General features: G+C 39.5%; 5 protein-coding genes across 8 annotated transcripts; 1 reads left to right on the top strand and 4 right to left on the bottom strand.

The window, feature by feature from the left end:
* Window positions 1-13,449: 13,449 nt before the first annotated feature.
* Window positions 13,450-42,202, bottom strand: klhl4 (kelch-like family member 4). 2 transcript variants are annotated; one of them, XM_020637163.3, is made up of 11 exons: window positions 42,058-42,202; window positions 27,751-27,918; window positions 26,512-26,648; window positions 25,806-26,002; window positions 22,899-23,111; window positions 21,315-21,501; window positions 21,007-21,231; window positions 18,978-19,140; window positions 16,999-17,211; window positions 15,650-15,821; window positions 13,450-15,277 (listed from the first exon to the last, which is right to left on the bottom strand). In XM_020637163.3, exons 2-11 carry the CDS (start codon window positions 27,891-27,893, stop codon window positions 15,212-15,214), a joined length of 1,716 nt encoding a protein of 571 aa, XP_020492819.1. In that variant the 5' UTR covers window positions 27,894-27,918; window positions 42,058-42,202; the 3' UTR covers window positions 13,450-15,211. The 2 variants fall into 2 exon arrangements, with proteins under 2 accessions (XP_020492819.1, XP_065814779.1); XM_065958707.1 differs by lacking the exon at window positions 42,058-42,202 and adding an exon at window positions 35,179-36,240.
* Window positions 42,203-44,932: 2,730 nt separating this feature from the next.
* ahnak (AHNAK nucleoprotein) lies at window positions 44,933-75,882 on the bottom strand. 2 transcript variants are annotated; one of them, XM_065958706.1, is made up of 6 exons: window positions 75,587-75,882; window positions 68,416-68,479; window positions 65,711-65,769; window positions 65,205-65,361; window positions 64,865-65,088; window positions 44,933-64,490 (listed from the first exon to the last, which is right to left on the bottom strand). In XM_065958706.1, exons 4-6 carry the CDS (start codon window positions 65,359-65,361, stop codon window positions 45,888-45,890), a joined length of 18,984 nt encoding a protein of 6,327 aa, XP_065814778.1. In that variant the 5' UTR covers window positions 65,711-65,769; window positions 68,416-68,479; window positions 75,587-75,882; the 3' UTR covers window positions 44,933-45,887. The 2 variants fall into 2 exon arrangements, with proteins under 2 accessions (XP_065814778.1, XP_065814777.1); XM_065958705.1 differs by having other exon boundaries at window positions 65,711-65,772.
* A 13,626-nt stretch (window positions 75,883-89,508) lies between these two features.
* Window positions 89,509-98,231, bottom strand: eef1g (eukaryotic translation elongation factor 1 gamma). The gene is made up of 10 exons (XM_020637118.3): window positions 98,093-98,231; window positions 97,050-97,208; window positions 96,767-96,830; window positions 96,214-96,356; window positions 95,213-95,356; window positions 94,937-95,066; window positions 93,463-93,667; window positions 92,632-92,804; window positions 91,058-91,182; window positions 89,509-89,871 (listed from the first exon to the last, which is right to left on the bottom strand). The coding sequence occupies exons 1-10, from the start codon at window positions 98,102-98,104 to the stop codon at window positions 89,713-89,715; spliced, it is 1,314 nt and encodes a 437-aa protein (XP_020492774.2). The 5' UTR covers window positions 98,105-98,231; the 3' UTR covers window positions 89,509-89,712.
* A 155-nt stretch (window positions 98,232-98,386) lies between these two features.
* On the bottom strand, window positions 98,387-102,450 carry polr2g (RNA polymerase II subunit G). The gene is made up of 8 exons (XM_020637121.3): window positions 101,975-102,450; window positions 101,554-101,663; window positions 100,856-101,015; window positions 99,807-99,857; window positions 99,638-99,703; window positions 99,192-99,263; window positions 99,043-99,076; window positions 98,387-98,777 (listed from the first exon to the last, which is right to left on the bottom strand). Exons 1-8 carry the CDS (start codon window positions 101,984-101,986, stop codon window positions 98,764-98,766), a joined length of 519 nt encoding a protein of 172 aa, XP_020492777.1. The 5' UTR covers window positions 101,987-102,450; the 3' UTR covers window positions 98,387-98,763.
* Window positions 102,362-105,399, top strand: si:ch211-175m2.5 (uncharacterized protein LOC568697 homolog). Of its 2 annotated transcripts, none has more exons than XM_065958504.1 (6): window positions 102,362-102,518; window positions 102,602-102,710; window positions 102,813-102,989; window positions 103,332-103,431; window positions 103,993-104,123; window positions 104,205-105,399. In XM_065958504.1, the coding sequence occupies exons 2-6, from the start codon at window positions 102,657-102,659 to the stop codon at window positions 104,493-104,495; spliced, it is 753 nt and encodes a 250-aa protein (XP_065814576.1). In that variant the 5' UTR covers window positions 102,362-102,518; window positions 102,602-102,656; the 3' UTR covers window positions 104,496-105,399. The 2 variants fall into 2 exon arrangements, with proteins under 2 accessions (XP_065814576.1, XP_065814577.1); XM_065958505.1 differs by having other exon boundaries at window positions 102,365-102,495.
* Window positions 105,400-118,613: the final 13,214 nt, after the last annotated feature.

Raw genomic sequence — 118,613 nt, forward strand, 5'->3', positions numbered from 1 at the left:
ACTACCTTTATATATAATGATGACAAATGTCATACCTGTAGCATATCACATACAGAGAGAGAGGGCGAGTGAGACTAAGTCACCTCTGCAGTTTATTCAAGTCACAATTAGTCCGCTGGATTTTGGTTCACTGATGCACTGCTACAGGCGAGGACGTGAATAACTGTTTAACTGAGCCGTAATCTCTCAGCCAGGGGCAGCAACCACATAAATGTCACCTAACAAAAAATCAACAACAATGTCAGCCTAGGGGGCTCAAATTTCCGGTGTATCTGCAGGCTAGGATAACTAGCCTGTGTGTGCTCTGCTTACACTAATGCACTAAAGGTGTGTGCCATGGGCAATAGTGAAAGAAAAGCGGCCAAGGTGTGGCTACACTTTTTAAAACCCAACACAGAGGATGCTCACTTTATTAATTTGTAATGCAAAATAGAACCCGGGTCGTATCAGCTGTTTCTAGAGATGTTTTGTCTTTTGAAAAGCTTTGCCTTTGCTTTGCCTTTGCTGTCTATGTCCATATTTACAATTCAATCTGACAGGGTGCTTATTAGAAGCCATCTATGTCTTCCATGATGATATAATGCAAGATGCCTAAATCGTAAAAAAAAAAAAAAAAGTAATAACTGCTGGGTAAATTCAGGAGACAACATGGCAAATTCCAAATGTAACACCGGCAAATTGACTGAACTAAAAATGGAAGCTAATGTTATTAATGCTCCCCTCAAAAAAAGCTAAAATAAAAACATTTTTTTAGAAACTCAACCCATCTGCTGAATTCATTCCCAACTATCGGCTGTTGGGGTTGCTGTAAACTGCAACTATTGACACAAGGCTAAAATCAAGGGCACCGTACATTAAATACTTATGTTACTCAACATAGCAAAAACATGTAAAAGAAATGACGACACACAGATGGATCAATGTTGAGTGCAAGAAATGAGTGTGTCTCACACACACACACACACACACTGTCTGTGCCCAGGGGAGCGGAGGTTATTGAGGGTATCTTATCTAACACTTGAGCAGCTTTATGGCTTCTAATAGGCACCCTGTCAGATTGAATTGTAAATATGGAGCACCATTGTGCATCCAGAGGTGTGTACATCCTCTGCTTCATTTACCAGATGCTAAGTCATGACCAACCCGTTTATTACACCGTGCAATCCACAATTAAAATGGAGAGGCTGAAAAGGAAAAAGCCATTTACCTTAGCCCAAGCTGCACTTACACACCAGGCACAAATTTCACTGTTACTTGAAAACTTCCCAAGCATGGAGCACATTATCATTTGATTTCCATCCAGAGTTCTCAATTAAAATTATACAGAGGTTGCATTTCATTACCTGAGCTTGGGGCAATTTGCAGGCCATTAAACTTCAACCTGTATCAGTGGAGATGTTTTCCAGGTGAACATCTGGGGGTGAGGAGGCAGAGCATGAAATGAAATGCCCCTTGGCTCTCTGCTCTGCCTTTTGTCCAAAAAGGGCCAAGGGTATTAGAACGCCATGCATAGTAAAGAGCGTGTTTCTACAGGCTGCAACAAATTGGTTTGGGATCTGAAATGAAATAGAAAATCGACCATGAATGTGGGATACCAAGTCACTCATACAGCAACCAAAAATACACAAAAAGGGAATTTAAATATGTACTACTGGCTGGATCTTTATTGGTCAGATGCAGGACTTGAACTGGCGTTAGTTTTTCATTAGTATGATCATCATTACTTTTAATATTATCCTATAAAGGTCTTGTACAGGCATGCATTTGGCTTTGAACATGAACATTTTGCTTTGCTCTCTCAACCCTGAAGACCTGTGAAAATGCAAAATGTTCCTTGATGAATTTCCCATAAGGGATCAAGATTCCCTTTAAAAGTGTAATTGATTTCTGTACCAAGCTATAATAAAGACTCACCATGAAGAAACGACTCCTGTGAGAGCTTTTAAGAAGCAGTCCTCATTACACCTCTGATCTAATGTTTTTCTCTGAATCATCATTTAAATAACAAACTGCCTTTATGTTGTTAAATAATATAATGTTATTTTGTTGCAAATGTAGAAATGTGTTGAGAGGGTTTTTTTGTCTGTATTTCTTTAATTGACACCTGATAAGTATTCCTTGTGCATATTTTGCTCGGTGTGAAATTAGTCCCCAGACTGCAGTGGTACATAAAGAAAATTCTATCAGATTTCCATTTTAAGTGATTTAAATGCCACAGTAACAGGGGCTGCATGAACTTCTTAGAACAAAATATTATTATTTTAACAGCTCACCAATGCGTCCCAGAAGGGGATGAACCTGATGGAGATTTTTAGCCTGATTTTTTACTGATTTAAATCTACTCATTCAAAACATGTAGCATTTCATTGGGGCTGCAACTGATGATTAGTTCATTGAAAATTCATCTACAGGTTATTTTCATGATTAATGAAATTGTTCTTTGGTTATAAATATGTGAGAAAAATGTGAAAAATGTCATTTAATGTTTCCCAATGCACAAAAGAAACCCTGAAATCTGCTATTTTGTCCACAGTACTAGATATGAACTTCATAGAAGTAGAGAGACCAACCAAATTACAATTTTAAAAAGCTCAACTGAAAGAACTGTTCATTATTGTTTCTTTTAAAATGCTGTAATTTTGCTACTTATCTGCCTGATCAGAACTGCATTGTTACAATTTACTTAGCAGATGCTTTTATCTAAAGTGAATCCTCCAACAACAATCCATTCATCCACTGAACCAATGGGAGCAATGCAGGGTGAAGAATCTTGCCCAAGGACACATTGAGCATGTTGATCAGCTGGGGATTGAACCCTCAACCTTCTGGTTAAGAGGCAACAACGCTACCACCTGAGCCACAGCTGACCCCATGTGAGATTTGGATTTCTCAGCTTTCTCACTAGCTTTTTCTCATTTCTGAAAGAACCAACATGAATGAATAGGAACAATTTAGCAATAATGCCTTCATTTCTTTTGCATCTGATAAAGTCTTTCTCATTACATTTGACATCATGCTGTCTCGTGTGGAATAACACTCACTGGCTTCCTTTACGTAAGAAGCAATATGTATGCAAAGAGCTGTTTTATAGAGTGTTACTGTGCTTGCTTATAGAGTACCACCATTTAATCTTCTGTACTTACAAAAAGGGAAAAGAATAAAAAGCCAGTCTAATATCTTTCATGAAAATTTGGGGAATAAAATAATATCTAAACCCTGTAGCAAAAAGCCGCAGTTAGTGCAGGGCAGCTTTGGTGTGTCTCTTTTCACACTGTTATGAATAATAACATTTCTTTGCTGGGGATTATAGGTCCTTGCTTCAGGGTGTTCCAAATAATTTTGCTTACGACAGCCTGAAATGGCTTTCAGTTTGTCAAATAAATGCAGAGTCGCTGTCTAAGTCACGCAGTGAACATTCGAAGATCACTTTCCTCAACACTGCGAGGCGGCAGCGTTAAGAGAGCCCCAACACAAACTAGCTTTTCATTTCTGTTATCATCCTCCAACAGTATGGGGATCTCACTGGAGATTTGTGTGGTACAAGTTGTATTCTAGATGATATGCAGTAATCAGGCCCTTTGAGTCTCCTTCTGTCTCTCTCCCTCTCTCTCTCCAGCCTGTCTCTCCCTCTTCTCCCTGCCCTCACTAAAGCTGTTGAGCACTCAAGTTTTGCAGTGTTTTAGCATTACATCATTCCACATGGCACACCATTAAGCTTTTGGGAGCTGGGAAGACAGCCCATGCCTTCAGATTTGTCATTGCATTGAGCTCCATTGTTGCACTGAACAGATGAATCGCATGCTGACCAAAACGTCTCTAAGCAGGGGGAAATAATTTATTCACAGTCCTTTTTTTCACTCTAATTCAGAACATGGACAAGTGGTGACACGGCAGTGAGTAGTCAGATTTTGTCCCTTTTGTGTCAACATTGAGGACACATATTTATTCTGCAAGGGGCATGGCCTCTATCCATCCACCCACCTATCGCTCCATCTGCCCATATGATATTCCACCCAGGTAGGATGTCATGGCGACGCTAAGTTATGCAGTGGAATTTATTGTCTGCACTGCGGCAGATTACCATTGCTTAACATGCCACACAGGAGACTTAAAGAGGCAGCACCTTTCACAGTGTTGCATCCTACTTGTAACTATGTTGGGAAGCTGGTCTTTATGCATGGTTTGCTGTTGTGAAGGACATAAGGTATACAGTGTATAGCAGAAGTGGAAACGGGCTTGACTGTACATTCATAAAAAAGTTGGCATTCACCTTTTGCACTGAAAACATATACGGTAAATATTTGTGTTTATTAGTTGTATTTTCATGTAATTTTTAGTCCTGTTGTTTCATTTTAAATGTTTGAAAGACTGAATCTAGTGTTACATTACAAACATTGATGTTTTGACATGAGCTCATTTGTAATTTTGTAAAATTCTGGAAAGTGCTGATGTGGATATTGGCTTTAGAGTAATTAATATCAAGCTCACATGCAGTAATCACTTGAGATTTTTTTTTTTTAGAACACCTTCTGCTGAAATGGGATGTGCTTAGGGGCAGTGCAGGAAAGCATTACATTATATAATGATCAGGTGTACAAACCAACTATTTACATGGTAAAATATCATGTATTTAATTTACTGAAGCAGCCTTAATAGCTTTTTACTTGATGCAGTTTAGTATTCCTTCAAACTCCATCCTGTAACAAAATACAGATTCGGCCTACATTATTTAACAGCAGTGGAATCAGGCATGAGCCAAAGGATGAATCTGGAGGGAAAGTTCTTTATCAAGCCAAAGGCTATGTTACAAGAGACCTAGGCTACTCTGAGTACAAGAAATTTTCCTGCAAAAAAAGTGTAGTAAGATGGGAATTCATCTTTTCAAGTTGATATCTGCATGCATATGCTATCAGATTCAGACACCAGGCTATAGGAGGATAAGAAAGATTCAGTTTTTCTCCACCGTGGGCAATCCTCCTGGCAATATGGCTGCCCTGTGGGTTTTGTCTTTGTGATGCTGATTGCCTGGGGTTATGCAAGAAACAAAATGTCCTAAAAAGTTGACTACATCAGCTGTAGTATGTGCCTGCTCAGATGCTATCTGTAGGCAGCTCAGACCTAATCTTATGAATACAGAAAAAACAAATTTAAATTATGCAATTTGTAAAATCTGTGCCGAAAATATCCCTCTGAAACCAGGAAACACATCCAATTTGAGCTCTCACCTCATAAATACTATTTGGCCCGCAAGATTAGTTTGATTGTGACTTTTACTTATTTTAGTATTTTCTTTCACAACAACGCCGTGGCAATCAGTGACAGAGACGAACACTCACGCCATGGAACAGTGTTTATGTGCGCAGCGGACAACAAAAATGCAGCTTGACCTACAAAATGATGACAGTTAGGCCTGGATTAACATGTTTAGACTTTTAAACAACAGCCTGCCTGATATTGGCAATCCCCTTTAAACAACACCAAACAGCACACACACATTATGTGGTACTTACTAGACTCCAAAAAAATATTGTTATTTATTTTTATTTATTTTATTTTTTTGGGGGGGGGTTATTATGCCTTTTGTATTTAGAGACACGACATTGGATAGAGTCAGAAAATGGGGTGCGAGTGTTAGGAATAAAATGTGGGAAAGGAGCCACAGATCGAATTCAAACCCTGCCCGTTCGATTGGAAGACTTCAGCCTCCATACTGTACATGCGGTGCGTGCACCCACAACTTGGATACCGGCAACCCACTCCAAAACATTTTTGTTCAGCAAAATGAAAATGTCAACATTTTATGGAGATAGTCTAGACCCGAGTCTAGGAAGTCCACCCACTGAAAAACATTCCCAGCGCTTGCGCTAGCATTAGCATGCTAACACCACAATGCAGCACGAGTTGTTTTGGTTTCGTGCTGAAGGGCGACATCTACTGGACCAAAAAGTATTACATATTCTTCCTTTAAACAAGGCATTTAACTGGCACTATGGACCTAATTGACAAAATAAATAAATATAACCAACTAGTAATTGTGGTGCTAATGCTGCGTTCCAGTTGATCTCGGAAGTCAGAAATTCTGACTTGCAACTGGAACGCAGTTAACTCGGGTGTGACGTCATTCCCAGTTCCGACTTCCAAGGTAAATGGAAAGCCACATAATTTTAGAGGTTCATGCCTTTGATTTGTTAAATTGAATAATTGCACACATCACTAGTGATAAGATTTCTATATTTTTTCCCCCTATGCCCTTACGAGGGGATGAGAAAGCACAAGAAAGTACAGTAACCGGGAAATATATTAAATACTAGCGATGTGTTCATTTTGTTTCTTTACTCATTTCAGCTGAGCCCTGTCAAGACCTAAAAAAACTGCAAAGGCTACACAACAAAACAACACAACATCACACCTTCAGTATTAAATTCTTGAATAAATTCAAATTCATACAGAGCAGTTGAAGAAGCAGCCAGACTACATTAACTGGTACTCACTGACCATCAAACACAAAGCTTAATAGCCCTATTAGAAGTTCGATTACCTCCCAAATATGAAACAACCCCAGGTGACTCCTACATCTAGAGTTACAGAGCCCTCTGAGTGGAAGTAACAGTCATCCTTAATAAACAATACACTAAAATTTCACACTTGCACAAAACTCCTGAAAACTTTCTGAAAATTTTAAGATGAGCTGCTGCATGTGTGAACGCAAAAAAACCCCAAATTTTTCAATTAAACTTTATCCAGATTTTTTTTTACTTCCTATGACGGGTAGAAGTAACAAAAAATAAACAATAAAATCAGCAGTGATGAAAACAATGGTGAATTAGAAAATGCAGAGAAAAAAATGCATTTGAATTCAAAAAATCAAACAGTTGTTGTGTTGATGATAATCGAGCCAAATTTGATCATTTTTGATTGTCTTTCGTTCATTAATTGTTATTCTCAACACAAACATTTTCATTTATCATTTAAGGAAAGAGGCCTCAACAGTGGAAGTAACAAAAAGTGACGATAAAAAAGGAGGGGATGAAAATTCATGTGATTTGAAATACTAAGCATGTTTGATAAATATGAATTATTCAACTTCAATGAATTTTTATAACTCCATTTTCTTATTCACAAGTTTTCATCACCCCCACTTTTATCGTTTAATTTTTGTTACTTCCAGCCCTCATAACCCCCTTGTTAATCGACAGTGTAAAGTCAGGGTGAGCTGAGGTGAGAATGCAGCAGGAAATATTCAAGAAAATTCACCATGAGCGAGCGGGAGGGCGTGTTGACGTTTATATCCTGTGACCTGCACACCACCAGTGCAATCTCCATGCACATAATGAAACTGCTCCATTATGGTTTCTGTTCACCAGTTATGTGCTTCTTTGCTATTTCGTTGAAATTGTGACAGTATCCAACTACACATTCATATTAAGGCAAACACTGTAATGCTGCTTCCCAACACCTACATCACCCTTCTCGTGAAAAAATTCACACAAGACCTAGTTTTCACCACTGGGTTTCCAACATAATTAAAGTACACATAGTATTTGTACTCTGCAGTAACATTTCCAACAACAACCAAAATAAAAATAGACCTACTTGTCTCATGAACATAAATTAAACCTGTATAGGTTAAATAGCTTTAATTCTACAAGTTTCAAAGGTAGTTGACTATCCTTGGTAAAATTGGCCAGCCCTGTTTCCTTGTTTATCTTGTGGTTCATAGTAAAATAAAATAAAATAAAAAAATAAAAAAATATAGACTATATCTAGCTTTCCTGATTGATAAACTGTTACAGTTAAATGTTTTTTACAGGCTTAACAATGCCAGCTTATTGCCTGTCTAGTAGCCATATCCTTAACTTCACTCACTCTAAACATATAGATGGTTTATTGTTAAAGTGATAAAATAGCACTTAACAAATTTCTTTGTCTGGTAACCATTAACTTCACCTTTGACCGACTTTACTGACTTACATGCCTCTTCATGCAAAACGTTAACTGTAATTTGTTTATGCTAAACGCTAACGCTAGCAACGCATCGCAAGCTGTTTTACGTACGTCATAGGTTAGCAACAAGCAAAAACAGGACCTCCTCACATGAAAGCTCACAATCACTGTTTTACCTACAAATAATGTACATTTCTAAAATGACCAAGAGTTTATACTGTGTTTTGCCACAATAGAAGTCTATTTGTTTACTCTTACCTGTGTAAACACGTTCATACATTTCACCTGTTCTCTTGGTCGTGCCTGTTAGCATGCGCACTGACCTGTTTTAGCTCAGAACGCCCTCTGCTGGTCTTTGCAGAAGGCTACTAACAAATAAATATGGTGCTGTTACTAACACACCAAATAATACATAGAACCAAGAAATATCCACTAATTCTGAGAAATTTTGGTGGATGTTGGCGATCAAAAGTATTTTTTAATTTTTATGTAATAGCCTAACTTATTAATCACACAAAGTCACCTGTTAATCTGTAATTTGCTAGACAATGCAGCATTTTGCTTATGTCTTCTTTATTTACCGCAAGCTTAATTTATTTTACCAATTTTTATTACCTTCCATTGTATTCTCTTTCTGCATTCTTCAGACCTCCGGACCCAATGAATTCAGAGCCATGGATATTTGTTAGCTCTTCATCCGTTCCAAGGCTCTCCATAATGGCTCTGGTCTGGATGACAGATATAGACGACAAGGTTCACCCGCAGGCTGTAAAGCATGAGGCCTAACGTTCCTTCCAACAGAAGTAATGGTCCACACCTTTAATTGTCGTGGACTGTTCATCTTCACTAACGATAGTGGTAAGCAGTGGCTCAGGGAAAGAAAGGCAGTCGTGTCTGACAAAAGAAGTGATATCATTCGAGAGGTAATTTGTGAGCAGGTGTTGCAGGGTCACTAATTTGCAGAGAGAAAGATCATGGTGTAAAAGGTGGAACACACACAATGGTGACACACAATCAACCAGATGTTTTTTTTCTCTTATTGCAAAGATTTATCCGGAAAAAATGAGGCTATAAAACATATATAGTGTGTGTCCTTCACAAAACCAGATCTTGTGTTATTAAAGTTGACATGATGTTTTATAAATTATGGAGGCTGCAAGCAAGTTGGACAAGAGAGACTTTGCGAGTTGCAGCTGCATCAGAAAACAAACAACAGATCTCATTTAAAGTATTGGGCAGTTTGCGTAGGTGATCCTTTTCAGGTTTTGATGCCTCCTCATTATTCCATTTAATGTCAAAACAATGTTTGATGCTTTCCAAAGTCTGCTTTGTGTTTCTTAGTTCCTCACAGCCTTTCAAAGAAGCAAAACTGCTGTGAAAAATGCACCATTGATGGGTCACAAGTTTCCTGTCTGAATTTGACACATAAAATACGGAACAGACAAGTGTAGTTACCAATTTAAAGCAATGTTGCCTGGCAAAGTTGAGGCCCATTAAAATGATAGATTGCATGGGTGTGTGCAAAGGGATGCAGAGCACCCACAAAACAGTCTAATTGCATTTATTCCCGTATGAAGTCCACAAATGTTGGATCTAGATTCTCAGGCGTATTGGCAGCAAGCTGCTAGACGGCAGACGCTTAGCTTCAAACGAGAAGCGAGGGGGAGGGATGTAAAATCTTGACAAACAGTGAGAGCCAGTGTCCACATCATCTCTAGCCCCTGACAGGCTTCCCCCATGCATGAATTCAAAGCTGGTAAAAACCATGGCTGGATTCATTTTGATCTGACATCCATCATGTAGATCAGTGTTGTGGTTTCACTTTACTGTGTCCACGATAAGATGCTTTGGCAATCGGCCCATGACATCTGTTAAAGCCAGTCAAGAGAAACTGGGACCAATTTGGTGTTTCTGTCACAAGTTATTGTTCACTTTTGGCTTCGGGCACAATAAGACTAGTCAACCAAGGCCTAAAATTATCCCTGAATTTAATTATACTGTATGTCTAGATTGAAAAATTAAAAAAGGATGCTTCAGCGACTGTATATGGCTTTTTATATTCATTCTTGATGCAATATGCTGTGCTGTTGCATCAGTGTGTGATTCTGTAATGTGCTCTGATTTTCTTATTTCTATCTGTGCTGTTCCTTTACCCCAGAGAGGGTTTGCAAAGTGGAAAATTGGGAGGGACTGCAGAATTTTGTTCTCTTTTCATTTGTCAGAAGCAACCAGAAAAAGCCTTGCAGCCAGTTGCCGGGGGATAAATGGGCTTTGTGTACTAGTTTAAAACCATTAAGAAGTAAACTACAAGTTACGCTGCAATATTAATGATGATAAGAGTAGCAGACTAGACGCGTGTCTGAGAGTAGTTGGCTCTACGATGGTTGGCACTGCAAATCAGCCGCGTGTGCAATGAAGAGTAAGCCAGCATTCAGTGAGATTTAAGCATGCAGTGTTTTAGTCAGCAGCAGTGTTTAGAGGAATACCATTCTCAAAGCAGGGATGTAGAATTTCAGATAAGGTTCATGCTGTATTTCTGCACCAGCTTGTGCGGTTGAAGCATGGCGGCATGTGTGCGGAAGGCGTCAGGCAGATGGGATGTGTCTGATACCTCTCACTCAACGTAATGAGACAAGAATGCGCTTCACCAATCTTAGGGCCTGTCTGATGGCAAGAGACACAGTGCCCACTCATACGGGAGGGATCTTTCCCCTCTTCAAAGATAATGAGATGACAATGAATTCAACTATCATTAGGTAGAGACAGGGGGTTCGGGGGGGGGAGGAAACATTCTACAGCACTTGTCTGCTGCCTTTGATCAGACTGACTGTCATTCTTTGTATCAGCACTGGACTCCTGAAGGCTAGGCCAACTACTTCATCACTGTCAGTGTTCAAGTTCAAGGCTGTAGTTGGTGGTATAGTTCCTCAAGCAGGAGATTTTTTTTTTCTTCAGCTTCACCTGTATAGTGACACACACCTGTGTGGTTTGATGCTGTCCCGCTACCTGTATGTTAAATCTCAGTGAAGTCAGTCGCTTGACAAAAAATTGTTGCATTGTTGCAAATCAATTTGCCGTCACCTGGGAAGAGAAGACAACATTCTGCTTGACACGGTGCTCCATTGCTGGATGTCAACAGTGCCATGTTAACAGGCTTATTTAAGCAGGCTTGACGGGACAATCTTATTCTAAGTTGACAGTTTGTTGTGGCACTTCTAGCGGGATCCATCTTGTCTTTTGTCCCTGTGGTGAAGATGATCCCTTGCATGCTGTTTTTTTTATATTTTTTTATTCTCACTCTTTTTTGTACCCTGTGTTTTGACAAATAAACCATCCAAATCCCTTCTTTCAGCCATTCTTCAGTGAGCGTGAGGCCAACTGATCTGTCTGAAGTTATGATGGTGTTTTGACAGCAAACAATTATGCAGCGTTTATTTGACTAGCAGAAGATACGTGTTTGGTGAAATCTAAAAATTCTGTGACTGATGATTTATTTTTTAAAACAAACCTAAAATGTAGTCCTCCTAAATCCTGAAATATATATTGTGTAAGAAAGCAACCTGGCACACAGACAGAATGTCTTTACAACCAACAATCAATATAGAATGATGTTTGCAGCTCACGCTGTGCTGTTGCATCTTTCTCTCATCACTTTCCATCTCTGTTCACTGTCACGAAAAAAAAATAAAAAAAGAATAAAAAATGAGGCAGTGCTACTCCATCACTCCTACAAAATATCAGAAAAAGGCAAGGAGCAGAGCTCCAAAATAGAACAATCTGTCTACATTTGTCATGCAATTATAAAAGATTGTTCAAACTTTTGTGATGCCAAAATCCCTTTAAAACCTGACATACCGTCTCTCAAGTCAGAACTCATCTCCTTCGCCTTTATGCATCCCTGAAAGATGCTCATTTGAAAGTAGGAGAAGCAGACGCCTTAACATCCAATTTCCTAACATTTCATCATTGTGTCTCAATAATTATGCAGGGTTATTAGCTCAAGTATTTGTCCTTGGCATTCTTAATGCCGACTGACATTTATTATGAACAGTAATGGTATTGGAGATCTATGATTTGCAGTGGTAAGCATTGTGTGATACTTTGTCTGCGGTGCAATAGCACCCTCTATGGATCATTTTTGGTATGATTACATCACCATGAATACAGCATAGATAGAAGGTGTGTTAGTGTGTGCGTGTGCATGTGCACGTGCATGTTTGCTGAGACTGCTGAAAGGATGCTAAAGTGAATCAAGCTGTACACAAACAAAACCAAAATGCAGGGATGCATAATTCAAAACTTGGTTTACACACTTTCATAACAAACTACCCAAATTAAGAGCTGGCATTAGGCCTGTGCACTAAAAAGCTTTTATCCAATGCACACTTTCAGTAATTTCTTTTGAAAAAAAATACATACTGTTTTTCTCTATTTCCTATTCCTCTTGTGTCGTGTCTCTGGTTTTAAGTAAAGGCAATCGGTAAAGACAGTTTTTTTCTTTTTCATTTGGCATAAACCATTTTTTAAAATGCTCCCAAATAAGTGACCCACATGCTTCTGTTTGTAGGACAATAGTGTCATGTATTGTGAATTCTATGTATTCAGCTAAATGACCTGAAGTGCCACTTTTAGGGGAGGGCCTGTTGTATGGTGTGTATTTACATGATCCAGAATAAAATAAAAAGTTAAGCAATTGAATATGATTAGGTACTTTTTGGATTTTAATACACGTCAGGATAACCTCAAGATATCCTTGAAGGAGACTGAAATATAGTCTACGCTTTTAAGACCTGGAATTCTATTAAAGAAGAACTGAGGATCGCAGTCTGTTTTATTTTGATTATTCAATAATATAGCTACAACAAAGCAGCTTGAGTTGAATCATTGCAGCACCACCTAACTATTATTAAATCAGCTATTTATTTTTCTTGATAACACCAGTGAAGAAAAAACACTGCCATCTTGGTTTCCCAGCTCTTTTCTAGAATATGTTAATGTTGTTCTGTAAGATAAAGCCCATTTTTCTAAAAGCCAGAATCAGACCGGGAAATCTGCCTGCTTTGAGTTGATGTATGACATCATACTTTGATCACATGGTGCTGACTCTCTCTGGAGGCAGAGAACACTTCAGTCCTGAACAGATGCATTTCAATTTGGACAATTCTTAACAAACACCCAGAGAGAGAACATCAAAGAGATTAACAGAAAAAAAAGAGTCAAATGTTGCACATTAGGATCTATGATTTCATAATGCATGGAAAAATTAATTGAAACTTATCTTCATCATGATAGTCTCAGGTTTCCACAGCCATTACACAAAAATTCTGAATTGGTTATATTTGTGCACACTGGGGCTTCAGTAATATTCTGAGGAGAAGAACTTAGGTGAAAGCTATTATCCTTTATTGAATTCCATTATAAGATCTGACAGGAGATGCAGATAAACAGAAATAGAAAGATAGCGAGAGAGGCTTATCTTCACATCAGATGAGAAATGGATTGGCAAAAAAAAAAAAAAAAAAAAAAGACGTACACCTCAAAAAACTAAAAAGATAAAGCTGTGCCAAATATGTTGAGCATTCTGACAGACCAACAAGTTTTGGAATAAAACCTTTGCTTGAACACATAGCAAGTGTTTTGTATGCAAAGAACGTTCAAAGCCATCCAAACAAGCGAGGGGAGGGTAAGGGTGGAGGGCCTCTACAACTTTTGGAGGGTAAACAATGAGAAAAACAAAGCCAAGTACTAGCAGTTGGTCTTCAGGCTGGTGATGAGAGAGCGATATCAGCAAACATGCTTGCTTGATTTGAAAAGCCAGCGCTGCAACAAGGAGAAAGCTGAGGTTAATGCTGACATCAAAGTAGCTTCAAACTCTGTTTGGTCAAAGAATCCGTTTAGTTTACTGAAAGCAGAACAAGAGAAATAAAAAACCTGCCCGCTGAGGGGCCACATTCAGCTCAAAACATGGAATTGAACATGCAGAGAAGACTGAGGTCATTTTATTGATAGGTTTGCATGCTGTACAAAATTATGATAAAAGCATAGAAAGTAACACTTTGCCTCAAAACGTGTTTTTATTACAGATACAAATTATTCTTATTGAGATCAAGTGAGTCATTCTTTTATAATTTAATTAGCAGAACCAACTACAAATCTAAAAATTGTAATCAAAGTCATGTTAGTGAAGAGATTTTTGATGCCTGCAGATTATTCCAATGTTTGTTTTTTTATTACAAGATCATCTCCATGACCCCAAAGGCATCCCATCATTAGAAATACAGACAGTGATCTTGATATGTAATGTTGTATAAATCAAATCAGCTAGCATGCCCAGTAATCAAGACAGAATAATAATAATAATAATAATAATAATAATAATAATAATAATATTAATAACTGTAGTCACCAGAGCGCACTGGTTTAGGCATGATTCTATCAACACATATTCAGAAAGTTCACCAGAAATCTGTACAGCAATGTAAAATATCAATATGATATATTTTCTGTAATTCACAATTTTGTAAACTTGTATTGAATGCGTAACGAGACTTCTAAGAAAAGCAAATGACTTTGGTGTTCTGTAGCTACAGGCTCCATAAAAAAGAAGTCAAGGAAACATCCGAATCTATTATTCAGAATCTGTTGTTTCCCCTGTTCTTCAAACGAGCCTGACAAACATAGACCCTCAGTGTTCACAGTGGTCTTCTCCCATAAAGAGTAAGAATGTGTTCGGACCACGCACTAAGGAACAACACTGGTACATAAGTTACATTTATGTTTCAATTGTGTGGCTAAAAAGTGAAATACAAACCCAAAAATAGAGACTATATTGTGATGTCACTGATAAGAAAAGTCTCTGTGTGGATGTAAAATAAGTTTGAGGCTTATTTTCTCAAAATGTCACTTTCACATTAAATGTCACAGACATACACAGAACTTCATAAAACTAGTTCAACAAACCAGAACAACAGAGGCTTGGCTTCTTGCTACAGCCAAGCCAAGTCTATGAAAATTCTTGATCGGTTGAGAATGTGGAGAATGTGCAGTCCTCTCCCCATGGGCAGACATGTCCACTAATGATAGAAACAATGGTTTATGGGCAAGGCTCTGTCTGTGTTTCCCTCTGAAAAATCTGGAGAGCTGAGTTAAGGGACAATGAAATGAAAGCAGAACTCTCGAAGGATGTGTCCTTGATCTGTTGTTTTGCTAGTCCACTCTTCTGCGCCGCTCTCTCATTTGTTTCCCGTGCTGTCGTGAGACAAAGCGCTCAAGGCAATTTCACCACCACCACCACCACGCAGGCGCCTGCCCTGCCAATGTTGAGAGGGACCTCCTGCAGGAAGACAGAGGGGTTAACGTGCAGCCGCTCGTCTGAGGCTTGTTTCAGAAAATCCCATTTTACTTCATGCAGATAATGGGGTTACAGAGGCAAAGTGGAAAAACAAGTTGCAAAATAACACAAGACAACTCTAAAATATTAATGGTATTCAGAGAATCCAGCAGACTTATGGCCCCTGAACAGTGATAACTAGAACCCTGATGTTACCAGCTCTGGCAAAAACAAGCTACAAATCCATACAATATGTCAACTTTTATAAATGTCAAAAGTGTCCATAAACTGAACTAGCTTTTAAAATGTATCAACACAAAGAATACAAGAGAGAAAGCTTGTTGTGTCACTGTTGTAAGGACTTTTTGTGATTACCTCGGTCCACTCGTTGTTCTGTGCATCATAGGACTCGACAGTGTTTAGATAGGACTGGCCATCATATCCACCCACAGCATAAAGCCTGTCACCCAGCAGGCAGACGCCCACCGCATCCCGCGGAACACTGAGGGAGGACACAGTGGTCCACGTGTCCGTCTTTGGGTCATACCTGAATTAACAAAAAGGGTATGTTAATTCCTTATTTATTTTTAACCATTTTTGGAACAGGGAAGCATATTGAACCAGCCCCACCAACTGTGACTTTAAGACTTTAAAACACAGGTCGTCACTACAAGCAGCTCCGTTTCTTACAGAGGGTATATAAACTGAAACTTTAAAGCTACATTTCGTTTTCGATAGCAGCTTGGGAATAACTCAGTTCACAGAGTTTTACAATTATATTTCTTCACCACACTGCGGGGAAGAGACATCATTTGAATTACATTCAACAGTTTCTGGGTATTTGATAGATATGTAAAAGTGTATTCACTTATCTTGCTTCACAAAGGGTACTAGTATTAGTTTTATGCATAATGAGCCAGAAATGGTCTGCAAACAGTTCATAATGGAGTATTATGTATATAATCTGTAGATGTAACTGCAGTGGATATGACACAACATGACAAGTGGTTAAAGCTCTGAACTCCTGATGAAATCTGCATTCAAGTTACAACTGGAACATACAGTATGTGTGTTGTCAGTGTCCTATTTTCATCATCTAAACATCCTCTTTAGATTAAACATAAAGAGATATTGCAAAGTGTTTTCTGTTATAAGCTTTCCTTTTTTGTTCCCTGAAAGAAAAGTAAAAGTAAAAGTAAGGAACAGTTCAAAAATTAAGAATGAATGACAGACGTGTTACTTCTTTAAACCCCCTTTCAGAATCAAAGATAGATTATTTAAATTCAATTTCAGCTATAATCGTAACTTTTCTTCTTTAAATACACAAATAATGAAAAGTAAATTAAAAAAGTCAAGAGTATGTTTTCGAGTGGAAAAGACAGCAGTGAAATAGTAGTGACATGCAACTAAAGGAGCTTTATTGTGAGTCATAACAGTTTCTGTTATGCCCACCAGGTGGAGCCAGATACTGTGAAATAGAAACAAGTGTGGAAACAATGAGCTTTTCAGGGATTGGTTGTGTATCATGAAGTGAAATACAGACATGTCTCAAAATGTAAGAACAGGGTGTGGATCAATAGGAGTTTAATTCCCTTTTGTTTTTGTAAGAAAGTCAAAAAACCTCATCCCCACCCTTGACTAAATTCCAACAACTGCAATCCAAATCAGTTGCATAACATTTCTGTGTTTGTGTATTTTCCTCCAGAGAAGGAGCATTAACTGACCTCTCCACACAATCGGAGAGTCTAGAACAGTGGTTGGAGGCGGGGGCGTCGTGTCCGCCTACAGCATACAGGAAGTTGTTGTACGTTGCCACACCCACTCCCCCTCGCCTCTTGGCCATAGGAGCACACATGCTCCACTTGTTGGTGTGCGGATCGAAGCACTCCATTGACCTCAGACACGAGCTGCCGTCTCTTCCCCCTACTGCAAACAATCTGAGGAGTGGAATCAAAAACTGGTTCACAATTCAAAACATCTCACATGTGCTTACAGTTCAACTGGATCTGGCAGGATGAGCCCAACATCAGATGTCAGATGTTAGTAAAAATGTTGACGGAAAAATGATAATGTGACAGATTTCTTATAAGAAGCAGCAGTGAACAGTGAATAGCACTTTTTCAAAGGGTCTTTCTTTGAGGGTTTTCTCTCCCAGGAAGATCACATCAGTGTTTTAAGTGCTTGTAGCTTGCAGGCCCAACAGCAAGAAAGTAGAGGCGAGGGAAACAGTATCCTTGTTGTCTATTTTTGACCTAGATGCAGAAATAACCCAGTATCGACTTTAACTGAATACTGTATGCAGCCTAGCAGCAGCTTCTTTCCTCCTTTGGCACACAAACATATTTAAATTAGGCTGAGAGCTGGTCCGTTCTGTGCATAATTTATTTTAAAATAATGTTGTCAGGCATTTAGTACATACAAATCCATGAAATGTTGCTTTTATAGAGACTAAATGACACTGTATAAATTACCACAGTAAGCACAGCAGCCGTGCTTTTGAGCTACTGACTGCTGCAGAGCCACACTGTAGTTTATCTCACGCAGACCAAAAAGGTCGACTCTGCATTCAAGGATTGAAATGTTGTCAAACTATCAGCAGCACACTAATACTGCTCTTCAGCTTTTCCTGGACCAGTGCACTCTGAGTTACATAACCCTGCCTGTGTTTTTACATGCTCTATTTCAAGTAATACAGCACATTAGTGCTGACTGGTTGTTCAAAGCAAACATGCTGCAGTGTTAAAGATTTTTGGTACTTTTTTCATTTGAGTGCGTTCTGCAGTTTGATGGCAGACATAGTCAGAACTCCAATACATTCAGATGAGTACGGTAATAATTATAGCAAAGTAGAAGGACACATCTGCTCTCAGAGAAGGACCTTAGATGTTCAAAATCTAATTCAGTGAACTCCTCCTCTCCGACAGGATCGAAAGAAAGTACTGGATAAACATGCAGCAGCACTGGATACTGTTAACATACGGCAACTGTTTATCATTTAAAAAGGAAATCTATACTGAAGGCAGTCAAGGCCCTTTCAATACTCTAACAGTGTCATTCTAACTCCATGTACTCTACTTGTGGCCTTAACCTGCCAGTGACCTTGACCTCAGGCTCCATACATTTCAACACAAATACAACAGTGTAAGGTCTGTGCAATAAGAGACAATGTGTGCAATATTAGGTCATCATAAGGACAGTAAAAAAAAGTCTCATGTGAGTGCGTTTACATGGACTTGAGCATCCCGGTTTTGATCATATTCGGGATATGGCATTTACATGCACACAGAGAAACCTGGTTATTCATATCCCTGTATTCATGATAAATACTAGAATCCCGGTTTCTGAAATCGGGATGTGATGTTTACATGCAGAAATACAAAAACGGGATACTTAAAACCCCAATCAAAACCGGGATACTCAAGTCCATGTAAAGGCACTCCATGTAGTACTATAGTGTTTGTGCATGTATGTGCTATCTGTGTAGAAGAATGTGCTGTAATAAACAGCTTGTGAAATTGTTCTCCTCTCTGGTGCAGATTGCCTTTAATAAGTTTGACCTGTGATTTCTTTGTTCTTCTTTGTTTCTTTTTTGTAACTGCAGCTATATAGAGTCCAGGGAAAATCTTATCATATGTGTTTTAGCATCACAGTGTAAGCATTAAGCTAAGTTTGGGTGGTGTACAGGTTTGATAGAGTAACTTACTTTCCATTGAGAGCAGTGACTCCCATGGTGCTGCGTGGTGTCGACATGCTGGCCACGTAGTTCCACTGTCTGGCCTGCGGGTCCCATCGTTCCACCGTGTTGAGATAGCTCCAGCCATCGTGACCGCCCACTGCGTACATAGGACCCTCCAGGACTGCAATGCCTGCAAAGATGGCCACAAGAAGTAGAAAGGTCGCTCTCTTAATAACATAAGTTACTGTTGATACGGAATCAGATGGCTAACCCATTGTTTACCGTTTGGATATTGCTTCTCTTCGTATCTTGAACGGTTGTACTTGTACTGTTACGTTAAATCATCATTTTTTTTATTTACAAAAATCACAACTTTAGTTTTATTCCAATTCAAGGATCATTTATTTTGATTAAACCACCTCTGAAGTTTCACACACTATAGTTTCTGTAATTGTCTTCAAATCCTTTCCAGAACAAAGACATTTTGTCTCATCTGCAAAAAAAAAGGAATTGCACAATGTGTAAACAGTATGCCATCATTGAAATCAAAACCTCTATTTAGGCAAATCAAACACAGATTACTTTTGCACCTTTGATTATAAACTGTCTTCATAAAACATCCTATCAGCTCTAGGTAATGTATGTAAGTGATTAAAGAAATGTCTTTTCTATTTTAAACTTCCTCGACATCATTCTTGGAGAGTGCTCAGGCCGAGGGCTGTGTCTCACTTTAGAGCTGGACAGAGTGAGTCATACTGCCAAACATTTTCTCAAAACAGGAAGACCATAAAACTGTATTGTTGTTCCTGATTCCCAAGTCACGGAGGAACGTGTGTTTTTGCCAGAAAACTTTGTAGAGGATGTTTAAGGACAATGGTTTTTTTTACATTACCACCCTTATTTCTGTAGGTGAGAGTTCAATAACTTCACAGGGAAATGAGGGCAATGCTGCATCCAGAGAAGTTTGAACAACACAAAAACTTTCAGAGAGAATTCTCATAGCCAGACTCACTGTTATTACTGAGTGGTGGTTTTTGGAATAAGAAATGTATACTTTCCTTTTCCTTGTCTTTACACAAAATGCACACAGCAGGGTGGTTAGTAGACACTAAGCTCAGATATATTCAGACTCTAAATATGCACGCCACAAGCAAAGCAGCAAGAGATATTTGCTGTGGGAAAGATGAAAGTGGAAACAGGTAATCCGTACAGTGTGATCTCCTGGGCTCGCTGATACCTCCGACCACACCGGGTGTGGGAGCTGAATGCTTTGACAAGATCTCCCTGTTCTGTTACTCAGGCTCGTTTCAACTGTGAATCAAAACGCTTCTGATATCAGATTTATTGGCCAGGGAGGGGTAAAGGAAGAGCAGGGCCAGAGCAGCCTGCCAGGCTTTGATAGGGGGAATGGGAAAATATCAAAGGTCTATCTAAAAAAAAAAGAAATGTATGAGTTTTACAGCGTGCCAGCTGTGACCCTCCTGAGCATGCATCCTGCAATCTCTGCTGTTTCATAACAGCGGGTAGTCTGACTGAGTTAAATCCTCAAACTTTGAAGTAGTCAGAAAAAAAATGTTTTTCATTATCGGCGTCCTCTGAAAGAATAGTAATAAGGTTCAAATGAATTGAGCTAAAATATACAGATCGACGTTACTATTCACATTAAAGCATATGTGTATCTTTTAGTAAAGTAACAAAGATTTTGTTCATGATTTATGTAGATGATAAATGTTGATTTAGCTATTATTTTGTTTTTAAAAATTGCTGTGTCAGCTGTATTTCTCTGTCATGTATTCTCGAGAAACCTTGTATTTCAATCAAGCAAAAGTTTTCTTTTGTCATTTGAAATTTTAAAGGGTATCTTGCACTATTTTAATGACAAATTTTAAACAAAGTATACTTTATACTTTTTAGATGATAACCTGGAATGGTAGCATGATTCTCACATGATTTATAGACCTGAAATGTTGAATGTTTTTCTGTTATTATAACAATATATAGAAGTGTTTTCTTTAAATGACTCAACTGGAGCAGTTGCTGCTAACGACTTACTTACCAAGTCCATGTCTGTGTGTTGACATTGGGGGCATGGTGGACCATACTTTATTGATTGGATTGTAACACTCCACCATGTTGGACGTCTTCAGTCCATCCCTCCCTCCGACCACATACAGCTTGTTGTCAATGACCGCCACGCCAAACTGCAGCCGCCGCCCGTTCATGACTCCAACCTGGACCCACGTGTTGGTCCGCAGGTCGTACTTCTCAATGGTGGTGGCCCCTAAAACCAAAGAAACAGAAATGTATTAAAGTGTCAATAAACTGTGCTGCTGTGTAGTGATAACCACTGCCTATGAGCCATACCTTTGGTAGCATCCATCCCGCCTACAGCATAAAGTGCACCCACAGTAGACTTTCTAGGTTTGGTTCTTGGGCTCTGAAACATGGGACGTCTCTCCGGGAGAAGATGGTACTTCATGGCCTCCATCAGCAGCTTTTGGCATTCCAGATCATCAGAAAACATTTTGTTGTTTTCCAGATCTGCAAGGAGCTAAATTACATAAAATCACATTACTCGGCTGCTATTGAAGCCTAATAGAGAATGGCTTCAGTGTTATTTGAAGGTATGCAGTAAAAGGCTGTGTGTGTAAAATCAAAATAGTTGTATTTCTATAACCATTGAGTTTATCATTGAGCAGTTTTTTTTTTTTTCATCAAATGCAAAAGGCTGCAGAGCAAAGAGAAGCTTAAATACATTTTTATGAATGAAGCTTTGGTATATATTTATTGATCTCAAGCCTGAAAGACACATCAATAACACTGCTGCTGCTTATCGTTTCAGTTTCTACTAAATACAGGCCAAGACTTTCAAATGCAGTCAATCAGTTCTGTTCATTTGCCTCAAAGCAAACATGTTATTCCCAGACAATAGATTAAATGTATTACTCCTGTATTAGATAATACTAAGACATATTTTTCATTCATAGGACATTTACTTCATTGTTGTGACTAAAAATAAAAATAGTGAAATAAGAATTACGTATGCACGATTAGTTTTGAGTTCAGTCACTCGTCAGTGAAAATGAAGATGCATTAGTTTAGGGAGAAACACTCTCATACAACAGATCTGTCAATAATGACTTATCTGATATATCCTCATTTGTCAGAAATACAGAATTCAAACATGTGTGTATTTGTTTAAACATAAATAAGCTATTGAGGTTTGAGGTCCTTGTAATCATAAAAGGTCATGTGTATCTATCATATTGTCAGATTGATTCATCACTGAAGAGGGTGGGGTTTTCTTTACTAAAGCTCCTAACATAAACCAAGTGATTATTAACGATGCATTACTTTACAGCCTGTCAGTGGTCAGTTCAAAGATTGAGTGTGTGCCAGTTGGTTCTCTCACAGTGAATGTATGGGACCTTAAGCTGAAATAAAAAGTAAATCAATTAGTTGACAGAAAAGTAATCAGGAACTCTTTAGATAATCCATTAACTGAAGCAGCCATTTGTCATCATAGAGGCTAAACATGCCCTTGTTCCAGGACATCAACTGAAGATTGGTTGCTACTTATGTTTAATATAGTCATTTACTAAATATGCTTGGATTTTAAACTGGATTGTAAACTGTTGCTTGGACAAAACAAGATTTCTGAATATGTCATATCAGGCTCAAAAGAATCTTTGTCCAGCTTTTTTAAATGTATTCTCATCATTGTACAGCCTACATAGCTGAAATCCTGCGTAATCAATAAGACATTTGTCAAAATGTGTCAAAAACAATCCAGCAAACTGAACTGGACAAACATACAGAAGCCATGCTATTACCCTGCAGTTGTGACAGCAAAACCTTCAGCTACCATCTCAAACAAAAGCCCATCATTAGATCCTTATCCTGCCTTTTTCTCAGCCACCAAGTCTACCCTATTACTTGCTCTCTCACCTGGGGAGGAAGAAGAGGCAGGCGAATGAAAGCGAGGAGCACCCCCAGATCCTCTTGTCGATGCTGAACATCATACCGCACCCACATCATCAAAGCCTGGAAGATGGTTTCCTCGTCGGGGACGTTGATGTCATCGCTGGAGAGCAGCTTAACAATCTCTGCCGTGGGGAGAAGCAGGAACTCCTGGTTCTGAATGACCTCCAGGAAGTGTTCCTGGAACACAGAGGAGACGAGGAGGAGGCAGATAATCATCAGTCATTAGCCAAGGGGTTAGCGTGGTGCAGCTCTGTGTGTTTGAGGTTTTTCTTTTTTACCCATGGAGACCAAAATGCACAAGGACAAAGACGGGAAGAAAAGGTTTAATCCGTTCTTAGTTTGTAGTTTCAGAGAATAGCACAAAAAATGTCAAGGTTTTTCATAAATTTATGAAAATGTTTAAATTTAACAAAGTAATATCCGCCACTCCCACTTCAAAATCCTGGACAATTTTGTGTTCCATTAAAAACAACCCCAACTAAATCCCTTCTGATGCAGTGGTAACAAAACAAAACATGGAAAAGTTCAAGGCCACTGAATACTGATGCAAAGCAATGTAACTGACCACCACACTGAAAATACTGCCTATACTTAAATCATTTTGAATTAAAAGATAATAATGTGTTTTACTTAGTTAATAAATAATCTGCCTTACATTATTTAACAAATCAATCCGGTGCATCTCCAAAAAAAGCCCCTTCGTAAGCATATTTAGCTTTGTAGCTAAATATGTAAGACACATTGAGCCTTCACAATCCGTGTAATTGGAAACACAAATGCACCGCACACCAACATTTACATCACACCAATGCAGTGTCCAGCTCTAAGTTTTGTAGAAGCTGTTCTCAAGTGCCTTACTGAAGATTGATCTCCCATTCACTGGCCAGAAGCCCAGGCTGTATTACTGCACCGCATGGCTACCTCTTCAAGGACATTGTCTCTGGGCACTTCCATTAGAGATAATGATATATAAAACACTGTCTCTCGACTGCAGCATGATATATTCAACACATGAAAGACATGTGAGCAATCCTTGGCCATAATCATGCCCTGTTTCCCTTTTGGAAAGAGGCTGCTGAGCCTTAATTATGAAGCTGCCAGGATAACTTTGACAAATCAACTACTCACTGCGCAACAATTACAAAATACAAGCACACTATTGATCATCAGCTTGCAGCAAATTACAGCGTCTTGGTCCGATCCATTATGAGAGCAGGTTTTAAGAGCTTAACGCCGACAGCCTTAATGAAATGAGGGACATCTATTGATCTGCTGTGGTAACACTAAGAGAGCAACTCCGTCCAAGTCTTTGACGATGCCTGAGACCAATTATTTGTAATTACAAGTCCTGAAAAGCCATCAACAAAAATTGACAGCTCGACCAAGTTTGTTTCATAACCATTTGAAGGGAAGTGTTTTCACATGCTGGCAAACTCATTGGCGGGTAAATGGTTTGGAAAACAAGATCAGCTGGAGAGGACACTAATTGATTTAACTACTGCAAAAGAGTAATTGAGTAATAACAGTGTTTTCTGAGGAGGCAAATGCTGATGTTTAATTGGAGTGAGGCAGTGAGAATTACCTCCAAAAACGTTTCTTTTACCATGCAATTTAGAGAAGGGCTTATAAACACAGAGGACCACATTTCATTATTAGTTTTAGCTGAGGAACATTCATATTGGGATATGCAGCTGAATAATGTTTTGCTGCTAAGAAGAATTACAGTCATCCCACACTACAAAACATTTTTATCTCCTACAACATAAAAAGGCCAACTTTTCTTCAGAAAGGAAAGGGATGTCAGGGGCGGATCTCTACTGCCACGCTCAACCAGGAAAAACAAGCTTATCAAAACACAACTCGCTCCGCTCAGAACCCAGAGGTTGGACTTCCAGGAAGCCCGCAGCTCTCTCTGCTCATTACTGGAGTGATTGAACAGGAAGTTGGCCCTCTTTTGCAGTTTGATGATTAGATTAACCTCCTGCTTCTCGACGGGGCCTACGTAAACAGGCAGAGCAGATGTCCTTTAGGAGATAACGCTTCCCTCCCGCTGTCACTTCTGCACGGCCAGCGGGACACTATCAGACAAATATGAGCATGAATCTTAATCCAATGCAAATATTCCTCGCAGATATATGTACATACATATATATATATATATATATATATATATATATATATAGAGAGAGAGAGAGAGAGAGAGAGAGAGAGAGAGAATTCATTTCCACATGTCTGGCAGTGCACTAATCAATGTGCAACTACGTGGTACAGTAGTCCTTACTGACGGACGTATAACCAATTTAGATAAGGTGAAGGCCTGAAATTATTCCATTTCTATTCAAATGTGCAAGTTTGTCTGCTGAAATCAGATGATATGAATAAAGGGAAGCGCCAACAGTGTGCTCCTTCACAGTTTATGACAGGTTGTTTAAATGAACTAGCTTCAGTTCAGAGGATGCTCACATATATTTCCATGTGTTATGAACAGTCTACCAAGCTGTGACGTTATCATATAGCCGGGTGAATGAAAAAACAAATCCCATTGTATAATCACATGTAAGGTACTAAGAATCAGATATGTGCTTTAAAATGGCTAAACGTCCTGTCAGCACCTTAGAGAAGTGAAGCACAGTTAATATGACTCACTATACTGTCGACTGCCTTATGAGAAAGTTTATGAATTTGTAATTACTCGGCATTTTTAAACACTCTTGTCACTAATATATGTCTCATTACTGCAGCTGCCCCCGGAGTCTTTATGCAATGAAGAGTTGCTTTGCACGCACAATCCCTTATTGAGAAAATAAATAATGTAGCCCACCCAGCTGTGTAAACGTGGTGCAGCTCAAAATTGCCCCCCCCCCCACCTACCATGGTGTAGTTATGAGCCACGTTGAGCAGATCCATGCAGCCCTGGGCGTCTGCGAAGGAGCGTATGCCCAGGCAGTTGGAAGGATGGAGCTGTTTCATCAGGAAGTTGCAGCAGACCTGGATGACTTGTGGAAGCTGGAGGAGACAAGCTGCCGCTAATAAACTCTCAATGGTGTCCTCTTTGAGCTCAAGGACGCCTGCAATGTCAGGACAAGGAAAATGTGTTTTTGTGTCAGGACCAGAGGTAGCCATTATCGCTCACACAGCAGTGTGTGGCAGCATCAACATCTTTAATCATAAGTGTGTGTAAACAGTTACAGCACCAATAGTAAACTATTTATTTTTCAGAGTGCTAAATTACTGAGACATTTATTGGGTGCTTTATCAAGAAGGAAAAACCTAAGCTGATGTATTGAATTTGAGTAAATGAACTTGTTTTTTGTACAACCTCATGATAAATGGGCACAATTCAAACACAGCTAAGTTATTTTCCTCCATTGAACAAATGTAATATTGTGGCAGAGGATATTCCAAATGAGCAGCACTTATCCAAGAGGATTTATCCTGTAAAAATGGAACAATGTTGTACATGCCCGGTCTGTCAGCTCAGTGATGAATGGCCTTATTGATCCATTTTAATGACGCTGGATTTCAGAAGTCTCATAACTACTTACAAGAGCTAGTGAACGTCTTTATGAGCACTCACCAGTGTAGGCGAAATGAACGAGAGATCTGAGCGCCTCCGGATCGACTCCCTCCATCTTGATCTCCTCCTGCTTTGCCTCTCTCACGTCGCTGGTGAACATGGCAGCAAAGTAGTCGGACACCGCGCTCAGGACCAGTCTGTCATAAAGGGAAACACGGGGAGTTAATGCTATTATGCTGTACAGTAGTTCCTCTGGGAGATCTATATACTTATTATGTTAAGTGGTAGTCTAATCAATCATAAGGTTGTCCTCCTTCAAAGAAAAGGCATGTACTCACTATGTCGTAATAATTACATGTCGTACTGTTTCTATCTGTGATTCATGCCGCTTTGATGTTTTTACTTTATGCCAGAATGTATGAGCATTTCATTAATTTACAGTTAAGCCCAAATTATGTATCATACCTCGTCAGCTTATGATACATTTTATGTTGCTACTAGCTACACAGGTCAGACTTCTAATTAAATTAGCTCATTTGTCAAGCTCACATAACACACTGGTTGATTCATGAAGGAAAGCAGAGATCAAGAATTACAGTCTACACCTTCATTTGCAAAACATTCTGGTTTTCATGTACTTATGTCTATAAGCCATTCCTGCTTTACATGGCTGTGTCCTCTGAGCGAAAATAAAGCCACATGGAAAGAGGCAGTCAGAGCAGGATCACTTTACTCAACTAGGTCAGTCACTGATACACGTCTTTCTCTCTCTATGGAGTATTCTGGTTTCCCTTTCATGAGTCTGCCTGGATGAACTAACAAAATGTTCTGTAGATCCAGACATACAAGCACATGAAGAGTGAATTCCTCTCAGCAGCAATCACGGGAAGTCATGCGATTTGTTCGATTCAGCCATTCAACCGAGGGCCAGATGCCCAAAGATAGACCCCTACATGTATGGATCCATGAGTTCTTCTCATCTCAAATGTAATGTGGACATGAGGAGAGGGCATTCTTTAGATGCAAACCAGTGAACTTGCTGTTTACACATCTCCCCTGTCACCTGAAAATCAAAAGAATCTTTCTTTGTTTTTCAAAGACTCCTCAGATACACCCTCATATGGATTTGAACTGACAGAATCATTACCAACATGTGAGCTGAGGTCCAGACCAAAGCCTGGATGTGCACACATTGATACACTTAATATAGTGGATCCTGATGAGCTTCAGCATCTCTTAACTTAAGTTGATGCCGGTTTAATTGATACAAGTCAAGTGGGCCGAAGCACAAACACCAACCTGTGAGCTGGTATCTTGTGATCGCCTGCTATCAAGAGGACATCACATAGCTGCTTGTGCTGGAGGTAGGTCTCCATCTTGCGGAAAGTCTGTTCTGCATGGTTTGTGGCCTGGAAGAACTCATCGGAGGAGTTGGTGTTCATTCTGGTGAAGGTGCTTATAGCCAACCTGTGAGGAGACAAGCATGGAGGGTGAAAACAATAGAGATGTCATTGAAGAAAGTGAAGGACCCTGTCTGTAGTACCTATGGCCTTAGTTTGCAATATTTTCCTTTAATATTAAACTTTTGATTACCATAGTAGCACTCTTTTCCTTCCAGAACAACAATGAGCATTGCACAGTCGTTTTGCATGTGGTCTCTTCCAAATAAACAGGAAAACACTTGATATTTACTTGCATTGACTTTTTCATTTAATACCTTTTCTGGATAAAGACCATGAAAAGATAATTACTTCCCTAACGGAAATTTCACTAGAGGAGAAAATCGAACAACAGACCTAAAAAGGGGAATAAAATGGACAATTAGGGTGAAATGAACAAAGAAATGTCATTCACTGGAGACAAAATGATTAAGAAAATTAATTTCATCACTCTCAGTTTTCTCTCCCGGTCTGTTATCACAAGTATAAAAAAAATAAACAATCAACAAGCTGTACACGGCAAGATAAGCAACAAATTAATGAGAACACAAAAGAGCTTATTAGGACACATGGCACTTCTGATCCCTCCGCTCCCTGCGGTGCGTATACATCTTTCTGGCCAGTCTAAGATGAAATTTAAACTGTTTTGGACTAAACTCCGTACATAAGTGGATAACTAAGCTCTGCAGTCCAATGGGACAAGCAAACATCACAATCTATGCAACAGCTTTCCAGACAGAGCTTCTCTGTGCCTGTATGAGTGCATGCCTTTGTGTCTGTTTCCGAGTGCGTCTGCATATCTGTGTGTGCATGTGTGTCTTCCAAAAGACAGGGTCTTAACGAGTGAACAAGCCTTTTCCTCGCAGTATTGTGTCTAGGCTGAGTCCCTGTCCCCACAGGCTGCTAGATTACATGCTGTTTTACAGGAATCCAAGTAATCCGTCAGACTCGTGGCAAATAATGCAACCCAGTCACTTTGTGTCCTTCACGGAGCGAGTCCACTCATTGACATTTAGGGCTGTTTGTTACGCTACATAAACAGACCCAAGCTGCCTCCCACAGGGAATTTACCGCCATCTCATGGTCCTTCTCCTGCGGACAGTCTGATGGTGCTCAAAAAATGTCAAAGCTATTTAAAGCAACACTCATATGCTTGAATGGCAGATGAATAAACCAGTGAAATTAGAGCTTTCTTAATACAAATAAACTGCATTCCCTTTGATGCTTTGCAACACAACGTATTGGCACGTATTAAGATTGATGACACGAAGGATGGAGGGGGGTGCCAGCTGTTATTGATGTCCTGATTAATGCACTATTACAAAGTTTTAAGCCGACTGTGTGACTTTCTCCCCTTTGATTACACAAAGCAACAACATTTTCCCTATGGGAATTGTTTATATTGCCCCCCGGACACCACACTATCCTATAGTCTAATCTTTATTGGGAGACTTTATGCTAAATGCAAGAGTAATTTATTGCCCTGTCATGATAATTCCCCACTGACTCTGGAGTCTTGGAGAGGAACACCAAACAAGACTGAATAAGCAATGGGGCCGTAAAACTGAGATGCATTGCCTTTGTATTGGCTCCAAGGCATGCTGTAAGGATTTTTCATGCCTACCAATCTCTCCGACACTAATTGCTTTGGTATCACATTCTAGGGAGCAGTAAATTTCTCTGAGGTGTGTATTTCGCTTTCAGTAGCAGTGGGTTGGATCATCAAAGGTATAGCCCAATTTTATTGAGGCACTAAAGCCCAAGAACACCTTACTCCAGAGAAAATTCTGTGGGGACATTGCTGTACGTCGCATATTACTAAGCAATTCAGAGAGTCACAGGGCCTAACAAGGCTTTTGGACTTCCTTTGTAGTCTGCAAACTGTTTCATTGTGCTGACTTGCATCCCTATACAGTGAGAAGGTAAATTAGCCTATCTAAAACAAACAAATAGAGTTTGGCCTCTTTGTCCAACCCCACCTTCTTCTACAGTACACATGATGTTTCCTTCAGCGAGCACATCTTGTCATTCTCTATTCACACCTCCCCAAAAATATCACAACTCAAATGTGACTAATTGGCTTTAAGAGACGCTGCATACGCTAAATATAATCTGCTATTCAGGTGAAGCAGATGCTATGTGTTTCTTGCATGTGTTAAAAAGACTCGGATCCTCCTTTATGGCTGTACACTGTAAGCTGCATATGCTGTTTTTTCTGTACAAGATGCAGAAAGATATACGGCGCTTAAATAAAGAGAAGACACTGATCTCTGTGATCAGTCTGAGTTCTCCCTGTGCTAAAAAAAAAAAACCTCCAAGTGCAACGGTTGGACAATCTAAGATGTGCTTTCGTCAGCCCAGATTAGCCCCTAGCTGTAAAGGTTGTGATTCAGACGTGTTGCTGAGAGTCTCAGTCTTATTCCAATGAGTGTCAACTCCATCCTTTCTGAAAAGAGGGAAAGTCGTGCCTGGCTGGGCCAAATGGGAAATGTCTCTTTCAAAATGGATTATAACAGCCATTTGCCCCCGAAGGCTGCTGCTGAGTAGCTCGGCTTGGATTGAAAATCCAGTGACTCCAACAATGCCTCATGCAGCATGTGCCAAGTCTATATATTCCATGAGATCTTTATGCTTCTGTACTATGACAGCCGATGTAGTGCTGTTGAGCTTTGTGTGGAGAGAAATATACACACTGACGGTAATAACTTGAACCCTGCAGTGAGGATGAGAAGATAACTCTGCAGAAATAGATTTTCCTCCCTGTATTTTTCCTATCTCACCGAGGCTCCTAACACACATCCTTCTTCTGATACCTCTGTTACAACAGACATACCTGCTTAACATGGACAATGATAGAGGAAACCTGGCTGAATACAGGAACCTTTTCTTTTGAAATCGGCTCCGTATATGTGACCGGAGGGCCTTACAGAGTGCAGTGGAAGAAATACTCTTAGTATAAATTAAATATTGCCTTCTTGTAGCTTTTCCCTTCAGTTTTGCCAAAACCAGACACGTTGTAAAGAAGAAGTGTGGTGCAGCGGTCCAGTCAGCACAATGTCTGCGAAATAAAAATGAACGCCTAAGGTGGGATAATGATTCCTGTTTTGAATTTTTAAACAATCGATCTTGCTCAGTGAAATGGAAAAAGGTTAAATAATTATATTCTACATTACTTGTGCAATCAAATAACATTTGAAGCCTTAAAGGAATAATGTGCCTAAGGGTAAATACATATCTAAATATCTAGATGTTGATCAGCACAGCACATTATGACTGAGACGGCATTAAAATGGTAAAGCTAAGATACATTTTATGTTACATTTTTAATCCGATTGCTCTTTTATTAGTTGGTTTACTGTGATTGCAATGCTGAGCTGTGCATTCTAACGCTGAGGAATTTGGTTAGAAATAGTGTGTGTGTGTGTGTGTTTGTGTGTCTTGGGGGTTGGGGGAGTCCTGTAAGTGAAAAATGTGCAGATCTTAGCAGAAAGCTCCTCACTGCTTTGCTGATGGCGGGTTAACTCGCATATATATATGACACTGTCATCACCGTTGGATTGTCCGTAATTTATTTTCATCTGCTGTTACGGGGTAAACAAATGAATCCACGTTATTAAAGCATAAAGGGTTCAGGCATGCACATCGTCTACTGTCCAAATTAAATATGCTTACATGTATAGATACAGGAATTGATTTCCTATACACATTTGTATCTTATCTACTTTGGGCTTTAAAACTTAACCTTTAAAAAACTAGAGTTGTTATCTGTGATGTGAAATAATGAATCCTGTACACTGGGTGATTTTTTTAACTAATGCTTATAATTTTGTATTTTTCCCACATTTTCTATACATTTTTAATATGTTGTTGTTTTTCTCAGAAATATGGCTTTGTTACATATAATCAAGTTGAACTTTGTATACAAACTTACATATTTATAGTTTGATCTCAGTTGTCTGTGCCTCCATGATTCTTTTTCAAATTACTGGATGTTGGTGGTCTGGAACACCATTGAATTAAGTCGTGGGCTCTACTTATGGGGGGGGGGGGGGTTACTGATCCACATTTGAACAGAAATGTGTACAGCATACAGTATGTTTTTGTATTTCTTCTTATTAATGTTCAGTCTTCCTCTATATCATAAAGTACTACTACAGATAACTCTAGATTCATTTTTCTGAGATGGCCTTGTTGTACACAAAATGATGATTTGCAGGAGTGAAAGAAGATTCAGAATCAATTAAAAGCAATCCCAGAATCTCCTACACCCTGAGTATTTCATGTAGAGATTACAACAGATATACTGTATATTGCAATTTACAGCATCTTAAGGACGCCTCCGTCGGATGTGTCACACAGACTGAGACCCTTTAAGCCTTGTGGTGTTATGAGGCATCCGACAAACATTTGAATTACTGCTGTTGACAGGGGGAGAGGTGGTGGTATTTCTTCTCCAAGGCAGCGGAGAGGGAATTGAGATATCATTCAAACTAAACGGCAGCTGAGTCAAGCCTGTGTTAGTGTTTATGTGGGAGAGGTCAGGGTTTCCATTCCATTCAGGTTAACTTCTGTCGTATATTCTCTGCCAACCATGGGGAGAGGTCTTGGAGATGAAAGTCGTGAGGACAAACAAATATACAGCATACAGATAGGTAGGGGCGTCAGGAGCGAGGGTGGGAAAACAACAAGGTGTTATATCCTACATACTCCACTACGCTTGATTTAACAACTCTGCAGTTTTGTCGCCGTCAGTTTGAATGCTTACAGAACAACATTATTATGTTGGCGTATCACAACAAAATGAGTCACAGACTTTTGAGTTGTACTCAGCCAGGGCAAACACACACATAAAAAAAACATAATTAGCTTCATTTAATATAAAAAACATTTTCAATAACTCAAAGTAGTGCAATGTCTCCAGGGAACTTTCCTTTGCATGAACTTGTGTGACAGTACTATGTGTGATCAACATCAATTATTGAAAAGTAAAAGAAATCTGATAGGAATACTTTTCTGATATTATTGTTTCCAGTAAGATATATCCAAATAAGATGAGCTGTTAGTTCACTTCTTAAACATAAACAACAAAAGTAAATGAAAGAATAAAGGAAACTGATAGGACGTTTCTCCTGTAAACAGTGTGTGAATGCATGTTGACCGAGGGCCATGCACAACAGAATGACTGACACGTTTTTTTTTTTCTCACTGCAGGGGAATGGCTAAAACTTTTGCATCTTTCATAGCCGGCAGAACTCATTTCTACATTCAGCCTGAGGGATTGTGACAAATTATGTGTCAAGGATTTATGATGTGAGACGTAATAGGGCCACCCATCTGGTGGAGTGAATGAATGTGCATATCTCAGTGACATCCACACATCTGCTTAGCCACCGACGAACATGCAAGCCTTGGTGTGTCAACACAGTCACTGGCCTAATTCGCTGTGCAACTTCTTAAAGCTCAAGATGCAGAGCTTGTCCAAACATTACTCCAGGTAAGAAGTCCTTTACACTTATCAAGTGACTGCATTACCATTCAACTAAACCTTGATTCAAGTATGGCATCTTTAAACGGCCATGTTTATTCCTGGTAAATGTTCACATCATCAAACTATTTGTTTCTAGCTACTTAGGCAGCCTAATGACTATAAAAAACACATTTGACAATTATGGGGGATAAACATATAAAGCCCATTAAAAAGTCTGATTCCATTTCTGTTGGTCAAATTACAAGTACAGCAGAGCGAAGGATATATTTTCTGATCCACCAGAGAAGAACTATTTCAATATTTCAGTATCATTGTCAAAATATGACGGCTGTGCTGTATTTTACATGGCCAGCGTGAACTCAAGGTCCCCCTGAGAGCTGGAGTTACACATTACTGTGAGGCACATCTTTTATGCATGCACTTTTCAAGCACAGGGAGCCCCAAAACATGAACATCTGCCAATTATGCCAACACGGGGAGCCGAACATCGAGCTGATTCCAAAACTGTATCTTTACTCAGAATAATTCATGTTCTGTTCAGGGAACTAAACCGTCCACTGCCCATTTAAACCACATCGGCACACGTTTTGGGCTGTAGATGGACAATTTGCATTTATAATTATCTGTTCAATAATAGTGACATTCATATATAAAAGCAAAGGGACAGGTTAACATTTGTTGTTCATTCCACCACCAGGTGCAGAGAACAAAAGGTGCATGCAGGAATCAGAAAAGATTGAGGTTCAATCACCTTACGATGTCACAGACAAGATAAAAGGAGAACTGGTATTTTCATCATTGAAGTGAGGTGCTTTAAGTGTCTGTGCCAGCATGCACGCACACACACGCACACACACACACACACACACACACACACACACACACACACACACACACACACACACACACACACACACACACACAAACACACACACACACAAACACACACACACAAACACTTCTATCCTGTTTACTTCCTGAAAGAAGACGTGGGATCACATGGAAGATGGGGGAAGAAAAACAGATCCTACAAAAGGTGGTGGTGGGATTTATGGGTGGAGATCTATGACTGGTGGCTGGTTTCAGTTTCTGTGGAAAAATGTGGCAGGAATCATTTTGCAGACTGTAGAAGTATTCTTTTTTTTAAACTAAATGCTCAGGAATCAGGAAGAGTGATTCTATGAATGTAACATGCACCACAGCACAGACAAGGGAGAGGAAAAAAGCCTTGGCTTTTGGTCTCTTCCTGAATAATTAAAGGGATGCTTTATTGGTTTATGCTGCCCAACATGCTGTGGACAATGAGAGTGAGCTGTCCCCAGGTGAGCCATAGGGGCAGTCTGAGTAAATTGGAAAATGATAGCTGTGTAGATAATTTCTTCTTAGCTTAGTTAAAGGGTCTACATGCAGGATGGAAGTGCAAATATTAATCAAAGTTTGAAGGCTTCTGATATGTGTTTAATCTGAGAAATGATAAAAATTCAGTACAGATTCAGTACGACTGCTCTGAGCAAAGTAAGCAGCATTTACTCTTAAGGACTTATCTCTACTGATCCCAACAAAGCAGTCTGACTTTTTAATCCTAGGGTTCTGCCTCGGGCGTCACACTTTCTCAATTAAATGCATATTTTATTTAGCGGCAATGCTTTCACTATGAAATGTGGGGGAACCATGTCATCCCAAAACAGCACACAGTAATCTGGTTATAACTTACTGAACTAATGAGATGTAAAGTGACTGATGTGGCACCAAAAATGAATCTATGTCTCGTCAGTATCCTACACCTGATAAGATCCGTACCTCTCTCTGGCCTCCACCTCTGCAGGTTCCTCTTTGCTGCTCTTCACATCTTCCTGGCCGGTGTTGGCATCCTCTTTCCTTGTGGTGCTGGGCGAGGAGCTGCTCTTTGAAGATTCCTCGTTGACCTGGAGACCCTGGATGGTGTTCTGCTGATGGTGCCATGATTGATGACCGGCTCTGACACAGACAGGTGTGGGCCCTGGTGTAGGTGCTAAGATGCTGTGGACTGGACTGCTGGTCTTCCGTAGTCCTCCAACACCTCTTTCCCGAGAGTGACTCTTCAGCCGGCCCTGGACAGGCGTTCCTCTGTGATCCAGGCCATCCTGCTGGATGTAGCCTCCCACCCCGCCACCGCCGCCACCTCCACCGCCAGATGAACCTTGGGACGAATGGCTGAACCAGCGCCAGCGGAGCCTGAGGATCTGCTTCACGTCAAATTCCTTCTTCCCCGACACAGACATCCTCCTCTGGGTTTGGAGACGAAGGTAATGGTACGTGAAGCCCCCCAAAACATGGAGAGCAGAGAAGAGAAGCGCCCTGTTTTCAGTCCTCTCTGACTACTGATGTGCCTCTTCTCCACCGTTATTGTCTCACTACTATCATGACCGGCCCCTCCTCCAGCTATTACTCCTCCGTTGTTCTTTTAGTGGAGATGGAAAGCAGTCCTCTGCAGCTTTTGTTCCTGTGCCTGAGACTACTACCCTCCCTCCAACTCTCCTCTGTCTTGTTCTCTCTTTCTCTCTCTCTCTCTCTCTCTCTTTCCCTCCTGTGCTGCTGCTGTTTCTGTTTGCTGCTGCTGCTGCTGCTTCTGCTGCTGCTGCTGTGCCGCTGGAGCTGAGTTAATGCACATGCATGATCCACACTCCCTCCCCTTCGCCTCCTCTGCTTCTCTCTCTCTCTCTCTCTCTCTCTCACTCTCTCTGCCTTTTTGCAAGTCTGAGCACACATACACACACTGAGATAGACATATATACTCTGAAAATAAAATGTGAAAATCTCCCAAGCCCTACCCCAGTCCCCTTTTTTGCTGCACTGTGTGTATGTGAATTTACAAGTGTGCGTGTACGTGTATTTATAAGTGTGTGTGTGTGTGTGTGTGTGTGTGTGTGTGTGTGTGTGTGTGTGTGTGTGTGTGTGTGTGCGTGTGCGTGCGTGTGTGTGTTTGCGTGTATGCGTGGGTGATAACAGGGTTGCCTGCTCTTGCTCAGAGGGGGAGGTGGGGTATTAGGGAGCCAGGAGGATGAGGTCACACCTTAACAAAGTAAATCACTGCTTGCTGATGGAGGGAAAGATAAAGACTACAAAGTACACTGTGCTATCAAAGCTATTAGTATGAGCCCGTAATACATTCATGTATGTGAATGCATCGCATGCTAATCCATTAACTGAACAGCGGATACATTAATAACCCTCATAAATACCTAACACACATCTCTAAATGTAAGTAAAGTGTATCACACACTAACACACATCTGTGCAGTTTGCTATTCTGTCATCAAAGAGAATCTCATGGGGGAATGTCTCTGCATATGTAGCCATGCAGAAAAAAATATTCCACTTCAGTCACCGTCTTGAAATCCCCCTGCGATCACAAGTGAAAAACTACATACTGATGAACCCTCAAGGTCAGTAAGCTGTTTTAACCAAGTCAGGGCTTCAGAAAACACGCTTCTGAATTTCAGAAATAGATCTTGCTTTGGCATAAGCTTAATCCTGCGCCATTGCATGTAATTGAGACACCATAACTTCACTCAAGACTTCAAAGGCAAAGGGACAGTGGAAGAGCCTACGAGGTAGTTTGGGGTTATTTGATGAATTCTGAGAGCATCTCCTGCATGTAAAAATGGTCACATGGTGGTGTTTAAGGAAAGTGATTCTAAATAGCTGGGGCATGTACTGTAGCCTTGCAGCCAGCATCTATAACCTACTAGTTAGAAGAGCTGATCATGGCTTATTTACTGTGCACAATGATGAGGTCTATGTGCAGAGTTTGTTTCTGCACTCATCTGCAGAATCTACACACAAAAAAAACAATCTCTGCATTTTACAACAGTGTGACTCTAAAGCTTTTTACCGCAAGTGCATCACAAGCCTAGCAGCACATCTGGCCTCATTTGACCCGTCGCCAGGCCTAAAACTCCAGTATGGTGTATATTTTAAGTAGCCTATTAAATATGGATTAGAAAATTCAGGTAGTCCACACTAGCCAAGTTGGAAACATAGTGAAATGGTTGGAAAACAAGTCGATATCTATTGGTTCTAACAGCAAATTACCACACAAAAAAGCAGGTAGGAGATACAGTAAGTGTAAATTTGCTCTCATTGGTGTAAATAGATGTTCAGTTAACATTAGCCAGCTAGCCGAATAGTAACAAAGTAAAAGTGAAAAAACAATTATTAAGACGGTTAAATACATACGGTAATGGTAATGAGGACGTGACTACCATCATTCCGGCTATAATCAATCATGGTAACACTGCCTCGGGTCGATAAGCGGAGAATGTTCAGCCGTAACACCGGCGAGCATCTTGTTCTCGGTACAGCCAATCACCCGTCTGCGACTCCGCGGTAAACCAACACACAATGGGAAAACAGCTGAGTATCCATAAACAAACATGAGAAAAGGTAAGGACTCTTTGTCAGTTACTGTTGTTTACAGACCTGAAATGAAAATGTTTGTTTTGCTCGTCTGTTGTTGTGACACCAGTAAGCTAAAGTCTAATTTATTTACTTTATTTATTTCTATTTTGAGATAGGCCTTATTCTCCCATAATTTCAGGTTCTCTGCATAATGTGTTAATTCATACTTTCCACACTGTGCAAAGATTAGACTGCTTAGTCTTAGAATTTGTTTAATTTCTATGGTTGTTGGTAAAAATCCAAAGCGTGTCAGTCTAATTTCATTGTAAGACTAGGTCTATGCCTATGTTAATATCAAATCAAATATTTATTTAGGCTATTACAACACACTGGGCATAATTTGAATCTCTAATAAGGTTTTAGTAACTGATGTAATGTAGGAACTTTTCTTGGAAAACCCTGGTCTTTGATAAACCCTGAAGTGGACTTTTCTATAAAAGAGACATGGAGAAATCTTCTGTTCAAAACATTTTGTAAACCCCTATAGATTCCTGATTTTTAAACATATTGACATGTGCACACCACTGGCTGAAAGACATCTCTATGCCACAATAATAGTTTGCAGTTATATTCTGTTCACAATCCTCTGGTACTGTGGTTTTTGATGATTTTTCACAACTAATATAACAGTATTTGTGTGAGCTTAACTTGTATCCCTATTAAACAGATCTCTCTGTTCCCCATTCCTAATATTAGATTCCAGTATAAGATGAGAGAAGAACCTTGCACTCAAACGGCTGGATTTTAATCTCTTATCCGCCTCCACCACCTCTCAGTACAGGTTTAGAGGATGCAGCCAGCTGATATTTAACAAGTATCTATTTAAACCATGACTATGTCTATGTCTATATCTATTTTATGTAATGAGAACATGAATTAAATAACATGTTTTTTAGAAAACAGATCAGATGTATAACATATGTTTAAATGGCCTTCACTAACACAAATATTTTTTAATAATGAATCCAGCTACTGATCCTTCCTTCAAAAAAGGTATCGCTTTCCCATCATGTTTTGTGTTCTTTACACATGCCAAACAACATCACAAAGGAGACAAAAATTATAACTACTAGAGGTGGGAGAAAAAATCAATACAGCATAGTATTGCGATAGTTGTGTGCCGATATTATATCGTCTCATGGCAGCCAAGTGTCATTATTTTTAATATGATATTTTAGATTTTTTTTATTTTTAACCGCTGAAGGGGTTGCACATTTCATTTTGAACAAGTTGCATTGTTAAGAATTCATGTTAAAGTTGGATTAGACTGAAATACTGTTAGTACGTACTTTCATGAATTCATTCATCTTGATAATTTTGTGGATATATCTTTAAATTGTGTCAACCATCTAAGGATAATTCTTATTTTAGGTTTGTGAAGCTGTAATACATATGTGTAAAAGACCTCATAAGCAGCAGAGTTATATTTGGTTTGGATCCAAGTGTCTGTTGTGAGCTGAAAAGGAAATGTGACTCTGAGACTGAAGAAATGTATATGTCTGATATGATGGTGATGTCTTCTTTCTAGCCTTTTAGAGATGAACCGAAGCAGCCAGGAATTTGTGGGCTGTACCTTCTAGCAGAATATAAGCAACACTGGTGAAGATGAAGATTTTGCCATTCTGCCACTTTGTCCATGATGGCCACTTTGCCAATGATTGTGAGATCTTGGTCAGCATGGGTCAGCGATGGTCTGCACTTTGTCAGCCATGTGTGTTGTGTTTCTGTGTTGTCTGACCATGGTTGAATAAATCTGAGATGATCCACAGTTTCACAATTTCATCATTGTTCATCTACTATAGAAACAACCCCCACCTAACAAACACTAACAGTTCAGATTTTATGCTGCATGCAGCCTTTTACAGGATTTTACTTAGATCACAGTGTTGGTCAGTTTGTGAGCTTGACTCACATTGTGTAGGAATAAAAAGACTGAAGTGAAATGAATAGACTGAGAACTTTTTCTTATTTGACTAAACAGTTCTTGATTTAGTTTAGTGAAGGGGACATAATATGCAGTTAAAAAGCTTAATCGCATTATATTGTATCGCAATTCTCCACATATCGCAAAATGTTTAAAATCGCAATAGAATCGCATCGTGTCTCGAGTATCGTGATAATATTGTGTCGCGGGGACTCTGGTGATTCCCATCCCTAATAACTACTACATAGACAAGGATTCTCCCACACTTAGATCAACTAAAAAAATATTATTAAATATTCAGGTACCTTTCTGACCTCCTTTCTATAGGGTAGAAATAATTTTAAAAAGTGTTTATGCTGAAGATTTAATAAGACTTGGATGAGTTTTGGCAACATTTTTCACAGTCAAGATGTAAAACACTGAATAATTAATTCAATCACGTGTGTAAAAAGAATATTTTAGATTTCAGATTTTTGGGTCAAAAAGGTGCAGCACAGAGCAACTGGGTCCTGCTGGGGATCATAATTAAAATGGTTAATACACGATTATCCACCAGAGCACCCATTTTGTTGCTGACTGCAGTGTTTCCTTTGTTTGTAGTGAAGGCCATGTTGGTTTCCTGTATCCAAGACCTTCACCTTATGACATTTACTGCTTCATGGTAAGGATAGTGATAATCTTTAATGCCATGGCTCCATTAATGGTGTCCATAAATTTAACACAACAAGACCTTTGGCTGTATTTATGATCTGAAGTTTGAGTATGTACATATTTTTTATGATGTGATGCTATAATCAGTCTCATTAAACACCATAATAAAATGCAGTATACATTATGTTTACACTAATAAAACAGAGAAGGTTGACTGGCCTCATTCTGCTGGTCTGCAAACTAATTTTTAAAGTTTTAATATTTAAAATTGTATTTTATTCCCAATGTTGTGGTGCATTTTAAGACCTAAAAAACTAAAAGTAGCACTTGGCTTTGTAGATATTCTATGCCAGCTACTACATCTTTAAGCCCAGTAAGGAACCACTAAATATAATCGACAAAGCAGGAAGATGTTTAGCTAAACAAAGTCAAACATAACTCAGTGACACTTTAATATTCCAACTGATTGTGTTAATGCCAAAAATGCCCTCTTGTACATGTTTGTTTAGTCTGAATGCATGCAATTGTATCCATACTTAATTATCTACCAGAAAAGAGAATTTATTAAATGTGTTATTGTGAGGACATCTTGTAACTGTCAAAGAGCTGGTGTATTAATATAGACCCATTAAAGTGAGATATGATCTAATGTATAGTAACAAGCCATCACACTGGGTGACCTCTTTTATTCTTGCAGGAGTCAAAGACACCATCTGGCTGCATGCCGCATGACACGTGAGATGTCAGATGTCAGACCGACGAGGTAAACCATGTTATCATGTGCCTCCTGAGTGAACATATATACCTACATGCCAAGACGGCTATTCTTTAAATGTGCAGAACAGGTAGATATTTTCCCCTTGCACCAGAACTGTACACCAGTTGTGAGTAAAATACCTTAAATGTCTTTTGCAGTCTTTAAATTATTTGACTAACAAAAGGGGAGAAGCAACAAAATGCATGCTTTGCTAGGATTGTGTATATCTGTTTCATTTATCATCATATTTATGTGCTCATACTATGGAGTATTCTTGATAATAGCCTGATACAAACATGAATGGAGACACCTTCCCCCTCGCAAGATCCTGGCAAATATCAACTGCTGTATATGCTGAAGGAACAAGTTTGCATGTCATTTCTTGTGCTGTGTTGTGCTTTTTTTTTTCAATGTCATTGACCATTTTCCATAGTCATGAGACTAAACAGGCGACATGGCTAAGCACTAAATCTCAGCACAATATGTGCTAACATGTTTACCTATACTTACACAGCATATACAGTAAAACAAAGCACACAGAAATAGTGATTAACAGTATACAAAACTATGCTTGAATGTAAGAATGTCTTACTCTTTGCTTATAATTCCTTGACCTGATACATCCATTGCCAGGGCATCAAGAGGAAATGCAGCATTTCAGTCAACATGGAGGGCAGGAGTGACCAGTTAAAAGTTTATGAGAATATTACAGTAATTGTTATATGTGTGGTAACCTCTAGAATCAATAGATTAAATAATTTTAGGCATGCCTCAACATCACAAAGGACATTACTTAACCAAAATGCATCGTAAGAAATAATAGGACTTTTTTCGAAGGAACTGATGTGAGTGATGTAGCTTGTGAATTTAAAATGTCATTCTATATGTAACTAAATGATCTTCTTACCTGAGCAATTGATTCTATGTTACTCCTCAGTATTCAACGGGTATGATTATCTTCTGAAACAGATGAGCAATGAAGACGAGTAGGTAATCCAAAAACTAACACATCCCAACTGTGCAGGACAGCTCTAACTTTTTCTTCTCCTGTGTCCTCCTCTTGCAGCACAAAAAAATGTTAGCCTCTCTAGAAAGGAAGGGGGCACTTTCCTCTTTGAAAGGAAACTCCTGATAAGTTCCTTCCTCTGCACTACAACAACAATTGCATTCAACCAGAAACACAGGGATAACATCCTGTGATGAGGCCAAAACACTGTTTTTAAAAAGGAATAAAAAGACTAACCTTACAAACCACGTTTCGGTAACACTTTTGTGTTTATAGGTTTGATCATAACTGAAGCTAGCATTTTCTGTGTGTTTGATTGTTCTTTATTAAGACTGATGAATATCAACCAAAGCTTTAGAACAGCAGGTAATTACTGGTATACAGCTTTGTATAAGTCTCTGTCTGGAAAAAAATAAAAAGGAGCAAGTATGTGAAAATTGATTATCTTTTGAAAGTTGTGGTATTATTTGTTTCAACCACTAGGTGGCATATTTGATATGTTCTTTTAGAAAACCTTTTTACAATAAACTGTTTTGTCAATTAAATATAGTTGCAAGGGTCAGGCATGTTTAAGGGCTTTTAAAGATTTTTTTTACTTTGGGAATATGCTCCTTTAAAAAAAATCAACAATACCATATTTATATCAAACTAGAGCAAAGAGCTGAGAATGCTTTTTCAACAGCCAATAAACAGAAAAAGAACCATGTGATTGTTAGATCACATTACATAACTACTATTTGTCTTTTCCCTAAAATAACCTCTTGCAATTGTGAGTATATCGTAAATCACAAAGATTGACAATTATATAATGGTAAAATCTGGTCAGAAGGATAACATGGGGCATGGTGTGGTTTAAAATAAAGCATTTCACTTTAATAACCATGACATTATTCACACCCGGTCTACCATGTACACTAATTGTGGGTTACCTTTCATGAATATATATAACATCCAAATGAGCAATTTTCTGTTGAAAAGATGTTTAAAGACATCTATGGTAACTGTTGACAAGGCTGGTTCAAAAGTTCACATTTGTTCACTAAAGACATGGATCCAACGGCTGTATTCAGACCAAAATAACCAGGAAATCTGCTTCTGTCAAAAGAATAAATACACATTTACACAAGGAGATTTTCAAGATGCATCTCTTATTTATAGCAGCTAAAATAAATGTATAAGTGGCCAGTCAGTGCATGACAGTCACCAACAGAAATAAAATGCACCAAGGAGTGTACCTGGTTTCAAGCGCTCAATACCTGCATGGAAGTGCAGTGCTATCCACCACCAGCTACCACATTACTTTCTAATACCAGCTCCTGTCAGGTATCAAATGACTACGTCAGCACCCAGCAGTCTAGTCAGAGCTTTACAGCTTGTGGCCTATACCTTTAAGCTTTTTTCTTCCTTTTTCTTTTTCTGTCTTCAGTGGAGGATGTTTAAAACACTCTTTTTAAAAGTGAAAATTAAATCAGTTGAAATTACATCTTTGCATATGGATTTCCCCTTCCACTACAAAATCCCTTTGCACAAATGCCGCTACAATTATCATTTCCTTGACCCTTTCTATGCCAAAATGAAATAAATTAACAAAATTATGAAATAATTTTATAATAAGCAACTGTTTGCAGATACGTTCACATAAAAACTGTAATCTCCTTTATAATGAGGAATATGAGCAGAGTTAATGTTTGACAGATAGCCTTGAACCTCGTTACCACATTTTTATAGATTTAGAAGTTATATTTAGTCCACTTGAAATGCATCAGGTAAGGATGTTTAGCTCTGCAAAATATACAAATTATTTATACATATTCAATGAAGAAGAGAATATTTTCTTTTGGAATGAAATGTGTTAATGTAGTGATGGGGGAAACAGCATACTGTAAATTACCTCCACTAGCCATAATTTTTTAACATTGAGGGGCTGCTTTTTGCTCAAAAACATAAAATAAAAATGTATGTGTCTGTGTTGGCTGTTTGGAAAGTATAAATCTAGGAGGTTTAGGAACTGGTTCAGCCAGATTGGTAAATCAGGGTCACCAAATACCAAAGAAAAGTCCCCAGGGCACTGGCCACTTGCTCGACTTGTCTGTGGCAATTTGTTGCATTTCATCTTCAGCTTCTTTTCATATTTTTTACGGTTTCTCTTCAGCCTTCCTATCTCATACAAGCAAGGACCAAATTAGAAATTAAAGGAGTTGATCACATTATTATCAAAAATGCATTTTAAAAAGTCCTTTTGACCGTACTTTGGTTGTTGCCTACCTATTACAGAAATTAAAGCGGGAGAAGAAAATCTCTTTGCCTGATGTTAACGTTATTTACTTGAAGGCAACTTTGGCATATAAAAAAGACATATAAGTACCAAACGGTGGAATAGGTTTTTTAAAAATGTAGTTTCCTTGTCTTGACACATATACATGATTTCCTCAGCTAACCCCACATTTGTAACATCCAGCTTCAAAAACAAAACGAAGACTAAATTAATTAAATTTCGTCAAACAAGTCAAGGCAACCACCATCAGGATGAGAAAAAAACCTACTTGCTGCAGTTTTTAATTGAGTTAAAAATTTGTGAATAAAAGCTTATAAATAATGTTTTGTGTAACTAAAAGTTTTTTTTATATATATATATATATATATATATATATATATATATATATATATTTTATGTGTGCCTATCCAGTGTTTAATATGGATTAATAGATGGACAAAACTATATAATCATCATATCAAGTAATGTGACTACGGCACCAGTAATAACTACTTAAGAACCTTGTAATTCTAAAAATCATTTTATTATATTTATTTGGAAGAATGTACTCAAAAGAATAGACCCCAAAAATCATACCCTATTTCCATCAAATATTTATCAACATATATTTTGTACATAACAATTGACATCAAAAAGTGAGTGTTTATTTGTTACATTGTTTGTATTACATTGTTTGCATTATCAAAAAGCATCTGTACAAAGGCAGAGTGACAGAAAATTAGGGTAACAATATGGATGATTGTGAAAGAGTGAAGCATTTCAATGACAGGGTTATGAAACAAAATGAATAAAAAGAAAAAGAAAAATCATATTTTGATAAATTGCAGAAAAATGTACGGGTAAAAAATTCTTAAATGAAAAGAAAACTACGGACAGCACTTCAGAGGGATGATAGTTTCAAAACAGTGATTGTCTTTGCAATTGTTGCAGGCCAGCTCAAAGTTGAAATGGGATTCTGCACTGATTATATGGTATCAAAGCATGAAAATAAACACATGTCATACAATAAAAACAGTAACTGCTTATGCATGTGTCAGGGTGTATGGACAACATTTTCCTTCAAAAATAACTAGTCTCACTGTTCTGTGCATTGACCCCTGGATACAAATAAACCACACCGATTAATTCAAAATAGTCATCTCATAGAATGAAATAGGAAAAAAAAAGACTAACCCTGTATTCAACTATGGATGAAATATTGGTGAGATTGCATATATATTTATTAAATCTGGACTATGTACAAATATCTATTATTACAAAACAAATTAATCTTATTTACAGTTTAGAGGGATTTTAAATGATCTCATGCACTCCAGTCTTTAACTGAAAAAGGACGTACACGTTTAACAACAATAATGACTGGGTATGTCTCCTTAGGTTTTTAAGGACTGATGTGAAGAGCTATGTTAGGAGAGGGTATTTGGGGGTACGAAATTGTATTTTTCCTCAGAGTTATTCATTTTTTTGGTGAAACAGATAATTCAAGCCTTGGGAACCTGAAACCACCTCTTGAACCACTGTCACTGCTCGAAGATGAGGACAATCTTGTTTTCTTAGTAGGTAGAGAAACACCTGCACTTCCCTCCAGTCCTGCTCCAGTGTCCTCACCAAGTGACACTTCATATGAGCCTTTTGACTTTGAACCAAAACCTCCAAAGGTGCCAAACTTCAACTTGCCTTTCTTTCCTTTGACCTTGCTTCCTCCTAGGTCTAATGAAATGTCACCTCCCTCGGCCTCTAAGTGAGCAGAGGGAGAATTAACTTCAAGCCCTCCCTCATCACTCAGAGAAGAAGATCGGTGCCTTGATTTCTTAAATAGATCCAGTGAGGCTGATTTGCCTTTTGTTGACATACTAAGCCCAGTATCACCCTCCAATGCACTTGGGTCTTTAGAGACCTTGCCGCCTTTCCCACTTGTACTTAAGTCTACCTCTGGACCCCGAAGGTCACCCACACTACTGCCCTTTCCTTTTGATTTGCCAAAAAACTTTGGCATCTTTACCTTTATTTTGCCTTCACTGTGCCTAAGTTCTGGACTGGGAACCTCAATATTCTGTGAACTGACTTGGATAACAGATGGAGACTGTATGTTTATGCTTCCACTAGCTCCAAGATCTGATTCAAAATTGCCACCACCTTGAGGCCCTTCCAACTGAGGCAGAGCAATACCAAATTTTGGTAACTTCATTTTGGGAAATGTTACAGTACCTTCTGGGAAATGAAGGCCACCAGCAACATTAGAGTCAAACTCTGCACCACCTTTCACATAAAAATGTTGGCCTTTAGAACTTGTAAACATTTTTGCCTCTCCATGTCTATTTAGATCTGCATCAATATCAGGAGCAGATAAGTTTGGATTTGAAATTTTGATTTTAGGAGTCTTGAGATTTACATCTGGCCTTTCCAGTTTAATGCTTGAACCAGAAGACTCAATGGCAGTGTTGAAGCTTGAAGATGGTAAATCTATGTCAGGTGATTTCAGTCCCCCAGCAAAAGATCCATCGCCTTTCAATTTGGACGATTTGATATCTAATTCCACATCAGGGAAATGAAGCTTACCAAAAAGAGGCTTCTTTCCCTTTTTTCCTTTGACATTGATACTTGGTGCATCTAGATCCAAGTCTACTCCTGGTGGTCCTACATCAACTTCAGGTTTCTTCCCCTTTACTTTAACTTTAGGGAGTTTAAATTTGCCCTTCTTCCCCTTCACATGTATATTAATGTCAGGGGCATCAAGACTTGCCTCAGTATGTGGGAGACTAAAGTCTGTATTGGAACCTTTTCCACCTACATTGAGCGTTGGTGTATTAACAGTTGATTCAGGCCCCTCAACATCAGGGGCTTTCATTCCAAACTTTGGTCCTTTGAACTTAGGAAATGAAACACCTGTTTTTACAGGATCAATAGCCACACCCCCCGTGGCTATGGTGGGAACTGCTATTTTGGCATTTGAAATTTTGATGTCTCCCTCCAATTTAGGCAAGTCTGGTCCTTTTAGTTCGCCTTGCATGTAAGGAGTTGACAAATCCACATCGCCTTTAAGTTTAGGACCTTTCCGATTGAAATCCACGTCTGGCATGGACACTTTCGGTCCAGAAATTGTTGGCATTTTGAATTTGGGTCCTTTTACTTTGGCATCTGGTCCTTCAATCTCAAAATCTGGCCCTTTGATGTCAAAATCAGGTGCTTTTATGTCTCCCTCTATCTTTGGAGCTGACACATTTAAATCACCTTTGAGTTTTGGACTTTTCAGATTGAAATCCATATCTGGCATAGATATTTTTGGTGCAGAAATTTTTGGCATGTTAAATTTGGGTCCTTTTAGTTTGGCATCTGGTCCTTCAATGTCAAAATCTGGCCCTTTGATGTCAATATTGGGTGCTTTCACATCAATGTCTGCTTTGGGAAGGTTTATATCAACATCTGGACATTCCACTTTTGAACCTTTGAAGCCAAATGATGGCATTTTGATTTTTGGCATCTCAAATGCACCTTTGGGACCTTCAATATCAAGCTGTGGTCCTTTGATGTCAAAATCAGGGGCTTCTATGTCTCCCTTAATCTTTGGAGCTGACACATCCACATCACCTTTGAGTTTGGGACCTTTTAGATTGAAGTCCACATCTGGCATGTGCAGTTTGGGTCCAGAAATTGTTGGCATTTTGAATGTGTGTCCTTTAAGTTTGGCATCTGGTCCTTCAAGGTCAAGTTTTGGTCCTTTGATATCAAGATCAGGTGCTTTCACGTCAATTTCTGCTTTGGGAAGGTTCACATCAACATCTGGACATGCCACTTTTGGACCACTGAAGCCAAATGATGGCATTTTGAATTTTGGCATCTCAAATCCACTTTTGGAACCTTCAATATCAACCTGTGGTCCTTTGATGTCAAAATCAGGTGCTTTTATGTCTCCCTCTATCTTTGGAGCGGACACATTTAAATCACCTTTGAGTTTTGGACTTTTCAGATTGAAATCCATATCTGGCATAGATATTTTTGGTGCAGAAATTTTTGGCAGGTTAAATTTGGGTCCTTTTAGTTTGGCATCTGGTCCTTCAATGTCAAAATCTGGCCCTTTGATATCAATATTGGGTGCTTTCACATCAATGTCTGCTTTGGGAAGGTTTATATCAACATCTGGACAATCCACTTTTGAACCTTTGAGGCCAAATGATGGCATTTTGATTTTTGGCATCTCGAATCCACCTTTGGGACCTTCAATATCAAGCTGTGGTCCTTTGATGTCAAAATCAGGGGCTTCTATGTCTCCCTTAATCTTTGGAGCTGATACATCCACGTCACCTTTGAGTTTGGGACCTTTTAGATTGAAGTCCACGTCTGGCATGTGCAGTCTGGGTCCAGAAATTGTTGGCATTTTGAATTTGTGTCCTTTTAGTTTGGCATCTGGTCCTTCAATATCAAAATCTGGCCCTTGAATGTCGATATCGGGTCTTTTCACATCAATGTCTGCTTTGGGAAGATTTATATCAACATCTGGACACTCCACTTTTGAACCTTTGAGGCCAAATGATGGCATTTTGAATTTGTGTCCTTTTAGTTTTGCATCTGGTCCTTCAATATCAAGCTCTGGCCCTTTGATGTCAATATTGGGTGCTTTCACATCAATGTCTGCTTTGGGAAGGTTTATATCAACCTCTGGACATGCCACTTTTGGACCACCGAAGCCAAATGATGGCATTTTGAATTTTGGCATCTCGAATCCACCTTTGGGACCTTCAATATCAAGCTGTGGTCCTTTGATGTCAAAATCAGGGGCTTCTATGTCTCCCTTAATCTTTGGAGCTGACACATCCACGTCACCTTTGAGTTTGGGACCTTTTAGATTGAAGTCCACGTCTGGCATGTGCAGTTTGGGTCCAGAAATTGTTGGCATTTTGAATGTGTGTCCTTTAAGTTTGGCATCTGGTCCTTCAAGGTCAAGTTTTGGTCCTTTGATGTCAAGATCGGGTGCTTTCACGTCAATTTCTGCTTTGGGAAGGTTCACATCAACATCTGGACATGCCACTTTTGGACCACCGAAGCCAAATGATGGCATTTTGAATTTTGGCATCTCAAATCCACTTTTGGAACCTTCAATATCAACCTGTGGTCCTTTGATGTCAAAATCAGGTGCTTTTATGTCTCCCTCTATCTTTGGAGCGGACACATTTAAATCACCTTTGAGTTTTGGACTTTTCAGATTGAAATCCATATCTGGCATAGATATTTTTGGTGCAGAAATTTTTGGCATGTTAAATTTGGGTCCTTTTAGTTTCGCATCTGGTCCTTCAATGTCAAAATCTGGCCCTTTGATGTCAATATTGGGTGCTTTCACATCAATGTCTGCTTTGGGAAGGTTTATATCAACCTCTGGACAATCCACTTTTGAACCTTTGAGGCCAAATGATGGCATTTTGATTTTTGGCATCTCAAATGCACCTTTGGGACCTTCAATATCAAGCTCTGGCCCTTTGATGTCAATATTGGGTGCTTTCACATCAATGTCTGCTTTGGGAAGGTTTATATCAACCTCTGGACATTCCACTTTTGGACCACTGAAGCCAAATGATGGCATTTTGAATTTCGGCATCTCGAATCCACCTTTGGAACCTTCAATATCAAGCTGTGGTCCTTTGATGTCAAAATCAGGTGCATTTATGTCTCCCTCTATCTTTGGAGCTGACACATCCACATCACCTTTGAGTTTTGGACTTTTCAGATTGAAGTCCACGTCTGGCATGTGCAGTTTGGGTCCAGAAATTGTTGGCATTTTGAATTTGTGTCCTTTAAGTTTGGCATCTGGTCCTTCAAGGTCAAGTTTTGGTCCTTTGATGTCAAGATCGGGTGCTTTCACGTCAATTTCTGCTTTGGGAAGGTTCACATCAACATCTGGACATGCCACTTTTGGACCACTGAAGCCAAATGATGGCATTTTGAATTTTGGCATCTCAAATCCACTTTTGGAACCTTCAATATCAACCTGTGGTCCTTTGATGTCAAAATCAGGTGCTTTTATGTCTCCCTCTATCTTCGGAGCTGACACATTTAAATCACCTTTGAGTTTTGGACTTTTCAGATTGAAATCCATATCTGGCATAGATATTTTTGGACCAGAAATTTTTGGCAGGTTAAATTTGGGTCCTTTTAGTTTGGCATCTGGTCCTTCAATGTCAAAATCTGGCCCTTTGATGTCAATATTGGGTGCTTTCACATCAATGTCTGCTTTGGGAAGGTTTATATCAACATCTGGACATTCCACTTTTGAACCTTTGAGGCCAAATGATGGCATTTTGAATTTGTGTCCTTTTAGTTTGGCATCTGGTCCTTCAATGTCAAAATCTGGCCCTTTGATGTCAATATTGGGTGCTTTCACATCAATGTCTGCTTTGGGAAGGTTTATATCAACCTCTGGACAATCCACTTTTGAACCTTTGAGGCCAAATGATGGCATTTTGAATTTTGGCATCTCGAATCCACCTTTGGAACCTTCAATATCAACCTGTGGTCCTTTGATGTCAAAATCAGGGGCTTCTATGTCTCCCTTAATCTTTGGAGCTGATACATCCACGTCACCTTTGAGTTTGGGACCTTTTAGATTGAAGTCCACGTCTGGCATGTGCAGTTTGGGTCCAGAAATTGTTGGCATTTTGAATTTGTGTCCTTTAAGTTTGGCATCTGGTCCTTCAAGGTCAAGTTTTGGTCCTTTGATGTCAAGATCGGGTGCTTTCACGTCAATTTCTGCTTTGGGAAGGTTCACATCAACATCTGGACATGCCACTTTTGGACCACCGAAGCCAAATGATGGCATTTTGAATTTTGGCATCTCAAATCCACTTTTGGAACCTTCAATATCAACCTGTGGTCCTTTGATGTCAAAATCAGGTGCTTTTATGTCTCCCTCTATCTTTGGAGCGGACACATTTAAATCACCTTTGAGTTTTGGACTTTTCAGATTGAAATCCATATCTGGCATAGATATTTTTGGACCAGAAATTTTTGGCATGTTAAATTTGGGTCCTTTTAGTTTGGCATCTGGTCCTTCAATGTCAAAATCTGGCCCTTTGATGTCAATATTGGGTGCTTTCACATCAATGTCTGCTTTGGGAAGGTTTATATCAACATCTGGACAATCCACTTTTGAACCTTTGAGGCCAAATGATGGCATTTTGATTTTTGGCATCTCGAATCCACCTTTGGGACCTTCAATATCAAGCTGTGGTCCTTTGATGTCAAAATCAGGGGCTTCTATGTCTCCCTTAATCTTTGGAGCTGATACATCCACGTCACCTTTGAGTTTGGGACCTTTTAGATTGAAGTCCACGTCTGGCATGTGCAGTTTGGGTCCAGAAATTGTTGGCATTTTGAATTTGTGTCCTTTTAGTTTGGCATCTGGTCCTTCAATATCAAAATCTGGCCCTTGAATGTCGATATCGGGTCTTTTCACATCAATGTCTGCTTTGGGAAGATTTATATCAACATCTGGACACTCCACTTTTGAACCTTTGAGGCCAAATGATGGCATTTTGAATTTGTGTCCTTTTAGTTTTGCATCTGGTCCTTCAATATCAAGCTCTGGCCCTTTGATGTCAATATTGGGTGCTTTCACATCAATGTCTGCTTTGGGAAGGTTTATATCAACCTCTGGACATGCCACTTTTGGACCACCGAAGCCAAATGATGGCATTTTGAATTTTGGCATCTCGAATCCACCTTTGGGACCTTCAATATCAAGCTGTGGTCCTTTGATGTCAAAATCAGGGGCTTCTATGTCTCCCTTAATCTTTGGAGCTGACACATCCACGTCACCTTTGAGTTTGGGACCTTTTAGATTGAAGTCCACGTCTGGCATGTGCAGTTTGGGTCCAGAAATTGTTGGCATTTTGAATGTGTGTCCTTTAAGTTTGGCATCTGGTCCTTCAAGGTCAAGTTTTGGTCCTTTGATGTCAAGATCGGGTGCTTTCACGTCAATTTCTGCTTTGGGAAGGTTCACATCAACATCTGGACATGCCACTTTTGGACCACCGAAGCCAAATGATGGCATTTTGAATTTTGGCATCTCAAATCCACTTTTGGAACCTTCAATATCAACCTGTGGTCCTTTGATGTCAAAATCAGGTGCTTTTATGTCTCCCTCTATCTTTGGAGCTGACACATTTAAATCACCTTTGAGTTTTGGACTTTTCAGATTGAAATCCATATCTGGCATAGATATTTTTGGTGCAGAAATTTTTGGCAGGTTAAATTTGGGTCCTTTTAGTTTGGCATCTGGTCCTTCAATGTCAAAATCTGGCCCTTTGATGTCAATATTGGGTGCTTTCACATCAATGTCTGCTTTGGGAAGGTTTATATCAACATCTGGACAATCCACTTTTGAACCTTTGAGGCCAAATGATGGCATTTTGATTTTTGGCATCTCAAATGCACCTTTGGGACCTTCAATATCAAGCTCTGGCCCTTTGATGTCAATATTGGGTGCTTTCACATCAATGTCTGCTTTGGGAAGGTTTATATCAACCTCTGGACATTCCACTTTTGGACCACTGAAGCCAAATGATGGCATTTTGAATTTTGGCATCTCGAATCCACCTTTGGAACCTTCAATATCAAGCTGTGGTCCTTTGATGTCAAAATCAGGTGCATTTATGTCTCCCTCTATCTTTGGAGCTGACACATCCACATCACCTTTGAGTTTTGGACTTTTCAGGTTGAAGTCCACGTCTGGCATGTGCAGTTTGGGTCCAGAAATTGTTGGCATTTTGAATTTGTGTCCTTTAAGTTTGGCATCTGGTCCTTCAAGGTCAAGTTTTGGTCCTTTGATGTCAAGATCGGGTGCTTTCACGTCAATTTCTGCTTTGGGAAGGTTCACATCAACATCTGGACATGCCACTTTTGGACCACTGAAGCCAAATGATGGCATTTTGAATTTTGGCATCTCAAATCCACTTTTGGAACCTTCAATATCAACCTGTGGTCCTTTGATGTCAAAATCAGGTGCTTTTATGTCTCCCTCTATCTTCGGAGCTGACACATTTAAATCACCTTTGAGTTTTGGACTTTTCAGATTGAAATCCATATCTGGCATAGATATTTTTGGACCAGAAATTTTTGGCAGGTTAAATTTGGGTCCTTTTAGTTTGGCATCTGGTCCTTCAATGTCAAAATCTGGCCCTTTGATGTCAATATTGGGTGCTTTCACATCAATGTCTGCTTTGGGAAGGTTTATATCAACCTCTGGACATTCCACTTTTGAACCTTTGTGGCCAAATGATGGCATTTTGAATTTTGGCATCTCGAATCCACCTTTGGGACCTTCAATATCAAGCTGTGGTCCTTTGATGTCAAAATCAGGGGCTTCTATGTCTCCCTTAATCTTTGGAGCTGACACATCCACATCACCTTTGAGATTGGGACCTTTTAGATTAAAGTCCACGTCTGGCATGTGCAGTTTGGGTCCAGAAATTGTTGGCATTTTGAATTTGTGTCCTTTAAGTTTGGCATCTGGTCCTTCAAGGTCAAGTTTTGGTCCTTTGATGTCAAGATCGGGTGCTTTCATGTCAATTTCTGCTGTGGGAAGGTTCACATCAACATCTGGACATGCCACTTTTGGACCACCGAAGCCAAATGATGGCATTTTGAATTTTGGCATCTCAAATCCACTTTTGGAACCTTCAATATCAACCTGTGGTCCTTTGATGTCAAAATCTGGTGCTTTTATGTCTCCCTCTATCTTTGGAGCTGACACATCTACATCACCTTTGAGTTTTGGACCTTTCAGATCGAGGTCCATATCAGGCATAGATATTTTTGGACCAGAAATTTTTGGCATTTTGAATTTGTGTCCTTTTAGTTTGCCATCTGAACCTTCAATGTCAAAATCTGGCCCTTTGATGTCAATATTGGGTGCTTTCACATCAATGTCTGCTTTGGGAAGGTTTATATCAACATCTGGACAATCCACTTTTGAACCTTTGAGGCCAAATGATGGCATTTTGATTTTTGGCATCTCAAATGCACCTTTGGGACCTTCAATATCAAGCTCTGGCCCTTTGATGTCAATATTGGGTGCTTTCACATCAATGTCTGCTTTGGGAAGGTTTATATCAACCTCTGGACATTCAACTTTTGGACCACTGAAGCCAAATGATGGCATTTTGAATTTTGGCATCTCGAATCCACCTTTGGAACCTTCAATATCAACCTGTGGTCCTTTGATGTCAAAATCAGGGGCTTCTATGTCTCCCTTAATCTTTGGAGCTGATACATCCACATCACCTTTGAGTTTGGGACCTTTTAGATTGAAGTCCACGTCTGGCATGTGCAGTTTGGGTCCAGAAATTGTTGGCATTTTGAATTTGTGTCCTTTAAGTTTGGCATCTGGTCCTTCAAGGTCAAGTTTTGGTCCTTTGATGTCAAGATCGGGTGCTTTCACGTCAATTTCTGCTTTGGGAAGGTTCACATCAACATCTGGACACTCCACTTTTGGACCACTGAAGCCAAATGATGGCATTTTGAATTTTGGCATCTCAAATCCACTTTTGGAACCTTCAATATCAACCTGTGGTCCTTTGATGTCAAAATCCGGTGTTTTTATGTCTCCCTCTATCTTTGGAGCTGACACATCTACATCACCTTTGAGTTTTGGACCTTTCAGATCGAGGTCCATATCTGGCATAGATATTTTTGGACCAGAAATCTTTGGCATTTTGAATTTGTGTCCTTTTAGTTTGCCATCTGATCCTTCAATGTCAAAATCTGGCCCTTTGATGTCAATATTGGGTGCTTTCACATCAATGTCTGCTTTGGGAAGGTTTATATCAACATCTGGACAATCCACTTTTGAACCTTTGAGGCCAAATGATGGCATTTTGATTTTTGGCATCTCAAATGCACCTTTGGGACCTTCAATATCAAGCTCTGGCCCTTTGATGTCAATATTGGGTGCTTTCACATCAATGTCTGCTTTGGGAAGGTTTATATCAACCTCTGGACATTCCACTTTTGGACCACTGAAGCCAAATGATGGCATTTTGAATTTTGGCATCTCGAATCCACCTTTGGAACCTTCAATATCAAGCTGTGGTCCTTTGATGTCAAAATCAGGTGCATTTATGTCTCCCTCTATCTTTGGAGCTGACACATCCACATCACCTTTGAGTTTTGGACTTTTCAGATTGAAGTCCACGTCTGGCATGTGCAGTTTGGGTCCAGAAATTGTTGGCATTTTGAATTTGTGTCCTTTGATTTTGCCACTTGGGCTCTCAATGTCAATGTCAGGTGCTTTAATATCCATATCTGGGGCATTAACATCTATTTCTGTCTTTGGGATACTCACATCAATCTCTGGTTCTTCAACCTTTGGGCTTCTGAATCCAAATTTTGGCATTTTGAATTTCGATCCCTTTATTTTTGATCCGGTCAGTTCCAAGTCAAGGTCTAGATCCGCTGAGCTCGTAGTATTGCCTTTAATGTTGATTTCCCCTTTTTCTACTTTCAATTCTTTGTCAGGGGTCTTTATCTTAGAACCCTTGAATCCAAATTTTGGCATTTTGAACTTCGTTTTCTTCATGCCAGTTGTGCCAACGTCAATGTCAACATCTGGACCTTTGATGTCAACTTTAGGAGTTTTTATGTCTCCCTCTATCTTTGGAGCTGACAGATCTATATCACCTTTGAGTTTTGGACTTTTCAGATTGAAATCCACATGTGGCATGGAGATTGTCGGTCCAGACATTTTTGGCATGTTAAATTTGGGTCCTTTTAGTTTGGCATCTGGTCCTTCAATGTCAAAATCTGGCCCTTTGATGTCAATATTGGGTGCTTTCACATCAATGTCTGCTTTGGGAAGGTCTATATCAACATCTGGACCCTCCACTTTTGAACCTTTGAGGCCAAATTTTGGCATTTTGATTTTTGGCATCTCGAATTCACCTTTGGGACCTTCAATATCAACCTGTGGTCCTTTGATGTCAAAATCAGGTGCTTCTATGTCTCCTTCAATCTTTGGACATGATACATCCACTTCACCTTTGAGTTTGGGACCTTTCAGATTGAAGTCCACATCTGGCATGGAGATTTTCGGTCCAGAAATTGTTGGCATTTTGAATTTGTGTCCTTTTAGTTTGGCATCTGGTCCTTCAAGGTCAAGTTTTGGTCCTTTGATATCAATATTGGGTGCTTTCACATCAATGTCTGCTTTGGGAAGGTCTATATCAACATCTGGACCCTCCACTTTTGAACCTTTGAGGCCAAATTTTGGCATTTTGATTTTTGGCATCTCGAATCCACCTTTGGAGCCTTCAATATCAACCTGTGGTCCTTTGATGTCAACTTCAGGTGCTTCTATGTCTCCTTCAATCTTTGGACATGATACATCCACGTCACCTTTGAGTTTGGGACCTTTCAGATTGAAGTCCATATCTGGCATGGAGATTTTCGGTCCAGAAATTGTTGGCATTTTGAATTTGTGTCCTTTTAGTTTGGCATCTGGTCCTTCAAGGTCAAGTTTTGGTCCTTTGATATCAATATTGGGTGCTTTCACATCAATGTCTGCTTTGGGAAGGTCTATATCAACATCTGGACCCTCCACTTTTGAACCTTTGAGGCCAAATGATGGCATTTTGATTTTTGGCATCTCGAATCCACCTTTGGGACCTTCAATATCAAGCTGTGGTCCTTTGATGTCAAAATCAGGGGCTTCTATGTCTCCCTTAATCTTTGGAGCTGATACATCCACGTCACCTTTGAGTTTGGGACCTTTTAGATTGAAGTCCACGTCTGGCATGTGCAGTTTGGGTCCAGAAATTGTTGGCATTTTGAATTTGTGTCCTTTTAGTTTGGCATCTGGTCCTTCAAGGTCAAGTTTTGGTCCTTTGATATCAATATTGGGTGCTTTCACATCAATGTCTGCTTTGGGAAGGTCTATATCAACATCTGGACCCTCCACTTTTGAACCTTTGAGGCCAAATTTTGGCATTTTGATTTTTGGCATCTCGAATCCACCTTTGGAGCCTTCAATATCAACCTGTGGTCCTTTGATGTCAACTTCAGGTGCTTCTATGTCTCCTTCAATCTTTGGACATGATACATCCACGTCACCTTTGAGTTTGGGACCTTTCAGATTGAAGTCCATATCTGGCATGGAGATTTTCGGTCCAGAAATTGTTGGCATTTTGAATTTGTGTCCTTTTAGTTTGGCATCTGGTCCTTCAAGGTCAAGTTTTGGTCCTTTGATATCAATATTGGGTGCTTTCACATCAATGTCTGCTTTGGGAAGGTCTATATCAACATCTGGACCCTCCACTTTTGAACCTTTGAGGCCAAATGATGGCATTTTGATTTTTGGCATCTCGAATCCACCTTTGGGACCTTCAATATCAAGCTGTGGTCCTTTGATGTCAAAATCAGGTGCTTCTATGTCTCCTTCAATCGTTGGACATGATACATCCACGTCACCTTTGAGTTTGGGACCTTTTAGATTCAAGTCGACATCTGGCATGGACATTTTCGTTCCAGAAATTGTTGGCATTTTGAATTTGTGTCCTTTTAGTTTGGCATCTGGTCCTTCAAGGTCAAGTTTTGGTCCTTTGATGTCAAGATCAGGTGCTTTCACATCAATTTCTGCTTTGGGAAGGTTTATATCAACATCTGGACCCTCCACTTTTGAACCTTTTACGCCAAATGATGGCATTTTGATTTTTGGCATCTCGAATCCACCTTTGCGACCTTTAATATCAACCTGTGGTCCTTTGATGTCAAAATCAGGTGCTTCTATGTCTCCTTCAATCGTTGGACATGATACATCCACGTCACCTTTGAGTTTGGGACCTTTCAGATTCAAGTCGACGTCTGGCATGGAGATTTTCGGTCCAGAAATTGTTGGCATTTTGAATTTGTGTCCTTTTAGTTTGGCATCTGGTCCTTCAAGGTCAAGTTTTGGTCCTTTGATATCAATATTGGGTGCTTTCACATCAATGTCTGCTTTGGGAAGGTCTATATCAACATCTGGACCCTCCACTTTTGAACCTTTGAGGCCAAATTTTGGCATTTTGATTTTTGGCATCTCGAATCCACCTTTGGAGCCTTCAATATCAACCTGTGGTCCTTTGATGTCAACTTCAGGTGCTTCTATGTCTCCTTCAATCTTTGGACATGATACATCCACGTCACCTTTGAGTTTGGGACCTTTCAGATTGAAGTCCATATCTGGCATGGAGATTTTCGGTCCAGAAATTGTTGGCATTTTGAATTTGTGTCCTTTTAGTTTGGCATCTGGTCCTTCAAGGTCAAGTTTTGGTCCTTTGATATCAATATTGGGTGCTTTCACATCAATGTCTGCTTTGGGAAGGTCTATATCAACATCTGGACCCTCCACTTTTGAACCTTTGAGGCCAAATTTTGGCATTTTGATTTTTGGCATCTCGAATTCACCTTTGGGACCTTCAATATCAACCTGTGGTCCTTTGATGTCAACTTCAGGTGCTTCTATGTCTCCTTCAATCTTTGGACATGATACATCCACGTCACCTTTGAGTTTGGGACCTTTCAGATTGAAGTCCACATCTGGCATGGAGATTTTCGGTCCAGAAATTGTTGGCATTTTGAATTTGTGTCCTTTTAGTTTGGCATCTGGTCCTTCAAGGTCAAGTTTTGGTCCTTTGATATCAATATTGGGTGCTTTCACATCAATGTCTGCTTTGGGAAGGTCTATATCAACATCTGGACCCTCCACTTTTGAACCTTTGAGGCCAAATTTTGGCATTTTGATTTTTGGCATCTCGAATCCACCTTTGGAGCCTTCAATATCAACCTGTGGTCCTTTGATGTCAACTTCAGGTGCTTCTATGTCTCCTTCAATCTTTGGACATGATACATCCACGTCACCTTTGAGTTTGGGACCTTTCAGATTGAAGTCCACATCTGGCATGGAGATTTTCGGTCCAGAAATTGTTGGCATTTTGAATTTGTGTCCTTTTAGTTTGGCATCTGGTCCTTCAAGGTCAAGTTTTGGTCCTTTGATATCAATATTGGGTGCTTTCACATCAATGTCTGCTTTGGGAAGGTCTATATCAACATCTGGACCCTCCACTTTTGAACCTTTGAGGCCAAATTTTGGCATTTTGATTTTTGGCATCTCGAATCCACCTTTGGGACCTTCAATATCAACCTGTGGTCCTTTGATGTCAACTTCAGGTGCTTCTATGTCTCCTTCAATCTTTGGACATGATACATCCACGTCACCTTTGAGTTTGGGACCTTTCAGATTGAAGTCCATATCTGGCATAGAGATTTTCGGTCCAGAAATTTTTGGCATTTTGAGTCTGTGTCCTTTTAGTTTGGCATCTGATCCTTCAATGTCAAAATCTGGCCCTTTGATGTCAATATTGGGTGCTTTCACATCAATGTCTGCTTTTGGAAGGTTTACATCAACATCTGGACACGTCACTTTTGGACCACTGAAGCCAAGTGATGGCATTTTGAATTTTGGCATCTCGAATCCACCTTTGGAACCTTCAATATCAACCTGTGGTCCTTTGATGTCAACTTCAGGTGCTTCTATGTCTCCTTCAATCTTTGGACATGATACATCCACGTCACCTTTGAGTTTGGGACCTTTCAGATTGAAGTCCACATCTGGCATGGAGATTTTCGGTCCAGAAATTGTTGGCATTTTGAATTTGTGTCCTTTAAGTTTGGCATCTGGTCCTTCAAGGTCAAGTTTTGGTCCTTTGATATCAATATTGGGTGCTTTCACATCAATGTCTGCTTTGGGAAGGTCTATATCAACATCTGGACCCTCCACTTTTGAAACTTTGAGGCCAAATGATGGCATTTTGATTTTTGGCATCTCAAATTCACCTTTGGGACCTTCAATATCAACCTGTGGTCCTTTGATGTCAACTTCAGGTGCTTCTATGTCTCCTTCAATTTTTGGACATGATACATCCACGTTACCTTTGAGTTTGGGACCTTTCAGATTGAAGTCCACATCTGGCATGGAGATTTTCGGTCCAGAAATTGTTGGCATTTTGAATTTGGGTCCTTTTACTTTGGCATCTGGTCCTGCAATGTCAAAATCTGGCCCTTGAATGTCAATATTGGGTGCTTTCACATCAATGTCTGCTTTGGGAAGGTCTATATCAACATCTGGACCCTCCACTTTTGGAACTTTGAAGCCAAATTTTGGCATTTTGATTTTTGGCATCTCAAATCCAGGTTTGGGTCCTTCAATATCAAGCTGTGGTGCTTCCATGTCAAAACCAGGTGCTTTTATGTCTCCCTCTATCTTTGGAGCTGACACATCTAAATCACCTTTGAGGTTTGGACCTTTCAGATCGAGGTCCATATCTGGCATAGATATTTTTGGACCAGAAATCTTTGGCATTTTGAATTTGTGTCCTTTTAGTTTGGCATCTGGTCCTTCAACGTCAAAATCTGGCCCTTTGATGTCAATATTGGGTGCTTTCACATCAATGTCTGCTTTGGGAAGGTTTATATCAACATCTGGACAATCCACTTTTGAACCTTTGAGGCCAAATGATGGCATTTTGATTTTTGGCATCTCGAATCCACCTTTGCGACCTTTAATATCAACCTGTGGTCCTTTGATGTCAAAATCAGGTGCTTCTATGTCTCCTTCAATCGTTGGACATGATACATCCACGTCACCTTTGAGTTTGGGACCTTTTAGATTCAAGTCGACATCTGGCATGGACATTTTCGTTCCAGAAATTGTTGGCATTTTGAATTTGTGTCCTTTTAGTTTGGCATCTGGTCCTTCAAGGTCAAGTTTTGGTCCTTTGATGTCAAGATCAGGTGCTTTCACATCAATTTCTGCTTTAGGAAGGTTTATATCAACATCTGGACAATCTACCTTTGAACCTTTTACGCCAAATGATGGCATTTTGATTTTTGGCATCTCGAATCCACCTTTGCGACCTTTAATATCAACCTGTGGTCCTTTGATGTCAAAATCAGGTGCTTCTATGTCTCCTTCAATCGTTGGACATGATACATCCACGTCACCTTTGAGTTTGGGACCTTTTAGATTCAAGTCGACATCTGGCATGGACATTTTCGTTCCAGAAATTGTTGGCATTTTGAATTTGTGTCCTTTTAGTTTGGCATCTGGTCCTTCAAGGTCAAGTTTTGGTCCTTTGATGTCAAGATCAGGTGCTTTCACATCAATTTCTGCTTTGGGAAGGTTTATATCAACATCTGGACCCTCCACTTTTGAACCTTTTACGCCAAATGATGGCATTTTGATTTTTGGCATCTCGAATCCACCTTTGCGACCTTTAATATCAACCTGTGGTCCTTTGATGTCAAAATCAGGTGCTTCTATGTCTCCTTCAATCGTTGGACATGATACATCCACGTCACCTTTGAGTTTGGGACCTTTCAGATTCAAGTCGACGTCTGGCATGGAGATTTTCGGTCCAGAAATTGTTGGCATTTTGAATTTGTGTCCTTTTAGTTTGGCATCTGGTCCTTCAAGGTCAAGTTTTGGTCCTTTAAAGTCAAGATCGGGTGCTTTCACATCAATTTCCGCTTTGGGAAGGTCTATATCAACATCTGGACAATCCACTTTTGAACTTTTTAGGCCAAATGATGGCATTTTGATTTTTGGCATCTCGAATCCACCTTTGGGACCTTTAATATCAACCTGTGGTCCTTTGATGTCAAAATCAGGTGCTTCTATGTCTCCTTCAATCGTTGGACATGATACATCCACGTCACCTTTGAGTTTGGGACCTTTCAGGTTCAAGTCGACGTCTGGCATGGACATTTTCGTTCCAGAAATTGTTGGCATTTTGAATTTGTGTCCTTTTAGTTTGGCATCTGGTCCTTCAAGGTCAAGTTTTGGTCCTTTGATGTCAATATCAGGTGCTTTCACATCAATGTCTGCTTCGGGAAGGTTTATATCAACATCTGGACACGACACTTTTGGACCACTGAAGCCAAATGATGGTATTTTGAATTTTGGCATCTCGAATCCACCTTTGGGACATTCAATATCAACCTGTGGTCCTTTGATGTCAACTTCAGGTGCTACTATGTCTCCTTCAATCTTTGGACATGATACATCCACGTCACCTTTGAGTTTGGGACTTTTCAGATTGATGTCCACGTCTGGCATGGACATTTTCGTTCCAGAAATTTTTGGCAGGTTAAATTTGGGTCCTTTTATTTTGGCATCTGATCCTTCAATGTCAAAATCTGGCCCTTTGATGTCAATATTGGGTGCTTTCACATCAATGTCTGCTTTGGGAAGGTTTATATCAACCTCTGGACACGACACTTTTGGACCACTGAGGCCAAATGATGGCATTTTGACTTTTGGCATCTCAAATCCATCTTTGGGACCTTCAATATCAACCTGAGGTCCTTTGATGTCAAGTTCAGGTGCTTTCATGTCTCCTTCAATCTTTGAAAGTGATACATCAATGTCACCTTTCCGATTGAAGTCCATATTTGGCCTTGAGATTTTTGGTCCGGAAATGTTTGGCATGTTAAATTTGGTTCCTTTCAGTTTGGCATCTGGTCCTTCAATTTCAACCTTAGCATTTGCTTTAGGGAGGTGTATACCAACATCTGGACCCTCAACCTTTGCCATTTTGATTATCGGCATTCCAAATCCACCCTTGGTGTCTTGAATATCAACATTGGATCCTTGGATGTCAATTTTAGGTGTGTTTATTGCTCCCTTTAACTTTGGAGCTGACACACCTAAATCACCTTCCAGTTTTGGACCTTTCAGATCAACCTCTGGCCCTTTAATGTCATGAGGTGCTTTCAAATCAATATTTGCCTTTGGGAGGTGTATATCTATATTTGGACTCTCCCCTTTTTGACCTTTTATCTTTGGCGCTGACACATTCACATCACCTTTGAGTTTAAGACCTTGTGTATTTGAATCCACATCTGACATGGAGATACTAGGCCCAGAAATGTCAGGTAATTTGACCATTGACTGTTCTCTGCCTCTCAGAGTGTCATCAGTTTCATGGCCTGGGAATTCAGTGTGTATTCCAGATGCTTGTATTACCTGCCTTGTGCTTGGCAGGTTGGCATTAAGTTCACCTTTGAACTTTAATCCCATAGGGGTGGCATCCACACCTGCAACTGGAATCTTGCCTGGGACTGAGGAATAACCTGAGGTAACATTGCCTTCTGTTATTGCCGATGCTCCAATCTTGCCATCTCTTAATTCAGTATCTATTCCTCTTGGAACTCCAACAAGTTTGACATTATGAATATTAGTACTATCTGATCCCTTTGATTGCGGGTGACTGACAGTAATTTCAGATACCTTGACTTTTGTCCTTTCACCTAAACTTTTGTCAACACCTTCTCCTTGTGTTATTTCCATAGGAGAAGTCATAATCTGCATGCTTTGTCCTGGCAAAGACAGACTAACTGATCCTCCGTTTTCATCAGCTGACCCTGCAACTCCCCTACCGCCTATTACAACCTGCCTACTACCAGTGTTTGAGCTGTTGCTTAGTGTCATACTTTCTAACACCTGAATACTTCCATCACCTTTCTCTCCATTTCCTCCTGAGATCTCAAAGACTTTCTGGCCTTTACCCTCTGTTACTCCAAAGTTAGGCCCTTTAAATCTGAGTCCTGTACCTCTGTCTCTATCTACATCTCTTGTAATTGTTGTGGTCTGAACTCCCCCACTGCCCAAGCGTGTCTCTATTGAGCCAACTTTTGGCCCAGTGTAAGAGACATCACTTGACTCAAAAACACCTTCTGTTTCCACTTTACCTGAAGGACTGCCATGAGCAATTCTGATATGAGGGGAGCCATCACCAGATTCGTGCCTTTGCCCCTTGAGATTTGGGCCTGCAAGTTCAAGTTGGTCACCTATGCCAATAGGCATATCCACAGTGTAGGTAGTAATGCGACGGGTGATGGTGGTAATTGTGCTGCCATCACTGCTTGTGCTGCTGTGACGTTCTGTGCGAACATCCACTCCCTCTGCAAGATCTTCAGACTTCAGCCTTGGTTTGATTTTTTTTGTATATATTCTCTTATATTCCTCATCATCTCCACCCTGTAGATAGAGAATAAAGGAATGAATACAGAAACATTATTGCATCCTGAATTTTGTCTAAAGGCTAATCCACAAATAAGGTATAAAAGTAAGTCTAAGAAAGAGTCACTTGTTGCTAAATGAATTCTTTAACAGGAGCTTTTGGTGTGCAGATCTTTTTGCTTCTTTATACCTGTTTGTTGTTGGATGTAGAGGCCTGTAAGGGATTTGCATGTCTTTTTTGATTAATTAATCATTGATTAAATTAAATGTTGCTAAGTGCTGTGCTCATGATGGACTAACATAACATAACAAAGAGTAAGGTATTTTACCTGTTTGTTGTGAAATGTCTTGAGATAATATTGATTTTATAATTACAGGAAATAATGACTTACAAGAATAATGTCTGGACTGGAACCTCCAAAGTGGGTCTTCCCTTCCCATGTCAGCGTGCCCATTGGTGAACGGCATGGTGTGCTCAAAGGTGAGCAGCAAGGTGATTTGTCTCTGTTTTGCAGTTTCAGTCCAACTTTGTGGCGATTCAATGTCTTCAGTAGCTCAGCTGTTTCTTCTGAGCTCATGTTATCAAAGTAGACAGTGGCGCCTACAATCTGGTCACCTATATATTAAAGGGACAGCAGCAAAGATCCTTTTTTATTCAAATATCAAGGATTAATTCAGTGTGACTATCATTGCTTCATATATAATAATGTGAGAGAAAAATGGATTTGCTACCTTCATATACTTTTCCAGACCGTGCTGCCGGTGACTCTCCTTTGACCTCCTTGACAAAAATCTCTCCTTCACTTGTCTGTTCAATAGTCAAGCCAGTTTTGTCAGGACCCTCCCAGTCTGGAAAGAGCACCTCCCTGGTTTCCTCCTCTTCAGCCATCTGTGATCATAGTCATATAATTAATGAGTAAATAAAAAAACACACTGATCTGGTAAGTTTTATACTCAGTATATAATAATAATAATAATAATAATAATAATAAGCATAATAATTAATTAGTCTTATATACCACTTTTCTAGATACTCAAAGATGCTTTAACAGGGAATAACAACAAAAACAAAACAAAAACAATTAGGACAGTACAATGAAGAAGTAATGTAAGGGGGTAGGATAGGAGTTAGTGGTTGTAGGCAGTGTTGAAAAGGTGAGAGTATATGTATTTCCATGTTGCTAAAGAAGATCAAATAAAGAGCAGGGAATTGATTGTGACTTAAAATAGCAAGATACCTTTATTTTCTTCCCCTCGATTTAAACTAGTGTGTGATGGAAACTCAATCTTGGTTTTCCTGCTGAAAGAAGAAACATTATTTTAGTGAAAATCATGACAAATAATGCATCAGTTTTCAAAACTGTCTTTACAACATTCTGTACTTGTCTGAATTTAACATTTTCCAACCTTACTCTGTAAGTAATGAGGGAGGTTTGTAGGTCACTATACTGAACACTAGATGGTGTGACAAACCTTTTATAAAACACAGCCCAGACCCTATCTCAAACATAAACTATCAACTACCTCCCTACTGGATGCTGTGTTTTGGACATTTTCTTGGAGGCAAACCACACCCTGCCCTGAGGAAAGCAGAACTGTTCCTGCATCGACACCCTAGTTCCAGTGTCAATATAGAAAATAATGATAGATAAAGCTGAGCCGTCTTTTTCCATGAAAACAAAAACACATCCCAAAAGATGTCCAAACTGGTCTTCCTAGTTTGCCGGACCTTGTCCATGAGCATACAACATGCAATACACCAGTTAACATAAGTCAATAATCGACGTGTATGCGTTATATAAAGCCTTCCCTCTAATATACATATAACATATAACTAAACATATAACTAAATAACAAAGATCAGGTCAGATGAGAGTGATAATACCAAAGATATAGTGTTTGTTATTATTATTATTATTATCATTATTATTATCATTATTAATAATAATAATAATAATAATAACAATAATACAGGTAACAGACAATAAAAGCAGTCAATAACTTGTATACAGATGACACAAACCACCTAATCTCGCTCTCATTGTCTTTTCAGTGTGCCTTGATTGAGGCTAGTTATGCAACTCTATCAAGACCCCAAGTCTGCAACCTTACATGTATCAAACCTAACTGAAATGGTTGTGTGAGACGAAGAGGCCAAGCAAGACTGCTTGCAGTGCCAAAGACAATATTTTAAGGTCAACTGACTACCAGTAACAGTGTCTCCACTCTGATCGAAGCACAGCTGGACATGAACAAAACCAAAATGAATTGTTGCTTTCCCAATGAGTTTTATTATGGCTCATTTTACGCATCCGGAAACAGACCGAAATAGCACATATTTTTCACATGATCTAGGTTCCCTCATATTGCAGGGACAGCATAGAACTATGCTGCATTTGAGAGTGGGGGCTGTGACTATGACTTATATTCACTCTCAAACAAGGCACTTATTATAGTTGCCTGGATTTGGTCAGTCTCAGAGGGAAGCAATATGGGCAATATCCATGTGTTCACAAAAATTCCCCTGGAGCAGATGAGAGAAAACAGTTTTCTTATTCATTACTTGATCCCTACATTTCTTCTGAAACACAGTCACCTTCAAAATTGAAAATTTCAACTGCTATATTTTAAGAAGTGAAGGAAGGACCTTCAAGGGGGGGGGGGGGGGGGGTGGTAAAGAAATGCTAAAATAAATAAAGATAGCAAAAGAGAAAGTGTAGAATAATTGTTGCTGGGATTCTGTGGAATGTGAGACGACTAGTTGACTGTAAAGGGGAAAAGAAAAAAGACAAGTTGCAATGGAAATATGATGCTATTGCTGAAAACCAGACAGCTGACAAATTGACACTGCAGTGGGCATCCTAAATATTTACAGACTTTACTCTCTTTCTTAACTCTTTACAAAACTCAGTCTCAAATATGAGACTCGCCCTCTTTACAAGCTGAGCGAGAGAAAAACATACTTTCAAAATAAAGATTTCATGATTAGAAATGAATTGATTTGTGAACGGATGCTATATATGTCTCTGTTGAGATCGTGAGATCTTCCAACAGGCAGCCAGTGTTCACACCGAAAGCCTATTGGGAGCACAGACCAAATTATTTTTCTACAAAAGCGCTAAAGGGAATCATGGAGACAGAGAGAGGTGGTTGATCTTGTTTATCTTTTATGTTTAAGAACAGCCGGGTATGTGTGCTGAGCACGGGGAGGTGTGGGGACGACCAGCCAGAAAAAAGCTTCCGTTAACTAAAATGCAACCACAGAGCATTTCTAGATATTCAATTCAATTCAATTCAATTCAATTCAATTCAATTCAATTCAATTCAATTCAATTCAATTCAATTCAATTCAAAAAACTTTATTTGTCCCTGGGGACAAATAAAGTTTTTTGAATTGAGTTGAATTGAATATCTAGAATGTGCCTCTCTTATGTCTAGTCATCCGCCTGCACATGCTTCAGGTTTTCTGTTGCTCTTTTTCTTTACTAGCTTTCCCTCCACTCCTTCGAAATAAATTGTGCACAGTTGCCGACAACAAACAGTTAAAGCAGCATGAACTTGGTAGAATTTTTTGACAGGGTTGTTTGTTTCATAAGAAGGGGAAAGGGGGTTCTAGCAGAACAGGTGGTGTCTGGGGGGAGGAAAGAGAGGTGCAAAGAGGAGGCACTGGGAGCAGAAGCAGCCTAGTGTCAGGTTTCTACAAGGCAGGCCTTTCACAGCTGAATGGCAGTGGCATGACCTTCCAGGTTCAAAGGAGGCTTTGCAACAATCATTCCAAAGGAGGTTTGGCATCCAGCCACATAGCAGAACTCTGTTCTAAGGTGACATTGCCTAGATGGTCTTGGAGTGGTGGGATGGGTAAGAAAAATGTACTTTTCTTTGTTTAACTTAACCAGTTACAAATATGTTGTTTATTTCTGGCAGTAGATTTAAGGAAACTTACCTCGGATTGCTCAAGCAAAGCCAAGGGCTTCAGTCTGATGCTGTGGTTCTTTTATTTTTGACTTCTGTTGAAAGAAGAGCAAAAAACAAGACATTGATTTAGACAATACGTTTAAGAATTGCTTTTAAGGCAATAATGTGTTGCTGTCGTCGAAAAGTTATTCCTCTTCATCATAAGAAACCCCCCTCCCCCCCAAAAAATCCTGAAATTCTCTGTACATCTCTCTTAAGCAATAACTATTCATGTTTCAGTCACAGGCTAGATGGATAACAGAATCTATTCCTCACATACAACTCACTGTTGCTTTAGAGGTGTGTCCCAACATGGAACACCGCCATATTTGCCGAGGTAATAGTCAGGTTTTGCGTATGCCATTAAAAATTAACCCACAAATAGTAGCAGTATTTACCCTGCAAGTAATAATACTCCCTTTAATTGAATAAATCCTACCACATATTTTGTGTTGTATTTACTTCTGGAGCTAAAATGAACACTGTGTATCTCTCCAGTTTCCAGTTCAGTTTGATGGAATAAAGGGAATTGTTAAAGGACATGTATTTGGAAACATGCTTTTAAATCCCTCGGCTTAGTTTCATTTCTCGGCTGCGGACTGTGAGACAAGGCTGCTCTGCCAAGGTGAAAATGATAAAACCATTGCAGTGTTTGAGCAGAAATGAGCAGCCACAGAAGTAACTTCAGTATTAAAACACTGATGCAACTGTGTACATTATTTTTGTTGTTCTGCATTCTGAGTCAATCTTACTTTTACCCATTTTGGCAAGCCCAACATCTTACAGGACTCACTAGGATTATTGCTTCAACCCACAGGCACATTGTGAAACAAAGCTTTCTCTTTGTCAGTCCCAGTACAAACAGAACCAGACTTGATGTGTGTACAGACAGGCATCTGCCGGTGGGAACATGTCCCTCTGAAAAATTCTTCTGAGACAGGCTCTCCAACCCCATCATTAACCTCCCCCTCCCCAGTCGGCCCTGTTCATTACCTTGTTGAAAATTATGCCCAATAACTGTGTTTGTAAGACCCTAAACAGTTGGAGAAGAGTTAGTACACATGTTCCATAAAACCAGCCACTCTGGTGCAAAGCTTAAAATGTTTTGCCTTAGTGTAAACTGTTTTGATGTCCTTTTTTTGAATTGGTCGTATACAAGAATAGATGGGACATAGCTGAGATAAATGCCAGCCAATACATGGTTGTCTTTTTGTTTGTGTTTGGGAGACGCTACAGCAGCTGTGTACACTATCTGGCCCATACTCTTGTTACAGAGACGTATTAATCAGACGGCCATATTGGTAGATAATCAGGTGAAGAGGTGACTGTAGGAATGAAATGTATTTTTGGTGGTTCAAGTATGGATCTAAAGTTAAGGGAGATAAGATTTGCCTTGATCACTTACTGGTAGGCTGGTTATTTGACTGTGAAAGAGGCGCTTCTGACTTATTGAGAGATGTGTTGATGAAAGGGGTGTTATGTAATCTCCAGATATATGATGTTTAAACAAGAGTCTCATGCATGTAGAACTCTTCGCAATGTGCTTATCTGAGAACACAAACTCAAAAGATAAGACACAGGTTGTGCCACCTTTTGTTCTCAGTACCTTGGTGAGACCATACTCATAAACACACACACACACAGACACACACACACACACACACACACACACACACACACACACACACACACGCATACACACACAGGCATGCAGATCGAGGTCAAGTGTGGTCACCAAGAGTGCGACAAGAAAAATAAAAACACATTGCTGTGTTAAAGAGGAGAAATACCACGCCACAGTCCCGAGGCAGATCAGTTCTCTGTGTCTCTGTGCAGGGCTTGCAGAGGGAGCAGTTCAGTGCACGGCCCCACCCAGGCCAGTCTCACACATTCCTTGATAGAGCCGTCAGGCCAGCTGGAAGGGAGCCCAGCCTCTCCCCGCAGTGACTAACTCCAAAGCAATGTCCTCTTTCTCTCTGACTCTGTGCTGCCCACCCTGCACCCTGCCCCCCCCCCCCCCCCCCCCCCCCCCCCCCCCCCGCAGTTACATTACCACTCCCCCAATCCTCCAGGTTCTGCTCAAATAAACAAGAACACCACGTTCAGTCAAATATGCACGTTTAATGACACCCTAATAAAACTCTCAAAATGTAAGCTGAGAAGCAACGCAGCATCACATTTCACCTTTATTGTCATCATCATTTCTGTGTTGACTTCACCTATTTTCCAGGTAGATCCAAAAAGCATAAATCTACTTCTCACTGCTATCATTTTCCTTCTCACCTCAAGTGTCTCATCTGCCTTGAGGGAACATACCAAGACTGTTAAAAACTGTCATAGTCTACCTTTAACTAGGTCACAGCACTCTGGAATTTGATCAAAGAGGCTCTAGTCAATCAACCAGGCTGATTGCCAAATCGAATCAATTTTGTGAGCAAAAAACAGAGAGCAGTGTGTCAATGATTATTTCAATTTAAAGTGAATCAGGCACAGCGCTGCCGTTGAGTGATAAGATTTGATTACAAACAAATAAAAAGGCCTCAGTGAAGAAAGGGAAAAGAGATACGACGAGCAGTGACCAAATCAGTCTTGTTGTCATAACAGAAAGTACTCGCTGTTCCTCTATCATCATTGTAGCAAGTACAACAAATACAGAAGGAGACATAGCAGGCCCAAGTGTAGGTTCACTCTACCCTCAAAAACGCAGATAAAACATGCATGTGTGACGCATATGAAAGGAATGTGAGTCAAAATAAATGGTTCTTTTCTGTACTCCATAGTCCACATAGCCTTAAACCACACCATAAGTTCTGCACAAGACCAGAGCCTGCCCATGACGCCCACTTGGCCTGTTGCTGACTATTGTGACTTTGGCAGGAGTTTTGTGCTAAATGGAAAAATTCACTGTACAAGATCACAAACAAGCCCAGGGGTTGCTTCAAGAGAAAACTTTGGCTATGACTTTCTTTGAAATCAGAAAGCCTCATGTTCACATAAGGACTGCAAAAGAAAGGTTCTTCTCTGTATAAGGCTTTACAGTGCAAGTAAACTCATGACTCCTATCATTACTTATTGTTCTCAACTACACCCTGAGACATCTGAGATGGGAGGATCTCACTTGAATGCTCACTCATGAGGTTTCTTCAATATGTGCAACGGTTTTCAGGAAAGAAATGTATGACTTCTTTTCAGGCTGCATCTCAAACCGATGTGCACCATTATACGGGACTAAAAAAAGAAAGGATTCGTTCATTTTTTGCACAAATGGGGCAAAACATTTTGTCTGGAGTTTTGAAACAACAAGTGATCCTTTTGTGATGCTGACAGGTAGTCTCAGTGCCAAGTACATTGAGCAATTGACCGCCTAAAAATAATTGGTTGCAGAATAACTTAAGATGCAAATTTTAAACTGGCATAACTAGTTACAGTACAGAGACAAAGGAGAGGCACGTTTACACAGACAGGTGTCATGCAATTAGTAAACATTCAAAGCAACTTTTTATAGGTCACGTCATTTTACTGCCAAGCTAAAGCATACTCAATTTGTAATTTACTCCGATTTTTGTTTCAATCATCCACAGCTATTTGAATATGAGTGTTCATTCAAGGAGCAGGAAACGAGAAGGTTAAGAGTAGAGATGGATGGCAGCAATAGCAGCTAAATGTATTAATTGACACAATTTCACCTTTACATAAAGCATAAGCACAGCATTAGGATGTATATTCATAAGTCGCATGTAGAGCTCTCCTGATTAGTGCAAAGTTGTTTAGCGCAAGAGAGCGTTGGATATTGATCAGTGCCGTCCTTGTGTATCTTGTGCCAGAAAAAAAAACGCCCAGACAAAGCTTAATGTATTTCTGAATTTACATTCCAGGCCCCTGCTGCCTTGACATTTTGGCCCCATCTTTCCAAATAGAGTTTTTTTGACAGATGCTGCGTGTCATTCCTGCGCAGGGCAACATAACAGCATTTCAGCAGGAGTGGGGGAGTAGGTCAGACAATAAGTGGGGGCAGTAAGGCTGTGCCGTAAACTAGCACTTATGTAATTTTTTTTTCTTTATTTTTATTTAAGCTGCATAAACAAGACTGGTTTCCATGCATGTGCATGGGTGTGACTTATAGGGGAATTATGTGCACTTGTGATTACTGTCATCATTCTCAGTTGACTATTTCTCAACTACAAGGGGAACATTGCTGATGATAGGTGCTTCCCAGTGCACACTAAGGACATGCTGAAACCTTCCAAACCAGCGCTGGATGGATGAAAAGGGAGTGGCTTTTTTTTTTTTTTTTTTTAACTAATCTCTAAATGGGGATTTAAAGATGAGTAAGAGCATTGCCTCAAATTAAATGCCAAGTGTGAAAAAAATGAACTACAGCATGATTGCAACACCCTTACTACGTTCAGCTAACTCACCTCCCTATTTTTCACCTCCCCACGCTGTCCTTCCTTCCAACCACCCACTCAACAAACCCGTGAGGAAATGGCAGAGGAAGTGTGCGAGAGCCCTGTTTCTTTCCGTTTAACAGTGGCTGAACACCATTCCTCCTGTCTGTGCTGCCAGTCATCAGGGCGTGACTATATATTAGTACTGCCACAGTCCTGTGATAAATATCTTAACACTGTCAAGCTAGGACCCCGAACCGACACAATACACATCCTTTTCTTCAAGCTAGTAAAATATGCTGTTTGGCACATTGATGGCAAATGCAACAAAATGATCTGGAGTGACAGCAGCCGGTGTTAGCTGCCATGACTGAGCAAGATTTGATCACTGAAGCTGGTTCAAAAATGTACATTGTGGTTTTGGAAATACCAGGAGTCCTACATTATTTAAGGTTACAGCATAATGTAGCCTCTGTATTAGTGCGTTGGTTGACAGTGCAGGAATTTAGGCAAACAAAATCCGCCCCAGGCAAAGATGAGGGCACATGAACCAACAAACGTTTTAGCAGTCAGAAACCAGTTATGAACGTTTCAGCACTCTAAATGTACGATTCATATTAACTATATTTGATTATGAGTAAGTTCATATTCTTGCTGGTAGTGAAGTCTTTTTTGGCATAACATCCCTGAGTACAAGATGAATATTTCAAATGCTAAAAATGCTTAATATGAAATAGCCCAAATGACAACCTCCTACCCAAACCCCTTTTAGCCGTGTGTCACCATCTGGCACTGCAAAATGTTTGTTTCACAATCACCATCACTAGAGTGATTTAAAAAATGTCAGTCATTTGCAGCTGCTGGGTGCTTGACAAAAACTTAAGTGTAACTTCTATGAAAAACTATGTTGAGGAAGTGAAAATCAGCTCTCCGTAACACCCACTGAGATGATTTTTGGGTGTGGCTCGAGGGAGCAATGGAGGACAGGCAACGGCACACACAGAAATATGACTTTCAACTGGGATCAACAAAGTATTATGTCTGGTCTGCGTTTCCTTCAACATTTTGCTCAGCTTAAACAAACGCCAAACCCAGGCAGAACAACACGTAATTATTTGGTTTCGTTCGAACTTAGAATATGCAGTGATTGCTCGAAATGAGTTCATACATACAAAAGACAACTATCTCAACTTTTTGCAGCAGATTAAAAAGTGTTTCTCTCTTTCTCTAAATGTGCGAAGTCTTAGCTCCCCCCTCTAAGCCCCAAACCTGGTTTCAATTAGCTTGTCTTTCCAAACCACTACATTCCATTACTCCCCTCCTTGCCCCCGCCCCACCCATCCCCCTTCACTTACTCACTCCCTGACTTTCTTCACCATCTTCCTCCCTCACTCCCCCCTTACTCTCTCCTCCACTGCACACTATGGCTTTCTGCCCAGGTTAAGAGACCCAAGGTACAAAAAAGACAAATCTAACGCTGTCTAATTTAAAGAAATGAAAAGGCGAAATGCCTTAGAACAAGCAGAAGTTTACTTTTATCTAATGTAAATATGGTTGGACAGAGGGTACACGTGAAAAAAAACGTGTTCATATCATATCAAAGACCTTCAGAAAAAGTTCACAGTATTCCTCAACAGTAGACAACATTAAGCAGCAAAGATTTCCATGGTCCCATATGCCTCAGTTATGACACTTTAAAAACATTGAATAAGTAGAATAAAAGCTCTGATGAGTGCTTTAATATCTCTAGAACCCCTTAATATCACATGAAGGAACTTTGTGTATGTTTCTAATGACCCACTGCGTCAACCGTCTGCAGCATGTATGGGTTTTTTCCTCTTTTTTTTTTTTTTTTGGCTGTGAAGGGTGTGCCTCTGTGAAGAGACAGCAAAGCAAGCAGGGAGGGAGAAAAAAAAAGGGAGGGGTGGAGGGAGGTGAAAGAGAGTAATCCACACCCAAGCTAGTTGCAGCCTCTCATGGGGAAGTCTCTAACTTTACTTATTATATGTCAAAAGGTATTTGAAAGATAAAACAACACCTGGAGGATAACATTAACACAAACAACATTACTTTTGAAACTCTCTGCTGCCTCCTCTATTCATATTCCACAAATCTGCCATCCCAAAGACTAGGGTTTGACTGTAGAGGACATCCACGTTGCACAATAGTCCAATCACCGCACAAGTCTTTTTTATTGCTATCTGTTACTTTTTAACATCATATTAAAATATATTGTATTTCTTGCTCTCATATACATCCTGGATTAAAAACCTTTGTGTGCACTTGAAGAAAAAGAAAGTGCGCAACTCCAGTCAAGTCCTAATTCATGTGGTAGCTGTGAGAACACACCCACTTCTCATATCCTGAGTTATTTCAAATCAGCATGTATAACAGAGGATGGTATTCACACACAATTACTGCCAACTCTTTACATAAACGCACTCAAGACATGAAACAAATTTTCTCCTCATCAGAAACTTCCTTTTCAAAACTTCCCTCTAGGAAAACCTTATGATACTGCCAGAGAAAAACACATGCAATAAAGTAGGACAAAGTCACTGCAATCTTCCTGCTGATACTCAAGCTCAGCACAATATCACAGATAGCCGTGCAGATAAGATTGACACTTTCAAACTCATTTGTTTGAACTTTCACAATATTGTTGTAATTGATTTGCTTTGTTCATTTCAGCACTATTAAGTTTAAAGCCAAAGAAGTTCACAAAAAGTGTTAACTTCAAACAAAGAATGGAAAAAAAAAGTGCATATTTACCTGTGCGCAGTCTGTGCGCCCCGAGAAGCCTCACACCAGCTTGAGCATCCTTGAAAACGTGTCCTCTGTCCTTCTACACAGCCCAAGAAAGAGCACTGCTTCCAGTCACAACTTCGCAGTCTGTGAGGATTCTGTCACTATTTTCTTATTTGATCAACAAAGTTTCCAGGGCGTTTTCTGCCCCTCTCTCTCTCTCTCTCTCTCTCTCTCTCTCCCTCCCTCCCTCTTCTTCTTCTTCACCGAGTTGATTTAAACTCTTTTTTTTCTGTGCAGCTGCTACTCTGGGCTGAGCAGAGTGCCTGGACAGGGAACTGGGTAGGGCTCCTGGTTTGCAGAGGGAGGGGAATGCTTGGGAGGGGACCGGTGCGAGGGAGTGGTTCTCCTCAGACTTGTGACCACCCACTGCCTCTCATAGAGGGCTCCAATACAATGCAACAGCAAAAGTTAGTTCAGGTTAGTTCACAATACAACCACTGAATTCATTGTCTCTGTACCTACACTTATCACGTTAGTTTTACATTCACTCAGGGAGTTTGAACCAAAGTAGTTATCCTGTCAAAGTAAGCTACAGTCAGTGACAGAGAAACAAAGACTTTTCCACTACTTTTCAATATACTTAAGCACAAGACTGAAGAACAGAGTTTAAACACACCACAAAATGAGTATCATGTGATAGACGATGACATAAACATGTTATTACAGAAGTTAAACTACTGTACACAATCTGACAAAGAGTTATCATTTACAAAATGACTCAAGAGTGAGGCCTTTACTTACACACACAAGTCATTGTGTGTGTGTGTGTTTATGAGTTCAGATTCTTTTTTGCTTTGTTTTATTTTAACAAAGCCCACCCTGAACCAAGTCTCTGTTCACTGTAATGAGAGCATGTTATGCGTTTAATAATTCTCCCTCAGTTTTGTATTTTAATCAGCTATTTAAATTTCATGCTGTTCTGAGTGAATTGATATTTTATAATTTATGTTTTTGTTAATATTTTCATCCATTTCAAAACAAAAATAACTGTTGTAATTGTCCGTCAAACTCTTTTTTTTCTCTGTTTAATTTTGCAATAGAATGTCACAGGAAGGTTTTATTCTTGGACGAAACTCCTATGTTGTTGGTACTGTTCCTTTTATAGTCTGCTGTTATTACAAGAATTTTAAGAATACATTAGAGATCCATGATGTACTGAATGATGTTCCAGTTTTCCTCCAGCTCTGCACATTTCCGTTGGCACACAGACGCAGGCTTTGTCTCTACAAGCTCAAAAGCAGGGCCAGCCAAAGTAAACAGGGCTCGCCTTACTCACCTCCAATATTCTATTACATTGAATGTTACTGTGTCGTTTTAACAAAATGTATATCCATACTTTACAATTTGTCTACTTTTTTTCCACAATGTCAAAACAATGCAAGGAATTTCACGTAAAAGTTGATATAAATTGAATGCGTGCATCTCTTTTGTGTGGCGGAGAAATGAGGGAAGGAGCTGTTGGGACAGAGACATATTGGGCGGTGCCTTCTAGCCTGGGATTAAAGATGATATTAGCTTAGCAAATTACAACTGCTACAGGCTTATATTTAATACAACATTAGTTCTGCAACTTTTAAATACTTTAAAGGTGTGATTCCCAGCCCTTTTTTATAGATATACCTACACAGCCCTGTCAGATTTACACCACATGATCCAATTATATATATTATACGGCTATATTATAACCATTTCTTCATATTTGTAATCCATTTTTCAAACATTTGATGTTAACTTTTAGCTGTAGATTCAAATATTTTAGCTAACTTTGGCATCAATGCATCCATACAGTCTCTTTTTGCTTCGTATTTGAAGCAAACCGGCTCACATCAGTTAAACTTTTGCTTTTAGCTATATATATATATGAATGTATGTATTTTGGTCTAACCATTCATTTATGTCTTTTAGCTGTGTATTGGGTTATCCCCTGTTAGCTAGCTAGCTCGTTTTCTTTTTATCTACATCTTCAAGCCATTTTTATTCATTTGGCTTTACATATGTATACCCTACTTCTGTGTATGTAACCATCTATCAACTGTAATTATAAATGACAATGTTAACTGTTTACCCATTGCGTTAGTTTTAATAGCTCAATTATTGATGCCTTAACCATAACCTATCTATTTAAAACAATCATTTTAAACATTTCAATTTCTCTGCTCGCTCACTAACTCATTTTGACATAGCTAAGGGAGGTTAGCATGCACTTGGTATGCTAAGGCTTATCCATTAGCTTACTTATGAGATAAACAACAACAGTGTGCCTCAGAGAGTATTGTTGCATTTGAGGCGGCAGGTGACTTGAGTGGTTGGTTTATGAGACAAAAAGGCTGACAGCTTGACAATCATAGCTAACTAGACAACATCTCCTTAAGGCACAAACACGGCTGAGATGTAATTCAGTGATTTAAGGTGACAACTAGCAGCCAGCCTCCTTCACCTGTCACTTAAAGCAACAAGGCCATTAATAATCTATGATTTTAACCTTACAAGTGTCATTCATATTATTTGTAAAACTACAGTTAAAACTATTTCTTTTTGCACATAAACATTTGCCCTAAAGGAGATCGGCTCATTTTTGAAGCCAGCCGGAGGAGGCATTGGAGCAACAGCATTTTTCAACACATTTCTCTTTTTAGCCCTGGATGGAAGAGGCTTGTTTGGAACAAATATTTTGGTAACAGCTAACTTCAAGCTTCAATATGTAAGATATTTACGATATTAAATCATGAAATTACCTCACTATATCATCAGCTATGCTATGTTGAAGCGCTGGCTTCTCTGTCAACAACACAGCCGCCAGTATGTCCTCCTTCTAAGTTTCATTTCCAGTGCGCAATGGTTTGTCTTTGTTTTGACCAGAGAAGTAGACAGTGGCTCAGGTGTTGCAGATGAAAGCGGTCAAGCGAAGTGGTTCAGAAATAACTGATTCTCCCCAGCCTAAAAATCCTCTGCATTTTTCTAATGAGCTCCATGACCAAAAAAGTGGTAAAACTAGAATAAATATTGAAGATGCTTTATAAAAATGGAGAGGGGTTAGAACGTAGAAAGGTTTTAAGGCTGATGCAGAGCTGGCTAAACACTGAAGCTTCCGTATATGCGACATAGCTCATCGACTCTTGGGAGGAGTGGGTTTCAGAGTTACATTTTGGTCCTTTAATATGGGGGGACAATTTTTGAATAACACCAAATTTCAAATGTTCTTTTCTACGTAACCCCTGGAGTGAAAGTCTCTCACTGGAAGCAAGTATGTCACATCATATTTTTTTAATATGAGCTGTCATGTAGTATGTGGATGTAGCCGTTATGTCTGTGTAAACAAATGTGCTTCTTCAGCTCTCACAGCAGTGTTTGCTGTCCCCGAAAAACCCCTTATATTCGCATCACTATAGTCACACAAATGCTCTGTCAGGTGAGATAGCAAACATGGAAAAAGTCGAACACACATAGAGGAAGTAACTGCATGGCTTTGAAGGGATCAACAGGGAGTGGTGCACACACTGGAACATGCGCAGACACATACTTTAATGTACCACATTAAACCACCATGAGTCAAGAGAGCTCTGATTTAGTGTTCTCTCAAAAAAAAAAAAAAAACACACAGGGTGCAGCTCGTCCACAGAAGGGAGACTCATTGTTCATGTGTGTATTCATCTCAAGTTGTATGCATGCTGAGATAAAAGTGAAGGAGTAACACTAACCATGTGTAGGATAAGCAGAAACCCTAAAGAACTCTGCATGAAGTGTGGAATTATTTACTCTAGCTCAGTAGCAGTGTTCTGAAAAAACAACGTTGAAGAACAGAAAAATGTTCCTGCCACAAAACATAACTGTAGAGCTTAGACAGTTTTGAACGACATACTTTGTGAAGCGTAGGTGGACATCATGTATTACATCATGGTATTGCCTGCAGAGGTAATTTTTATTATTAACATGTTGTCCTTAATGCTGCTACAGAATAAGCTGCATTTAGGACAGCTCTTACTGTTGATTCTAATTTGTTTAGTGGAAGAAATAAAAACAATTTCAATCAGTAAAATTATTTCAAAATCAATATTTTGATTTTTTTATTTCTTAGGTAAGTAGCCTTGTTATATATATAATATGAGTTGGTTTTTATTGCGGATGAATCCCTTCAGGGCGAGACACACTCTGTCTGGATTCTATTCCACATTAACAACCCTTTCCCTATGCATCATCCCATATAGTGCTCTGCTCTCACACCTGTTTGCTCGGCTTCACTAAGGTTTCACTTCAGAGCCACTGAGGTGTGGCTGTTGTTGCCTTTGAAGAACAGTTCCAGCTTCAAGCAAATAGCTGCTTCCACTCAGACAACTCCTACGATGTGTGTACACTTAAACAGGGGGATGTCTTCCCAGCTGTGTGCTGTTCAACAACTTGCATGAAGGTTTTGAATGTTTATGGTCACATAACAACCCCACAGTAAACACTCCCACTGCTAGACTAAGCTTTTACTACAAAGAGTGACCATGTTTGTGGACTTTTACTGGTGCTCAAGAGCTATTGCATATGCTAGGGAGGTGAATTCAGGTTAAAGTCCCTGCTACTTATTTATTCAACTGGATGAATTCCAAATTACAGTGGGAGAAGAGCTACGAGACAATAAAAATGTGGATTGTGCAATTGAAACAAAACTTAACTTTAGGGTTATGTCCTGAATGTTTTGCACATCCAGGGCTAGTTTTTTACCAACCAAATCCCCTCTAACTATCACGGTTTTGTGGCAGGTCACTCTTGTTGAATTCAAGGATATGTGGGAATGGGTGTGTTTCCTGCGCCTAGGTGTGTCAGCCAGTGTGAACCAGCGCAAATAGCTTGGCTCAGACGAGCGATGACTCACAGCCCGTGACTACAATGAAAACAGGGCAGCTCAGATTGTAAAGCAGAGGAAAACCAGAGGATTAGATGGGGATGGACACTTGAACGTGTGTGTGTGTGTGTGGGGGGGGGGGGGGGTGTGTGGGTGTATGTGTATGTGTATGAGTGTGTGTTTGTGTGTGTTTGTTTGAGCATGTGGGTATGATTAATGCAGAGCAGGATAAGGGAAGTCAGATGGCACCAGCACGAGCAAAACTGTTAACTTGTGATGGGATTAAATAAAAGTGACACAAGTATTTGTACCTAATGATTATTTAAATTTGATCACATTTCTTAAAGCAACTGCCTGGCTCTGCTTATTATTTGCATAGGAGCCAGATGGGAGGGAGTTGTACATTTGATTGTGTAATACAGGATTGATCAGACACAAAGGACTATCTGACACTCTGCCAACTCAGTTTTTAAAGCAGTGGGACTCCCAATAGGTTTCCAAAAACATAAAATGGTCAGGCTTTGGTGAAGAGAATGTTCTTGTGTTATTATGTGTAAAATGTCACAATTATCCTCATAAATTCTTTCCTAATTCAGACAATGTGGGCTGTGTTCTTGGCAAAAGGCCACTCACTTTTCGTGAGTCATAAAGATAATTTTTGAGAACAAGGGATCCAATAGATGTTCCAAAACACATGTGAGAATGTAACTCGATCTTTATTTTGTATGTATGCAAACTTCAGGTGACTCATGACATTAATTTATGATATTCAGAATGAAGTTTAGTAAGTTGTAGGGTGTAACAGATAACCCAAGTGAGCATTGGATGTACCACAGTGTCTGTTGTTGTCTTTCTGATTTATTTGTCTCTATTCTGACATAGTGTAAAAGGTTGAACTCGGCATCACTTTTAATTTGCAGTAATTCCACTGAAATGAATGTTGTTGGATCAATAAGTGGTTGTTTGAAATTGTCAAAAACACTTCATATGTCTTTAAAAAGCCCAGTCTGTCTCTGCAAAGATATTTGTTTACAACAGACACTCACCACACAAACCATATTGTGTGCAAGTAGAAGAGATCTTTGTATTCCTGCTTCATTAGATTTTTTTACACAACGCTACATTGTCAATATTGTGACAAATGTCTCAGCAGCCGACGCTAAAGACACAGTCAGATAAACATTGTCAAAGAGGCATTGTCAGTTTCAAAGAATGTCAAAGGAAATGTACTACAGACCAAGCTTGTGTTCTTGATAAATGACTGAATGCCCTTTTGTTGAGGATGAGTCAAAAACACTCAAATCTCAGTAATTCACAGGGACACATCATGTGTTCCCACTAAAGGTTCCACTTCATACAGTCTACTGAGAGCTATTTGAAACATAGTCTTGGTTGAGGAACAGACTAAAACAGTTAGTCTAATGAAGATCTCTTTCATATAAAACAACAAAATGTAAAAATCCCCAAAAATATGGAAACTTGAAAGAGAAAAATAAAAAGTTTATCAGGTTAAAATATGAAACCAGTTTAATAAATGAAATGCAATAAAGACAATACGAATGATGACGCCCATTACTCACCAACTTTATAATAATAAAAGACAGAACAGGCTGACAGTAAAGATGTAAATAAATCCCCTGAATTAAAACTTCTAATACAATTCACACGTGACTTTTGTCTTCAATAATGTACAGCACAAATGTCGTCGCATATAATTTTCATAACTATACAGATCAGATCTTCTTGTTATAATCAGAGGTGGAATGTTACTGACTGAGTTTATTTAGCATCCAGTTTAAAAGAAAACTGTTTTCTGCCTTTCCACATGTGAAAGTTTACTTTTATCACTAAAGTTTGTTTCTACTTATATTTAATTACTGTCAATTTGTTTCATACTTTTTGCTATCTTTTGCTGATTCTACTCTTTTTTGAGCTGTTGTAACAACCAAATTTCCCCAATGGGGATCAATAAAGTTTATCTTAACTTATTTTAAATGCCACTGAAAAAAGGCTTCTTTATTATTCAACTCCTACTACATTTTAAAGAGCAATATAGCAGTTTTTACTTCACTTCACTCATTTTGCAGTTTTGTTTTATATTCAATATGGTATGTTTTATATATTTGTTAAATGTATATGAATTCTGTGGTTTTTCTGTTACACTAAGTTCACAGTTTTTCATAAAATGTAAATGCGTCTGTTGTTGGTCTGTGCACTGCTGCTCTGCCAAGGAGAAACATACTTTGAAGGACATTTGGCGTGCTGACTTTTCTGTCTCTTATCAGTTATTCATAGCCCTTCTATCCAATGAACACCTCAAAATATAGCACTTTTGAAAATAGCCTAAATATCAGTCCTTCACTACACTATTAAAGATGCATTTAATACAAAGCACACATTCATGCAGCATTAGTATTGTTTCAAAAGCAAAGTGTAAAAATGACGGCTTTAACCTTTGACACTTAAAGTAAATTCTGCTGTTGATACACATGCCTTTTTAAAATATTTTTATCCCATTTGAAATGCCAGACTGTTACTTTTAGTGAAATCATTTCACAGTGCAGTACCTTCACTTAAGCAACGGTATTACAGTCACTTATTCTGTCAATAATACTTATTCAATGAAATAATATTTGACTATATAATGCAGAAATATTTTGCCTCTAACAGTTTCCAAACATATTTGAAGTAAATTCAACATTTTAACTTGTAAACCTCTGTGTCAAAGTGTCTTGGAGAATAATTTTTAAACGTTTACAGTTCTGACCAATCAAGCATGAAATACGTTCAGGAATTTCCTGAATGGTTAAATTACTTTCAAAGTTTAGGAAAGGCACCAAGCTGTATGTGAGGCTCTTTTAAAATCCCATTTAACTGAACTTCATTTAATTAGCACTGATAATTGGATTTTCTTCATCTCCAACAAAAAAAATAAAAAATCATGTTGAACTATGGTTCTGAAACAATGTAATTTCCTTCAGGATGATAAAGTAAAAGGTAAAAACCAGAGAGATCATGTTGTTTATCTTCACATCATCGTCCAACAGGTTTCTCTTAACTTCATTACTGCACGTATCGTTTGTTATATTGTATGCATCTTGTCATCACGCATGTGATTTGGTGTTATCGTGCCCCAGGAGCCCTGTGCGTAAGCAGAGCACAAGCTGGGACTTCTCCTAACAAAGTGGACTTGAAGTAACCATGGAGAGATTACAACCACAGAGAACACACAGTCAGCTAATGACAGTGTGAACTACTCAAGATACACTATCTTACAACACCCAGGTCACCCCGTCTGATATTTGCCATTTCCATAGTAACTCATCATTGGTAATCATTTTGGAATTCCCCCTACAGCGTGTTCTTCATCATAAGCACACACATGCGCACACACATGCGCATGCGCACACACACACACACACACACACACACACACACACACACACACACACACACGCTGATGATTCAAAAAGACGAGCCGTTCTTTTGGTACAAAGAAGCAAAGGGGAATGAGAGACAGATTGAATTGTGGTTTCCACTGCAAGTTGTGAGTCACGAACACAAGGGAGGGCCGATGAGGGAAAAAAAAAGAAGAAGAGAAAGACTATTCTGGGATGGCTGCTATAGCAACATAATAAGCAAGGGGGCAGGTACTTGCAGGCATGTTTCCATAGCGATGCCTCGTGTGTGTACAGATAAATAATCCATGCCACAAAGCAGTTTGTAACGTAGTAAGGAACCTCGCTTTGTTAAACAAAGTTTGTTATTGTTTCCTAGTAAAGATGACCCCCCTTCCTTCCTTCCTGTTTTAATGTGATCTTTTTCATGTCTGCCCTATTCAGTACTCAGCTAAACAGAATAAGGCCGGGAACTCCTTTCACAGGTTCAGGCTTGAATGGCTTTCAGAGCAATTTTCAGAGTGCTTTAGGTGTGTTTCAACATATCAGCCCTGAGAAAAGTTGAGTAACTCCACATATTTGACGCATTGACTGAGCAACAGATAGCTCTTATTAGCTTTTAATGTCTCTTCATAGCGTGACAATCACTAACTGTTCACTGTTTTTAGTTATTGATCCAAGTCTGTGATTAAGAATTTTGCAAGAGTTTCTCCTCCCTACGGCTCAGCACCACCCATCTGTTGCGCTTAAGTAACCTTCCCGAGCTGCACATTCCTGTCATAGCTGTTAGACGTACCGACATTGCAATGCTTTCTATTGGAGTGAAATGTGAACTATGAACTACAAGCAAGTCAATACATGAAGACTGTTCATTCACATGCAGGGTTGAGTAACCTTTTTTTTCTATTGTTCAGGGAGCTCAACCAGGTAAATACTGGAATGAGAGTGGTCTATTAAAGGTTTTAGAGAGAGCTGAAATAATGTCTTACTTGTGCTAATTTTAGTTATCATACCTGCAAAGTACCTACTTAACAACGTGGGGCAGCTTCAAGTGTGTTTCAAGAGAGGATAATGAATAGCTCAGACACTTTTGAAAATTGAAGGTTCAGCAAACAACCAACCACAAGGTGATTATAAAGCTATAATGATGAACTTTTAAAAGATATAATTTCAATTCACAATGACAAGTTGGTCACCAATTTGAAAAAAGGGAATTACCTAAACCTATTGTATTTAAAAAAAGATATGATATATATTTTAAACAAAATTTACTTAGGTTTGTTTGAATTCATAACAGTGATCAATATTTAGTCCACTTGGTAGTCATGGCGATACGTATTATATTTTTGCTTCAGTTTGACAACATCACGCCTCTTGCCCCACCTCCAGATTCTGGTAACATGAGCCAGAGACAACACTGGGGTTTCTTGTCCATAAGTGCAGGGGCTGTCTGTTTTCCCTCCGCTGTACCTCTCCTCTCTTCCTTTGTGTCACGCACTTTCCTCTCCTTACTCACAAGGGCAAACTCTGTTGCAGGGCAACACAAACGTACAGAGAAATAACTAATTCAATCGTCACTTCTCCAAACAAAGAGGGTTCAACATACACATGCTATACTTATTATTATTATTCGGCCGTGCCTGCTCTGTTGCTATATCATATCATCGTGTCCCGTCCTGCCTTCTTCAGCTATTTCCCATCGGAAGACTGACCTGTGACCTCACTCATTCCATTTCTGTACTAAATCATCATGTTGCGCTTTAGCAGCCTACAGCAGAGAAATGTTCGGCTCACACCCTTTTAAGTGCACAAATGGGAAGAAACACCCCTCACTGCGGGACAGAGGTCACGATCTGAAGGTCACCGTTCTTGTTTAATAGAAACAGATTTCAGAGGATGTATGCAGATATTGCTTTGTACCACCATTTTCATAGCTCCTCTGTTTTTACATGTGTGAGTCCTCACCTGAGTCCTTACTTGACTTCTATGAACCCCCTGCTTGCCTTTTCTTGAGTTACGGTTAAGTTTAGCAAGTCTTGGCTGTAGCTCAAATGCAAAAAGAGGACGCTTAAGGTGAAGTAGCCCTCAAGGGCTGGCTAAGGATCCCTTTTTCCGTTTTGAAGTTTTAGTGCGTGTTAGTGGGACAACAAGTCCATTCCCAGACTTGATCCGAAGGAAACTCAATAAAACTTGTGTGCGGGTGGGACTGTCTATGTGTGGTGTCTGAGCGTTGTTTCTAGCAGCCTAGAGACGCCCCTACGACCCGCTGACAAGACTTGCCCACTGTTGTATCAGCCATTAAGCACAGACTCTGCAGCAGAGCCGTAAACATGTCTAAAGCACAAGAAAATGTCTATTTAAGGACTTTGTGGCCGCAGCTCCAGCCTAAAAAAAAAAATCTGCACATTCTCCTGCTAATTATAACTGTCTTTCGAGTCAGTCTGTCATCTAGTCACCAAAAATGCTAAACCCATAGAAGGGGACTTTCTGTATAGCGATGGAGTCTGTAAGAGGTTTTGTAAAGAAAACTGTGTTGGATTTAAGCGTGTTAGCCCTTCACCTCGCTGTTCCAAGCCCCCCACCAACCTACAGACCGCCACACTCTTTTCCAGATGTGAGTGTCCTGCACTACCAGATGCTCAGCACATGCATACCATGCCTTAAGCTCCCGCAGGGGGGGCTGACAGCCGCACAGGGACCCTGTGTTGTGAAACAATACAGGCTCTTGCTTTCCCTCCCTTCATAGCGCTCCTCTCTGCTGCAACTGTTTTGAAGAAGAAGCCCTATTCCTCTCTCCCCTCCCTCCCTTGCAAGAGGACATCAAAAAAAAAAAAAGTCCAGAGAGTAAGGACAGGGGGGGGAAGAGGAAGTGAAAGGAAGAAGAGTGTGTGGCCAAGAAATAAAGACCAGGCGGGAAGCAAGATTGGCAGGGCTGGAAGAGAAAATGTTGCTGTTGGCACAAGATTACGTATTGTTCTTATGGACTGCTTTAGTTTAACTATTTAACTCTGAAGTTACTAAACACGACACATGAAAATAATAATCAGGAAACTGTGGGATACTCATATAGCAACCATCATTTAAAAGCTTGCCTCAGGAGTTGAAAAACTCTTCCTCCAAACTTCAATTTCATATTCGCTGACATGTTGAAAGGCAATTGTAACATCACTCCCTCAGCAATCGAAGGGTTAGCCATCGGCAGTGTTGTAATTGCTGCGACGCAGTGGGTGAAGTTATTTGCTCAAGTTACAACCCTCTTCCACCACGATCCACAGGATGGGTGAGTCATGTGTTCAAGGACTTCGCTGTTGTGGGAACATTTCCATTTTCTGATTTCCATGAGACCACAGAGCAAAAACTAAAATGGCCTCCCTGCTTTAACAATATGGTGAGAGATGGTTGTGGTAAAAAATGAGCTGTAATCATGCTTAGTAAGTTGGAAAAAATGACACGTCTGACTCACTCCAGCATCTGACTTGTTGCTCGTGCATCCCTCGAGTGTGAGTGAGTGTGTGTCAGAGAGGAAAAGAGATCCACCCAAGACCTTCCTAACTTTTAATGGACTTATTGCGTGTTTAAAGTAAATGCTAAATGTGCTGATGTGCTAAATGCATTACTTTAAACTTTCAAAGAAGATACTACAAATTGACCTAAACTGAACTCATAATATGGGCTGGCCCAGGTGTCCTATTTTCCCTGCAGCTACTGTGCAAAGAAAAAACAATGAGGCAGTGAACAAAGAAATCAGTTACAGCAGAAGTGAAAGACTAAGCCAGGTTGCAGGTGTGGGAACAGTCAACAACCAATGAAGTGCTGTGTAAACTTTTATACAGTTGGGTGTGTCCGATTAAAGCTAAGACTTTGTCATCACAGTTCATTTGGGTATTGAAGATAAACATGCTAAACTAAAGAAAGTTCTGAATGTAAAATTGAGCATCAAGGCTGACGCATAAAGGAGGAATGAGTAGGAAAATAAATGTCACCATTTATGATCTATTCCTCTTATTAGAAATCATTTCTTCTTTTAGTGAAGCCTACTTGCAGAAGTAAGTACTGACAGATGCCATTTCTGCCTTAAATCTGGGTGTGGTCAGGCCAAACAAGGTAATTTGATCTGCCATTGAAGCATGAATATACATTTTAATGTATGATCAAATATTTTTCTTTTAAGTGAATTAACTTCAGGAAGATGAAGTCATAGCAGCATTCTTTCAATGATTGTGTCTGTAGAAAGTTTTCTTTTTTTTATCATTTCAGAGCGGACTTTCAAAACATAAAGTTCATGTAAGAAGATCTAATAGACATGTTTTTGGTTTGATTATGACAATGTTTAACTGTGTCTAACTTATTGAATCTTAGAAGAACATAGTTTAGTTAATAACCCCTTGGCCTTAGATGACATTTAACAGGGCATTTGAGTTCTTTATAAAGATTCATTTCAGGCTTCTTTCCCTCGGGGAAGCACAAACGACATCAAAACAAAAAACCCATAGTTAAAAGCAGACAACATTCTTGTGTTAGACTGAGCAAACCGCAGAGCTCAGCCCAGTCATTTACTCGCCCTGTTAGAAGCACTCCATTCAGCAAGACTCAAGTGTTTAAATGCCAGGTCTTTGGATGCCCCCTGCAGGGCAGCAGGAGCTTTGCAACATAAGCAGAAAATACTGCGATAGTTTTGAAGTCACAGTGTTTAATGGCTGCTTCTCTCCTTTATATGCTAAGTGTATCCAAGTGCTGTGCACAAGCTGAACAGCTCTTTAGAATCTGAATTACAGCTGGCTACTTTTTCCTTTTGACCCAACAAAATAGTTTGACAAGCTGCAACTTGCTTTCCCTGATCATTTTAGAGGCACTCGCCTCCGCTTCAATCCATACAATCATGAGAAAGTTCCCTGGGTGTATTATACAATATTAAATACTGATAAAGTCTTAAAACAGGGAAACACCAGTAGGCTACCATCAAACCTGTCAGAGGCCCGGGAGGGAGAGTAAGACAGGTAGTTGAGAGATTCAAAGGTTACTAGTCTGTGGAGTGTAATGAAAGGAATTTGTTTCATGTTTTGTTTCTTCTGTACATGAAGACAAAACTAATCATATTTTGATGACATTGCTCATATTTTATGTCTTGTTAACAACTTAAATTCAAGGGTTATGATGGGGAGGAGGCAGACCACCCTAGCTGCTTACTTTTCCCCACTAAGGATACCCTGGGCTTACATAAACATGAAGTGGAACATTGACTTAAAGAACACATTCACAGCATCTACATTATGAGCATCTGATGCTGCTGTGACTGATCTTACTGATCATTTTAACTGAGTCACATTTCCAACCACACCCAGCATCATCATTGGTTGTGGTTTAAGTGTGTACAGTTGTACCATTGAACTGTAGGTAAAGAGTGTTAAAAGGTCTACATAGATGTGGCAAGGTTTTTATATCAAATCTTTACTGGAGGTCCACACAGACTTGCAATTCAGTTTTCACTGCTCTGCCACTCTGTGTATTGATCCTTGTGTGGCACCAAATTTTACTTTTCCACCTCTAACATTTCATTTGGCTTTTTTGGATTGCATAACATACATTAATTTTAATTAAAATAAATTGTATATGGTTTACTGTTCATGAAAAAGCTCAACACAGACATTGAATCCCATAGATGGCATTGTGGAAAATGCTTTATTTCGCAGGTCAAACAAAAAAAAACAGGTTGGGGCCACTGAGACAAAATGTTGTCTTCAAACACCGTCATTCTGAGTCATTGTTGCAGTAAGGTAAGCACGTGGTGGCTGAAAGTCCGTAAGTTTAAGTGCTGGAAAGCAGAGGCGCAGGGTGCTTGCGCTGACATTGTTCCCAGTGTCTCCTCATTTGAAGACCTTGCCCTGGTTGAAAGCTTTGCCCACATGCTTGAAGTCTCCCTCCCAGGCGAAGTACTCCTTCACCATGGTTTTGCACTCGTCACTGTCTGGATCCAGCTTGCGCCAGTCATATGACTCGTAGTCGATTTGCCAGTCAGGAGACAGCTGGAAGGGAATTGAAAACAATTATTTACTTGAAAGCAAGTACATTTCCACAACTTGGTTAAAACTTGAAATTACTTGTCGATAAAATATATCGTATGTCAAAATTGAAGACATCATTTAGCATTTGCAACAAATTGGGAGTGAAAATAAACATTCACAACTATTAGAAAACCTTGTCCTACAAGAGCTTATTATAGTAGTTTAGACCCTTACTCAGGACTATGTAGGCGTGGCAGCTCTCATTTTATTGACATGTCAACCAAAATTTGCCTCCTTTCATTGTCCATCACAACCATATGATTGTGCTCAAAGCATGATAGGAAAACTAACGGAGCTGCCAGCACTACTCAATAGCTTTTTTCCCACATGGCAAAATAAACCCATCCAAAGAAAACAGGGGCAGACAGTTTGAAATGGAACCATGTGGGGTGCTGGTTTGTTGAATAGAAACTTTAAGATAACAAGTTAGGATTGGAAAATTTACTTTTTCACCTGCCTGACAATATTTAAAAGCTACATAATTTCAACCACAACCATTGTGAAATGGCCCCTGATAGTTTAAAGGCTTACAGTATTTGATGGGCTACTTTAAGGGAACTGTTTCAACTATTAAAATACTGCTGCTCTTTGATTCACTCAAACAGAAAAAGTGAAGTTGTAATTGTAGTTGAGGCTGGTTAAAGCCTCCATTGCAGCCATGTCCTCAATCTGATTTAGCTGGAACTTGAAAAAGCAGAAGCATCAATTTGTTTTACAAGTATATGAATTTATAAGAGGCATCACAGCCATATTATGTTTCTGCTGGAAAATGGGAGTTTCATTTTGTGATCACGCATAATCCCGTGTTCACATGTGGTGTCAAAGCATTTTCTGAATGGTTTGTGCCCATAGCATGAACCAGCCTTTTTCTCACTAAAACAGAGATGACTGGGATGAACATGGTCTCAAGTTTCTCTGCCCCCGTCAGATTAAGACTGCGTGCCATGATTGGACACTGCCTTGCCCAAAGACAGGGGACCATCCTCTGAGCTAAAGACGAGGAACATTTTTCCAGAAGTTTTTTTTGACTGACAGGACAACACTGACTTCCAGCCTTACAATTTCACAGTTAGTATATAAATAACTTCAGCCCAGAGGTTTTTAAATCAGGGCACTGTGGAAAGCGTCTTCCTACATGGATACTTACAGGGAAGGCCAGGTCCTGACCCCTGAAGACCCAGATGCCAGAGATGCTACTGTCGTTGTTGGTGCCAAACAATATGACACTGGCGAAGGCGGTCTTTCTGAGTTTGTCCAGGCGCTGGAACATACCTGTGTATGACATAACAGGGTTGAGATGGGCTGAGTACATCATTGATATACAAGGAAAGTGGGTGTGCCAGTGTCCTAGTGGTTGGTTCACACACCCCATATACAGAGGCTGAAGCCCTCGAGGCAGGCTGACCAGGTTCTAATCTGACCTGTGGCTCCTTTGCATGTCATTTCCAACTCGCTACCTGATTTCAAACTAAATCCACTGTCCTGTCTCTCAATGAAAGACTTAATAGACTTTACATTTTTTTTTATTGCATGTTGCCACCGTAGTATTTTTTGAGAACTGTATTAACTGGACTTAATCTTGATTATCAACAGCAACTCCAAGTCTGCCTTTAAAGAAAACATTTACAAACAAAACATCATCAAAGTAGTTATCTCATGGTCCAAAATAATGGTACTTTAACTCTGGTCTCTACTGTGGCCATAGCATGAACCAGCCTTTTTCTCACAAACAGAGATGACTGGGATGAACATGGTCTCAAGTTTCTCTGCCCCCGTCAGATTAAGACTGCGTGCCATGATTGGACACTGCCTTGCCCAAAGACAGGGGACCAAAAAGCTAACTGGTGGTTCTTTAGATTATCTGTCAGAGTCAGACAGCGCAACAGATACTTAAAGGAATCATGGTGTTCATGTGTTCCTTTTAATTACAGCAGTCAATATAAACCCTTAATTATTTAAACTTTTAACAGTATGTCCAGCTTAGTATTTGTTCCTGCAACTCCCGTTTCTGAGCGCACCAGAATGCATCTCTCATTTTCTGAGCACCCCTGAATACAGCGTGCCAACAGAGCATCCCGAGTAACGGCAGAGAGAGAGACATGCCCCGAAAAGTCTGAAGTCCACTAAGCCAACTACTTTATTTTCTGATGTTTCTTATGGGCTTTTTATTATTGAGTGTGCATCCGTGAGACACAACCACACACACCCAGGCCTCCGCTGGCGAGTGTGCTCGCGCAAGTGACTGTGTGCGCATCAGGGCGAACTCCGTCGTGCACGACACAGGAGAATTGTAAACACGTGACCATGTAGAAACAGAAATTGGCATGACGTTGGGTAAATAAGATAAATAACATAAGGCTATTTAGTTTGCTTAATAAAAGAACAAGCTAGAGACCTGTTCAATAGGAAAGGTATCCTTATGACTTCTGTTGTGATCTGGCGCTATATAGAAAATAAAATTGACTTGACCATCAAGGGGGGCGGGGGGCGGGGGGTGCCGGGTCACCCCCCCCCCCCCCCCCCCCCCTAATATAATGGTAGGAGAAACACTGCTGTAGTACTTTTTCTCCTCAGCACAAAACAGATGCAATATTTTCTGGGTGTTCCCATGATGGCGACCATCTATGACACGCAACGGGCCAAGGTCAGATTCGAACCCACAGCTGTGCAACAAGAGTATTGGCCTCTGTACATTGGGCGTGGTATAACCGCAAGTCTTACCTGTGATAAGGTTGCAGCTCTTAAAGGTTTGGGTGAGCTCCTCGGGGTATTTGTACTGGCAGTGCCAGATGGAGAACCCCTCACGGTCAAACTGCTCCCAGAAGTGGGGAATGGCTACTTTCAGTGTGTCCTCGTTGGAATACTTTCTCTTGAACTCGTCCATGACAAATGTGCTACAAAGAGAAATGGAGACACATCAGGTCAAATAATTCTGCTGGCTGTAGGTTACATAAAAAAAAAAAGTGTAGAAATTAGGTCAGTGTCATAAAGACATGATTTGAAACATTCTTGCTTGGGTTAACTTGATTTTTTTTTTGTATCTGGGACACCACCTGTTTCCTAATATGAAAATTAGGACAGAGGTGGTTGTTGACTGCCTGACAACATAATCTTCAGGATCATTTTATATGCATAAGAAAGCTCTAAAGCATTGCAAAAACATTTTATAACCTAATCCATGAAACACAGTTCTATTTCTGGGTTGTGCCCATAGCATGAACCAGCCTTTTTCTCACAAACAGAGATGACTGGGATGAACATGGTCTCAAGTTTCTCTGCCCCCGTCAGATTAAGACTGCGCGCCATGATTAGACACTGCCTTGCCCAAAGACAGGGGACCACCTGTTTCCTTTTCCAAGATGGAGATTTCATGATTAGTGTGCAGGCCTCTTACCAGCCATTACATTGCCTGCTTACTAAATATCTTTCACTGACAAGGATTTAATATTGCTATAGCGTGTGATTGGTCACTGCTTATTATGTTATTGTTATCTAAATATGTAGTATGTGTATGCCCAGACAAACACGCACAAAAGCTGCAAGATCTTCTACCTCTTTGGCAGATGTGCATAGGGGTCCTTTGTTTTGGGCTCTGCAGCCAAAGCAGCGTCACAGTCGTCCATATCCTCTTGGGGGGCTGGCTTCTTCTCTTCCTTCTTCTTTTCCTTCTTCTCCTGGGGCTTGGCTGCCTCTTTTGCTCCCTTCTCTTTTTTTGCAGGGGCCTCTTTCTTGGGCTGCATCTCGGAAAACTTCTTGGCTGGATAAACAGAGCAAAACATGTTTTCAGTTAAATGTTCCGTTATTTCACTTCGGGTTAGCACACTCTGGAGCCACTCTGGCTTTGACTCTTGACATTGTTTACAAAATATAAAAAGCAACAAGTCGTTAATAAGGCAATTCTGTGTCCCTGAAAGTAATTGGGTATATAATATAAATCACACATTTGTAGTTATCTTCATAAGCTCTGCCTTAGCCACATAGCCTCTAGTCAAATTTCAACTTAGTCCAGCCTGTTTGAATTCTTTGCAAAGGGACCACTGCATATTTACTCTATGCTATGAAATCTGCACATTTGGCCTTTTATTCTGGCTGCAGAAAGTTTCAATGTTCACATCTGTCATTTGCTTCTGTTAATAACCTTTTAGCAGAGTAAGCACCTAGTGCTAATGTTTTTACTTCAGTGGATGTAAGCAACTCCTCTATTTAAACTCTGCAGGTGAGTGTTACAGCAATTTCTGCTGGGAAAGAAAAATGTCGACCAACGGCCTGAAACTACAACAATCTTCCCTTGTCAGAAAACTTAGAAAATGTAATTGTTAGTCATAGACTTCCATATGCAATAAAGCCTTCCCAAAAGAAACTGTGGAATTCTTAAGCAACACAGAACAAAACAGTATCAATCTTCGCTGGCCAGTGTTCAACAGACATATCAAATTAACAATCTCGAACAACAGTCTTCGTTTGTGCCCATAGCATGAACCAGCCTTTTTCTCACAAACAGAGATGACTGGGATGAACATGGTCTCAAGTTTCTCTGCCCCCGTCAGATTAAGACTGCGTGCCATGATTGGACACTGCCTTGCCCAAAGACAGGGGACCATCTACTAACATGAGATGATGAAAACTAACGGTTAAACAAACGTTTCAACCCTCGTAGAAACTTTAAGTTTGGTCTGACATAACTACAAAGGAGCAAACGTCCAAATCAGTCGTTCATAAACTAACGTTTAAGTTCACTCTTTACATTACAGAGCTAACTTGATTAACTTTGTCAAATAAAGTGGGAATTCTGACTAGCAACATTGCAGCTCATCATAAAAATTAAGCAGAGGTTGTTTTTTTTTTTGTTTTTTAAATTGATGGAGTAGCTTAGATTTTGAAGTAGTGAACAGACATGCGTGCCATGTGATATTACACTACTGTAGGACACTAACTAAAACGTATCTTGTACAGATTCACTTCTCTATAACACAGTGGTTCCCAAACTTTAATTTGTGTGTTCTAATCTTAAGGCTTTGTAACTCACCATCAAACTGGGCCATCTTTTCACATATTTTGACATCTCCCAGGACAGCCTTGAACTGCGGCTGGTTGACACAGGTGAGGAACCAGCGAGTCACGTTGGGGAAAGGCTGACGGAAAGAAGGCTCAAGGACCTAAAAGCAAGCAGAAAGGCATTAGCACTATACAGAGAGCCTCTTCACTCAAATGTCACATCTCAGATTTTTCTCTGGGAAATGTTAAGAATGAATTATCAGCATGTGGCATTGAACTTCTGTCATCTGTTCTGTGTAAATCCCACCTGTTTGTAGAGCCAGAGCATGGAGCAGGCCACGGAGATGTCAGCAAGGCTGATCCTCTCCCCTACCAGGAAGGTGCGGGTGTTTAGGTGCTGGTTCAGCACTGTGAGAACCTTCTTCACATCTTCTTTGGCCTGCTCTGTGGCCTGAAAAGAGCAAGACAGAAGAATGACGATGGAGGATTACACAATCTCGTCCATGACAGATGCGCTATAAAGAAAAATGAAGACACATCAGGTCACATGCTGGCTGTAAGTTACATTAAGGGTGCAGAGAAAGTAAGTGTAGAAATTAGGCCAGTGTCAGGAAGACATGATTTGAAACATTCTTGCTTGGGTTAACATTTTTTTGTACATAGGCCACCACCTGTTTTCTAATATGAAAATTAGGACAGAGGTGGTTGTTGACTGCCTGACAACATAAACTTCAGGATCATAGAGGAGTAAGAAAGTTCTAAACTAAAGCATTGCAAAAACATTTTATAACCTAATCCATGAAACACAGTTCTGTTTCTGGGTTGTGCCCATAGCATGAACCAGCCTTTTTCTCACAAACAGAGATGACTGGGATGAACATGGTCTCAAGTTTCTCTGCCCCCGTCAGATTAAGACTGCGTGCCATGATTAGACACTGCCTTGCCCAGTGACAGGGGACCACCTGTTTCCTTTTCCAAGACGGTGATTTCATGATTAGTGTGCAGGACTATTACCAGCCATTACATTGTCTGCTGACTAAATATCTTTCACTTTGAACGATTAAATGTTTAGGTTGCCAGAAATTCAAAATCATGCACACTTTCGCCCCTCTATAGCATGCCTGCTCTGTGGCCTGAAAAGACCAAGACAGAAGAATGACTATGGAGGATTACACAAAATACAAACAGCTACCAGTACATGACCAGGTGCCAAGTGAGAGTGCTGTAAATCCAGCCAACAAACGCTGGCAACCACTTTTCACCAAATCTATTTAATTGTAGGTGTCAATGAAATATTGAGCTGCTTACCTGCTTGTTGAACTGCATTATTCCCAGAGTGGGGAAAACCCACGCACTGGCTGGAGGGATGATCTCTGAGTCAGCGAAGCTCACCCATTGGAGCACCTGGGCTGCAGCCTGGGGTGTAGCACCACGCAGGACTTCATTGCTCACTGTAGAGCAACAGTGGAAAGAAAATAAATCTTTGGTCTTCTCATACAATAAAGGGTGTATTCAATCTTGCTGTGAAGAGGCGTGCACTGCTTAAGCTGGTGCACAGGTTTGGCCTACAGACACACCTTGAAAAAAAGGAACCATCTTCCTCCAAAATGACTTTCGTAAATCACTGCAAATTAGTCATTTTGATTCAATAATCAATATCAATTATGTCAACTATCAATTTAATAATAGTTTGCTAGTTCCAGTGAGGAATCCTTCATTCTAGGGGACGCACCAAATGGAAAAAACAAACTTCATGGTAATTCTTGCTTTCGGTAAACTATCCTTTAAAAAAAAAAAATGAAGTTTGAAAATTAAAATGTGTTGTTTGCAAGCCATGAAAGGGAACTATTTAAAGACTTACAGTAGTGAGCAATGGCATTACTCTCAAACAGACAGAAGCCGTCATCTCCCTGGTAGGCGGGTACCTAAAAAAAACAGCAGAATACAAATATTTGACCCATTTTAATTCAAGATATCAAAGAGTTCAGTGCAGAATGAGATATATTACACAAAAGGGGCATCGTCAAACTGGTTTAAAAAATTAAGGCCACGTATGTGCATTTATTTGTTTCATGTGATTCAGGGCCCTTGAAGCAAAGCATGCCTAGAGCACCCACGCAAACAACAAAACCACTTGAACTGACCTTGCCAAGAGGGAAGTTGTTGAGGAAGGCTGGAGTACGGTTCGTCTGCCCAAAGGTGAAGGCAGGGGAACTGCTGGCCAATTTCAGGCGAGCACCACTGTACTGGGCTGCAATCTGGGCCTTGAAGGCCCGCCAGTTCTCTGGGTACGTGTACAGAGTCTGAGGAGAGGAATAAAATCTGGAATTATTTAGCAATCCAAAAACATTTCTCACATTTGATTTAAAAATGTAAGTATCACAGTTTCAGCAAGAGGCGTAGTCATGGCTGTTCTCAACGCAACATCACAGCACAGGTCAAATTAATCATTCCACTTTACAGCTCGTTCTTTCTTTGACATTTTTTTTTATTCTATCGAAGACAATTTATTATTTGGTTTGTAAAGCAGAATACTAAATATAATTAAAAAAAAAAAATTTGGTCCAATTATGTTCTCACAACGTAATGATGCTGATCCTGACAAGATACTTAATCATAAAACACAAAGGAAACACAGAAAAGCCCGTCTTTTAAAGAAAACTGCAAGTTACTAAGATTAATTGGACGTCGATGAACAACTTTGAGCGAGAAAATGTCTAATATATTAAAATATTCACGTGGTTTTCAGCTCGCTTTCGACGCTAAACTACCGGCGATATTTCACGACAGCCTTCTTACACATTAACTTGAGCTAAGCTTACTTAAACATACGGTTTCCTCGGGACTACATAAACTAACCCACCTAGTTAAGCAAAGTCAGGTTTTCATTTAACATTAAGTTCTCGGAGCTTGTGGAAAAGGAGAAGGTAACGTGGCACACGGCTGGCCCAGGGCAGGCGCGTCATTCAGCCTGAATGCAACGTCATGAAAGCGATAGCTGTCCTAAGAATCGACACTGAATGAAAATATCCGTAAATAAACCCCGCATCGTCTACCTAACAGCTCGAATGGATTGCAAATCGGTTAAAATATTAAACAACAACCCAGATGGCTCCGATTCACAATGGATTGTGCCCTGAAATTTGCGAGAAAGCCTCGCCATTAGTCCCCACTCCATCTTACTCACCCCTGCCGCCATCTTCAGGACGAGAGAAAGAAAGAACGACGGCGCGTTGCGGTGACGTATTTACGGTCACGTCATGTCGTGCGCGCACTTTAAATACTGGCGTTCACGTTTTCGCCTCCGGTCAGTCAGTCTGCCAACATGGTGATGATGTGTCCCATTTAAAGACCTAGGAACTGTCTTAAATATGTGAACATTCAATTGAAAAAGCGTGCGCTTTCAGCTACGTAAGTCTCTGAATATAAAGATGAATAATCTGACAAAGAATATTTAAAACACAGAAGAGATACAAAGCTATATGAACAAATACAAATGTTTTATTACATAGTTCACCTACAAAAATGACAACAAAAAAAAAACACCATAGTTGGAATGGAAATAGGTTGGAAATTAAAGAACTTAACTTTAGCAACAAAAGAAAAAAAATGTGGGCTATACTATCTTTGCTTTTCATTCAGCCACACATTCTGCTGGCTTCACATTTTTCCATGCCAGGTCAAAAACATAACAAATAGTACAAATGTGTGTTGTACAGTGTGTAAGTCAAGTGATTAAGTAATTGGGCTTCTACCTGCCCTGCCAATCAGAGAGAAAGATATTAATTTTAACAAAAAAATAAAAAACTCAGCTAGTAGATATACAGTTCTGTGTAAATGTGCTCCTTTTGTGGCCAATCAGCTCACAAGACCTGGAAATAGAGTACAAGACGCAAGTGTTACTATCATCACAACACAGAAATAAGACATTTTCATAATTAAGGTCATACAACAGAAAATGAGAACATCATAACTAAATCAATGCACTAGAGAAAAACACCTGTGTCAAACTGGGTCTTTCTTAGTTTGAAGAAAATTTGACATCAAATAGATTTATGTAAGGATATGTATAAATTCCTGTCCACCTAATGAACAAATCTACCACCTGTTTTTCTTTGGGAAAAAAATGGTACTCACCCAGATAATCATCCATGAGGGATCCAATGGCAAACTGAAAAAAACAAGACAAAGGCTTTTTTATTGAACTGTAAAATCACTTAACACCAGAGGAAATGTTTGCACATGAGAGTGTGCAACACTATACAATACAACAATGCAATACTTACAATATCATTCTTGTCCACTCTTGTTCCCACAATCTTTAACCGGATCTCGTCATCTTGCTGGATGACAATGTCCTTGTAAGAGGGAAAGAAAACATCCCTTAGGCGCACAACTTCAAACAGGAGCAGAAGAGCAGTAAGCATCTTCTTTAAGTATAAGTCATTAAGATAAGATAATCCTTTATTTATCCCACAACGGGGAAATTTACTTCTTAGTGCAAAGTATTTCAGACCTAATGTTACCATTTGTGTCTCCCCAACAAGTAAATTCAACACCAGTCAGTGTAACCAATACAACCTGGATTTTGACACGTTTTACATTTGCCTATTAGGTCGTAACAATATTAAGCAAGGGAACAATTTGGTGAATGTGACATTTAGATTATTTAACAAAAATGATTTGATAAATCTGCTGCTGGTTGTTTAAAAAAACACAGGGAACTTCTTACCTCATCAACTGTCTTATAACAAGGTGGATTAGAGTTGGGGTCAAACTCCATCTCTGATGGGATGGACTGTAAATACAAAGTTTCTCGTCAGAATTGAATAACCTGAAATCAATCAGCGTATCAAAGTCAACTGATTCAGTGAACAACTAAAAATGAGAAGCTGACTCACGTGGCGAGAGATGAAGCAAGACATGGGACCGATTTCTGTGAACAATCCAACCTGAAATAAAGAGTGAAATAATATTCTTTAGAAGGGCAAGAAGGATATTGTTTGCTATCATTTATAAATTAAAGTTAAAAAAATGTTCACTGGAAACACAAATATGTTATAAAGTTTCAAGATGTGCTCTTCTATGGTAAAACATTTCATGTGACTTGATTGGTCAATAAAATATACAAGCAAAATAATCTTGGCAATGTTTCCATATTGTTAACATACATTATACAGAACATTTCTGTTTAAGCAAATAATAAATTCAATTACTGAACTTAATAATTTATACAATAACAATGTTTAGAAAGTGTCACTGAGTAATGCATCAGTGATTCCAAACTTTTCTGCCCCCCTTGGAAGATGAAAATTATTTCAAGCTCTGCCCCTGATGCCCACTATAAACATCAACATATAAATATACAACCACATACACAAACATCATCAGGCTCATCCTTGTGTAAATTCCTATATTTTAAAAATTGCTTGCAAAATTTACTTTTTTGCAACGTCAGTATGACACGAAGAACTAACACGAGTGACACAGCCACTTCATTTCCTTCATTGCTTTAAAAGAAGAAGAAAACTGATATGACATCTCCAAGCCATCTTAACTTTTTCAGCTTCATGCTATTAAATTATACTATTTTAAGGCACATCACACACTGTGGTCTATCTTCATTAACCCCCGTTCTGCAGGTAAAGGGACAGATATGACTCGTTTTGTTTCTGTTTAAGCAGTTCTGCCTCTTTGTGTTGATTCATTGTTAATCCTTACATTTTCCTGGCAGCTAATGCACAACATTGTCCACTTTTAGATAGAAGTGCAGAACTGTGTGCATTTAGCCTTGCTACCCCCCACCCATCATATCTCCAGACTCCAGACCCCATACCCAAGGGGTTGCCCCCAAGTTTTGGAATCACTGCATTATATTATGATTTACAGTAGTATAAACTAGAGGGCAGCAGGGAAGTGTGGTGATAGGCCAACAGCTAATATCTCTCACCTTGTTAACCTGAGTGACCACTGCATCCACCACCTCCCCTTTAAATGGACGGAATACAATGGCCTTGTATTTGACAGGATAGAGGACAAACCCTCTCCCTGGCTGAATTACACCTGCCCCAATATTGTCAATGGTGGTGACTGCAATCACAAAGCCATACCTAAAGGAGAGACATAAATACATTAACAAATACATACATACATACATAAAAAACATGTGTAGGTCAAGCCTTTAAATACAGACCTTTGACTGCAGAATGTATAACTTAGCATGTTCACACCAATGACTTTACAGTTTCTAATATGATCTATTGCCATATTGAGTATTTTTATAGCATAGTTTACTCCAAGTCAAAACTCACAGTATAGTGTTAAGAATTCAAAATGAATAAAACCTAGGCATATTTTTATAATCACTTAACACATGATCTCTAATAACAGAAATAACCCTTCGGCAAATGAAAACAGGAATGTTTGTTTTTAACTTATTCATTATCTTTTAGTTTATCCTCTATCAGAGAAATATTAGTGATCCCTCACAATGTTTAATTACATCTCTGCATTGAATTTAATTTAAATGCACATGAATCCTATATTTGCCCCAACCTTATTTCACAAGTCACTAAAAATCAAGTTCACTTTGTAAACAAATGACAACCTCTAGTCTAAACCATTTTAAAAACAGTATCAGCCACTCACTTCCCAGTGCAGGTTCCCTCCACCTCTGTAAAAAGCTTCTGCTTCACGGTGTTGAGGAGATTAGGACCAAAATACCTCGGATGTAGCAAGATCTCATGCTCCAGAGAAATCTAAGAACATAAAATACATGAACTATGAGAGAAGAGTAAAACAGCTATACCAATGTTTTAAGTAATTATGAAGCTGAACATAAGTTTTCTGCCTCACAGTATCCGATACAAAGACGAGCAGAAGTTGTGGAATTTATGTAATAATGTAAAGCAACAACACTTTATCAATGTGAGGATTTGTTTTTAAGTTTAGTTCAGCTTCATTAGCAATGCTAACCAAGCTGCAAACATGCCGAGCAAAAATTGGTAAACAAAACATCAATTCACTGTAATAAGCATCCAAAAACAAGGAGGGAAATACAAATTCTTACGTGGTAAAACATTTCTGTTGAAATGTTCGGTCCTTTCTCCGATAAGGTTACTTATTTAATAAAATAAAATAAAAAACCCTTGTGCTGAATGAAGGAGAGAAAAACCTGCCGCTCGTTAAAAAAAACAACAGATGAAACCACTTCCGGTGCACACGGGTGCCCTCTGGGTCCTATTTGTTAGGTATTGTTCTTGGTTCGTTTTGAGCGACCCCTTGCACTTACCCCATAAATACCCGTCCCTATACACCTCCAGGTTTCATCCAAACCATTTACCTTATTATATGATGAAATAAAGGCAAAAAAAAACAAAAAAACATTGGGTTAATCATGGAAACCCTGCCGTCTATTTCACACACAGTCTGCCCCCTAGCGGCGAGGAGGAATAATAACAGGGGAGCATGAAGGCGGAGACACAGGGCAGGCGTGACTCAGTCCTGCACTGTGGTTGGATTGTGTGACTACACTGTTGACATCTCGAAGCAAAGGGAGGGTTCCTGACAACATAAGAGATAAAATACGTGGTAAAAAATACATGGTGATATCGGTACAGTAGCTTTAAATAACTTGCTAACATTTACCAAGAATGAGGTGATTTAAAGTGACGCTCTTATTTTTTTTCCACATCAGACGCTGTGAGCAGCTTCTTCTTCGTCAAGTGCAAAACTTCCTCGGGTTGACTGACATGGCGTGTAACCTCTTCTCGAAGTTATTTCGTCCCACTGTGTTCACACAGCTCGTAAGTTGTTGAATAGCCAGTCCTCTTTTTTTTTTGTATCATTTTGACTTGTTTGAAGTTCTGCTTCTTAATGACCCATGTGACTGTCCCGTCCTCCTCCAGGCGTCTCTCCGGCCGGGCTCCGTGTCCCGCGGTAGGGCGGCAGCAGCGGGGGCGGCGGCCGGGATCAGACATTTCTCTAGTGATCCTCCACCGGAGCAAATCAGTCGTTATCCGATTCCTTACATGAAAGACCTTCCTTACGATATAGTTGAGCTTATGGAAGAAGTCGAGTCGAAAGTAAGGATATCTTTTAACACGAGGCATTACACTTTTTAAAAAAAAATACTTTATTGCAGGCTGTTTTACTTCATTACAACTTGTCATATTTCATCACAAGTTTTGTTCATCCTGGCAAATTTTTATATATAATTTTATTTTTATTTTTTAAGAATACAACATGAAATAAAATAAAAATAGATAAAAATCGAAGAGAGAAAAGATAATTAAATTAAGATTTAAAAAAAAGAAAAAATAAGGAAAAAAATAAGGAAAAAAAAAAAAGCATTAAACTTGGTTGAATTCTTTTTTCACAAGCTTACTTTGATTCAGCTATCTACTAAACTTAACCTTTTCTTACAGGGGGGATTTCTGCCCAACGTCTTCAAAGTCCTCTCTCACAGACCGGCAGAGTTCAGAGCCTTCTTCGCTTACTACAATGAACTCATGAACAAAGAGACAGGTGTGTGTTTGTGACTAATGACTAATGTGACTAATGTGTTCTACTCAGTAAAGTATCATCTCATGTGTCACACTGGGATTTTGTTTTTCAGGAGGCATGTTCAACTTAGAACTCAGACCTCTTTTTCAAGTGCATCATGAGCGATCAGTTTTCATTCTCATATCAATCAGTCTTTATTCATATAGCGTCAATTCATAGCAAACGTTATCTCAAGACACTTTACAAAGAGAGCAGGTCTAAACCGTAGTCTTTGTTTTATTATGTACAAAGACCCAACATTAATCCACCATGCGCACAGCACTTGGCACCACTTAGCAAAGTAACAGTGACAAGGAAACACTGCCTTTTACCAGGCAGACACCTCAAGTAGAGTCGCCTCATGTTGGACAGCGGGAAAGAGGGAGATACATAAAGAAAGAAAGTTGCAAGCTGTAATGAAACCTCACAAACTTTTAAAGGAACAGGATAGTGTTCAAGCCACAGCTACCTCTGTGCTACTATGTACCTTTTATTTAATGTTGTGTGATTTTACAGTTGAAAGTGAATTTGTTATGTCTTCAGGCAGATTAACCAAGGCAGATCGAGAGCTGATTGTAGTGGCTACCAGTATCCACAACAAGTGTCTTTACTGTGTGGTGTCCCACAGTGCACTGCATCGTATCTACTCAAAGAAACCAACTCTTTCTGATCAGGTATGATCTTATATAAATTGAATATAAATCACATACATTTGACACTCACTCTAATCATGGTCCTCCCCCATCTTCACCCAGGTTGTTGTAAACTATGAGAATGCAGAGCTGTCAGCTCGGGAGCGTGCCATGCTGGACTTTGCAATGGCTGTGTGTCGCTGTGACACCATCACTGAGCAGCATTTCCAGTCTTTGGAGGAAGTGGGCTTTGACCGCGAGGATGCTTGGGACATCGCCGCCATCGCTGCATTCTTTGCCTTGTCCAACCGGATGGCCCACCTCACCGACATGAGGCCAAACTTAGAATTTTATAACATGGGCAGAGTACCACGGGACAAGAGCAAGGCCAGCGGGCAAGAGAAAAAGGAATAATTTAACGGACGAGATTAGCAGATGTCAAAGGACGTGTGTTACACATGCATTATGTGCACACTGCAACAAAAAGGTGAAGATTCAGTTCTGTTTGTCTCCTTCTCTTGACGTAAACAACCAGATGTTTTCTTATTACATTCATGAGATGCATTATCAGATCCTCAGGTATGAGACAGCAGTTATTAAACACTGCTGTGTCCTGTGATCAATGTGAATGCAGGAGTTGACATTTATGATTGCGTTTATAAATTAGATACTTTTCATCTCCAAGCAATCCAGTTTGCACTTAAACCCTAAAATGTGGATGTTGTGAATCTCCCAAAGTTTTCTTCATAATTTGTGTGTGTTGATGTGAATTAATTGATGAAGACACATGAGAGAGTATCTGTGTACCTCTTTATGTTTGTTGTTGGGCAAGAAACCGTTTTATTGTTGACTAAGTCCTTAATATATAAGATAATATTATGTCTGCTTGTTTGACTGACATTTGACATTCTGGGTTGTATTCATTTAAAAGAGTGTAGTGACACATGTCACTTAGGTGCAGGGCAATTATAATAACAGTACCAACAATAAAGGCTGTTGTTGTTTCTTTTGACAGAAGCCATGTGAGGGGTTAAATGTCAATCTTTTGGATTTATGTGAAATATATTTAACAACAATTAAACAGCTGTGTTCAATCTTTCAGAAATATGTATCAAATGAAACTCACAAACTGGTAGTTTTTTCCTGAAAGTGCTTTGTGTTGTGTTTTCTTTAACACTGTGTTCAAATGAGAGCGTAAATAAGTGTCACATTTTCACAGCAATGACAGTTTGTGTTCTAAAGTTTCTAAAAGAAAGCTGCTTCTGTAAAGATTCCCTTTATCTTCTAAATAAACAATATTTTTCTTGTTAAAAAGTGACCTGAGAGACTTCCATGGAAAAAATAGAGGGTTTTTTCAGGAATAATTTATTTCTAATAAATAATAATAGTATCACCACCAGATGGCGCCACATTCATACACATTGGACTGACTTTAACCCATTACTGTCCAGAACAAAACACTTGTAAATTTCCAAAGCTATGAGGCCACAGTGCCCGTTTTTTTTTTTTTTGTATTTTTAGTCACTAGTCATAAGGATTAGCAGGTTTTTTACATTTTTCACAAAAAGCTCTCTCTCAAACAACTGTGTGTGTGTGTGTGGGGGGGGGGGGTATTTGTTTTTTGAATGTATGTTCAGAAATAATTTTCCAAAACATTTGTACCAATTTTTTATAGCTGTGGTCATTAAAGGTTTCAATATGGATAAAAGAACCAACACAAATACCAATATAAACACACACACACACACGTACACACACACACGCAGACACACACACAGATATACTTACACTCCGGAGACACATTTAGATTTAGTAGCAGGTCATTAATGAGTTAATTGTAACAGATTAAGGGAAAGGAACAAATGTGATCTTGTACCCCATTATTGGAGCCCCCCATCTGCGTGACATTAGCCAACACAACATGCTATATTGAAAAAGTTTTGTCCTACAGCTTTTGTTCTTTTAATGTGATTTTAAACCTAATAAAAGTTTAAACCTGAAAAAAAAAAGTGTATTTGTACCAAGATTTCTGATTCCAAAGACAATTCAGATCATACATTATGGCTTCATATCTTTTACTGAAGACATCTTTAATCACTCCTCCTCACTTATTTCTGTGCCCTTCACAACATGTTCTCCTGAAGTTTGTATCTGTGCTGTATTTTTTAATTTGGAGTTTACAAATCAAACCTGAGCCCAGGCAGCACCAGGCGATTTACTTTGACGTTACTTCTGCATGCATGTGCGAGAGACATCAGAGCTGTAAACAGATAGTTGAACAGTTTAAATGTGTCTTTTTTCCCCACACATTCAAAAACAACTCGGCAGTCTTGAATATCTAAGATAATAAAACTTGAGAAAATGTTATTGATTGTGACCAGAGCTCTGTTTAACAGATTTCAGTCCAGGGATTCCTCTGACAGAGCTTTAGACACATTGTTGACTGAGTGAAAATGAATCCATTGATGTTTCTAAAGGTCAGTTCCTCCCAGGCTTGTCCTGTCCTTTCATGTCCTCATGGCCCTGATTAAGTGTCATATGTCCTACGGTCTGCTTGTGTACTATTACAGGTCCTCATTAAGCACCAACCTTCCTGACCCCCTGTCTCCTGTATTAAAAGGAGACAACAGGCTCAAGACAAGGCTGCTCTGTAGTCACTCATGTGCTGTCATCTCGCTCTACAGACCAGTGGGAAAAAAAACAGGACAATTCCAGAAATCTTCTGTTTGTGGTGATTGATCATGAAACATAAAAACAAGGTTAACAGCTTTCAGGTGGAAGCTCTCAACCATTTCTTTTAGTAGCCTATTGGTGCATCGATGGAAAAATCAACAAGGTTTTATTCCTGTCGCAAACTGAAAGAGGAGTCTAGATGCTCTGTGCTGTATCTTTATTCTCCTGACACAGATAAAACAAGTCACTGCATACATGTCACATGGCATTATAGAGAGCAATAGGAAATACTTTATCTTTCCTCATGGTGCCTTTTTGCTCTAAGTTTTGTATTTTGCAACATGAAAGAACCTATATGAGCTGAATAAAAAAAGTGAGAGATGCAATCGATCCATCCATTATCTATACTGCTTTTCCCATTTGGGGTATCCCGGGGGTGGAGCTGATCCCAGTTGTTCTTGGGCGAGATGCAGAGTACACCATGGACTGGTCACCAGTCACTCACAGGGCTGACGTATAGAGACAGACAAGCAGCCACACTCACATTCACAGCTACGGGCAATTTAGGGTCACCAATAAACCTAACTAGCATATCTTAGGACTATAATGCGAGGAAGCTGGAGAACATGGACCGAGAGAACATGCAAACTCTACACAGTAAGGCCCCTGTCTGACTTCAAAATAAACACATGAACCATTATAAAATATTTTACCCATTCTATAAAACAAGTATGTTTCATGTTACCACTCCTTAACTAGAAAGAATGAAACCCTTAACTCACTTTTTGAGAACCAATATGACAGAAAAGGGGATTTATTCCTGTTTTTCAAATTGTGTCAAAAGGAAAATGTCTTGTTATACAGTCTTCAGACTTCAGCTACATAAGAATGAAGGTTCTCTAAAGATACCGGTCCATCTTTTATGCTTCAGACAATCTTTTCCTCTTCTCCTCGTGTCTATAGTTTTTTTCCCTTTACTTGGTGGTGACAAAACTCTTTTTGTATAGTTCTCTTTTTCTGACAATTTATTTAAAGCAAAATGATTAACCCCACACCAAATTTCAGAAGTGCATGTAACTTGTGGAAAGCATGAGTGGGGAAACTAATTATGCAGTGAGAGATACCAGGAATCAAGATATGAATCAACAACTCTCACAGTTTTAATTCTGTGTTTATCTGCAAAACTCAAGCAGAGAGAAGAGATCATAGAAATCTGTTACGACATTAGAAACAGTTGGTACTGCATGGTAATGAGCCTTTTTTTTAAAGTTATGGACAAAACGCTAATATCCTTCAGTATCTGAGGAAAATGTTTTTTAATCAACAAGATGTCATTAAGAAACAGATTCCTTCAAATAAGTTTTTTCTCTCTTCATTTGATACATTGGAGGTTGGGTGCTCAGTCTTGAACCTTGGTGGTATTTAGGGAGGTATGATGTGCATGTTGGGAAACATCTACTCAAACACAGATGATGGGATTTCTTGTTATTATACCCCTATCTCTAAAAGAGCTGCAACTGTATGAACATTAACAGCAGATTAAACATCTCTGATTCATAAGGAAGATAAAAGTTATTATTTTACAAGTTGCAATTAAGCTGAGTTCAACAGGAAAAACAAGCATTAAAATAACCACAGTATAGGCTCAAAGAACCCGCTGCCTACAGTTATTGTAGGACATATAAACCCTTCATTTAAATCAACATTGAGCTCAACATCATATGATTTGTTGAAAATCTGTTCTGGAGAATTAATTCACCGAGCTACATATAATTTGCAACAGCACATTAATCCTGAATAACAAAAAGTGGAAATAATTAAATCTAGTGACTGAAACAAACTGATTATATCACAAATTCTATTTTGGGATGGCTTTTCCCTTTCCTTAGATGCTCTATTTAGACAGGAGGATGCTCTCACACTTTGTGACTAACTGAAGAGAATGCAAAGAGTCATTAGGGCTGAATTTAACCAAGGAAGCCCATATGGGACATGAGCACATGAACAGACACAAGGCTGAGGCCAGTGTCATCTCTGTTAAGAATGTGCATGATTATAAAGTATGTAAATGTGTACATACTGTTGAGTTAATGTGTGTACACAGTGTGTCTGTATTTGGATGGTGTTTGCAGCTGAGGACATTTGCATTTATTCGGTTTGATTCAATTTCACATGTAGAACAGAGACTATTTTTTCCCTACAGGCCCTATATATTGGAGATCAAACATAACGTCTCACAGCTGTGACACATGCAGACTGGACAAGTTGTAAAAGCTGTGACTGTTATGGACCTTGTACATGAAGGGAGTTAAAGCACTAACTAGTGGTAGAGTAAGGTATTGCAGCTTAATTTTGCTTGCTCTTCATTGGTTGTATTATATCACATGACTAGTTAGTAGCTGAGTTCAGCCATTTTGTTGGAGACACAACACAGGGGAACAGCTTGTTACAATCCATTGCATCCGGCTGTGTTGACCCGCAGGAAAGCTTTGTTTGTAAGTTTAAGGCAAGACACGGCAGGCAAAAACATCCATTTTTTATGCACTGGTCAATTTTGAGATTTGGGGCTAGTTCACTCCCTGAACATGTAATGTTTCAAATTACCATAAAGAAACTATCCAAATTATACATTTATGTGTTTATTTTAATACATTTTGTCTGATCGCGGTGTTAGATTTCTCAGAAATTTGCTCGAAAGTTAGCATTCTAATGCGACGTGCAGTATAACTGCGTCATGACTGATATCTCTGAAAAGCTCTCTCTCTCTCTCTCCTGCACAACGCTATGTAACCCAAATAAGGACACTTCCTTTCTACCAGCAACCAATCGTGAAAGTTCAGAGGGGGGTTTAATGCTAAGAACGTAATCTCATTGGCTTATGTTGGTTTCTGATAACGTGATTTGTTCAGACGCATCACGTGGTATACTTTGACACTTCCTTGTTTAGCTTTCCGCGGGACCTTTGAGGAATTAATGAAAATGTCTTTGTGTAAATCAATGAAAAGAAAACAACAGTTGTCACTTGCAAGGGGATGTAAAAGGAAAAGTTGTGATGCATTACCCCGCGAAATCCCCTTGGGAAGCGCATCTGAACGTAAGCTGTTGATGGGAAACCGGTGGGGTGATTTAGATATAAAAGTAACGCGCATGCCACACAGCAGTGGCTGCTTGTTCATGTTGCACCATTGAATGAGCTGCTTTGAGATTTAATTTGTCCGAATTGTGCTGGGTCAGGGATGAAAATAAATATAGATTCACAGAATCATGGGTTCTGTAGCAGTTTATTGCTCGAGTGCCGTGTGTGTGTCAGAGAGAGTACCGCAGGAGCGTGTAAACATATGCGACTTCAAGATGAGTCCAGGAACGATGTTGCAGTGCTGAACTCCTATAAGTAACAGAGAAAAAAAAAAAAAAAAAATATATATATATCTCTCTCTCTCTCTCTCTCTCTCTCTCTCTCTCTCTCTCTCTCTCTCTCTCTCTCTCTCTCTCTCTCATCTGCTTACTGCTGATACTGTGCTGGACTCTTAGAAATAACTGAATATCGAGTGGAACTTTTAGTCGGGACAAGTAGTCGTTGTGTTTATGTCTCTTAGTTTGAAAAAACGAAATTAATTTAGAGGGGAAAACACATTTGATATAAATACAAAACTAATACTAAAATATACCCTAAAATAAGAGTAAAAAATATATATTGTGTCTGTAAATAGTCATTTCCAATAAGAATTTATGGAATTTTACAATACAAATCTTTAATGTCCGTTTTCTCAAAATGAGTTTTTTCTCATACTCTGACACAGAAATCTCCACTTCAGTAGCACTTGCATACACCAAACTTTCCAGTTTTATTCATATCTTTATTCTGAAGGTATTTACTGAGGGATTAGTTCATATATCATTCATAGCCTGATTTGTATAACAGTTTATCCATAAAAACATGGCGAAAATCGAAAATTTTCTGATTTATGGAGCGATAAAAAGAGATATCCTATGTTGTATGTATACATAAGTAAGTAACAACTTTTTCATGCTCTTTTTTACATTATGAACATTTCTTGTATTGTATATTTCTTTCAGTTTCACAGATCGTGTCTGGAATTACCTTGTAAGGAAACTTTATGACAAAGACAAACAAGTAAACAGCCTCAACTTTACTTCAACGTCTGAATCTTTATTCCACCTTTTCAAGATCCATCACATCGGTTTAGCTACCTGTCACGTAGTTCAGACCTAACAAACGAAGGGGACAGAATAGTGAAAAAACAGCGTCACAGCGAGATCATCACAGAAAGAAGCTGCTCTCTGTTATTGTCCCTTTAGCTTCATTGTGTTTTCGAACGAAAAAGAGGCTTACAGCAAAACTCAAGATGGAAAACAGCGGAAATCAACATGAAGCTGCATCCGCCACAACACACATGACCAGGTCTGTTGCTAGTTCTTCTACAAGTTCAAGGATATAAAGGCCCTTCCATATGACTCCAGAGAGAAAAGGACAAGCGACTATGTTGAATGCCATTCGAGAATACACTCCCAGCACTCATGGCCAATGCATGAGTCTCACATCATACCGAATCAGTCATTTGATGTCCCTGAAGCTCAGTTACACCTAGACAGCATGCAATATGTCCTTCTGACAGTCGAGGGTAGACTGAATGCAACTTCAGATTATGTCAAAGAACGTGCCAGCGACTCCAAAGTTCTTAGCACAAATCAACCAGCTGACCACAGTAACCCAGGGATACCTTTACACAGATTCTCATCAATGGGGGGAGGAAAAGGAAGAGACTTCTCCTGACATAAACTCCAAATGCACAGAAGTTTGCGGCGGACTTAACACTCCTGCTCCAAAATCTGCCTTATAAAAGTACATCCAAAAGGAGGACCTGAGAGATGGATAAGAGTCTATGCCATACTCGACGACCAGAGTAATAGGTTTCAAGCTCGATCCAAGTTCTTTGAGCTGTTTGATCTCAAGGGTGAAGATTCTCCCTACACTCTACGCACATGTGCTGGAGTCACAGAGATGTCAGGAAGGAGAGGTACTTCATTGCTCAGCCCTTAGATGGAAGTCTCAGTGTGCCTCTTCTCACACTTATTGAGTGCAACCATATGCCAGATGATAGGTTGGAAATACCTACTGATGCTGCTAAACACCATGCCCACCTCCAGCCTATTGCTAACCTCATACCTGAACTTGATTCTGATGCACAGATTCTGCTCCTCCTTGGCCGGGAAGTCTTACAAGTCCACAGAGTAAGAGACCAACGTAATGGGCCAAACAATGCCCCTTATGCTCAAAGACTTGACCTCGGCTGGGTGGTAGTTGGAGAAGTCTGTCTAGGCTCAGTTCACAAGCCAAGTAAAGTCAGTGTATACAGGACCAATGTTCTGGAGAATGGCCGCCACTCTCATTTCAGCCCATGTCCCAATCACATTGTGTTGAAAGAGAAGCTCTCTGTAATGACAGGTACAGAACCCCTTAGCACTCGACACCAGCGTCCCTCTTCTTTCTCTGACGGTCTGCTTTGGGATGCCGAAGATCAATCCCTGGGAAGCAAGATTTTCAAAAGAACTGAGGATGACAACAAGGTTGCTCCTTCCATTCAGGACAAACGGTTTATTCAGTTGATGGACAATGACATCAATGACGCGAACAGTTGGGTGGCTCCCTTACCTTTTCACACATCAAGGCCACGCCTTTCCAACAACAGAGAACAGGCAGTAAACCGTTTTAATAGCCTTTGCCACAGTCTTGATAGAAAGCCTGAAATGAAGAGTCATTTTGTGAGTTTCATGAAGAAAAAATTTGACCAAGATCAGGCTGAACTGGCTCCGCAACTACAAGATGGGGAAGAATGCTGGTACCTTCCCAGTTTTGGCCCGCAAGCCAGGCTAAATCAGAGTTGTGTTCGACTCCAGTGCCTCACATCTTAGCATCTCCTTGTATGATGTGCTGGTGCAATTTAGATGTGAGCATGTAACTATCATAGCAAACATCGAGCAAATGTTCCACAGCTTTGTCGTCAGAGAGGACCACAGGAACTTCCTCAGATTCCTGTTCAAAGACAATGACACCACCAAGGACGTAGTTGGGTATAGGATGAAAGTCCATGTCTTCGGGAATCTCCCCTCTCCAGCGGTCGCTATCTACGGACTACGACGGGCAGCTCTACATGGAAAGGATGAGTTTGGAGAAGATGCGAAGCAGTTCATACACAGGGACTTCTACGTTGACGATGAACTCAAGTCACAGATGGCTTCACTGGAGCAAAGAAACGCATCTCCAGCAGACTGCTCAAGTATTGAGTATTGTGTATTATATCACATGACTAGTTAGTAGCTGAGTTCAGCCATTTTGTTGGAGACACAACACAGGGGAACAGCTTGTTACAATCCATTGCATCTGGCTGTGTTGACCCGCAGGAAAGCTTTGTTTGTAAGATTGATTTAGTTCCTTTATACATCTGTAAATATATTAAAGGATATTTTGATGTTTCATTTTTTGATAGGAGAGATTTTAAGGTACTTTGTTTAAAACCTTTTTGCAATGTGTACAGCTATGTTGTATGTATGTTCTTTCAGTTTTACAGATCGTGTCTGGAATTACCTTGTAAGGAAACTTTATAACAAAGACAAACATGTAAACAGCCTCAACTTTACTTAAACGTCTGAGTCTTTATTCCACCTTTTCAAGCTCTTTATTCCACCTTTTCAAGATCTATCAGTTTAGCTACCTGTCACGTAGTTCAGACCTAACGAACGAAGGGGACAGAATAGTGACACATCTTTAAAAATAGGTTGTACCAATAATTACACATTTTTTGTGTATATGTGTTGGATGTGGAGTCTTTGGATGTGATGGGGACTGAGTATCTGCAGGTTGTTGTTTTGGGGCAAATGAAAAATCAATGATAATGATGTTTGTGTATGCTCTTCTGTCCTTATCTGTATTTTATAACATTCATTCAACAGAACGTGTGCACTGTGAAAAAAACCTGGTCTATGTAGTGTATAAATGATTGCTGTATAATTAATTAGTTGTGCTTGAAGCAGTTAATAGGAGAAGTTGTTGCATTGTCCTTGCAATTTTTTGTTACATCTGTTCAGGATATGTCCTGTATTAGCCTTTATGTGCACAGTGCTCTTACTTTCAGGCCAGTTTCCAACCTGAAATCAGACTAAACACCTGTTTCTTACATCAGTCTCTAAATACTAGATCAGCTCTTAATCTCCTGTTAAGAGTCCACAGCTGCCCAGATAGTGCTGACCTGGCTCCAATTCAAAGAAGAGCAAAGCAATACAGACATTTTTTAACATCACCTCAGACTGTAACTGTGAGACTTGAAGACTTTCAAGGTTAATCTGTTGGACATCGATGACCGTAGTTTTCTTGGAGTCAAAAAGAAACATCTCACATCTAAAGCCATTAAAAGTTAAACTTTATTCAAATGTAACACCCGCCCTGTGGGGGTACACAGACTTTGCAAGGTCCCCTAACAGGGGTCAAATAAATGACCAGTCAAAAATGAAACACACAAACAGATTTAAAGAGAAAAGGTGGCAAGGTTTATTAAATTAACTAACATAAAATTCATGAGTTACCATAAGATAATCGCCGCAGACTTCAATGTCTTATGGGCGGAAGTATGGCTTGGGCAGGTATTTTGATGCTTTACTGAGGAGGAATTCAGTGTCACACTTCTACAGTAAGGGAGTAAAAAGACTCCTTGTCACAATATCACTGCAACTTAAATCACACTATGTAAGAGCATGCAATATGACTGCAACTTTAACTATAATCACACTATGTATCAGCATGCAATATCAATGCAACTTCAACTATATTCATACTATTGGCATGCAATAAACTCCGCCCTGACGCTGCACTGGGGAAGTGGTGACAATTAAAACAAACAAAACAAACAAGACGAAAAACAAAAAATTAAACTAGTCCGCCTACTGAGGCAACCCCATAGATCTTTTGCCTCAAATACCGGCTCATATGCCAGGCGGACTAGAAACAAAATACAGAAACAAAAATTATCACAGAAGAAAACAAACAAAAACCCACACAGTAAGAGCAGCAGAGGAAATCTGCCAGGCTCCCTAAAACAAAGAAAATAGAAGCGTTAGTTGGTCACCTTAATAAATGACACTAATCCCAAAATAAACAAAATACAAAACCATATCCTCAACATCGATTACACAGTGGCCATAGCTTTATTAGACAAAAATACATATCGCTGTGCGTACCTGGTGTGCTGGGCCCAAACCTTCCCAGCAACTCTCGCCAAGTACAACACCCGGCGACTTTGCTTAAAATGGAGGACAAGGCATAAGTACATGACTTTATAACCATTTAAGTAAAACTAAATTAAAACCACTTTCAAAACTTGTCTTACCGATCGCAAGCTCCGCTACACACCAGAGACACTCACTTGGCGATCAGCCCCTGAAGTCACACCTGATGTGTCCGAACGTTGCGACCAAATGACAACTGGAAACACAATATTACTGGTGTTAATACCTTCTCTTTATAAAACATTAAAAAAACGAGGCATGTTTCCTTACCAGTTTTCCCAGACGCACACAAATAAAACAGCCGGCATGGATGAGGGTGTGCACCGTCCCTCTCCTTCTGGCTGGGAACCAAAACACTACCCCCCTTTATACCCTCGTAGAGAATAGCAGCGTCTCAGGTGCCACCGGCTACACATAGAGCATGTATCTTCAAAGTACTTGGTTAAATATTACTAAGCCTGGGTGATCATTTAAACCAGTGTATGCTGGTGCTGTTTTTCTAAATTCTCCTACATCAAGATTCAAAAAGTACTCCTGTATGAGACATCTTGGTCCCTTGAAAGTAATGTCATCATAGTATCCACATTGCTGAATGCATTTATTGTTACTGGTTTTGGATGAATGCATGAGAAAAGTAAATGCAAGAAATGACATTGAAAGAAAGACATGGTGGATAAGTATACATTATCTATGAAGGTTTGTGGATATTTAATGTGATAAATGTATTTAAGAAACCATTAGAACAAATGTTTTGGATCTAAAGAGATGTCAAACTCACTGCGAGAGTGGCATGGATATTTGTACCAAATCTGTTGTAAAAAGCTACTATTGGGAGTTTCTAGCTGGTTATGAAACAGAATAAAATGTAAAATAAAATTTTGTTTTCAAATTTTCCATGGAAAAGATTATTGATGAGTTATATATTTTACTGTTTAAAGAAAACAGAAAGAGACGTTTGTAAGAAAAAACACTACCTTCATAAATTACTCTAAGAGATAAGACACACCAGGGGTGCAAAGATAGACACAAACGATATGTTCCTCATAGGCGCTCTAAACATTCCAACAGTTATTTGGGGGGAAAATAACCCAAAATATTACTCACTAATGCTTAAATAAACATGGAGGTGTTGTAGGATCCACAAAGTCTCTTTTTTTGTACATCAGAAAAATGCAATCCTGTATGTTCATGGTGCTAGTAGAGCTGCCATAGCAGCTGTCACAAAGCCCATCATGATGATAGAAGTCACAGTGACACATGTAGAAAATGTGTGGGAGCAGTCATGGAATCCTTAAATAGCAGCCAATTGGGAATAGGAAGACGTTTCATCCCTGATATCTGTCAACAGAAAAAGGAAATTCAGAACTAGTATTAAAGTGCTGCTACTGATACTTTCTAGCTGAAGCTATACAAATAGTGGTCTGCACCTGTAATTATGTCTACTCATCCTGCAAAAACAGATGCAGGAACTGATACACTACATCTCCACATAAGTGAAGCTCTTTCATGACCGCTCAATCAACCAGTTTGAGAAGTGTTTCACATTAGTTCCAGACTGATAATCCAAATGCACACTCATTCAGATTACTTTATGCCTGAGGATTATGGGTTGTGCATCATCACATATTTGCAGCTGTAAGAGAGAGATTCATGCTTGTACTGTTTCAGTTTGTTTGTGCATACTTGCTTACTTCCAGTAGGAATTTGTGTGATATTTATACACATGCATGTTTGCTTTCTGGATTTGTGCCTGTTTTTTGGGAAGGTTAAACCTATTCCCTGCTGTTTCTTTCTTCTTAAAGAACATTTTATTTCACAATAAAAAGAGCTGTTCCTTTCCTCTCAAGGAGCTATAAAAAGTGTGACCTGCAGTCTAACCGCTGAGCCCCTGAGCACACTGGAACTAATGGCTTGGATATTAGATGGAAGACTGTTTAATTGCACTGATGTGATTGGTTTTGGCATCATTCCCTGCTAAAAGTTTAGGGTCCTTATTCTGCTAGATTGTCTGTTTTCATAGTGTTTAGGTGTTGTGTTATGCTTGTTTTAGTAGACTGCCCTCCTTTGTGGTTGTCCTTGAAACTTGGCGAGATCATCACTTGGCAGACTCCATTGTACATATTTGCAAATGATGAGCTCATTTGTTTTTGTCAGCCATGAATATGAATGTCATTTAACTCATTTATTGCTGCCATGTCTCTTTAGGGGGATTTACACGTCTCGCATATAATACCCATGTTTTGGTTCCAGCCTGCAGCCGGAGCCAAGGGCACAGTTATCCAGACCTTTGGCCCACAGAGAGGAAAAAGCTCTTCGTTCCAGGAATACAATGAGGAAATTGAGAGAAAACAAGACTGATGGATGGCAGGACTCCCTGTCCAGCCGTACTTGCTGCTGCTCTCTAATTTGGTGATGCGTCACATTAGCATTCAGGCTGTCCCTTTTACCCACCCACTGAAATGAATCACAGCTTATTACAGTAATGAAAGTGTCACTACAGAATTGATTAAAAAATGTCGTAATGAAACACTGAAACGGAACAGTGAACAGCAAAGACAGAAAAATATAAAACAATAAATGAATTACATCAGATAAGACAGATAAGAAGATTATCCAATTGTTATAAAAATCACTAAAGTTGACTGGCTTGCAGGAGAACAAAACTTTGCAGAAGAGGAAGACATTACTGTGCTAGCATGCTAGCAGCTCTGGAACACTTTACATGAAGGAAATAGCCTTTTGACCAACATTAGCAGAGTACCATAGTGACATTGCTTTCTTTGCTAATCTGTAGCAGTTCATATATTTGCCATGTTTAGTGTGTTAGCATGCCAATGTTTGCTTTTAAGCTCTTAATACAAAGTAAAGTTTAAGCTGCTGGTAATATGTCTTTCCCTGATGTGTTCATAAAGGCTGTGGCCCTAAGTGATATTTTCCATGGTGCCCAATGTTCCCTGTCACGCCCCTGATTGCTAGTGAAAGAGACACTCCTCTAGCATGACTAAAGACATCAAAAACAGAACATAAGAAGAAAAGAGAGTGATTTCTAACCGGTCCAGCCATGACACTGTTTGAAGGTTATTATTAGATATTGTGTAAAGGTGAGAGACTATTTGTACTTGAGAACCAAACAGGTAGCAGGTCAACTTGCAGGACAAGAAGGGTAAACATGATCATCTGGCATGGCAGCTGCCAGCAGGGTTGTTTTCTAACTCAAACCCAGAGGGAGTTGTGGGAGTGTTAGATTGTTTGGTACTTGAGCAAGAAAATAAGCAGAGGGACCAAGAGAGGAGGTAGAGGCTGGGCTTGACATAGGTGTGAGTTGAGAAAGGAATAGCATTTGGCTGGCCAAACCCATTCACAAACCATAAACACAGGTAATCCTACCAAAAATAGAATACACAAGCAATGCTGGGCCAGCAGTTCTTCAGGCAGAAGTCGGTTCCATATTGGATTCAACCTTGGCTTCAACCCATAACTTTTTCATGGATTTCATTACTTTCTGCCCTTTCCTTCCCTTGACCTTTTCATGCTTTAGATTTCAAAAATAATTTACCT

The sequence above is a fragment of the Labrus bergylta genome, chromosome 9 (genome assembly GCF_963930695.1).
Source record: "Labrus bergylta chromosome 9, fLabBer1.1, whole genome shotgun sequence".
NCBI classification, from domain to species: Eukaryota; Metazoa; Chordata; class Actinopteri; order Labriformes; family Labridae; genus Labrus; species Labrus bergylta.

What these genes read in the sequence shown, in the direction of transcription:
- klhl4 (XM_065958707.1), bottom strand. Translation starts at nt 35,639, where the DNA reads ATGTCTGTGTCGGGGAAGAAGGAATTTGACGTGAAGCAGATCCTCAGG. An exon ending in GAGGTGGAGGCCAGAGAGAG is followed by an intron (nt 27,919 to 35,178) that starts GTACGGATCTTA and finishes GTCTCCTCACAG; the next exon opens with GTTGGCTATAAGCACCTTCA. An exon ending in AACACACAGACATGGACTTG is followed by an intron (nt 19,141 to 21,006) that starts GTAAGTAAGTCG and finishes CCATCTTTGCAG; the next exon opens with GCATTGCAGTCCTGGAGGGT.
- ahnak (XM_065958706.1), bottom strand. Translation starts at nt 65,361, where the DNA reads ATGGCTGAAGAGGAGGAAACCAGGGAGGTGCTCTTTCCAGACTGGGAG. An exon ending in GTCTGGAAAAGTATATGAAG is followed by an intron (nt 65,089 to 65,204) that starts GTAGCAAATCCA and finishes TTTAATATATAG; the next exon opens with GTGACCAGATTGTAGGCGCC. An exon ending in CCAGTCCAGACATTATTCTT is followed by an intron (nt 64,491 to 64,864) that starts GTAAGTCATTAT and finishes CTCTATCTACAG; the next exon opens with GGTGGAGATGATGAGGAATA.
- eef1g (XM_020637118.3), bottom strand. An exon ending in TATGCACATCTGCCAAAGAG is followed by an intron (nt 92,805 to 93,462) that starts GTAGAAGATCTT and finishes TTCTCTTTGTAG; the next exon opens with CACATTTGTCATGGACGAGT. An exon ending in GAGCTGCAACCTTATCACAG is followed by an intron (nt 91,183 to 92,631) that starts GTAAGACTTGCG and finishes TGTCATACACAG; the next exon opens with GTATGTTCCAGCGCCTGGAC.
- polr2g (XM_020637121.3), bottom strand. An exon ending in GAGGGAACCTGCACTGGGAA is followed by an intron (nt 101,016 to 101,553) that starts GTGAGTGGCTGA and finishes TCTCTCCTTTAG; the next exon opens with GTATGGCTTTGTGATTGCAG. An exon ending in CTTGCTTCATCTCTCGCCAC is followed by an intron (nt 99,704 to 99,806) that starts GTGAGTCAGCTT and finishes TTGTATTTACAG; the next exon opens with TCCATCCCATCAGAGATGGA.
- si:ch211-175m2.5 (XM_065958504.1), top strand. Translation starts at nt 102,657, where the DNA reads ATGGCGTGTAACCTCTTCTCGAAGTTATTTCGTCCCACTGTGTTCACA. An exon ending in TGGAAGAAGTCGAGTCGAAA is followed by an intron (nt 102,990 to 103,331) that starts GTAAGGATATCT and finishes CTTTTCTTACAG; the next exon opens with GGGGGATTTCTGCCCAACGT. An exon ending in AACCAACTCTTTCTGATCAG is followed by an intron (nt 104,124 to 104,204) that starts GTATGATCTTAT and finishes ATCTTCACCCAG; the next exon opens with GTTGTTGTAAACTATGAGAA.